The sequence below is a fragment of the Budorcas taxicolor genome, chromosome 2 (genome assembly GCF_023091745.1).
Source record: "Budorcas taxicolor isolate Tak-1 chromosome 2, Takin1.1, whole genome shotgun sequence".
NCBI classification, from domain to species: domain Eukaryota; kingdom Metazoa; phylum Chordata; class Mammalia; order Artiodactyla; family Bovidae; genus Budorcas; species Budorcas taxicolor.
Window position 1 is genome coordinate 172,344,391 of NC_068911.1, and position 142,190 is coordinate 172,486,580.

At 53.4% G+C, this 142,190-nt stretch overlaps 1 protein-coding gene across 1 annotated transcript; it reads left to right on the forward strand.

Moving 5' to 3' along the window:
* Positions 1-55,547: 55,547 nt before the first annotated feature.
* Positions 55,548-119,437, forward strand: RUNX3 (RUNX family transcription factor 3). The gene is made up of 7 exons (XM_052635659.1): positions 55,548-55,624; positions 55,865-55,956; positions 90,140-90,414; positions 92,347-92,503; positions 102,179-102,283; positions 113,597-113,755; positions 118,890-119,437. Exons 1-7 carry the CDS (start codon positions 55,548-55,550, stop codon positions 119,435-119,437), a joined length of 1,413 nt encoding a protein of 470 aa, XP_052491619.1.
* Positions 119,438-142,190: the final 22,753 nt, after the last annotated feature.

The following is a 142,190-nucleotide window of genomic DNA, read 5'->3' on the forward strand; positions in this document are numbered from 1 at the left end:
AGAGCAGACGCCCGGTCCCTGTGCTGAAGAAGACGAAACCACACATCTGAAGAAGTTTCCCACGGCCACCACTTGCTTTAAATAGCTGCAGAGGAGTGGGGGATGGGAGGTCGGGAGGCAGGGTTCTCCTGCCCTCGGGCCCTGGGCTGGGGTCTTCACCCCTCCACTCCGCGGGACCCTGGCCCGAAGCGACTCCCTCCCACCCTGCACCCCAAGACTGGTGGTTGCTGGGAACGCAAGGCCTCATGGGCACCAGGGGAACCCAGCAGAGGTCCAGAGCTCGTGGTGGGACGGTGGCATGGTGGTGGGGGCAGGGAACAGTGGACAGACAGACAGCTGGAGAGACATCCCGCCAGGCAATTGGCGTGGGGGTACAGGCCCGGGAAGGGGGAAGTTGACCTCCCCCTGCACCCCGGTGCAGCCTCCCGGCCCCCAGTCAAGCTTCCTTGCAAGTCACCTGACTCCCCTCCTTGAGCTCCAGCTGCCCCCCCGCCGCCCGCCCGGTTCGTGACTGAGCCCCGGGCGGCGTTTCCGGAGGCAGGCCAGGAGCCGGGGCTGCTGACGCACTTGCTGCCCCCCCCCGCCCCCCCCCACCCCCCCGAGCCAGGCCGGGTGAGAAGAGCGAGCCCCCCATCCCCCTTTCCCGTAAGTGAGCTCACCCCCCAGGCCTCGCAGGAATTCTAAGAAGTGGAAACCTCTGCACCTGCTCCTCGCCCACCATCTCGGCCTCCCCACGCGGGGGGAGGAGGGGTCGGGGTCCTTCTCCCTCTCCGGCTCAGTGCTCAGGCCCAGGCTGGGGGCTCAGGGGCTGACAAAGGTTTCTCCCCCACTTAGGTTAGGAAGGACGCAGAGATCAGGTTAGCTCAGGGTGCCCCCTTGGCTTGGGCTCCTTTTTCAGAAGATAAAGGGGGGAAATCCAGAGAGGCCTGGGCAGTCCGTCTGAGTCCCTCCCAGGCTGGGAGGAACATCTCCTCCTGGTGTTCAGACGGCCCCTGTGGGCCAGCAGTGGCTCAGGAAGAGTCAGCCCTTAGAGACTAGCAGAGCCAAGGCCCAGAGAGGCGGTGACTTGCCCATGGCCACCAGTGGAGACCTCAGCTACACGCCTCCAGGGGCCTACAACCCTGGGCAGCCCACTGATGGCACCATCACACATTTATTGAGCATCCTTTGGAGGGACCCAGGATGAAATAAGACGACATCCAGCTAGAATCACAAACATAACAAATAGCAGTCAGCAGGGGCCCAGGGCCAGGGGTTCTCAGCCAGAGCTCTAGGCTTTGCAAAAATACCGATTCTAGGCCTCTAGCCCTGAGACTACGATTCAGCGGATTGGGAAAGTGCCCAGGAATCTGCATTTTATAAGATTCCTCTAACTGATCAGATGGCAGAGAGGCTGTGGGACAGATTTCGAGTGGCTCCAGGGCACGTGTGCCCTGGAGGGTGGTTTGCAAGGGCTTCTAATGGGAGGCTAAGGTGAGGCTACAGCCTTCCCCTCTTGCACCGACCTTGGCCTGCACGTGGGGTCCAGCCCCAAGGGATCCCAGAAAGGATGCATCACTGAGTCAGGAGCTGAATGAAAGGATGTCCCCCACACCTTCCTCTTGCCGGGAAAAGTGGGGGACAGTATCTGAGCCCCAAATGTCTGCTCGCTCTTGTCCTAATACTCAGGAAGCCTGGTGGCACCTCTCTAGGGAATTTGGAAAGCAACCAGAAGCTCACAGTCTGGGCTGCCTGGTGGTTAGGGGCTGGCCTGCCAACCTATCCCACCCCTGTGCCTGCGCTATGTCCAGCCAGGGTCAGGGAGGAGCCCTTGGCCCACCAGGGGGTCTGAGGCAACTGGAGCCCTCAGGTGAGCAGGAATCGTTTTGGTCTGGCACACGGGACCCACCTTCTAAGGCCACTGGTCCTCTCAGGGACTCTGTGTCCTCTTCTGTAAAATGGGCGAAATCATTTCTTCCAGCAGGAGCAGACGGAGTGGGGAGAGAGTGGGTGGTTGAAAGCCCACAGTTTTAATAGCAGTGGCTGGCGGGGGGGCCCCCTGCAGGCCCGATGCCACCCCGCTGGTGGGGTGTGTCCCGAGCGCCTCTCTGGTCTGTATCGAGGTCACAGTGAGGAAGCAGAGGGCCTCTTCAACCTCCCCAAGGCCTTCCTCGGGGAGGCCACACCCCCCCCCAGACCTCCGTTTCCTTCGGGCAGATACCCTGACTCCAGAAGGTCATTGTGAAGATTAAATGAACACAATCACCTGACCGTGTGAAGAGTGACCCTTACTTCAACTGACTGGTTTCTCACTAGCCTGTGAGTTCCAGGAGTGGGGGCTGGTCTCTGCGTCCAGGGCCTGTCGCAGCACCTGCTACGTGGAGGGTGACCCGCTTGCGTTGGCAGAGGGAATACCGGGTTAGAGAGAGAGCTGCCTTCTCTCAGCACGCGTGTGTGTGCACATGCGTGTGTCTGTGTGTGGGCCTGCATGCTCACTCCTGTATGTGGGTTTGAACCATTGTGGAAATGTGGGTCTGGGCATGGGCCTGTCTGGGTCTAGGTTTTGCATACGGGTCTAGCGTGTGTATATTTGCATGTACGTCTTAGCCTGTGTGCCTGGACGCACTGGCCCATGTGTACGAGCGTGCTCAGCCCACAGGTGTCCAGGCCTTATGTGGTTAGTTCTTTGTGTGGGGGGTGGGGTGGGTGGGTGCCCCTTATTCTCCTGAGCTCGCCCTTCCCCTGAGACTCCAAGTAATGGGCCCACCTGGGAGAGCCAGACTACGCAAAACTGAGGCCAGGCCTGGGGAAGCCCCGGAGAGCGGCCCCTGGGGACTGGCTAGGCCTCCGCCCCCCCCACCCCCCCTCACAGACCCCTCCCATGCTCCCCACCTGCACCACCCGCATAGAACAAACAGCCTGCCCCCCCCAGAGTCCTGTGAGCCTCCCCTCCCGGGCCTTCACTCTGTCAGGAGCCAGGTGCCTAGATTCCCCTGCCTCCCCGGCCCCACCCTGCCTGCTGTCTGCACCCCCTGCCCTCCCCTGATACCATGCCTGGAGTCTCTCCTCTTCCTCTGTGAGACTCCCTTTCACTTCTGCGCCTCCCTGAACTGCTATTGTGAGCTGTACCGTGCAGCAGGTACTTGGCACTTCACCAACAGAAAGGTCTGGCAAGCACCCCATTCTACTGACGAAGAAACGGAAGCTCAGAGAAGTTAAGGAACTTGTCCAGGGTCGCACAGCAAGCAGCTGAGCATCAGACATGAACCAGACTCCATATCCAGATGTCTTACCCACTAGGCCACACTGCTGTCACACTTCAAGTCGCCTATAAATGGCCAAGGCTTGCAGGGCTGACCCTGTGAACCTCCCCTCTCCAAAAGGGGCCTCAGGGGCTGGGCACCATCTCATACACTCACAGCTAAAGAGATGGAGGCCTCGGACTCAGGAAAGGGCTCATCTTCTTAATGGCAGAACTGTGGTCCCTCCGTGATTCTGGGTCTGAGCCACATCGGGCCTAGAAACTTCTGTGCTCACCCTAGTCAGGCCAACTCGAAGCCCCCCAGATCTTCCCATTGCCTGGTGGTCCCCATGGAGAGTTCAGAATCCCCTTCAGCAGGGTGATTATTGTTCCTCCAGATCACGCTTCCATTTGGCAAGGGGGTGTGCATTGGGGGAGCCATGTGGCTTTGATTTAAATCTCACCCTGGAAAAACAATGGTTTGGATTAAGGGAAGAAACAGTTGGTGAAAAGTCATGAAAAGAAAGGAGGGCAGAAGCGGGGCCCTTGTAGCAACAATGATCCCCAAACTTTTAAACCCTCATTCCAGAGGTTTCTCAAAGCCTGCCATCCAGCCGTGACCTCCCACGCCAGCACACTCCTGCCCCTTCAGTAGCTGGGCAGGCAATGCTGAGTGGGTTTGGGGGTTGTCCCCCTGGCCCCTCTCTCTCCTCTTACAGGGGAGTAAACTGAGGCTCAGAGAGGGTGACAGTGGATTCTGGTGGCTTCCATGCAGAGAAGAATAAAGGTGGGGGGACCTGGGGCTCTGGTGCCCCCATTGTGTTAGCAAGGAGCTTGCCATCTTTAGGCCTTCTTCCCCCCTGAGAAAGGGAAGAAAAGGGCATTACCGTAATTTATCACCACTGAGCTGAGGAAAGCCCAGGAAGCCCACACAAAGGTAGCCTGTTCAGCTCTGACCTGCTGACCCTTTCCACTTGCTAGACTCTGTGCCAAAATCTTCTCATACATCTCCTGCACGAGTCTTCCCAGGACCCCAAAGTCCCCATTTCACAGATGAGCAGACTGAGGCTCTGAGAGGCTGGGAAATTGGCTGAGGTTCCCCCCCACACCTCCCAGCTAGGATGTGGTGATTGTGTCTTGAGGCCAGGTCTCTGCGGCCCTGAGGGCTGTTTCTAACCACTGGGCTGTGAGACTGAGGCCAGGAAGTTAAGAGTGGAGGGGAGTCAGACTAGGGAACTGAGAGCTGGGAAAAGTCTAGAAGCAGGCCCACAATAGCATTTTGTGTCTCCTGAATCACTAACCTTCAGAGCTGAGAAGGCCTCAAAGGTTATCTATGCCTCCCTGGGGAATAGAAGGGCAGAGCGGAAATTGAGGCCAAGGAAGATGGGACACTTCCAGGGTCACACAGCGGTTGGTGCGGGGCCCAGTTACAACCATGTCTCCCGAGGGCCGGCGGTGGCTTTGTGGCGTGTATCCAAGTTGTCCTGGAGACTTGTGGATGGCCTTCACCTTTGGGGATGACCCCTCTGGCCCAGCAGGCCAGTCTCAGGGATGGAATGGCCTGTGCTCTTCCAGAACTCACATCTGTGTCTCTGACATGGCTGCTTGGGGTCAGGATGCTGTGGCTGTGGTTATGGGTCTATCTGAGATCAGGGTCAGAGCATGGTGTGTGGCCGGCCCTGGTGTGTCAGTAATCCAGGCTTGGTCTGTGGCTGGGATCAAGGCTGAGGAGTCCTAGGCAATGAATCCTGGAGTGGGTAGCCGTTCCCTTCTCCAGGGGATCTTCCCAACCCAGGGGTCGAACCCAGGTCTCCCACATTGCAGGCGGATTCTTTACCAGCTGAGCCACCAGGGAAGCTCATGAATTGACTATGGAAGACCAAATGGACTTCAAGCCCTAAAAAACAGGGTTACTAATGGTTCAGTTGCAGGAGCTGTGGTGTGCTGAGAAAGAGGTAGGAAGCTGGGCTCTGGCGTCTCCAGGGGCAGGAGATGGGGGCTCTCCATCCCATGCAGCTCCCCCTCACACCCACCGCTGCCTGGCTCCAGGTGTGTGAAGATGGTGGGCGCACCTGGCAATCCCCCTCCACCCTTTTCCTCTGAGGAGACGCAGCAGCCAATCAGGCCGTTCCCTCTCCTGACTTGCTGCCTATTGGACTGGAAGAACCACTGCCCCTCAGTTCTGGGGTTACCTGGGCTCAGAGCCCAATCTTGGCCCCTGCGATGGGGACAAGAAACAGCTGGAGGCCAGGAGAAGGGCAGTTCTGCTGGACTAGGTGTGGGGATGCTGAGCAATGGATTGTCAAGGGCATTGTTCCAGTTCAGGATGCCCCTGACCTATTCCTGTTACTGGGCACTCAAGCCATATGAGGTTGAGCCAAATACCCCCATTTTATGGATGGGTAAGTGGAGTGCTCAAGGTCACCAGCTGGCAGGGATGGAGCTGGGTTCATCAGGCCAGCCAGCTCTGAGCCTGGGCCATACCCACTCCACACGTGGCTTCACCAGCTCCTTGGCTCATCCTGGGCCCCGGAGGGCACCCCCAGCTGAACAGGCCAGGATGAGGCATCACCTGACCTGCCCTCTCAGGATCACAGGAGAAATGGTTTTCCCTGGAGGTGGGGAGAAAACCTCAGCTGACACGATGAGCTGATCTATCCCCCTCAGGTTTTGATGTCTGGTGTCCCCCATACCAAGGCAATGATGATAATAATAAATTGACTGGCACTTCTTGAGGGCTTTGTATGTATGGGGTACTATTCAAAGAAGTTCCAAGCATTCGCTCATTTTACCCTTCCAACAACCCCATGAGGTAGGAACTATTATTAATCCTATTTTAAAGTCAGCTTCAGTTTTTAGAACAGTTTCAGATTTACAGAAAAATTGAGAGGCTAGTGCAGAGTTCCCATGTACCCTACACATAGGCTCCGTTTCCCTGTTGTTAACATCTGACGTTCATTTGGTGCCTTTGTTACAACTAACAAATCGATACTATCAATTAATATCCATACTTTATTCAGATTCCCCTCATTTTTGCCTACTGTCCTTTTTCTTTTGCAGGATCCCACCTAGGACACCACATTATATTTAGCTGTAATGTTTCCCGAGGCTTCTCTTGGTTCTGACAGATTTTCAGACTTTCCTCCTTTTTTTTTTTTTTAAGTGTTCCTGACAGTTTCAAGAAGTTCTGGTCAGGTATTTTGTAGAATGCCCCCTCTGTTGGAAGTTCTCTAATGTTTTTCTCACGATCAGACTGGCGTTACGGAATCTGGGAAGGAAGGCCATGTAGGTCAAGTGCCATTTCCATCTCATCGTATAAAGGACACATAGTATCCATACGGCTTACACTGTTGATGTTGACCTTGACCACTAGCTGAGGTAGCATTTGTCAGGTTTCCCTACTGTAAATTTATTCTCCCCACTCTTAAACCTTTCCCTTTCCGTACTGCTCCCCTGGGAAGGAAATCGTTAACCTATTTTACAGGTGCAAAACACACCCAGAGAGGGTAAGTAACTTGCCTCATGTCACACAGCAAAGGGCAGAGCCAGGATTTGAACCCTTGTAGTTTGGCTCCTGATCCCAATGCTTGCAATTGTACCGACCAGAGTTCTTGGCTTTCTTCAATCAATAGAAATTGACTAGAGGCCCAGCAAGAAATTCAGGCAAGGCGTTATCAGGCCACCGCCACAGCAGGGGATCAAGAACTAACAGGGGTCGAGAACAAACTACAAGTTCCCTTGTTTGCTCACTTCCCGAGCTTGTTCCTTATACAGGGTAAGGGTAGAGGTGTGTCCAGGGGTCAAACTGGAGGGGTGGCTTAGGTGGTTTGCCCACTCAGTAGGTGGTGTGTGTGCAGGGGGCATGTTTTTTCTCCCAACACCCTGTTTTTGCTCCAGGCTCCTGAAAAAGTGTGGCAGTTGGAGTTTTTGGTCTCTTTGTATCGTTTGGATCCGGAATTGGCCCCCACGGTGCATGCACGCAGTTATTTTTAGTCCCATGCAGTTTCTTTGTATTTTGTTGCTCCAGGAGAGATGCATCCAAGTGTAGGCATTGCAGAAAAGGGTCCCAGATCCCAGCCTGTCTCACAACCAGTTTCCATAAACTTCCAAGAGCCTAGTGAGTAGCGATCCCATGATTTTAGCAAAGCAGGACAGAGTGGAGCAAAGTGCGGAGACTTGGGGCCACATGACCTGAGGGTCAGGCTGTATCCTGCCATTGAGACTCTGAGCAAGTCACTTCACATCACAAGGGCTGACATGTAGGGTCAGACAACAAACAGGGGCCTTAGAGTCTCAGCACCAGTCTGCAGATCCAGGCGATGGCACACAGCCAGGGCAGGAGAAGCCAGCCTGAGCCTCCAAGCGGCGTCCCATGAGAAGGTGCCCCCTCCAGCCTGTCCTGCATGGGGACAGTTGGCAGCGCTGGCCTTGACTTTGCCAAAAGAATGGGAATCAGATCCAGGTGTCATGCCTGACCTTTGTCTGCTCATGATGACCACACCCTCTGAAGACAGTGAGAAAACAATCCCCAAGAACTGAGTAGGAACCACCCTCTCCCCATTTTACAGAGCAGAAAATTGAGGCTTAAGGCTAGGAAGGGACTTGGCCAGCATCATCCAGTGAGGTGCAAGCATGTGCCTGGCCCGAGAGGTGCCTCATGATAACAACAGGGGCTACCTTGGCCTGAGTAAAGCCCCTGCCAAGCCCCCGCGTGTCTGCTCTCATCTAATTCTGTCAGGGCCATCCGACCACCAGCCTCATCTTGTTGGGGGTGCCACTGGTGGGGGCCAGCTTAAGGTGACACTCATTCTTCCAGCAAATGAAAGAGATCATAGTCCAGGTTCGATGCATGAGACAGGGTGCTCAGGGCCGGGGCCCTGGGATGACCCTGAGGGATGGGATGGGGAGGGAGGTGGGAGGGGGGCTCAGGGTGGGGAACACATGTACACCCATGGCTGATTGATGTCAATGTGTGACAAAAACCACTACAATATTGTAAAGTAATGAGCCTCCAATTAAAAGAAATTAATTAATTAAAAAAATGAAAGAGGTGCGACTCGAGCCTGGCAGTCAGGCACCAAGCCACGTGTCCCCATGTGTCCCCAGCCTCACTCCCAGCGGCCCAGGCCAGGGGACCCCCCAGGCTGTGGCAGCCTCGTGCCCAGCCCCCCTCGTCCCCACATCTTTGCAGAAGTCCGGCCCCTCTTGGCTCCACAAGGAACGCTGTTCTCTTTACCCTCCAGCCCGTCTCACGAGAGGCAAGAGGAAGACAAAACCACAGACGCAGGCGAAGTGACCCCACACCTGCCACCATTTCCCCTGGTGGAGTTTTCCTCTGCCTCTGAATTCAGAGGAACCAGCCAAACGGGAGAAGAAACTAGGCTGGGGGTGAAGCAGCTGTAGCCAGGGGTGGGTGCGGGAGATGGGGGTGGGTGGTACACGACCAACCACTTGCAATCAGTTCATTTAGCGTCAGCCTTGAACAGTGGGCCTCCCTGGTGGCTCAGTGGTAAAGAATCTGCTTGGCAATGCAAGAGACATGGGTTCGATCCCTGGTCCGGGAAGATCCCACATGCCGCAGAGCAACTAAGCCCAAGCACCATCACTACTGAGACTGTGCTCTGGAGTCTGGGAGCTGCAACCACTGAGCCCACGTGCCTGGAACCCATGCTCCTCAACAAAAGAAGGCATAGCAATGAGAAGCCGGCACACCATAGCTAGAGAGTAGCCCGCGCTTGCTGCAGCTAGAGGAGAGCCCGTGCAGCAACGAAGGCCCAGCACAGCCAAAAATAAGTAGATATATTTTTAAAAAACAACCTTCAGCAGAGTCAGAGTCCTGCTGGGCCGAGGGATGCGGAGACCCAGCTCTGGTGCCACTGCTTTGCTGTGTGACCTTGGACAAGTGGCTTGGCTTCTCTGTCTTCATTATCCCACCTCTAAATTGAGAAGCTTGAATTCATCAGCGAGGCCCAACTCTGGCTGCACTCAGGGTCCTTTAAAACATACGCTTCATTAAGGTTCTGGGTGGGCACCATTTAAACCCACCCCAGGTGACTCAGCTGGGCCGGCAGCGCTGAGGTCCCACCGTCAGCTTGGGTGTGGGGCCCTCGGGCTCTGACGTTACCCACCCACTACCTCACACCCATCCAAAGAGTAGAACTCCCGTGGTCCCCTTTCCACAGAGGAGAAGCTGAGACTCAGAGAGGTGGAGTAGGTCTCCCAAGGTCACAGAGCTAGGAAGGAGCAGAGTCGTTTCAAGTCCAGACTGCACACATGAACAGCTGTGCCTGAAGACCTCAGGACAAGGGACCCGCACAAATTCAAGAGGGCTCCGGATTAAGCACCCGGACTTTCTAGCCTGCCGCCTGGAACCCAATCCCAGCTCCGTCACTTACTGGCTGTGTGACCTAGGGCAACTTACTCACCCTCTCTGTGTGCTTCAGTTTCCCCATCAATGAAATGGAAATGGAAACCGAACACTTGGGGCTTATGGGGTTGCTGGTGACACTTCATTTGTACAGCAGCACGGTGCAGAGTCAGCCCCATGTAAGCTGTGATCGTTATGATTATCTTACCTGTGCTGGTGGGATGCACCCAGCTGCGAGCAGTGGTTACTCTGGGAGTGGGCTGGCAGGACTTCCACCTCGAACTCACCACACTTCAGTAGCATTTTGCTTTTTTTTTTTTTTCAATGAGCATTTAACCTCTATTGTGATATACACCCTTTTTAAAATAAAGAAAACCTTGGGTAGAGCTGAGGTGTGAGTAGGCGTCAAGAGGTCTCTTGTGGCAAGTTGCTCTTTTTAGAGAAATAGAAGAGGGGAGCATTTGATTGTACTTCATAGAACCTGAGTCACGGCTCGTGGGTGTGTGAGAGGCCGAGGCATTTCCATCAGCTTGAATGAGAATCAGTTTCACCCCCATCACACGCTTGGGGCTGCAGGAGGAATGCTGGACGGAGAGCCCCGAGATCTAGGATTAGCCTGACGTTCTGCCATCGCTTGTGATGAAGCCTTTATTTCTTTGCTCAGTATATTCTCCCCAGTGCCTCCTCAGTGCCAGGCCCAGGGCCCCTTGGGTTCTGAGGGTCCACTGCTTGCCAGTTCTGGCACAAGTCCTGGGGGACAAAATATAGGGCAAGGCAGAGGTTGTCCTCAGAATTCTGTGACCAGCAGTCCCTCAGGGGAGGCCAGCGCTATTAGATCACCCCACCAGCAAATGTTTAGTGGCTATCTAATGTGTGCTGGTGGAGAGGCGGGGGACGGGGGCTCTGAGAGCCTCGATGGGGGCTGGCAATGGTCAAGGTGAGGAGGAGACGAAGGATGCATTGCAGGGAGAGAGGACAGCATAACCAAAGTCCAGGGGGCGCAAAGGAACATAGTGAGCCTCAGCAAGGGAAAATGTGCCTAGAGCGAACAGGGCACGGGGGAGATTAGTATGAGATAAGAGGGAGTGCAGGCAGAACCAGGCCGTACAGAAGGTCATGGTGGGAATCTGGCCTTCATCCCCCAAAGCCACAGGCCATGAAAGGAAACCAGGGAAGAGTCAGGAAGGTCTTACCTAGTGAGATTCCCTCAAAGCCTGGGGAGAAGAGATCAGGTAAAGGGTCACAGTGGACCCCTTCCTCTAGCTGCATAGTCACGGGCACAGAGCAGCATCAGTAAATGGCTCTTCCTCCATAAACTTCATCAACTCACAGAGGCAAAATTTAGACCAGTCTCTTTTTCTTTAATAACTTATTTTCCTGAATACAAAATACGTATTCTGTAGTGCAGAGCCATGGGGAATGACCAAATATAAAGGGCTGCCATGGGAATTAGGGGCTTGGCTTACTACCCGAGTTTCTCACCAAATGGAGAATCAGGTGTATAGGATGGAGCTGTAAGTGTGTGTGTGTTCAGTCGTGTCTGACTCTTTGCAACCCCATGGACCGTAGCCTGCCAGGCTCCTCTGTCCATGGAATTTTCCAGGCAAGAATGCTGGAGTGGGTTGCCATTTCCTCCTCCAGGGGATCTTCCCGACCCAGGGAATGACCTCTCATCTCTTGCATCTCCTGTGTTGGATTCTTTACCACTGAGCCACCTAGGAAGCCGCATAAGGATTAAGAAGAGTTCCTCAACCTGTTCTAGGGGCTGTTAAGCTGCTAAGATTTCTGGGTTCCTGGATGAGTAGTGAGTTCCTCATTCCTGGTACTATGCAAGCTGTCAGAGTATACGTTTTAGAAAAGAAGTATGACTCTTCTTCAAATACAGGTTGAACATACATCAAAAGTTTGTAAGACAGTCATGCTGATTCAAGGGAGAACAAGAGGAAGACAGTTACAGGATACTGGAGAAAGAACATTGGAATAAAATAGCTCAGTTAAATACAAAACTGGTTAATGTCCTAAAGGACCAAAAATCTGTAACCTTTGGGTGTTTCCCACTAGAGGGAAATCTATCAGTTAACGTATAACTTCTGAAGTCATGCCTTTTAATAGCATGTGCCAATTGGTCAAAGTTAAATCCTCCAGATAATTAAATACCCTTGGTGGGTCAGTTATATAGTGCTCCAATATGTCTTTGAAAAGACAGGTTGCCCTCTATTTGCCTGTTTCCAAGTTTCGATACTTTTTCTTACAAAGCTGTGCAAATGGCTCCAGTGAAAGGCTGCAGGTGGGTTCTGGTGGCTGAGGGTTGGTTGGCATATTATTTTTTATGATATAAACTATTACCCAAAACTTAGTAGCTTAAAATAATCAACTTTTATTGTGTTGCAATTTCTATGGGTCAGGAATGGGAGAGCAGTTCAGCTGGCATTTCTGGTTCAGGGTGTCTCATGAGGTTGCAATCATATGTCGGATTGGGCTACATTGACCTGAAGGCTTGACTGGGGCTGGAGGATCTCCTCCCAAGATGACTCAATCACATGACTGGCAAATTCGTGCAGGCTTTTGGCAGGGCTTCTCATGTGGGTCTCTCCATGGTTGCTTGAGTATCCTCACAATATGGTGGCCAGCTTTGCTCAGTGATCCTAGAGAGTAAAAACAGAAGTTCAGTTCAGTTTATGACTCTGCAACCCAATGGATTGCAGCACACCAGGCCTCCCTGTCTATCACCAGCTCCCGGAGTTTACTCAAACTCATGTCCATCGAGTCAGTGATGCCATCCAACCATTTCATCCTCTGTCATCCCGCCTTCAATCTTTCCCAGCACCAGGGTCTTTTCCAGTGAGTCAGTTCTTCGCATCAGGTGGCCAAAGCATTGGAGTTTCAGCTTCAGCATCAGTCCTTCCAAAGAATATTCAGGACTGATTTCCTTTAGGATGGACTGGTTGGATCTCCTTGCAGTCCAAGGGACTCTCAAGAGTCTTCTCCAACACCACAGTTCAAAAGCATCAATTCTTTGGCAGCAATGTCTTTTATGACCGAGGCTCAGAAGTCATACTCCATCATTTCTCCAATAGGCTATTGGCTACACAAGTCATCCCTGCCCAGTGTGGCTGGGGACTTCACAGGGGGTGAATATCAGAAAGTGAGGATCACTGGGGCCATCTTGGAAACTGTATTCACAGCTGGACACCTTTAAGGTTATTTCAGCCGGAGGCTGAGGTTAGTGCAGGTAGCAAGCAGAAGTTATCTTCAGCTGTCCCACTGCCTGTTGACTCTTCCTATTTGGCTCCTTAAAGCTACTACCCAGCCAAGGTCATGGGGTAGATGAGTCTGCACCAAAGTCTGTCATTGCAGCACCTCGTTGCATCTTCAGAACAAAAGCTGCTCTTCCCATCCCAGAATCTCAGCCCAGAACCAAGCCTCACTCTGGAAGAGCTAGGCTGATCAGTCAGTCACACCTTAGTATGAATTAGTAGAAGTAGAAAAAGAGATTTGGGATGAGAGTTGGTGGGAAGCAGAGTCAAGGGAAAGCAAGCCAAACAGGGCACTTGGTGGGATTCCCCAGCAGGGAACAGCCTTTCTGGGGAGCACCATCTTGGGGTGAGTATTAGAAAGGGGACACCTTGGGCAGTGCAAGCGTGGGATGCTTAAGTGGGTCAGTGATTGGGGAACTTGGGATGGGAGCTGGGGCCCACTGCTCAGGGTCATATGGGGGTCACTCAGTGCCCAGGTGAGGGCATCAGGAGAGGGCAGGAGGCATGCAAGGGGAAAGGGCACAGCAAAGAGAAACTTCCGACCCTGGTGGGCGGACACTGGCTGGCAATTAGGATGTGGTGGGCTGGCTGCCCACCGATGTGTCTGGTTGAGGGGTGGTCCACAGCCCCCTAGTGACCTGCAGTTGGGCCACTCGCCTGTGGGAGTGGAGCAGGAAGAAGAATCTGTACTTTGCACAGTGGGCTGGCAGGGACCCAGGGGGTGGTGACCAACCAAAAGGCTGCATTCCCAGGAGGCCTCCCAGGCATCAGGCCCATCAACAGAGGCCCACCCAAAGCTTCCCAGCGAGGGAGCTGGGATGAAGAGCCCCGAGTCCAGGGTCCAGTCTTGGCCCTGTCCTCGGCTGCATCGAGCTGAGACCTCCTGCAGACTCCTTCCCCGCATCTGGTACCCAGTTCCCTTCTGTGGGAAAGGCTGGGGCACCATGGTGGTGGAGCCAGCTCAGGGACCTACCCCAAGGGTTGGCCTCTTCCCTGGACAGGGCTGGGGGGCTGCCAGGCCTCCTCCTTCCTCTCTTCCCAGGCTGGTCCTCACTGAAAGAGGAGGTGGGCAAACAGGAAGGAGGACAATGATTCCCAGGGGCCCCATGGCCAGCTGATGCCCAGGATCTGATCAGGGGTGGGCAACTTCTGGGGGAGGTGAGAGGCAAATCCAGCTGGGATTTGAGGTCTGTGAAACTGTCCTAGAGGCGTTTATGCAAGGAAGAAGGGGAGGGAGGCTGCCAGTTTAGGGGGTAATTATTTTGCAAAACTTTACGAAGTTTCGGAAAATCTTGTTTCCCCCTTCATTGAAACCATTGTTTTTCAAGGGAAATTGAATTAGAAGGTGGTGGCTGCTGGAGGGGTCTGGAGAGGGAAGAGTAAGCCACATGTTTTTCTAACTAACTAGGCGTCTGTCCTGTGCCAGCAATTCCAGAAGCTCCTCAACTCTGCGTCTAGGACCACCAGGACTGTGGCCAGGGCTGGGAGAGAGGTCCCAGCGGCTCTGGGGACAGTGGCAAGGCTGGCAGTGTCCCTAAATCAGTCCCCTTCATCTGGGCTGGGAGGGCAGTCGGCTTGAGCTGAGAAGTGGGGTCAAGCCCCTGGTGCTGGGATGGAAGCCTGAGAGAGGCTTTTGCAGAAAGCCAAGTGGCCTTGTACAAGTCTTCTTGTCTCTCCGCAACCAGTAACAGCAACCAGAAGGCAAGATAGGACGAAAGCTCTCCAGAAGGTGTAAAGTGCGGCTGTCTTCATTGCAATTAGCATCCCCATCATGACTGTGTTGAGAGATGGCTACCCAGCGCCATCCTTTAGGTCAAGTCCATAGAGACTGGCTTGGGTGATTCGGAGTTGAAAATGAGTTCAGTGAGAGAGAGTGCAGGGACTGACTGTTGATGCCTGTTATGGATATGGATGGGGAAGTAATATTACATGTGTTGGCGATTTGCCTTCTCTAATCTAGCCCAGCTCCCTCAGTTTTCTGATAAAGAAGCTGAACTCTAAAGAAGCAAAAGGGCATTTCAAAAGGCGACTCTTCTGACTTCCCAGGCTTATTGCCACGTGGTCACTCAAAAATCTTCGATGACTCCTGCTGCCTAAAGAATAAAGTGACTCGCTCTGAGCTGCTTCCAAGCACACTTTCCAAATGGTATTTCCGTCCCTAGGACTGTGTTCCAGCTGAGCAAGACCCTGCAGGACCCCGTCTCACCCACCACGCGGGATTTGTCCCTGTGCTCCCTGGGCCTGTAACACCCTTCCCGTCTCCCACCTGGTCAGTTTTCTCTCCCACCCCAACCCTCACAGCCCTCCCTCTCTATTTTCCCTCCTGGTCCTGGTCAAACTTTATATTTTACCGATATTCCCGTACGTTCTCTTCGCTGCTGAGTTGTGAGCTCCTGAAACCTAGCAGGTTGGCTACAATTTTTTCCTCTCCCCTTTCCTCGCATAGGGCCAGGCACACAAACCTTCAGCAAATACTCAGTGAGTAAATGAAATGAATGGCTAACCTCACTGCAGGAGGCGGTGGCCTCCTTACCTTGGACGCTGAACCCTTGACTCCTGGATCAGAGTTTCTGTGGAAATCTGGCTCTCCCATGTCAGCTTTCTCTTGGCTTCCCCAGGCCAGATATGCCTCTTTTCCCCCCCACCCTTGCTCCCTCCCACTCACCCATCCATCCTGCTTAGAGGTATCATGAGGACCCCATTCAAGGCTGGCCTGATCTAGACTAATGCCTAGAGGTATGACACTGCTCCTCCCCACCACTGCCAGATGAAGAAAGCCTGGAGACCCAACCTGAAACTCCATCATCTCCCCAGCCCCTGGGCTCAGCCCATCTCTCTCCTCTGATGACCCTTTATCCCTAAGCGTGAAGGAACCCAGTGCAGAGAAAGATACCTGATTGGCGGGGCTGAGTCATATGCTCTGACCGCCTGACCTTGGACAAGTCCCTTCTCCTCCCTTGGCCTCACCTACACAGGAAATCAAAGGACTCCTCCACCTCTCCTGTGCTTCCCTGTGGCTCAGCGGTCAAGAATCTGCTTGCCAGTGCCTGCCGCTGCAGGAGACACGAGTTTGATCCCCGGGTTGGGAAGATCCCCTGGAGGAGGGCACGGCAACCTACTGCAGTATTCTCGCCTGGAAAATCCCTGGTAGGCTATCATCCATGGGGTCGCAAAGAGCTGGACACAACTGAGCAACTAAACAACAACAGAACCAGCTCTAACAGATGAGGCTCATTTGCGCCTCTCAGCAGAGCGGGGGGACTGGGACTATGGGGGTGGAGAAGGGACCCCACTCTGTCTTGTCCTGAGGGTCTGGCCTTTTGCCCCGGTACTTGAGGCCCCTTCTCCAGCACTCTGTGACTCAGACTGCCAGGGAGGCTGTGGCTCACGAGCCCGACTGTGCCAAAGGCCTTCCTGGGCCAAAGTGATGGTGAGCTGGAAACCGGAAGACAGATCCTTTCTCTATACATTTGGCAACCTGAAATATTTGCTGGGAGGTGGGGGTGAGGTGGAGAGGGTAGGGAGGTGTGACTTTGATTAGAGACATTAACTTGAGTTTTTTGGGTTTCTTTTTTAAGTTTTATATATATATATATATATATATATATATATATATATATATATATATAACTTTTATAAATCATATATATGTAAGTGTGTATATATATATATACTAATTTACATTGAAAAAATACATTTCTGCAAAGAAAGGGAGGCTCCAGGAGAGAGAGAGGGAGAAAGCGGAGGGAGGGGGAGGGGGAGGGGAGAAGAGAATCAGGCTCTAATGACTGGGGCGTCTCCATACATTTCAGAGCTACAAGCAGATGTCCTGACCAGGTATTCAAGCCCTGCCTCACCTTCCACTCCTCCTCCTCACCCCTCCCCTAGGCTTCAGAAAGCAGACTCCAGCCTCTGACCCTTTGCTCCTGTAGTTTCTCCACCTAGCCTGTCCTCCCTACTGGCTCAGCCTTGCTGTTTCTTGGAGATGCAGGACAAGGTGAGAGATCCAGGCTCTGGGCTCCAAAAAGATTAGGTTCCAGCCCTTCCTCTGCCACTTTCCTGCAAGTGATCTCACCTCTCTGAGCCTAATTCCCTATCTGAAAGGGGAAGTAATAGTAATAGCATCCACCAGGTTTGAGATTTCAACACTCTCCAATACTTAGAAGGGGGTCTGGTATGTGTTAAGTGTTTGAGTCATCAGCTATTAAAAAATGATAAGGTCCATAAATGCCCTGCTGACAGCCTGCCTTTGCTGACTGCTCAGCAGGCAGCAGGTTCTCAGCAAATGTCTGTCACTGGTGAGGCTGCAGTGGAAGGGCTGGGCAGCATCTCATCAAAGCCCCAGTCCCTTGGCTGGCCTCATCCACAACTGATCCCAGACAATCTTGTACTGTTTGATTTTGGAACCACATAAGTGTGTCACAAATTGCCCCGGTTGCTACTGCTGCGTAACAAATTACCCTAAAATGCAATGGCTTAAAGCAGCGATCTTTTTTTTTTGCTCATGAGGTTGTGGTCAGGAAGTGCTTGGCTGGGCATCTCTGGCTAGGGGGTCTCTGATGCAGCTGCAGTCTAGTGTGGGCTGGGCTGCATTCATCTGAGGGCTTGGTGGGACTGGACATCCAAGCGGGCTCCCTCCCACAGCTGGCTCCCCATGCTGGGGGCTCAGCCATGCTGGCAACTGGAGCACCTCCATGTGGCCTAGCATGGTGACCTCAAGATAGTCAGATGTGTTCCACTGAAGCCGACTTGTTAAGCAGTAGGGTCCCAAGAGAAGCAGGAAGAAACTGCATGGCCTTTCGCGACCTAACCCTGAAGTCTCATCATGTCACTTTCATCAGATTCTGTCGATGGAAGCAGACACAGGTCCACCCAGATTCAAGAGGAGGGGGGCATAAAGCCCACCTCTTGATGATACGAGTGTCAAAGAATGTAGGCTACTTTCTAATCTGCCACATTGAATTTTTAAAATTTAATTTAATTGTTAAAAAATTTAGAAAAAACATATCCCCACACTAAACAGAAAAGCAGCATCAAAAATAAATAGAAGGAAACTGCAACTGCAAAAGTAATTGCAAACATGAATCTAAGGGAAGGAAAAACACTGCATTACTTTCCCATTGCTGTTTAAGAAAGACATCAGCTCAACTCAGCCAACACTTATTATCTCACAGTTCCTGTAGGTCACAGCCCAGGCACAGGTTAGCTGGATTTCCCTGCCCAAGGTGCTGGCAGAACTGGGGCCCAGGCTCCTCTTTCAAACACACTGGTGGTGGCAGAATTCAGTTCATCGTAGCTGTGGGGCTGTCTGCTTTCTTGCTAATGGTCAGCCGGGACGGCCCTCAGTTCCTGGAGGCCGCCTGCAGTTCCCTGCCATGTGGCCTCCCATATGCAGCTCACCAGTGGCTGCTGTCACCCAGGTCAGCAGAAGTCACTTCTTGGCACTTACCTTCTTTGAAAGTCTCCTCTGATTAGGCCAGGCCCACCCAAGAGAAACTTCCTTTGATGAGCTCACATGCATAGATTCTGCTCACACTCAATGAGATGGGCGTACACACAGCGTGGATAGGAATCTTGGGGACCCTCTGAGAAAGCTGTCTACCACAAAGGTTCTGAAACTCCAGCTGGATGCTATGGTGTATGGAAGCCTCTGACTCTGAGACCCTCTGTTTGGATGGGAGACTGGCAAGAACAAGAGTGTTAAAGACCCCCCAGCACCTGACTGATGGGAATCAGAGGTGCCAATGAGAATAGAAAAGGGCATTCCTGGCTCACTCTGGAGTCAGAGCCCATCAACAAGCACCAGAAACAACTCAGAGACCAGAGAGCACGTGGGCCTTTCCAGTGACTAAATTCTGTGACTTTGGGGCTTCCCTGCTGGCTCAGGGGTAAAGAATCTGCTCACGAGTGCAGGAGACTTGAATTTGATCCCTGATCTAGGAGGATCCCCTATGCTGCAGGGCAACTCAGCCCGTGTGCCACAACTATTGAATCTCTGCTCTAGAGCCTGGGAACCGCAACCCTTGGGCCCGCGAGCCACAACTACTGAAGCTCGGTGCCCTGGAGCCTGTGTTCTGCAACAAGAGAGGCTGCTGCCATAGGAAACCTGTGCAATGTGGTGAAGAGTAGCCCCCGCCCGCTGCAACCAGAGGAAAGCCCACGCAGTGACAGAGACCCAGCACAGCCAAAAGCAAAGTTAAAAAAATGATTAAAAAAAAAATCTGTGACCTAGACCATCAATCTCCACTCTGTCCTTTGTGGCTACATGGCCTTGGGCTGCTCACGGTGAGCCTAGGATTTGAGAATGGGCTCTGCAAACTGTCAAGTGCTGGGCTAGTACATGGGGTTGTTATTCTTCATCCTGCCTCCTGAGCTAAGCCAAGCTGGACTCTGTAACTCCTCTGGGTACCCACACAGGTTGGGCAGACTGGAGTTGGGCTCCCAATCCGCTCTCATGGCGTTAAGTAGCTTTCAGTGTTCCTGGTGCTGAGGGTGGCTTGGAAGGGGCTGGGCTGTGCCATCTCAGGGGTCTGACAAGAGAGGCGCTCGGGGATCTTCCCTAGGGATAATCATCCTAATTGCTCTCCAAGGCCTGTGTTATAGAGGTGCACCAACCAGTATTTGCTATTTTCGTGGTATTTCATGTATTTTAGGGTGGAAAGTGTAAGTGTTAGTCGCTCAGTCATGTCCAACTCTTTGCAACCCCATGGACTGTAGCCCGCCAAGCTCCTCTGTCCATGGAATTCTCCAGGCCAGAAATACTGGAGTGGGTAGCCATTCCCTTCTCCAGGAGATCTTCCCAACCCAGGGATCAAACCTGGGTCTCCTGCTTTGCAGGCAAAGTCTCTGCTTAATCAGACCTGCGATTCCACAGACAAGATTTCTTAGGATGAGGTTAAATCTATTAAAGTAAAAACAATGAATACATTTTTCAAAACACATGAAGTAAGGAATATTATGTGCAATACGAGTTTAGAGTAAGAAACGTCTTGAAGTTGTTACTGGAATGACTGAAATTTGGAAAAAAAAAAAAAAAAAAAAGCATGTTTGGGAGGACAGCTCACCACAGAGCGGGGTGTGGCTCTGTTTCTTCCTGAGTCATCAAGCCAGAAGTCAGGGAGTTGAAGTCGGGTCCCTGCCTCCAGGCCGAGTTCAGGATGCTCATCTCTCACAATGGCAGAGAGCATCTCTTTGTAGAGTGAGCTGCCTGGCTGGACCTGGCAGGAGGGTGGCTCTGCTATGTCCCGTCAGGCTAACCGGTGTGTAGTCTGCGGCCGTCCTAACCCAGACCAAAGGGTGACCTGGGCTGAGGCTGCTGCCCGTGGGTGCCAACTTCCTGCTGAGGAAGAACCCGAGGGCTCCTGAGTCTGATTTCCGGTGCCCAGGGAGGGGACATGGAGGGAGAGCTTGTGGCCAGGGTGGAGGGGGTCCAGGGTGGGGCGGATGGAAGATGGGCCGGGCAGGGAAAACCCAGGCAGGAAACACGGTCAACCAGCAGGACTTCACCTTGGGGACAGAGAAACCAGCATCAGCAAGGAGTAAATAAACCCACCCTGTCCTGTCAGAGCCTTTGCGGAGAGGCTGGCCTTGTCTCCGCGTGGGCATGGCAGGCAGCGGCCATCGCCGGGTGCAGGGTAGGAGAACCAGGGCGGATGCTCTGGGATCTTGTGTGGCCTCTTCAAGGGGCTGGAAGACCAGCCCATGGCCCTGTCCTGATCCAGGGACCACAAGGGCTCAGAGCTGGGTTTCTGCTGGGATGTACGGGCCTCTGTCTGTTGTTGGGGAGGGCCTGCAGGGAAGGGCAGGATGGAAAAGAAAAGTGGGGGGAGTTTGCACCCCAAGCACATCCTCAGAGCTGTGATAACAGAGTATGACACCCACTGGGCACTGACTGTGTACAGACCCTTCACAGCGTTAGCTCATGGATGCCTCCTGACTCCCCAGGGAGGGAGACACTCTTATACCCACTTTACAGATGTGGAAACTGAGGCCCAGAGAAGTGGAAAAACTTGCCCAAGTTTACACCTAGGGAAGCAAGGAAGTGGCCAGGCCCTGCCGATGTCACCCTCAAGAACCAAAGTGCATTGTTACATCGAGAAAACATGTCCTTCATATGAACATAACTAACTGAGATGAGCTCACACCCACATAACTGTTCTGTAATCAGCCTTTTCCCTCGGTGTGCTGAGAACCTCTTGACACCTTATGACCTCCATCCTGACATTTCTCAAGGCTGAGAAAACCTAGGTCTGGACTGGTTGGTCCCAGTCCCGTGCTGGGCGTGATGGAGGAAATGGATGACGGGGAAAGAAGGCAAGCCTCCAGGACGTGCAGACGGTGGAGCCTGGCACCTGGTGGAACGTCTCCAGTGGACATTTAGCCCCTCTGTGCCAGGCCCTGAGCTGGACAGGGGGTGCAGACATACACCCAACGGAGGTCCTGAATTTGGGGCACTCTCTTAACATGAGCAGGGAATCAGTTAAATCCAGGGCAATGAGTTGAGGTGCCTGCAAAGAAGAGAAACCCGGAGCCCTCAGAGCACACAACAACTAACCTGAGGGGCAGTGCTCTGCTGTGCCGGACAGACGATAGGGTGGTGAGCCTGAGGAGGGACAGTTCTCTCGGGAGGGACCCGTCAGAGAGGCTTCATGGGGGAGCGGGACCTGGGCACCTTGGGAGGACAGACCAGGCACAGAGCCCAGAAATGATGGAGTGAAGGCTGTAGGACGGAGCCTGGGAAGCAAACTGAGACAGTTGGTCACCCTGGAGCAGAGCTACTTGGCGTCAGCACTACCAGTCTTTTCGACCAGCTCTTTTTCATTGGGAGGGGCTGTCCTGCTCCCTGAGGGATGTTTATAAGCATCCCTGGCTCCTGTCCACTCATTGTGACCCCCTAGCTGTGACAACCAAAAACGTCTCTAGACATTTCCAGACATCCCCCGCCCCCCCCTCGCCACCCACCAGGAGCAGAGTCCCCCGGGGCCTGAGAACCATCACCTTTGAGGAGAGGAGAGGCTGAGAGGCGAAGGCACTTCCCCAAGGCCACACAGCAACAAACAGCACGTCTAGGGCTGCCTGAATCGCAAACACATGGACTTTCCACTGGGCCATGTGGCTGCTCCTGGCGTGGGGAATCGGGACATCTGGACGAGGGCCCTCGTTTGTGTCTCATGTGCTGTGTGTTTCAGGCAAGGCACTCCCCGACTCTGGGCCCCAGTTTCCTCGTCTCTCGATCTGACAATCTCTGAGGCCCCCAGATGCTCTGATGTTTAGATGCTCTGCCTTCCCAAGGGACCAGGGGAGGGTCAGCTCGGCTGGCATGAGTGGGAAGTGGGGTGAACGGCCAGAGGCGGAGAATCAGTTGGGGAGCAGGGTGGTTAGCGGGCGCTGAGCGTCAGGCCTGCTGTCTGGGTGTCTGGGTTTGGTCACCCTCGTGCATCTGTCTGCCCACAGGCATATCTTGCTGGGATGTGGGAGGGCTCTGAGCTGCTCATGGTGGGTGTGTTCAAAGGAGAACAGAGGGTGGAGCAGGGGGAGTGGGAAAACAGGGGTCTGCAGGGTCGCTCAGCCCTTCGGGAAGCCAGTTTGTCTTCATAGCTATCACCAACACTCCTCCCTTTGACTCCTGCCTGCCAGGGCTTTGCACGTAGTGCTCAAGAAATAGTTGGTTGTTTTTTTCTCTTTTATGAATGAATGAATGAACTCCAGCCCAATTCCCACCACAGCCATGTAGGAACCAGTTCCAGGCACCCTGAGCCCTCCCAGGCCTGTAGTTTAATCATCACCCCTGCCTGCTGAGTTAACCATCATCAACCAAGGATCCTGCCTCCCTGAGGTCTGTCTTGGTCTCACCCTCCTCTGCCAGGGCCTGGCACACAGTGTGTGCGCCCCATATAGGGAGGAGATGCTCCACGCCATGGGGTCAATCTCCAGCTCCCTGGTAGAGAGCACCTAGCGTGTAAGCTGGGGGACGCCTGGGAAGGTGGAGCTCGGAGCCCCCCTGCTCCCCACCTCTCCTGCCCCCCACGCTGCGGTTTGCTCACAGAGGAAGCAGCAGCTGGGCCTGAACACGAGGCCTAGAGGCGTGCTTGTCAGGGCCGTGTGGAAAGTTACAGCCGCCACCACTGAGGTCTTTGAAGACCAAACTGTTTGTGTTCCCCACAGCTATTTGTGGCCAAGGCGCCCCCCCACCCCCACCCCCAACCCCAGCCGTGCCTGGCTCAGAGCTGGAGACTGAGCAGAACCCAGAGCACTGTGGCTAGACCCCAGCCAGCTGGGACCCCAGCCAGACCAGGGCAGCCTATAACCCAGCCCACCTTGCCAGTCTAGCCCAAGCCAGACAAGCCAAGCAACCCAACCTATCTAAGCCAGCCCAGTTCTAGAAACCCAAGTGACCCATCCCATCCCACTAGCTTTACCCAACTAACCTTGCCTGCACCAACCCAAACCAATCACCCAACCGACTAACCCAAGCCAAGTAATGAGTTCAGCCCATGTAACCAAGCCTAATTCTGTCAACCAGACCAACTCAAGTAGCCCTGCCCCACCCACATAATCCAGTTTATTCAATGAGTTAGCCCATCTCAACCCACCCATCCCAAGTCAACCAATTCAACTTGTTATGGACTGAATGTTTGTGTCCCCTCTAAATTCATATGTCAATGCCTAAATCCCCAACATGGTGGTATTTGGAGGTAGGGCCTTTGGAGGTAATTAGGTCATGAATGTGGTGTCCTCATCCTTATAAAGGGATGAAGAGAGCAGGGCTTTCTCTCTACCTTGTGAGGATATAAAAAGAAAAGGCCCAGTTGTAAACCAGGAAGAGGGCCTTTACTAAGAACCTAACCTTGCTGGCACCTTGATCTTAGGCTTCCAGCCTCAGACCTATAAGAAATAAATGTTTGTTGTTTAAACCATCCAGTCTATGGCATTCTGTTTTAGCAACCGCAACTGAGTAAGACTCAACTCAGTAGCCCAATATAGCTAGCCTAGCTGAATCCAACTAACCAGCCAAATCCAACTAAATCAGCCCAAACCAACCCAACTTACCCAACCCAAATGAACTGGCCCAAGCAAAGCCAAGCCAATAGCCCAGCTCAACTAGCTTAAACCAACTCAGTCTACCCATGCCAAGCCACCTCAGGTCTCTCAATCCCAAGTAATCCAACACAATTCAACTAAACAGCCATTTCCCCAAACCAGTCCAGTCCAGTGAAACCAATCCCACTCTATTAACTGGCCCGATCCAATTAACTCAGTTTATTCCAACTAGGCCCAGATAACCCAGCCTCACCCAGCCTGACTAGCACACCTAACTCAACTTAATTCAACTAGTTTAGGATAAATCCTCCCAATCCACCTCATTCCTGTTTAACCCATCCAGGTCCAAAAAGACTACCCATGCGCTCCCTCCAAAGGGTACCCCAGCCCAGTTCTATCCAACAAGTTGCTATTAAGAAGCTACTCTTCAGGCTTCTCTGGTGGCTCAGTGGTAAGTAATCCGCCTGCCAATGCAGGAGACATGGGTTCGACCCCTGGTCTGGGAGGATCCCATGTGCTGCGGAGCGCTGAGTCTGTGCACCACAACGGTTGAGCCTGTGCTCTAAAGCCCGAAGTCACAACAGCTGAGCCCACGTGCTGCAGCTCCTGAAGCCTGTGCACCCTGGAGCCCACGCTCCGCAAGTGAAGCCTGCTCGCCACAACTAGAGAAGCCCCGCTCGCCGCAACTAGAGAAAAGCTGCATAGCAGTGAAGACCCAGCCAGCCAGAGATAAATGCATTAAGTTTAAAAAAAAAGAAGAGGAAGCGACTTTTCTTCGGAATTAAACAAGTCCCTGACAACAGGATGAGAAGAGACTAGGTCCTGTCCTCAGGGCCCTCATGGTCTCCCAGAATTTGGGAGGCAGCCTCTATAACATGGAGGGGTCCCCTGTTGTGAGTTCAGTTCAGTTCAGTTCAGTCGCTCAGTCGTGTCTTACTCTTTGTGACCCCACAGATTGCAGCATGCCAGGCTTCCCTGTCCTTCACTGACTCCCAGAGCTTGCTCAGACTCATGTCCTTAGCATCGGTGATGCTATCCAACCATCTCATCCTCTCTTGTCCCCTTCTCCTCCTGCCTTCAATCTTTCCCAGCATCAGGGTCTTTTCAAATGAGTCAGTTCTTCACATCAGGTGACCAAAGTATTGGAGCTTCAGCATCAGTCTTTCCAATGAATATTCAGGACTGATTTCCTTTAGGATGGAGGGGTCGGATCTCCTTGCAGTCCAAGGGACTCTCAAGAGTCTTCTCCAATACCATAGTTCAAAAGCCCCTGTTGTGAAGGCCACCTCAAATTTGACGCAGACCTGCAACATGGGAGAGGCTGTAGCCAGAGCCACGGGGTTTCTGAATAGTGGGTACCACGGCTGACACGACCTATGTACGGGTCCTGAAGAACAATAGGGTGGACAGAAGCAGAAGGGAGGGAAGGGAAAGAACAAATGTCCAGAGGTGGGAAAGCCCTACTTGAGAAGCAGGATCAGTGTATTATGGCTAGAGAGCTGGGGGCATGGTGGGGAGTGTGTGTCGGGGGGTGGGGGATGGATGAGAACAGAAGGGAGGGCTGGGAAGAGAGCATAGCGCCGCTGATTGGACTTCTACGTCTTGGGCAGTGAGGAGCCAGGGAGAAGGATAGGGTCTGATCAGACACATGTTTTTGAAGATTCACCTTAAAGGACAGAGTGAAACGGGGACAGAAGGGCTAGTCTGGGTCAGGAGGCCAGGAAGGTGCTGCAGGTGGGATCCAGGAGGAGTGGAGCGGCGGCAGGGAAGGGAGAAAGGAGGGAAGGGAGGAGAGTCAAGAAAATGAGGAGAGAACAGAGAGAGAGCCGCACGAGAGATCAGCCTGGAGGGGCCTCAGCGCTGGCCCCAGCTCCGTGCACCCCTTCTGCAGATTTGGGCACTGCAAGCCAGAAACCAGGGTGTGTCCAGGCTTAGACCCTCAGCCCAGTGTTCCTTGCCCAGCAAATACAGGAGCCCAGCTCTGGAAGCTATCATAAGGACCCTGTCTGCAGGCTCAGCTCCTGAGGTCCCCTTCCTGGGGGTCAGCCCCACCCCTGTAGAGAGGCAAAGACCCAGGGCCTACTTCCTGACCGCAGGGGAAGCTACACCTTGGGAGACAGGTACAGGCCTGGGGGATGGGGTGGGTTGGGAGGTGGGGCTAACTATCATGAGGCCTTTTGAAGGGAACTTGCCAGAAGGTAGGAGTGGGGAAAAGGAAAGAGTAATTGACACTGGGATGGCAAGGGTCAGGCTGTGAAGTGGACCAGCTATGCACTGGCAAGGACCATGCCCACTTCATGGGCCCCTTCCCTGGCTAGTGCAGTGCCCAGACACCAGGGAATGTTGTCACCACCATCAGGGAGAACAGAGCTGACCGTCCTTACTGACGATCGATCTGAACTTCTCCTTTGGCCCCTGGGAAACTGAGGCCCAGAGAGAGACAGAAACTTGCCCAAGGCTACACAGTAGGTCAATGTCAGAGCAAGGGCTAGAACCAGATTGATGATCCCGGGCTAGAGCTGTCAAACACAGACCACCAGGCTATTTTTCAGGTTCAAAATCTAGGGCTACAGCGGAACAGCAATGAGCTGAAGCACCAAAAATGTATCAAGGTTATCCTTGAACCTGGAAGGTGTCTCCTGGGCTAAGTCTCCCTCCTTACAGGCTGGGGCTTCCCAGCACGCTCTGCAGTCTGCCCACGCCAGCGGACCTCCAAGCAAAGTGTTTCCAAAAGTCAAGGGAAATTACTTCCTGCCTCCAAACCCTCTGCCCTCATCTGCTAGGCTGAGTCCGATCGATTTCAGATTTGGAAAATAACAGCTGTTTTTCCTGTGCTCATAGCACAGATTAACAGAAATAGCCCTGTCCTTCCCAGGCCAGACAGGTTTGCATGGCGGGTGGGCAGTGGATCTATACCAACCTAAGAACTTGGAATCCCATCTGCCCCAGCTGTCTGGGGAGAGGCCAGGGATATTAAGGGAGAGAGGCCAGGAAATATATACATACACAACCCACTGTTTCTCAGAGTGAGTTCCCAGAGGAGGGAACACGGTTTGGGGATGGGAAGAATGGACCACATGGGGCAGGAGGCAGAGAGGTGCTAAGAGCCCAGAAGGTGGAAAGCATGTGGAGCAACTTCTTTGAGAATGCATCTCATTGATAGAGGAAAATTGAGGCTGAGAGAGGAGCCAAGACCTCAGGGTCACAGGTGAGTGAGGTCAGAACTGGGATTCCCAGATCTGGGACATGGCTTATTCTGCCTCCTCGAAACCAGAACCAACCAGGAAACTAGAGAGAGGGTCCAAGAGCCATTACCCTTGCAAAGACAGACAAACTCCCCCTGGCTCAGCACAGGTGCTACAGTGAGTAGTTTAAGCACGTGGACCACGAATCAGACACCTGAGCTCATATCGCAGCTCTCCACAAATTGGCTGTTTGAGCTTTTGGTGACTCAGTTTTCCTACCTGTAAAATGGAAATAATAGCATTTTTCTCAGCTGTGAAGCATTCAGAGCAGCAAGCCAGGGCTCAGTAAATGTTAGCAGTTTTATTTCCCAGCACTTGACAATTAATGGTTTAGTAAATAAATGAGGACGTTCTCCAAGATCACAGAGTGAGTCAGCTGCAAAACCAGCACCAGACATCTGTAAAATGAGTAGAAAAATGCTGAGAAGAGGCAAGGAGAGCATGCCCAAACTTGCTTGGGACAGTGCCGGTCACGTGACAAGAGCCGACTCTGCCTGAACTCAGGGTTGGGCTCTCATTGGCCCATCTTGGGTCACATGCCCAGCCACAAACCAATCAGAAAATCTCTGAGTGGCCAGGTCTGGGTCACGTGTTGGCCCCAGAGATGAGGGTGTGGCCACCAGAACGGCAGGAACTGGACCGCAGGTGGTGATATGGCACGGAGAGGTTAGCCTCTGACGTCCGGAGCTCGTGGAATCTGAGCAACCAGGAAGAAAAAGAGTAATACCACCATCATTTCCAAGCACTGCCCACGGGGGTGCGCACCCCATGTAGCAAGTGAGGACACTGGGGCAGCGCTGAGTCATTAAGAGCCTCTGAAGGCGGATGCCTGGGAGGAAAATATATGGAGCTCGTCTCTATCAGGGGCCTCCTCAAATTTAACTGAGAAGCGTCACAATGTTCTCGTGTCAAATGGCTATTAGGAATGTAAAAATCAACGGTAATGATAGCTTGCATTAATTAAGCACTTACTATATGCTGGGCATGGCTTTAAACATTTTTCATGTATCAACTCGTTTAACCTATGTAATATTCCTATGTGGTAGGTCCTGTCATAAACTCCACTTTACAGATTAGGAAATTAAGGTGTGAGTAGGTTAAGTAACCTGCCTAAGGTCCTACAATCAATTATTAGGGGTTTCAAGAGAATTTCAATTAACCGTGGTTTTGCCATATACAGGGTGGAGATTTCAGTTAGTATCTACAGAGAACACCTCCCTTCCGCTTCCTCCCCATTGGACAAAATAACTAATGTTACCTCAGCACCACCTACTTGCCAGGCATTTTTCTGGGTATATGACCTCTATTTAGCCTCTCACTGGCAAGAGTCATCCCCATTTTACAGATGAGGACACTGAGGCTTGGAGACACAGAGTGTTGTGTGCCTCAAGTCACACCCACACCAGAAAGAGCTGAATAGAGTCTGGACTGGCCAGGGCCCCTTCTTGCTCTGTGGTGAGGACCTGGATAAATGGGGCATAACAGTGGTGTGCAGTGGAATGTTCCCTGCCCATCCCAGCTCTCTCCCAGCACATGTCCCATAAATGTATCTTCCAAAAGGATGGGAGTGGCCTGGGTGCCCCATGGGCTGCTCTGTCTGAGGCCTGATTCCCGGTGACCTTGGCATCAGCTCCTCCAGGACCACAGCCTGACCCTTGTTTTGCTCAGAAAGCCCACACATCATTTCACACAGGAAATTCAACCTGGCCTTCTCACGTCCTGTTCTCAAGAACAGGGGAAAAAAACCTGTAAAGTGAGTCGCTGTGTTGTTTTTTAAGCCGACTTTGAAAAGTTTCCTGAGAGGGAGGGAGAGTCAAGAGAAGGAGAGAGAGAGAGAGAAACCTGCAGGTATAAATGGGAGGGGATATGTGTTAGAAGGACCAAGAATCAGAAGGGAAGAGAGATGGAGCCGAGGGGGCTTCTGGGAGGAGCCCACCATGGGAAAGCAGCAGATGGCACCAGCAGGTGATGGAGAGAAACAGAGTAGCGAAGGGAGCCAGTGGGGCTGAGAGAAGCACAGGGGAAATCTGAGCCTGGGGAGGAGCCCTACCCCCGCCTCCAGGGCCACCCTCACCCACATCTCAGCTCCACCGGCCTGTGCTCCCACCACCCACTCATTCAGGGCAGTGGAAGGGGGCCTCATCTGGGGGTAAGACAGACCTTTAGACGTGCGCTGGAGCCAGCTGGTGCTGGTTGCTGTGAGCTTGCAGGAGGCAACTGTGAAACCCTTGGGAATTTTGTAGGTCAGTTGTTGGTAACTTGAAATTGACCTTGGTGGGAGTTACACCATAGAAGTTGGCCACAAATCAAGGCTTTCTTTCTTTCTTTCTTTTTTTTTTTGAAAGCCAGAACACCACTGCCTGGAGTCCAATTCCATCCATGTCTCTTAACAGCTGTGTGTCTGTGGTCTTGTCACTATCTAATCCTCTTTCTCTTCCTGTGCAATTAGAAGACTGATACCCACCTCCCAGGGCTGTTGCGAAAATAAACCAAGAGTCTGTGTGAAGCACCTACACACAGCAGACACCTAGCATATGCTCCCTTCTTCCCTTGGACAACTTGGAACCCTGTTTCTCTTCACCCTCTTTGCTTCCCCTTCACGTCTGAGATTCCCCTGCTAGAGGAAGATGGATTTAAAACTTCCTGTCATTCAGTAGAAAAGTACTCCTCTTCTGGGTAGGGGAGGACATTGGTATGTTTCTCAGGCCTTTAGTCATTTTAATTCAGTAGGTATTAAGCCCTTTGTAGGCCCCACATGCCAGGAAGGGCGTGGGAAGGGAATGGGGAGGCTAGAGGAAAAGATGGAGATGAAGATGTATTTCCTAGAATCACAGAAAGGAGAGATGAGGTGGCATATCCCAAAATGACCGATGCTCAGAAATACTGACATGTGGCTTTGAAACATGGAAATCAGGGGAGGCTCCGGAGGAAGATCACATTTGAACTGGGCTGTCCTCCCTTCCTCCCTCTGTTCCTCATTCCCCCTTTCATCATTCGATTATAATTTATTTGTTCATCATTCATTATTCAGCCAGCATTTCCTGCCCACCTGCCCAGCTGAAGTGATGAGGACACAGGAGAACATGTTCCCCCCTCCCTCCTGGAGCTTGTGGGCAAGTCGGGGAGACAGGCCCACAAGTGGCCCATTTTAGCGAGTCGTGGTCCCCTTTGCAGGCTGGCTGGATCGCGACACATGCAGATGGTCAGGCGGTCATTCCAGGAAGAGGAAATGGCATGAGCAAAGGCCCAGAGGCTAGATTGGGTGGAGCATGCTCAGAAGCATTGAGGAGCCTGAGTGGCTGGAGAAGCAAGACAGGGAGGAGAGCAGGAAAGAGAAGCCAGGCCCTTGAATGCCTGAGACAGGACCTTTTTGATTCATAGGGTAGGACTGTTTCCAAGGACTGACAGCCTAAAGCTAGGAGGAGCGGGGAGGAGGGTCCCCAGAGACCCCGGTCCCTAACACCAGCGCTGCCTTCCAGACAGCCCTGTTCCAAGAGCCAGCCTTCCTCTGCAGAGCTAGGCAGCTGCAGTGGACACCGTGTTTGGGGCACCGCCAGCATCTGTCCTGTCTTCCTTTGAAAACGCTATCTGGATTTTCTTGTGAGGAACCACCCGTCCTTCCTGTTCCCTCCTTGTGGTTCTGCATCATCTGGTTACAAGTGAGATCAGGCCACTCCTCTGCTCAAGATCCTCCAATGGCTCCCACCACCCTGGAAAGATGAGAAAAAATCCTTCTCATGGGCTTCAGGCCCTACGAGCCTGGCCTGTGTTACTTTCAGACTCCTCCTCTCCCCTCACTCACCCACTCGGTTCACACCAGTTCCTGCACTTCTCCTGGGAGCACGCCAAGCCTGCTCTCACCTCAGGACCTTTGCATGTGCTGTTCCTCTGCCTGGAATGTTCTTCCTCCAGGTCACAGTGTGGCTCACTCACTCATTTCATTGAGGTCTGTCCTCAAATGTCCCCTTGTCAGAGAGGCCTTTCCTGACACCACGTAACTTTCAGTCCTCTTATCTTGCATACCGTTTGCTTCTTCGTGCTCTTTGCTGTCCGACATATTCCATCTTTGTTTGTGCTTTGTGGTTTATTATCTCTCTGACTTCTCTGGGCCTGGCCAGTGAGAGCCCTGAAGTGGTTTATTATCTCTCTGACTTCTCTGGGCCTGGCCAGTGAGAGCCCTGAATCCAAATGCATCTAGCCCTTGGTTTAAAGGTGAGCACATGATCCAAACCAGGCCAATGAGACCCTGTCCTGCGATTTGCCTAGATCTATGGAAAGGCTGAGATGGCAACTGGACAGAGAAGGCAATGGCAACCCACTGCAGTACTCTTGCCGGGAAGGTCCCATGGATGCAGGAGCCTGGTAGGCTGCAGTCCACGGGATCGCTAGGACTCGGACATGGCTTCACTTTCACTTTTCACTTTCATGCATTGAAGAAGGAAATGGCAACCCATTCCAGTGTTCTTGCCTGGAGAGGGACGAGGGACGGGGGAGCCTGGTGGGCTGCCATCTATGGGGTCTCACAGAGTCGGACACGACTGAAGCGACTTAGCAGTAGCAGCATGGAAAGGAGAGCTCATTTCCTGGGACTGCTAAACTGAAGAAATGTAAATTTTTGGCTACTGAAGGCCACAGAAACTAAGAGGAAATGGTGCCTGAAAATTGGGCCAAGACCGAGGATAGCATTATGGGGAGCTGCAGAAGAAGGAGAGAAACCTTATCCTGATAATGCTGCTTGAGCCTCTGGATCCAGCCATACCTGAAGCCATAGCCCCTTGGAATTTTCAGTTATGAGCCAATCATTAGACCAGTCTGAGAGAAATTTCCATAATATGGAACCATAGAAGTCCTTACCAACTCAGCTCAGTCCTGGCCATCCCACTGTGAGAAGCTTTTATCTACTGAACCACAATCAGAAGAAAGTTTCAAGGATAGCAGGGGTTTCTTGAAACCATATCGTTTGAGGAACTGTTGAAGGCAGATTAACCTGGTGGCAAAAAACCCCACAGGATTTAGAGTCAGAGCAGGCTTCCTACTCTGTCCTGTATCGGTTGGGTGACCTTAAGAAACCTCTTCACATCTCAAGGCTCACAATGGGAGTGCCCACCTCAGGGACAAGGGCATGAGATAACGTGAGTAGTATTCATGGCTCGGCATCTGGAGAACAGCTGATAGGAGAGCTGGCTTAGAGGCTGGAGACTTTGGTGTGGGTGAGGGGTTAGCATAGTGCTGGACTGGGCAGAAAGGGACAGCGGGGTGGGAGACAGAATGGGAGAGGGCAGAACTGTGGCTACTGAGTGAGCAGATTCCAGCTCAACATAAAAGGGAAGTTTCACCTAGTCAGAACTAGCCAAAAATGCCATGGGCTGCCTTAATAGGTAATGAATTCCCTGTCACTAGAGGCATGTAACCATTTGCAAATGGTATAGAACTGGCTCAAGTGTTGGGCAGAGGCAGGCACTAAAGTCTCCTGAGTTCCATGGAGGGTAGGGAAGCATCATGAGCCAGTTCCCTGGAGATTTCAGTTTCAGCCAAACTAGTTCCCAGGGGACGATTCAAAGCCTGACTCCACCCCCAAAGCTGTTCAGACGAAACCCTGGGCTTTGTCACATCCATGTGCTTTTTCTTCAAATCTGCAGTTTCCAGTTCAGAGTGATTCCATCCCCTGGATGTACCTCAAGGCAGTGAACAAACAAACATGTAGGCGTCATCGTCAGACCACAGAAAGGAGGGTTACCTGGTTCCCTGGCCAGAGTCTCAGCAGTTGCCTCAGGACAAGTCACGTGACCTAAGCAGGCCACTGAGTGGCAACCCCAGAACTTTTGCTGGAATTATTGGAAAAGCAGCCGTCCCTTTCTATGGTTTGCTAAGCTTAGACAATAACTTAGAACATAAGGCACTTTCTTTGTGCCCCATGAGGAGAGCCTGCTCAAGAAAGAAGTCAGCACAGAGGAAAGCAGAACAGAGAGAGAGATTCTAAGGAAGAGGTCCACTCTGGTGAGCCTAGAACGTCCACAGTTTGCAGAGCAAGACCTGTGGGAGAGCTGACGTGGCAGTTCCAGTCTGGAGGTCTATCTGCTGACCTCCTTCTCCGGGAAAGTCAGTCTTATTTTCTCTTAAGGCCATCCACTGATTGGATGTGGCCCACCCACATTAGGGAGGACAGTCTACTTTACTCAAAGATTTAAATGTTAACCTTATCTAAAAATACCTTCCCAGCAACATTTAGAGTGGTGCTTGATCAAATATCTGGGTACTAGCACCTCGCCAAGTTGGCACACAATATTAACCATCACAGTTGGGTTCCTGTCAGTTGCAACAGGGCTTCCCTAGTAGCTCAGCTGTAAGAATCTGTCTGCAAAGCAGGAGACCCTGATTCGATTCCTGGGTTGAGAAGATCCGCTGGAGAAGGGATAGGCTACCCACTCCATTGTTCTTGGGCTTCCCTTGTGGCTCAGTTGGTAAAGAATCTGCCTGCAATGCGGGAGACCTGGCTTCAATCCCTGGGTTTGGAAGATCCCCTGGAGAAGGGAAAGGCTACCCACGCTAGTATTTTGGCCTGGAGAATTCCATGGACTGTATAGTCCGTGGGGTCGCAAAGAATCGGACTCAACTGAGCGAGTTTCACTTTCAGTTGTAATAACCAAGGGAGTTCTGACTAGAAGCAGGGGAATGGACCAGGTGACCTTTCTGTCTTTTTCTAGCTCAGGGGTTCCACCTGAAACAGAGGCAATAGAGTGTTCTAGAAAGAGCCCTGGATTAAGTGTCAGAGCTGAGCACAAATATCTTTTGTTGTAAGAAAAGACATAAGAAAGAAGAAAGAGTAGGTTGAAATGAAAGTCAGTGTGAAAACAATCTGATCACTCCTCTCTGCTTCTTCTGAAACACTATTTGATGGAAGATGTTCCAGCTGGAAAGATAAAGTGTGGAGTAGAAACACCCAGATTGTGCACTCAGGAAGGCCTCAGCATGGTCTTGACGCTGACACTTTCTGGCGTGTGACTCGGGGGTGTCCCTTAGCCTCTCTGAACCCCAGTTTCCTAGCATGGAAATGGTGGCAGTAGTACTGACATCACCACACCATTATGTAACTTTCAGGAGGTTGGTTCTGTGAATTCTAAGGCTGCATGTAGTAGGTGCCTAACATATGTGAGCAAAACCTGAAAGGGTAGGAAATCCAGTGAATGCCTTCACTGATGCCCATGCTCTACACCACATGGTGCCAGACACTCAGGGGGCACCAGAAGCAGAAGCTAACATCTTGGCTACAAGAAGCACAGAAGAATGGAAGCTTCTTGGGGGAGGGGCACTAAGGCCGGGTCATGAAGGGTGAGCAGGATTTAGACAGTGGCAGAAGGAAGGGGGGGACTTCCAGAGGGAAAAATCCCCGTGAACAATGGTCTGAATTTTTTAGGTGCAAAGCATACCCTATCCTGATTAGTGCAAGATACATAATTAGAAGCAGCAGGAAGGTTACCTGGAAGGCCTCAGACTCCAGGCTGAGGAGTGGGCAGATGTTACGGTGGGCCCTAGGGAGCCGTGGGAGATGGTAGAGCAGGAGAGGACCAGGCATTTTGCCTCCCCTGGGGCTGCAATGGAACTGAAGAATCCATCCCAGCCCGGGCTCCAGGAGTGAGCGGCCTCTGCCCACGCCCTCCCCAGGTTTCCCGGAGGCCCAGCTGAACGGTTAGAACCACCGAGGGAAGCAGACAGCAACCGGCTCGTCTGACACCTCGACCACATACAAGACAAGAGGCTTATCTGATGTGCCTTAATGTGCAGAGTTGACAGAGCAGGCAAGGGAAGTGTCTTGATTTCTCTCTTGCTTCTGGTTGCTCTGCTTTGGAAATATTACTGTAGGGGCTGGAGTTGGGGATTGGAGTGGGGGCGGGTGTGAGTCCTGGACTGTCATTATTGGGCCACCAGGAGTGGCAGGGCCCAGGATGACACCGAGGCCAGGCCCCTGGTGCCAGTGTAGTCGCTGGCCCTGTGTGCCTGGGATGAGATTCCTCTCTCTCTCCTGCACCTGAAATCCCACCGTCTCAGCTGCCACCCTCCTGGCTGAAAGCGTGCTCGCCTACTCACCAGAGCACAGGGGAGGAAGGTGGCTCTGTGGTCCGGGCCTCAGAGGGAAGGCCTTCGGGTTGTTTTCTGGGAGTGGATTCTGACGGGGGAAGGATGGAAAGCATAGAGATGCTAAAGGTTGGGGGACAGGACGAATCAGGCAGGGTAAGGGACAGATGGTGACCCTGGGACTTCTGAAGCCCGTCTCTGCCGCCTTTGGCACAGAGCTCCCATGTGGGTCACTCACGCCTCCTATTCCCCCGCATCCTGTCCCCACCACACCAGACCTTGCCATGGAGCCCCCAGGTCCCCCAGGCCATGGCTCACCTTAGGGAGTTTCTTTCCACCTCCCACCTGCTCAGAACTTGACTCTTTCCAGAGTACGCCACCTCTCTGCAGCCCTCCAGGAGAGCCTGCCCCTCCCTCATTTCCCCACTGTTCAGGCTGCTTCTGGACACTGCCCCGAAGAGTCCCCGCCTTGTCTCCCATGGAACCTTCTGCTCCTCTGGGCCGCTCACCTCTTCACTGCACCCTGGCCGCAGTCCCCTGGCCACGCCCCTCCCACCCTTCCAGCCTAGGCCCCCGAAGGCCATTTTCCTCTTTGCTCCAAGTCTGAAACAATGAATGAATTGATGAATGGATGAGTGAATCAATGATCTGGCATCTGCTGCCTCCACTGAACCCCTCCCATCTGAACTGCACCCCGTTAATCACCAACGCCATCCTCCAAACCGAATCCATGGTCACGTCTCAGGTTCTCTGCCCCATTCCCTCCCATCCATGACACCTTCCTTCCAAACCCTGGCCTGGACACCCTCTACCTTCCCAGTCACCTTCCTGAGCTCACCGCGCCCCCCGCCATCCCTCCGGCTGGTGTGTCCCAGCTTCTTGCCCTCCATTCGGATCTCTTCATACCCATTCTTCCGTGGCCCTGTGTGGGCAGGTGAGGCCCCCATTCCTTTTGGGCTCCAGAGTGACACCTCTACCTGCCTGCTGGACACCTTCTCCAGGAGACCTGCTCAGACATGGCAGGACCAACCTGGACCCCTTGCAACTCAGGCCCTCTCGGGTTCTGCCCGTGTTCCACCCTATGCCCTCCCACTAGACAGGCCCCAGCCCAGTGCGCCTCACCACCATCCACCCAGCCTCCAGACCTCAATGCCAGAGCCACACTTGGCTCATTCTAACCAGCATCCTAAGTGCCTCTTGAATGCATCTCCCCTCTTTCTTGTCACTTCCAGCCACTGTCCTGTTTCAGGCCTTGGCACTCAAGCCCAGACATCACCGAAGCCTGGATACCTCCCTGCCTCCAGGCAGATACCTTAGGTATAGGTAAGGTGTCTTCAAACCCCTTTTCCCACCCATGTAACTCTTCCCAACTGCAAACCAGCCTCTCTGCTCCCACTCAGTTCCCCGTGTGGCTCCCCATGGCCTGCCCAGGACTCAGGGCAGACGCTGTGGCAAGACATACCGGCTGTGCCTTTTGAATCTCCTTTGCTGCTTTAAGGCCCACCTGTCCACAATCCAGACCCAGGTAGGACTGATGATCAAATACAGAGTTCCCAGTTAACTCTGAATTTCTGATAAATCGGAATCATTTTTAGTGCGTCTCAGGCAATGCTTTGCCTCCTGCATTTTTATTTGCCAAGTCTGGCAACCTGAGGTCCAGAGCCACCTCATGCTGTGTCCGCTGGCCACTGGCCACCAGTGGTCTTGACCACAGACTGGCTCAGTTGACCCTTGGCGTGTGGAGCCGACCTTGTGTGGTGGGAAGGCGGGGAGCCGCCGCCTTCTGACCGTTGCTCTGCACAGCTCTGTTTTGGCTGCTGCTGTGGCCTGGAATACACTGTTGTTCAGTCACTCAGTCGTGTCCGACTCTTTGAGACCATGGACAATAGCACACCAGTCTTCCCTGTCCTTCACCATCTCCCAGAGTTTGCTTAAACTCATGTCCATTGAGTCAGTGATGCCATCCAACCATCTCATCCTCTGGTCCCCCCCTTTTCCTCCTGGCCTCAGTCTTTCTTAGCATTAGGGACTTTTCCAATGATTAGGCTCTTCCCATCAGGTAGAACACACTTCTCTGGACTAAATGCCCATGACTCATCCCCTCGTTTCCTTGGGGTGGGGGGTCTCTGCTTATTTGTCACCCACTGAGAGATGCCCCAACGACCTACCTAGACCAGCCCCTCACTCTCTCTTTGTCCCGGCTCCTGCCTCAATTTCTTCATCTCACAGGCTCCACCCAGCATGATGCCCACTTACCTGTTTGCTGTTCTTGACCGTCTGTCTCCTTGCCAAGGACCCAGCTTCAGGAGGACAGAGACCTTATTCTGCTCACTGTGAATCTTAGAATCGAGACTCATGCCTGGCACATAGTTGGTGCTGAATGAACACCTGTGAGTGGAACAAAGCAATGCAGCCTCCTGCCATTTCAGCTCTCTGCCCCGGGGAGCCACACACGAGGTGGCTGGACACACTGCCCCAGCCCCCCAAAGTGAAGGGCACCTTGGAAACCAGAGGGGACACCTCAAACATTGGTGGAGGGCTCTTTGGAGAGCCGTCACATGGGAGTGGGTGGAAGTGGCTGCAGACCTAGGGATCTGTGCTGTGACAACCCCCGGATGCACGTGGGCCACAGACTTTGCCCCCCAAAGACCCACACCATCGAGCTTCTTCCCGCAGGCAGCCCTCTGGCACCGCAGAGCCCATCGTGAAGGGCAGCCATCCCAGGACACCCAAAGGGCAAGCCTTCCCCAGTCACAGCTCCATCTGTGACCTGGGCCAGCGGGCAGAAGAAAGGGGGAATCTTAACCTTTATGTGGGCCCTGGGCTCCTTTGGGAATTTTATGAAAATGAGGGACTGGAAACTACATATCTGACATGATTTTATGTGTGGTTTCAAGGAGTCCCCAGGTCCCCCAAAGCTTGTATACTCAGGGGAAGAATGCCTGCTGTGGAATCATGAAAATTCAGCTATGGTAATGACATCTGGGGAAAAGAAAGAAAAAAAGGAAAGAGAAATAGACAGACCCTGACTCAAGAGAGAGAGACACACCAGAGTATTGACAGTGTTTAATTTTAAGTAAGAGGTGTGGGGTGATTATTGCATTTTTTTTTTCCTCTTTGGTCTTCCCAAGGCTTCAGCATTGTACATGTGTGGCTTTTGTAATTAGGGAGGGAGACAACTACAGGGAGAGGAGGAAGGCAGGAGGGGGGAGTTGGCCCTAGGGTAGGGGGCAGGGCAGGCAGGCAGGCCTGGAGGGGGGCTCCGGGAGGCAGAGCCCAGCTCCACTCAGGGCTGTGGAGCAGCCCCTGACGTGCAGGATCAGGGACTTGCCTGGCTTGAGCCTCAGTTTCCCATCCATTAAATGGGGACAAGAGTGACCTTAGCCAGCAGGTGCGGGTGACGATGGAGCAGTAGGGGCAGGCAGCGTGTAAAAGTCCAGCAAACAGAGCTGAACCCCCAGTCACCTCCCCTCCCGCCCTCCCCCTCCCCCGAGGCAGCTTCAGGCTCTTTGATCTATTTCCTCGAAAGAGGGAACTTGAACATCCACGCATGAGGGGCAGGGTGGGTAGGAGCTGGGGTTGGGGGTGGGCAACTTCTCCTAAGCCCCTCCAGGTTCCTGGAGGGCCCCTTCCCCCACGCCAGGGACAAGACCATTTTCCGAGGGTCCTTGGTCCTCTGAGGGGCCACAGGCCAAGGAAGGGGCCTCCTGGGTGGGCTGATGGGCAAACCTGAGCCTGTGGGGCTGACCCCTGGGGCCAAGGGGACTTGCTGAAACCACCTGCCAACTGGTTGCCCCAAATCCAGTTCCCCGATGCCCTCTTGACCCTCAGTTGGGAGGACAAGTTCAGAGAGGTTGAGGTGTTCACCCTGGGTGCACAGCAGCAGGTGGCAGAGCTGCAAATTTAACCCAAGTCCTTTCCACCCACCGCCTTGACAGGTGCTGTCGTCGCCCCCATTTATAGACACAAGAGTCGTAGCTTGTGCTGTGGAGCAAACAGCAGAAGGGGTGTGAACCCAGTATGGGTGGCCTGGCTGGCAAGCCCGTGCCTTTCCACGTGCAAGACTCACTTCAGTTCGGCTGAGAGCCATGGACTGAGCAACACACGATGGGTGGCAAGCCCCAGGTAGGCATTTTGGAAGCAGGGGCCCAGTCGTGTTTCACGCACAAGGTCCATGCTGTCAGACCCTGGACAGAGCACCAGCCGCCAGCCCAGGATCCCAGCGAGGAGGGATCTCAGCTGCACGTTCGTCTCCTAGGTCTGCCAAAACGAACCCTCACCGACTAGGCACCTTGAAACAGCAGAAACCTGTTCTTTCACAGTTCTGAGGGCCAGGACTCCCAAATCGGGGTGTGGGCAGGGCAGTGCTCCCTCCCGAGGCTCTCGAGGACAGTCCCTCTCTGGCCTCGTCCCACTTCCGGTGGGGCCAGCGATCCTTGACTTGCGGCCGGATCCCTCCGGTCCCCGCCTCCTCTTTTCCGAGTGGCCTCCCTTTGCCTCAGAGACATGTGAGACGGCACCTAGGGCCCACTGGGTAAACCCAAGTAACCTCAGCTCAAAATCTGTAATTTAACCACACCTGTTACCATATAGGGGCGGGCTTCCCTTGTAACTCGGCTGGTAAAGAATTTGCCTGCAATGCGGGAGACCCCGGTTCGATTCCTGGGTGGGGAAGATCCACTGGAGAAGGAATAGGCTACCCACTCCAGTATTCTTGGGCTTCCCTTGTGGCTCAGCTGGTAAAGAATCCGCCTGCAATATGGGAGACCTGGGTTTGGTCCTGTATTGCCATATCGAGTTTCCCAGGTGGATCAGTGATAAGGAATTTTCTTGCCAAAGCAGGAGCTTCAGGAAATGATCCCTGGGTTGGGAAGATCCCTGGAGTAGGAAACGGCAACTCGCTTCACAATATTCTTGCCTGGAGAATCCCATGGACAGAGGAGCCTGGCGGGCTACAGTCCATAGGTTCACAAAGAGCCGGACTCAACTGAGCATGCATGATTGTTACCATACAAGGCCATGTTCTCTTTTTGCCATATAAAGTAACCTTCACAGTTTCCAGAGACTCTTTTGGGGAGTCACCACTCAACCCATGACAGGCAGGCAGGCCTAGGGTGAGGTGTTGGGACCGGCTGTCCCCTTCTCCGAAAATGTGGGGCTGTCCAGGGAGACCCCTCATGGGGGGTATTAGTCAGGGGACAGGTTCAGAGGAGACAGCCTTATCTCAGGGAGGTGGGGCCAGGGGCCCCAGGGCTAACCTTAACAGGAAGCCACCACACGGGGTGTGGGGAGGGAGGGTGAAGGGTCACCCCGTCCTTCTGTCCTTGGTGACAGGGGCTGCAGCCTGCATGCGTGTGTGTATACACAGCCCCAGTCCCCCTTCAACTACTTCTCTAGAGAAAACCTAACGCGTGCACGTCTGACCGTGTTACACCCCCGCCCCAAGACTTACCAACACTCTCTTCACCTCTGGTTGCCTTGACATCCTTCCAGAGCTGTCCCCGCCTACCTGTTCAGCCTCCCCTCTGCCTGGGCCTACAGCCTGGATCTGCAGCTCCTGGGTCAGGCTGGCCCCTTGCCCTCCTCTGGTCCTCGGCCCATGCTGTGCCCTCCTCTGGCACTAGCCCACTCCTCACAGACCTCACCCCTACCCACGGGTCACCACGGCTCCTGACTCTGTAAAATGTCACTTCACCCGTGGCTAAAATGAAGTAATTATTTGTGAAGTTACTTGTTGAATGTCGATGTCCCCCTCCAGCCTCTAAGTCCCATGAGTGGAGAGATCGCGCCTGTCGTGTTAACCACTGGGTACTCAGTACCAAGCACCGAGTGCCACACATGGTAAGAGCACAACGCACAACTGTTGAGTAAATGACACGAACGTCGAGCCCAACGGCCCAAGCCTTCTCGTCTTCAGTGTTTCAGAAAAGGAGGGCCCTTCATTCAATCCCTTGTTTGGTCATGCGATCATGGATTCGTTCGTCAAACATCATGGGTGCTTGCTTAGGGGATCTGGAGACACACTTCCTGTTTTTGCAAACTCACAGAGGGTGGAGGGGGCCAGACATAGGAAAGACAGCAGCTAGAGATACGGAGCGAGCAAGGAGGGTGGATGACAGAGCAGTTTCGTGGAGGCGTGAGCTTCCTACGGACAAGAAGCAAGGGCTGGGGGCAGGCAGGCCTCTCGGGAGAGATTATAGGAGGGGCAGAGTCCTGGAGATGTGAGGACCCCACACCTAGCCTGGAAGGAAGATGGAGGGAAAGAGCAGGGGTTTTCCTGCGAAAATGGGAAGTTGTTGAAAGCATAGGCAGAGTACTGGCTGATTCTCCACCTACCTGGCTGATAGACGGAGGATGCGCTGCCATCCCACCAGACAAGAAGCAACACGGGGATTATTTTGAAGGTAAACAGCGTATTTAAAAGCAGAGACATTATTTGCCGACAAAGGTCCGTCTAGTCAAAGCTATGGTTTTTACAGTAGTCATGTAGAGATGTGAGAGTTGGACTATAAAGAAATCTGAGCACCAAAGAACTGATGCTCTTGAGCTGTGGTGTTGGAGAAGACTCTTGAGAGTCCTTCAGACTGCAAGGAGATCCAACCAGTCCATCCTAAGGGAAATCACTCCTGAATATTCATAGGAAGGACTGATGCTGAAGCTGAAACTCCAATACTTTGGCCACCTGATGTGAAGAGCTGATTCATTTGAAAAGACCCTAATGCTGGGAAAGATTGAGGGCAGGAGGAGAAGGGGACGACAGAGGATGAGGCGGTTGGATGACATCACCGACTCGATGGACATGAGTTTGAGCAAGCTCCAGGAGTTGGTGATGGACAGGGAGGCCTGGCGTGCTGCAGTCCATGTGGTCACAAAGAGTCAGACATAACTGAGCAACTGAACTGAAATTCAACAGTCAGACAGAAGAGTGATCTAGGACCTAGCTTGGGGACAGGGTTCATGACTGTGCCACTCACAGAAGAAGGACAAGTAGGTTCTGAAGAAGCCACTTTGGGAGCTGTGGCATCTGCATCGTCTATGGAACCTTTGAGTGGACTACCGGGGAGATGGTTGGCTAGTATTGGTTTTTCTCCATTCCCCCAACTCGGATCTGCTCATTACCTTTCCCTACCCCTGCTCTGTGCGCCTCGAGGCGGCCATCTGTGACCTACTTGCTTGGCCTTTGTGCTCTCTGACCCCCCTGCTGGGTTCAGCCAGAGGGAGGCGCTGCTGGAGGGGCTCCTTGCTCACCTGGCCTGCCATGGTTTGGGCAGTGTCTGCATTCCTTCTGTGAGGCACCTCCCTTCCCAGAGCTATTGGCTTCCTGAGCCATCTCCCTGCCTCGTCCCCTCATCCCATTGGTTTCCCGTTGCTTCCCCTTGCTGCTGGAATCTGGAAGCATCAGCATCCCTTGCTGGCTCCCTCATCCTGCCCCACCTCCACAAAGTTCTGCTGCCTTAAACACTCCTCAGCCAAGCCTTTGGGGGGTACCACCTGTTTCCTGCAGGATCCTGACTGAAGGACCCTTGCAGGGACATCTGTTTCTGGGCTTTTCATTCTATTCCATTGGCCTAATCGTCTCCTGCTAGTACCTCTCTGACTTGATGACTTTAACGTGTCCTAGGTCCTGATATCAAGCAGGATGAGCCTTCTTGCTTCCCTCTTACAGAACTGTCTTATCTTTTCCTGGCCACTTATTCTTCTGCATGGGCTTTAGAAATAGTTTGTCAAGTTTTATGGAAAAATCCTGGAATTACTAATATAATTTACAAATGAATTTTGGGAAGAACTCACTGTTATTTTTAAAGTTTATTTATTTTTAATTGAAGGACAATTGCTTTACAGAATCTTGTTGTTTTCCGTCAAACCTCAACATGAAGCACTCACGTTTTCTAAAGTTGGGTGCTCCCAAACACAAACGAGATAGACCTGGAATCCTTATTTCAATCAAAATCTTCCCCACAATCTAGAAAACAGAGGAGAGGTTTGAAGGCCTGTGTTCACCTCTACTTCCCAGGTGTAGAGTGCTGTTGTTGGCTAAGTGATTGGTGCTGGTGTGTTTTTTTGGTTTGAGGGGTTATTTTAGGTTATCTGACTACAAAATCAGAGAACAAGAGAAAAGATAATAGTAGCAAAGTGTAGGAACCTGGAAAGCATCTGTTCGGCAAGACACTGACTTGGTAGACCTGAGTGGCCTAAATCCCCACAGACATGCCGTGGAAAGCAGAAAGCAGCTCCATTTCTTACACAGCAAAACTGCCAAAGACTCAGGGATTGGGCACAGGAGAAACATCCAGAAATGGGGTGGGGAAGGAACTGAGAACAAGAGGGATGTTTGAAATGCAGGAGGGCTTCCCCCATAGCCCAGTGGCTAAGAATCCCCCTTGCAATGCAGGGGACGTGGGCTCAATACCTGGCCGCATGGGTTCGATCCCTGGCTGGGAAACTAAGATCCCACAGCCACAGGGCAACTAAGCCCACGTACTGCCAACTATGAAGTCCAAGCACTCCGGGGCCCGTGTGCCACAACTGAAGTCCATGCACTGCAATGAAGATCCCGAGTCCTGCGGCTAACACCTGATGCGGCCGAATAAGCAGATAATAAATAGATAGATAAGGAAAATCTACAGGAAGCAGGTAGCCCCCCAGACTCTCTCTCCTATCTCAGTAGGATACTTGAGGTTTATTTTTTGGAGAGAAAGAAAACAGAGGGTCTCTAGACAGTCAGGGACCAACCACATAAAAGGCAGGGGCTACGGCATAAAAAATGAAGGATCAAGAGAATGTTACATATATGCATTCACAACCTTCTTGCCCCCAAACACTGGCAGTCAGTCCAGTACCTTCTAAGCACATTAGGAGAGTCTACCCCTAGGAATCCGAGCAGACCAAGGTGAAAGATCTAAAGATACTGGCCAAGAGAATGATCTAGTCTGACCCTTCTATGAAGTCCAGAGTCAGGCTCACACAATTACACAGAGCTTCTTTCATTATAAATAGGGCAGACAGCCAAGGGTCATCAGCCATATGAAGAAAGCCTCTACCAAGAAAGATAAGACAAAATAAAATGGAAAAATAAAGCAACTCAAAAGAACACACCAGGCAGGAAGATGAAATATGGTTTTAAGTCTATCATTAATATCGCCAGAGTGATAAGAGAAGGTACTGCATCTGTGCAATAAGAATAGACAGGAAATGCAATAACTAGAAAATTGAAAAGTACACATTCAAATTACTATAACAAAAATTAGAATAGAGACATGGAAAGAGAAAGATGAAGATATCCCCCCCGAAAGACAACACAAGAAAACAGAAAATAGGAGAGGATAGAATTTTAGAATTTATGAAAATCTTAAATGATTCAGAACTTTGGAAGCCTCAACAGAAAGAGAGAACAGTAAAAAAGAAAAAACATCAAAGAAATAATTCATGAAAACCGCCCAGGACTGATCACGATAAAAGTCTAAGTCATTGGATCAATGGAATGTCCAGAACAATGGGGGAAAATAGGACCATACAAAGGCATGTAATTGTGGAATCTTGGGACATTTGGGACAAGGACTATCATCAAAACTTTCAGAGAGAAAAAAAAATAAGCGATTTTCAGAGATTAAGAATCAAAATGTCTTTAGACTCATCAGTAGCAACATAAGAAGCAAGAAGACAATGGAGAGATACCTTTGAAGAGAGAAAATTATTTTAACTATGACTTCTAGGCCCAGCCAAACTACCCATGATGTATGACTAATGACATAATCAAATGCTCATAAATAAATCTACCTCTTATGCACCCTTTCTTAGGAAGCTCCTAGTAGGTGTGCTCCATCAAAACAAGGAAGTGAACCAAGAGAGAGAGGGTGGATCCAGAAAACAGAGCCTCCGGTGGAAGAGGGGGCAAAGGGAACTCTAGGAAAACAGTGTAGAAAGCTCTCTGATTGGTAACTGAGCAGCAGACCTGGAGAGCAACCAGTCCAGACTAGAGCAGGTTAGGGGATTCCAGAAGAGAGGACTCCATACGTGAATAGATACTATTGAATTTCATAATAGGAGATGTGGACAGTTATGGAGAGTTTAGGAACACATTTGTGGTAAGCACACAGAAAATTATGCAAATGAAAAGCTAAACAAATTACAACTCCAGGGAAAACAAAAGGCTATGCAATCAAGGGAGTGTGATCAGAGCATATTATATGAGCCAACTGGGAAAGCATGTACCCAGCTGAAAAAAGGAAATATTAGCAGACAGCTCATCATCTAACCAAAATAACTACTATCCTAGAAGGATAGAAATGGTGCATGGTAAGAAGTTCAGGTAAAAGGAGCTAAATCCTCTTCCATGGGGAAAGTCCATAGGTAATATCTAAAACTGAAGAATCACAATGAGCTTGGTGAACATGTTATTTAGAGAAACAGAAAAAGAGTGAAATTGTTAGTCACTCAGTCGTGTTCGATTCCTTGCAACCCCGTGGACTGTAGCCAGCCAGGCTCCTCTGTCCATGGAATTCTCCAGGCAACAATACTGGAGTGGGTAGCCATTCCACTCTCCAGGGAATCCTCTTAAACCAGGGACTGAACCCAGGTCTCCCCCATTGCAGACAGACTCTTAACTATCTGAGCCACTAGAGAAGCCCGTTAGAGAAATAAAGTACTAAAAGTTGAATGTGTTTTTCTGTGAGGATTGGTGAAGAGTGCCTTATAGAAGTACTTGACTGTTTAAGTAACTTCGAGGGGAAAAAAGTTTAGATAAAAATTAATTAACAGACTTCTTCAGCCAAAGTGATGGAGAACAGGCTCTCCTTCCATTCAGCCTACTTTCTGGCACCACCCTCCTCAAGGGCACCCTGAGGCACTGACCCTCAGGGCTTTCAACACTTTAAAAAAATCAGGATCCAAGGGGATTGCTCTGGTGGTCCAGTGGTTAAGACTCCGCACTCCCAACGTAGGGCACACAGGTTTGATCCCTGGTCAGGGAACTAGATCCCACATGCCACAACTAAGACCTGGCACAGTCAAATAAATAACATATTTTTTTTTAATGTCCAAAATGCTGAAGCATGGATAGGGGAAGTTCAATCTCTGGGATAGGCAGGCAGTGATTTTGTGCCACATCTACTGTGTCAATTAAATTACCTCTCAATTAAAAGACACTTGCTCTTTGGAAGAAAAGCTATGACTAACCTAGACAGGGTATTAAAAAGCAGAGACATTACTCTGCCCACAAAGGTCCATCTAGTCAAAGCTATGGTTTTTCCAATAGTCATGTATGAACATGAGAGTTGGACCATAAAGAAGGCTGAATGTCAAAGAACTGATGCTTGTGAACTGTGGTGTTGGAGAAGACTCTTGTCAGTCCCTTGGACTGCGAAGAGATCAAACCAGTCCATCCTAATGGAAATCAACCTTGAATATTCATTGGAAGGACTGATGAAGAAGCTGAAGCTGCAATATTTTGGCCAACTGAGGTGAAGAGCCGACTCATTGGAAAAGACCCTGATGCTGGAAAAGATTGAAGGCAGGAGGAGACGGGGATGACAGAGGATGAGATGGTTGGATGGCATCACCTACTTCAATGGATAGGAGTTTAAGCAAACTCCGGAGTTGGTGATGGACAGGGAGGCCAGGCGTGCTGCAGTCCATGGGGTCACAAAGAGTCAGACACGACTGAGCGCCTGAACAACTACTGTGCCAATACGTCACTCCCCTGATGTCATGACAGCTCAGAAGGGTTGAGAGGGTACTGAGGAAGATGCCTTTGAAATACTAAATCCTTATTTCTCAGGGCCAAGAGATGCCTTAGAAATCACACACCCTCCCCCAAAGAGTTCCCCTAAAGCACAGTTTGGGCATTTTCTGGTCTTGAGTGACCTTTGTTCAGAGGAGTGACAAGAATTGTTGGAGGGTCATTATTCCTAGGATAACCCTCAACGAAGGAGAGACGGGAGTAGGAAGATAGATACTCCAGCTCCCTGGCCTCTGGCGAAGCAGTTCTGCGTGGGTTCCACCCACTTCCTCAGAGGGTTCCCGGAGGGGAGGAGCTCCAGGGATCAGAGCAGCAAGCTGCCGCTCCTGCACCCTGTATGGGTTGCCTGCCCTTCCCTGTGCCTCTTCCCCGATTCCTCACTCCTGCTTGCTGGTGCCAGCCCCCAAATAAACTGCTTACACTTATTCCCTACGTTCAAGGTCTGTCTTTGGAGGAACCCCAAAATTAAGACAGGGTTTCCCAGGCGGCACTAGTGGTGAAGAACCCGCCTGCCAATACAGGACACGTAAGAGACATGGGTTTGATCTCTGGGTCGGGAAGATCCCCTGGAGGAGGAGGGCAGGGCAACCCACTCCAATATTCTTGCCTGGAGAATCCCATGCACAGAGGAGCCTGGTGGGCTACACAGTCCACAGGCTCGCAAAGAGACACGACTGAAGTGACTTAGCACACACGCACTCAAACTAAGACGGTGATCTCACTCCTACCTTTTACATACAAGGAAGAATGACCCTGAGAGGGGGAAAGAACTTGTTTGATTTCACACAGCAAATTGCTCGCAGAACCGCGCATAGTGGAAAGAAAATCTGGCTGCAAGTCAGGTGGTGTCACTTTTTGGCCTTAGCTGTGTCACCTAGCGGGGAAGGCGATGGCACCCCACTCCAGTACTCTTGCCTGGAAAATCCCATGGACGGAGGAGCCTGGTAGGCTGCAGTCAATGGGGTCGAGAAGAGTCGGACACGACTGAAGCGACTTAGCAGCAGCAGCAGCAGCAGCAGTGTGACCTAGGGCAAGTTTCTGCCCCTCTCTGAGCCTGTAGCCTCACCAGCCAGGACTTTCTCCTTACCCTAGGCAGCCCCTCTTCCTCCTACAATGCTGCCGCTTGCATGCAGATGCTCAGAGCATCCTATTTAAAGTCAAGAAAATGCACGCGCACAGTGAGGAGGAAGCCACAGCCCTGGATGGTAGCTAATTCTTTAATTTCCTTGAGGGCAGCAGAAATTCCTGGGATACTAGATCGGTGGCATATGAAATGCCTCACCATTTCCCAACCGCATAATGACACCCCCCCTTCCTTTTGCCTGGGTCAGCAAATTTGCTGGCCGGCACGCCCCTGCAAACCGGGTCATTATGATTGAAGGAGAGAGAGAGAAAGGGAGGGAGATGCGGGAGGGGGGGGTCATTAAGACCAAATCATTTTTTAAAAAATTGCGGCCCTATCCAGACTCCTCTGGGGGCCCAAACCCCTCAGAGAAAGCAGCAGGGATTTGGGGGGATGTATCTGGAGTGGGGGATGGGAAGCTGGCAGCAAAGCTTAGCAAAGCCTTCAGGAATTCCAGCAGATGAGGCTCACCACCACGGCCTAACTCTGCAAACTCCGGTGGGTCCCTTTTCTTGTTGGAGCCTCAGTTTCCTCAGGAAGATGGGAGATTCTAGTACCTCCAGCCCCCACGGCCCCCAGCACACCCAAACACCACTTGTTGGGAGAGTGAACTGAGGCCATAGGGGCTGCATCCCGGAAGCTCAGGGGCTGGGGTGCGGGTCTGAGCCAGAAGCCCTGAGTCGGCCGCCTTGGGTAGATCCTGGCCTCACTGTCTGCTGTCCAGGTAATTTTGAGCGCATTCATTCGTTTCCCTGAGCTTCGGTTTCCTCAGTGGTAACGTGAGACCAATGGCTGATTAAACAGACTATCAAATCCCGGCACCATCCGTCCTGAGTGAAACTTGGGGAAGTTGCTTAAGCTCTCTGAGATTGTCTCCTTGTCTGTGAGGATGAGTTCACTTACCTGAGGCTCTTGGGAGAGTGCTTGGCCTGTGGGAAGTGCTAGTTTATGATTACTGTTATTATTATTATTTTCAGGTTTGTGGGGAGAAAGCACTGGGCGTGGGGAGGTGGTCTGGCCCCAAACGAGCCTTCCCTGAACAGGAGAAGAGGGAGCCCTGAGCCAGAGTCTGCAGTGTGTGACCCTGGGGGCGGGGGTGGGGGCACACCCTTCCTCGCTGCCCTCCTGCCCCACCACCACCCCTCTGAGGGGTGCCCACCTCCAGCAGGGTTTGTGGTCACACGAAGCCAGTCCCTCCGCAGGTCGAAGCCCCTGGCAGAGCTCTTTGATGCTAAAAATAGATTATTCCACTGAAAAAAGCCAGAGAAAAAGATCGTTTTATGAGCCAAAAGGGGCTAGAGCTTGGGGTTTTCTTGCTTCCTCTGAGGGGCCTGGGACTCTGAGAGAGTCAGCATGTTTTGGGCAAGGCTTTCCAGCTCTCATAGGAACACAGCCTGGAAACCTGGGTTCAGGTGGCCCTTGACTGGAGTTGGCCTTCGGAACCCAGCTGCTGGAAGCAGGGCCTTGGTGGGACTGGGGCTGGAGGCAGGAGTCTGCCAGGGGGCCACCAAGGACCCTGGGGAAGTGGTGAGTCAGCCACATGCCCCCTCCTACTGCCCAGTTCTGCCCTGCCCCCGACCCCACACACAACAGCCTTAAAGATTGCGGCTGAGGCTCTCTTAGACCGTCAGCCAGAAAACAGCTTACCCCAGCCAACTGCCTACATGTATTCCTCCCCGGGGTGGTCCCTCCTCACCTGCCCACCCTGGGAGGAGAGAATGACTTTTGATTTTCCCCATCTTGCAGATGAGGGCGCTGAGATTGGGAAAGGACCAGCCGACACCAGCATCACACAGTCAGGCAGTACCTGACTCCCAAGACCCCAGCACCTCGGCCTCCCTGGTGGGGGGGGTCGGGCCTTGAGGGAGACAAGGGAAGTCAAGGGGGGCCCTGGGGGTGGCTGGATGTGGCGGCAGCAGGCCAGCTGTTGATTCCCTCTTACCACGCCTGAGACTGCAGGTGAGGCCCTTCACCTCTGCCAGCCCCAGTTTCCCCAGCTCTAAAAGGGAGGGAACCATCTTGGCTGTGTCTGCCCGGGGTGTTCGCGTGCTGGGGGCAGTGGGATAGGGGCCCCTGGGGTCATGATTTTAAGCAGTGAGGAAACTCGGTCCAGAGAGGGAGGCAGCAAACCCTTCCAGGGGGCAGCTGATCAACCCAGCCTGGGCTCTTCTCTCTTCAGGCGGCTCCGTGACTCCTCCACCCACTTCTCTCTGCCTCTTTTGACAGAGAGCTTGTGGCTGAAATATATCCAAGCCCAAATGTGTGCTAGTGGTGGAATTCCAGGCGGAAGGAAAAGCCACTGCGTGGAGCTATGGAGGTCCCTGGTGAAGCAGATGCTGGGAGTAAAGATGGTTACAGGATAGTTCTCAGTACCCCCAAGCCTCTGGCAGCTCCACTGGATGGCAGCGAGGGGTCCGGCAAAGGGAGGCCTGCCTGCAGAAGGGGGCTGAGACCGGAAGGTGGAGGAGAGGGAGGGGGGAGTTCTGAAGGGGGCACCCTGAGCAGTTTTCTGAAACAAACAACAGGAAAGAGAGAAACTGGGGGTGGGGCGGGGAGAAGCCCAGAAAGCGGATGGTGGGCAGGTTGGGTTTGATCCTGCTTCTTCCACCTGCAAACTGGGTGCCCTTGGGCGGGTCTCCTGGCCTCTCTGACTGCCCCCAAGAAATGGCTGGAAGACCACTTTGCATGGTGGGCTGTCCTGAGAGCCCACTACTGGAGATTCTGTGCATAAAGCTCTCATCATGTGCATCCTACCTGGTAGGTTCTTAGCTAATGATCCTTGATCTGGGTATCCTGGCCCCTGGGTAGGAGGCATGCCTGCAGAACTCATCTGCTACCCTGATCTCATGATAGATCAGGGGGTGGTGACCTGGCTGGTGGGGAGAGGGAAGATGGAGTTGGGGGTGGGGACATCTTATCTGGACGTCTCTGCACTCAGCTCTGAAGGTGGAGCCCCCTGGGCAGCCTGTGTATTTGCGTGCTTCGTCGCCTCAGTCGTGTCTGACTCTTTGACCCTATAGACTATAGCCTGCCAGCTTCCTCTGTCCATGGGATTCCCCAGGCAAGAATGCTGGCGAGGGTTGCCATTTCCTTTTCCAGGGGATTTTCCTGACCCGGGGATTCAACCCATATCTCCTGCATTGCAGGTGGTGTCTTTACCTGCTGAGCCACTGGGGAAGCCTGCAGTAGATATCAGATATCATTCCAGCACCTTCCTTGGGCCCAGCAATGTGACTGACTGCTGGAAAGTCGGAGTTTGACCTTGGAGACCAGTGCCCACCTCAAATCTGCCAGCTATTTGCTCCAAGCTGGCTCTGCTGACCCCTAGAAACTAAAACGTGGGGTTAATGCCTGGGATTAGTCTTTTACTCATCAGAAAAGTGAGAGACACACCTATGCCACAGGTGGTTGGGAGGATCCAGTGGGCTCAGAAATGAGCCATCTTTGTGAAGTTTACAGACAGGCCTGGAAGCCAATGCTTCTAATTCCCCAGTCACAGTCACCCAAAGCCCTAGTGAACACATCAGCTCTGCACACAGGTTAAGAAAACGAATTTCATCACCATTCACAGTAGGTGTTTTCTTAACTGACCCCAATGTAAATGGCCCATGGAGCTCACGGGTAATTCTGGGGTAATATACCAGTGTATATATGACTGGGTGGCAGATCCCTCACTGGGACCCACACCTTCTGGCCCCACCAGCCCACCAAGCTGTCAACTTGCCAAATATCTCTTGGCTTTGTTCCCATACCCATTCACTCCCGTTGGGTTTCCATGGTTACAGAACTCCAGGGGCCACCATGCCAGTTTGGGGCCACTTTGCCATCAGATCTATCTACTCCCTCTCCTGTTTGGCTCTATAATGCAAAGGTCTGATTCCACTGAGTCAGCCTGCTCCAGCTCATTCAGCTATCTGGAGGCACCGGGAGGAGATGGAAGGATGGGAGGAAGGGAGAAGTTTCTTTACTCTTTGTCTCAGGGGCCTCTCCGTGGCGGCTGAGTCTCCTCCGTGGCTCCAGTAAATGCGAGACTGGCCCACCACGCTCCTGCTTCCACGGGGGCACTGGCGACGCCACTCCTTCTGTGTCCCTCGGGTGGCGGTGGCTTCTTGCTATTGGGGCTCCTCCCCACCTCTGTCTTCTCAGCTCTTCCATCACCTGGGTTTCCAGTAATCCCTGAACTAAGGTCCTTCCCTCGGTTTCCATCACTCTGAGCGGCTTCTGCTCTCGTCATTGGACCCTCACTAGCGGTGACGTGATGTTATGGGTGGTGTGAGGCAGAGCGGGGGTGTCTGTTTCTATGAAAACTTTCCAAGGTTGAAGACCTTGGAAAGATTCGGTGAAGGCAAGTTGCTAAAAAATAAACTGAATTAAGTGTGGGTGAAACACTGTGAAAGACTGGGCAAAAGGGTCAGAACTGCTACCGGGTGCTAATCACTTCATAAGCATCTTTACATGTGTGTTCCACATTAAAGAGGACAAACCTGGACATCGTAGGAGACTCCTTCTGGGTTGATTAAAGACAGAAGAACAAGAGGGAGGCCATTTGGTACACACTGATAAACTTAAACATAAAAAAGGAGCATCACTATTTTTTTTCAGTGATTTCCTTCTTCAACCAAAATTTTAGATTAAATGGTTCAGAGGCATCTGTGGTATCAGATATTTTTTTTCTAGTGGGGAACAAGAGGACTCTCGACTGCTCACTGCATGCCAAGAGGGTGCATGGTCAGAAGTGGCAGCAACGGGAGTCCTGGGAACTGGGCAGCTACCATGTGCCGGGCATACTCAAAGTACGTTTTTCCTTCAATCCTCTTTGCAATTGTAAGTGGGTCCCCTCTCACAGGTGAGGAAGCAGGCTCAAAGGAAAAAGCCTTTGCCCATGGTCTTACAGCTCATAAGGACCAAAGGCAGGCTTCAGGAAGCTGCTCCCCTGGGCACCCTTCAGAGGTCCGTGCAAAGTCTGGTGCGTGCCTCTGAAAGGGCACGTGGCGATTATGAGCCTCCTGAGGGAGAACCAAGCCTGTCACCCAGCAGGCCTTTGCTGCATGGTCCCAGGAAGGCAGCAAACCACCTGCCTCACAGATGTACCCTCTATGGGCCCCCCTCCTCCCTGGGCCTGAACTCAGCTTCCCAGGGAGGGGGAGTCCCTCAGAGTGACCAAATTATAGGTGTTATGGGGGAGCCCACTCTTACGTGTGGAAAAAACAGCCAAGTGCGTAGGGTGGTACATTAGAAACTCGAGGCGGCGTCGGCAGAGTGGAAACAGCTCCTGGGCAGGGAAGCAAGGGGCCCGGGTTCCACTGACTCACTGGTGAGTTCAGAGTGTGTCTCTGCCCCTCTGGGGGCCTCAGTTTCCATTCTGTTAAAGGGGGGTCTTTCCAGTTGTTTTCATCTCTGATCAGTTTCACAACATGGCAGACTCCAAAACACTCCAAATTTAGCCAGGAGGCCAAGGCCCCTTGGCGGGCTGTGCCGCTGACCCACCCCCTTCCCTACCGCCCAGCCCTGCCCAGGCCGGGCCAGCCGACGAGTTTCCAGCAGGGGCAGTCTATCCTCCTATGTGACCATGATGGCTCTTTTCCTGCACTTACTCATAACAGAGCCCGAATTACATCACCCAGACTCAGGCAAGGAAACCAGCCTTCATGGCGTCCTCACCTCATTGCCTGTCCTCCGAGAAATGTGTTATCCCCATTCTACAGGAAAGGAAACTGAGGCCCAGAGGAGGGCAGTGACTTGGCCCCACGGCGTTGCAGCTGGGGTTCAGCAGAGCTGGACTAGAAGTTGAATCTGACCTCACAACCCTGCACCTTCCACTTAAACCTGCTTCCTCCCTGGAGAAGTTAGAACCCCCACCCCCACCCCCAGCAACTTGCCACTAGGGAACAGAAGACTCAGTTTTCAGGAGGACGCAGGTGAGACACAGACAGCGAATTTCCAAGGTCATCCCACTCCCAGGTGACCCAGTGAGGCGGTGAGCAGAGGCAAGTCTCCCCGGGACCTGGGACAAGCTCCTCCTCCCCTGGATGCCTCTTCTCTGCTGTGTTAGCCTACAGAGATGACGGGGCCTGCGCCCAAGCTTGGGCTCCCTAGGAGAGGCCGGGTGGTGGGGCCCAGGCTGCAGAGGGCTCTTGGGAGCCTTGGGATTTGGCTTAGAGGACACTGCAGAGCCCTGGGGTGTTGTGGCTGAGGCCCAGCCTGGTGAGCCAGAGGCTGACATTCCAATCCCACTCAGAATACTGTGTGGCCTTGCACGAGCTGACTTCAATGTCTCGGGCCTCAGTGGTCTTGCCCATGAAATGGGAGATAGAGCTTTCCAGGGAAATGGTGAAGCTTCCACCCTCCCCCCAAAGCCTGACCTGGCTTCCGGGAAAACACGGAAATGTGGAGTTGAATCATCCTCCATGTCTTTTCTACTTCTGAGTCCCTCTGGGAGTTGAAGGATTCAGGGGGCTGACGAGCTCCCACTGGGAGCCTGCAGGGTGGGGGCGGGAGGGCTGGAGGCAGTGGGGACCGGAGAGCAAGAGGAAAGGCCTAGAGACAGGCAAGTCCAGGCACCTGAGGCTGGAACAGAGAACCCCACAGTATAGATGCACAGGTGGGCAAAGTGAGCAAAGGGCCTTGAATGACTGGGTGCAGGCCTCAGACCCCAAGCTCTGCACAAGGCCCCTTGGCAAGGCCGTGCCCCCTAGGAAGCCCTTTCTGGAAGCCCAAGGGCTCCAGCGTGAGCACTGGTGACGCCCCTTCATGTATTTCCCTTGGTGCCTGATCCCAACTCCCATAAAATCTCCCCAAAGTGTCACCCAGCCACACACGTGGATACCTCTCTGGGACTGAATTGGTTGATGATGGCCGGGTGACAGCCACCCACAGCCCAGGGTGGGGGGCGCCTGGAGGGATCCGGGCTCCTGGGGCTCCCTGCTACCTGGGCCCACACTGGCCTTCATTAAAAAGGAGTGTCCCACAGGATCCAAACCACCACCCAGCCACTCCTGCCCCAGCCGCTTCCAGTTCTGCTTTTGGGCCGCGTGCTGAGGCCAGCCCCACAAATAAAAGCCATCCTTTTTTTTTTTCCTCTCTCTCTCTCTCTTTTTTTTTTCTAAAAAGGGAGAGAGGCAGCCACAAGATCTTCTAAGAGGCTGTGACATCACGGCCCAGGTGACTGCTGCCCAGCCAATGGGCCAAGGCCGCGAGCTGGCTTCTTGCATCCTGTGAGCTGAGGTTGGGTTGACACCGTGAAGGCCTGGTCCCTCAACCACAGAACCACAAGGCCAGGCCCTCGGCCGCCTTCGGGGGGCCCTGCGCCGGAGCTGGTTGGCTCCCGGTCCTCCCACCCCCGGCCGCCCTCGCACCCACTGAGCTGAGCTCTGACGGGGGCGAGCCTCATTCATTCATTCCCGCGGCGCTCGGTGCTGGGCTGCCTCTGTTCTCACCGCCCCGCGACTCCTGCCCTGGCTGCCGAAGGCCCCTTCCCGCCATCTAATGATACACTCTGCATACGCTTCTGTTGAAAATTTGTGGCGAGACATTCCTGTGGGACCGGGAATCCAAATTCTTGGGTACAAACAGAAACTTACTTTCCTTGGGGATTTTTTTCCTCTCTCGCTCACACACACACTCTCGCGTTCTTTCCTTTTTTCTTTTTCATAGCAGTAGGTGGGGGTGGGGGGGGCAAAAGAGACAAAACGACAAAAAAAAAACAAAAAACAAAAAGCAACTCCCCCCCCCACTTTATTTTCAAAAGTAGCTAAGAAAAAATAAAACAACAGCCAACCAAGTTATCCCAACCCAACCCCCAGAAGGGCTGAAACCTCGCCTTCCTCCGAGCGGGGCATGGCATCGAACAGCATCTTCGATTCCTTCCCGACCTACTCGCAGACCTTCATCCGCGGTGAGTAATGAGCGCCCTTTCGGGTGGGGAGCTGGGGCCAGGCCCCGGACCACGACTCTCCGCTGCCTGCCCCTGGCTGTCTTCAAGGGCCCGGGGTTGGTTACCTAAATCCGCTGGCTTCTGAAAGCCGGAGGTGGGAACTGGGCTTGGTGGCCTCCGTGGTCTCCTGGAGTGGGACATCTTTGTGAAATATCCTCAGCTGGTGGGAACCGTTCGTGGTGGGGGTCATGGATACCACGAGACCTCAAGACCTCAAACACCAGAGCTCTGAGGGTCGTGAGATGGAGAAGACATGGGGGTGTCTCTGTGACCCCATGAGGCTTCCTGCCTCCCCCGTGGAGCTCTGGGCCCTGCAACCCTAGCCCCTGGCCCTCCTGGGGTGCTCAGACTCTCTACCTGGGCTCAGGTAGATACTCAGATTCTCCCATCCCCCAGGGCCCCGGCCGGCTTCTGCCCAGAGCCGCGGAGCAGGCAGGAGGCAAAAGTCTTACACTGGTGGACTCAGAGACCTTCCCAAGGACCTTCCCCTAACTCTGCATTTTCTGAGGAACCCCTGGGACTAACGAAGCAGAGAGAGAAAGGGGTCCAGGCTTTTGTTGGAATGCATGCAGCTCTGGCTGGCCCTGAGCCTGGATCAGAGTTTGGGGAGCAGGCCTCAGGAAGGTTTGTGGATTTGGTCACGGGGAGAAATCAGTTGTTTCTATATATAGCCTAGAGGGACTCAGAGGTCTAAGTTATGTCCCTCAAAAAGGATTTAGTTCCCAGATCCCCCACTGGGAACCTCTGATTGAGGCTAGAACTCAGGGGGAGACTGTTCCTGCTTCTGTCTGGCCCTTCGAGGTGACGTGCCCGGGCCTCACACAACACCTTGTTGCCTTCCTCCTCACTAGTGGGAGCCCAGATGGGGCTGTGGCACCTGAGATCGGGGGTCAAGAGACCCTGAGGCCAAGATCAGTGGCTACCCTGCTGGGCAGCCTTAGACAAGTTACTTAACGTCTCTGTGCCTCAAATGAAGGCCCCTCTGGCTGTGACATTCTGATTGCCTGAGGCTGGGAATGGCCTGTGTGTGAGGACAGGGCCTCGGGGTTGTACACGGGGACGACTTCTCCTCCGGAATAGAGGGATGGAATGGAAGCCAGAACTCCAGGGCTTGGGGGCTAGGCCCTGCCTTTGCTCTGCTGAGGTGGTTAGCTGAGGTGCAGTAGCCGGTCTGACTGTCCGTCTGCCCGTCTGCCTGTCCCGCTGTGGACTGACTCCAAGCCAGTCCTTGGGCAGCCAGCTCTGTGCAGGGACCGAGGCACATTTGAGTGCTTATTGTTCAAAGGCTTCTGCGCGGGCTTGCCTGAGGGCTGGACCCGCTCCCTCCTCCCTGGAGAGGGGCTGAGGCAGGCTGTGTGGCTGCAGTCGGGGGACTGCGTGCGGGAGACGTGGGTTGTGGAGGGCTGCCGTCCCCGTGGTGGGGGCACTCCCGTCAAACCTGCTTGTGGCCGGTGACCAGCAAGAGCCCTGGGTCTGGGAGCCGAGCGCCGTGGGCTCCTTCCTGCCAGCGGCTCCTATTATAACGCTGCTCCCTTTGTAGTCCTGCGAGCTAATTAAAGGCAGTGCTGTGGCAAGAAAATAGGGGTTTATAAAAACCATTTGCTGGGTCTTTGTAATCTGTACTTCTCCCTCCATGAGCAAGATGGAGAAACATTGAGTTCAAAACAAAGGAAATTTAGGAGCCGGGACTAAAGGGCCACCCACCTAGGGTGGGCTCCTGAGAGATGGTAGAGGTGACCCGGAGGGAGAGGGAGGGGACAGCTGGTGGCTTTGGGCTGGCTGCGTGCACAGAGCTGGGAGGCTGCTGCGCAGAGCGCGCTGATCCCTGCAGGGTGATCTGGTAAGCAAGGCTGGGGGGGTGGGGTGCTCTGTTTGCCATCTGAAGCTTTCCCTGAAGTTCCATGTCCTGTCCACACCGTCTGGCCCCCTCTGTCTTGCCCAGTTCTATCCCCCCGACTTCCCACTCACTTAGACGGATCTGCCTCCCAAATTTTGTCTCCAGAGGTTTCCCAATTCTGGCCCCAGAGAGATCCAACCCTGGGGTCCTGCAGCGCTCGCTCCATGCTAATCCAAGCTTAACCTGCTGGGAGCCGGGGACCTTTGCAGACTCTCAGGGAGCCTATGGACTCCTCAGAATCGTATTTTTAAATGCATAAAACAAAATACAAAGAACTATGGAAAAAAAACCCTAAAATCTATAGAAACGCTGTCTTCAAACTATCAAAAAAGCCAGTGCGTGACACCGTGACCACGGGCCTCTCAGTGGCGACGGTAAGGGCCGTGATGCGACGGGGATGGGCATACACAGTACTTCAGGAGAATTGTGACAGCCCTAAGGAGACCGAAGGATGTCCAAAGTCACCTGTGGAAAAAAGATGCTAAACTTTAGCTAGAGGTCAGTGAAAAGAAAGACATCATGTGTTTCCTGCCTGAGTCCATGGAGGCCCTGAATTCAGGCCTACGGTCCTAGTTCCTTAGCTGGAAATGGTAGAGCAAGCGGGTCTCAGGACATCACCACCTCTTGAAAGGTTTTCCAAGTTGGATTCCGGATTCCAGAACTCCTCTCAGTCCTCTGTGATGACGAGGTCTGGGGAGAGCCTGGCATGCGTGCACGTGTGCCGGCCAGGCTGCTGGGTCCATGGGATCCTCCAGGCAAGAATACTGGCGTGGGTTGCCATTTCCTCCTCCAGGAGATCTTCCCGACCCAGGGATCGAGCCTGGGTCTCCTGTGTCCCCTGCAGTGGCAGGCAGATTCTTTACCACTGAGCCACCTGGGAGGATGGGGAGAGCGTGGAGAGGCATTTGATCCCCATCTGAGTCAGAGGGTGAGGAGGGGACGAGAAGAGGGAGATGCTTACCCCACAGAGCTGGCAGACTGATGGCAGAATTCCAGGCACTGAGTGGGTGAAGGGGGCTCCTGGGGTGCAATTCTCCGCCTTCTCCCAACTCTTGGGAGATTCTCCCAAGGATCCTCCTCCGAGGATTCTCCCAGGCAGGAGAAGGGGTATGAATCCTCTCTTTGACAAATGGGGAAGCTGAGGCCTAAGAACACACTGCATGACTATGGGCAAGTCCCGCCCAGTCTCTGGGCCTTGGGGTCCCCACCGGACAAACAGGGCTATGGCTTGGGAATGCCTGAGGGCCTGTCCACAGCCCTTGGAGGGCCAGCACCTTCATTCTGGATCTGCCCATGAGGCCTATCTCTGCACCCTCTGGGGTGTCTTCTTGCAGCAGGCCCCCCCTCATAATACCCCCAAAATGCACCCTCCTCAGGACACTCAGGGAGGGTACCCCTCCAGGGAGGGAACTGGAGGAAATGGGTCTAAACTGCCATGTGCAGGAATCGCAGGGAAGTAAAGGTTTTCCCTGACTCAGTAATTCCACATAAGGTCATCAAGGAGGAGATAATGAGATTCAAGCTGGGTTCTGGAATCAGACACTCCAGGCTCAAGTCCTGCCTCTGCCCTTCAGAGCATCATAGCCCAAGGCAAGTTGCTTCACCTCTCTGTACCTGTTTCCCCATCTGTAAAATGGGAGCGATGATTACACCGACCTCATGGGCTCTGGAGAGAATTAAACAAGTAGGGTACCTGGCACAGAGTAAGCGCTTGCTAAACGCCTTCATTTTTCAAATTATCTTGAGCCTGCCCTTGTGCAGGAGCTCAGCTGCAAGGGTGACTAGGTCAGGCTCTCCACCCTTGAAGAAGTCACAGTCTAGTGTAGAAAGAGATGGGTGAACCGAAAATTGTACCGGGGTGGGATAAATGTTATAACGGACTAAGAACAAGAGGGCTGGGGGATCAGAGAGGGCGACTGGCCAGACAGTTCTCCTGGAGCTGGGCCTTGCAGGCTGAGGAGGTGACCAACGGGGAAAGGATGTCCCAGGCAGGGGGTAAGGTGGGGAAGCAGGAAAGGATGTGATGATGCCAGGAGCCTTCAGGGATGGCTGGGGGGTGCCATGCAGGGTGAGCTGCTGGAAGGGGACTAGGATGGGCCTGTCTGGCTGGGGTTCTCGGAGCAGTGGCGGGCAGTTGACCGACCGACAGCTCTGCCCCTGAAGACAGCTGGAAGGAATGGGAAACGGCCTCTCAGGTGGGAGGCAGGCTTGTGCAGAGGCAGGGGGTGAACAGAATGGCCCTGGGTAGAGTCTGACTCAGAGGTCACCAGACAGTGGGGCAGCTGCTCGGACCAGAGAGGTCACTCACTGTGTCCTTGGCTCAGCTCTAGGCAGTGGGCAAACAACAGGGGACTCTCCCAAGTCCCGGGCACCCCATGATGGTTGGTCACCCCGAGCAGCGTGGCCTTGGAGGCTTCCCCTCCCCCACAGCCCCGGGAGATGAAGGGACTGACCGCCAGCCACCCACACCCACTCCGGCGCTTGCCTGGCGCCACCTCTGCGGAGCCCCTTTGACGGCGGCTCCTGAGGCCGCCCTGCACACGCCCGTCTCCCCAGACCACCCTGCCTGTCCAAAGTACCCCCCAGGCAGGAAGGGCATTCCTGGGAGTCCCCCCACTGGCCACAGGGTCTGGGCGGGCATGAGGCGGCCCCACACAGTGGGACTGTGTGTCCAGGCCTCACCCGTGCCCACGACGGCGGCCGGCGGCCCCCAGCAGCCCTGCTGGTCACATAGAGAGCCCATTGACACCCTGGCCTGGAGGTGGCCGCATCAAAGCTGAGGCCTCCTCAGCTATCCAGGGGGTGGCGGGGAGGGGGGGGAGCTCTCGGGGGAGATGGGGGCCAGGAGTTGGATACCCCAAGCAACAGGGCCTGACCTTCCAGAAGGCTCTGAGAGCAGGAAGGCAGTGGCACCCCCAACCCACCCTGCCCCATCCTCACCTGGGAACCAGTCCGGATGCCTTCATTGACGGGAAGACTGGAGTCCGGGCTCAGGATTCAGTGGGGCAGAAGGATGCTGGTCCTCCGGCCATCTCCTGGAGATGCCTCATCTACAGACCCTTCCTCAAACCCACCAAGCAGGGGGATGCCCCACTGGCAGCTAAGGACCCTCACCCAGTCTTCAAGACTGAGCTCACACATCCCCTCTTGCCAGCAGTATTCCTCAGGACCCTGTGGCCATCAGGGACCCCTGGCCTCCTGGGAGCTTCAGATCCAGGCTGGCCTGGGCCTCAGTCAGTCACTCCTGCCTTGGTGCCCAGTAGCCTGCCTTACCTGCTAGAAGTTAGGGGGACAGGGGGAGGTGGGAAGGAAGGGTTTTACCCCCTCAGTGGATTTGGAGCCCAAGTCTTCCATCCCACCCTCCTTGAAACGGCACGTCCTGGAGGAACACAGCCAGGTTGGGAGCAAGACTGTCCTACCTGGAGACATGGTGAGAAGCAAGCAGTGAGTGAATTCAGGAGAAACGTTGGAGCTGGCAGGCAGAGCACCTCCCACCTTGGTTTATAGATGGGGAAACTGAGGTCCTGAGAGGCGTGTGGTCTTGTGTGAGGCTGGGACACAGCAGGAACACCGACTTTCCCCAGCCACTTGGGGACCAACCTTACACATAGCTCAGGAGTCAGGCCAGGTTGAAGCTGTTAGGTTAGCTGGGTGACCCAACACGTGACTTCAGCTCTTTGAGTGGTTTTCCTCCTCCGTAAGATAGGGCTAGAGCAGTTGCAAGACAGAAGGCCACCCTGCCCTGAAGGCCTGCATGGCACTTGGTCTATAGTGAGCGCTCGCTCAGCACAGCCACCTCCTCAAAACTCTCGGCCCCGTGCCCCGCCCCGTTTGCTAACTTGCCACCTGGCGGACATTCCCACATCTCACCCTCCAGCTCTGTCTCTAACACTGACCCCCTGGTGTTAATGCTGGAGAAGAAAGCGCAGGGAGCCTGTAAGAAGGACCGTCAGGCCCCTTGTCAATGGCTCCAAGAGACGGGGATAGAGAAGAGCCAATATGAAATGCAGTTAGTCACAAGCCCCGGCGGCAGCTAGGTCCCGCCACTTCCTTGCTATGTGGCCACAGGCAAAGTGTGGCCTCTCTGAACTCAAGTTTTCTCATCTGTACAATGGGAAGAACAGTAGCCACCTTAAGGCATGCTGGGTGGGTTAATGAGCTCATGTATATTACATCCTTAATAGAGGTCTTGGCGCAGAGGCAAGACCTCCCCAATTACGGAAATTATGACTATTTAGTGTTCCTGTTCCTCCTGCGCAAGAGTCTGACTCTGAACTGGATGGGGAAGGTGAGAAACCCACCTCTCTTCTCAAGGCCCAGTCTAAAGACCTCCTCTTCTGGGGAGCCTTCCTGGGTTCCCCTCTTCTCCTCTCCAGGCCTCAGGAGTGCCCTGCTCCTGCCCGCACTACCCCCTACCCTCCTCCTGGCAAGGGGGGTGCTCCCGGGAGCAGGTTGGGCTTAGAGGAGGGAGTGGGGGCGGTGAAAGGACCAATGAATGGATGGACCAGCAAGAACCCTCGGGAGGGTTCCAGCTTCTCCGCTTACTTCCTCTTCACCGTCTGGCTCGTTCTTTGAAACAATGCTTGCTGGTGGGAGTCTGAGCTCTCATGTCCAATCGGCACAGCCGTGTGAAGGTTTAGGTTCCTCTTTGGGGTTTTCATTTGCGTCTGGGAAAAGTGTTTTTGGCAAAAGGTTCAGACTTACGTGTGGGCGGAGAGGGCGGATGCCCATAACTTATGATTTGCTGAGGTGACCGAAGTTAGTCCCCCCTAGAACATCTGACTGAAATTCCACCATGGCGTTTGGCCCCTCTGGGGTGAAGGATTGCCCACTGGGCTTTTTTAGAATGCAGGGTAATTTCAGGGATCTGCTCACCTTTGTAAAGAGGAGAACAATGGCTGGGTGTAGAGCAAGCAGAAGACATAAGGGAAGGAAAACTTGGGGCATGCAAATGAACGGGGTGAAAGGAAAGGGGATGGGGAGAAGGGAGGTCCATTTTGGTCATGCCCCTGCCTCAGACTCAACTCGCCCAGGTGCCCTGTGGCTAAAGACAAACACACCACTATGGCCCCAAGAACTGCCCTCCCCCCCGAGGACTTTCCTTCCATCCTCCTTGCCTCCCATAGAGGGAGCCTCCCACCCACAGCTCTGGCCAGCAAGATGCAACAGGGACAAGATGGTTGGAGCAAGGAGTCTCATGTCCTAGGTAGCAAGGGTTCACGGCACTGAGCCTGGTTCTCCCCTATAAGCAGCCATGTCCCCTCCCAGAGGGCGGAGGACATCACCCGTGGGAACAAGTCCGCCTTAGAAAAAAGACGGGAAGGAAAACACGAAAATGCTGTAGTTTGTGCTACATGATGCAATGATAGTGAGGAGCGTTTATTTCTAATTCTTTTGATGATTGTAGGTTTTCCAAAATTTTTAAAATTTTTATTTATCTATTTTTGGCCATGCTGGATCTTCGTTGCTGTGAGTAGGCTTTCTCTAGTTGAGGCAAGCAGGAGCTATTTTCTAGTTGTGATGTGCAGGCTTCTCATTGCGGTGGCTTCTCTCGTTGCAGAGCATGGCTTCTGGGGCGAATGGGCTTCAGTAGCTGCAGCATGTGGGCTCAGTAGTTGTGATTCCCGGGCCCTAGGACACAGGATCAATGGTCTTGGCGCACAGGCTTGGTTGCTCTGGGGCATGTGAGATCTTCCTGGATCAGGGATCGAACCCAGGTCTCCTGCATTGGCAGAAGGATTCATTACCACTGAGCCACCAGGGACACCTGGTTTTCCAAAGTTTCAAACGTTGAATACGTATTGCTTATAGAGGGGATAACTTTAGTTTTTCAAAACAAAGAAGAGGAAGGGGCAGCCCCGCCCTGCTAGGAGCAGGTGAACTGGGTCCCCTGTCAGTCGGGGTTGCAGCGTGGGGTTGGTCTGCTCCCGCCCAGCCAAGACCCCACTGGCCGGCCCTGGTCTCTGTTCCTCTCCCCACGCCCCTTGCCTGTCGCCTTCCTCCTGGTCTCTCTCCCACCTGGCAGTGGAGCGAGGGTCTGTCCTGGGCCAGGCAGAGCCGTACACATAACAGGTGCTCAGGAAATGCTAGTGGCCTGTACCGTGGCCCCAGTCTGAAGACAGGTTCCCTGGGGAGGGCTGGTGTCCCTCGATTCTCCCATGCCCAGTGCCCAGGACCTGGGTGCGATGTGGGCCAGGTGGTGCTGTTCAGTGGACATTTGCTGAGTACCATCTGCACTCCAAACACTGTGCTGGGCACTGAGGATTCAGGTGCGGACCAAACAGACAATGTTGCCTGCACTCCTGGAGCCTGGTGATGTATGGAATGAGTTTTTCTCAGGAAAATGCCCCAGTGAGAAAGGCCAGCACCTCTTTGGCTGATGCCCTTCCTATCGATATAGAATCTCAGCCTCCTGGGATTTCTGTAAATCTTCCCATGACCCCATTGAATCCTCATCACAGCTCCGTGTGCTGGGCACCACTACCTTCATTGCACAGATGAACAAACAGAGGCAGACCGACAAGTGACGGGCTAAAACTAACATTTCATAGAAGAAAGACCCTAAGGAAAGGAGACGGGAACCATGTTTGTTAATGACTTGCTATGCCAGGCACTGTGGGAGCTCCCATTTTAGTTAATCAGTTAATCTCTAATCCATGTAGTAGGTGTGAAAAAGTTTTACAGATGAAGAAACTGAGGCCCAGCAAAGGGAAGTAACTAACCCAATGTCATGCAGCTAGTAACCACCAAAGCCCAAATTCACATCAGAATCTGTCTGATATCAAAGCCAAACCAACAAAAGTCTCCTTTCTACCTGGCAGACATCTCTTCTTTAAGGTCTCAGCTTACCACCTCCATGGAGGCCTCCCTGATTCCTCCAGGCAAGGTGATCCATATTCTCTTCTGTGCTACTAGAGTACCTTCAGGCCCTTCTCACATACTTCCAGGCTTCCCAGAAAGGATAGGATCTGGGATAGCCAGATCTTGGAAGGGAGGATCATTGGTGTTCCAGGCAGAATAAATGGCATCAGCAAAGGTATGGCAGCAGGACCTTGTAGAGACACTTGCTAAGAGACGAGAGGGCCTGGGGAGTCCTGCAGCAATGTGGAGGGAGAAGATGCTAGAAGGAAGGTAAGCCAAGCCTAGAGCTGGGCATGGCCTTCAAGGCAGTGGGGTCCAGGCAGGATCCGAGTGAAGCGGTGATGTGGGGCACAGCATCCCGTGATGCACCGGGCTGCTGTCTCTGAAATAGGCCAGTGTAGATGTGCGCCTTGAGCTCCTGTGTGTGAGTAGAGACCACAGGGGCCCTCCTGCACCCGCTTGCAAGTCCTATTTTTATCACTCTCTAGACACACATCTTAGTAACTAAAGCAAACTTGTTCTCAGGCACGTAGAGTGCGCCATGGATGGGCTCGTCTGTGGTCTGACGAGGACAAGTCGATGGTTCAGAGCAGCCAAAACGAGACCCATTCCGGGGAGAATCCCGGGACCGGTGCCCATGGAACAACTTGCAGGGCACAGTGCAAAAGGAGAATGCAGGGCCCCTTGTTCGAAAACCATTAAGAATTTAAGGATGGCAAGATACCGAGCATGAAACCAAGAGTGGGGCTCTTCTTCTTTTTAAAAAATATTTATTTATTTATTTTTGGCTGCACTGGGTCTCAGATGTGGTGTGCAAGCTCAGTGGTTGCGGGCACAACCAGCTTAGTTGCTCCGAGGCATGTGGGGTCTTAGTTCCCCGACCAGGGATCGAACCCGAGTCCCCTGCACTGGAAGGCAGATTCTTAACCACTGGACCACCCAGTGGGAAGTCCCAGTGGGGGCTCTTCTAAACAAGGGACCCTGTGTGACTGCTTGGCCTGCATGTCCGTGAAGCCTACCTCCCTAGAACAGGAGGGACCTGCCCTGAGCAGGAGGGACCCTGGGCTGAAAATGAACCTCTGTCTGCTTTTCCTTCTTGTGCTTCATTCCTTTGACTTGTACAGGCTTCCATTCTTCATGCGTCCACAATTTTAAAAATAATAATAAACTAAGTCTTATGTAAGCACATCCCTTGAAGCTTTTAGAACCAGCAAGAACTTTAGGGAAAACATGAATTCACCAAATGCCCACCCCTCCTGCATTTTAGGTTGCAGATCACCTGAAGGACTTAGGAAATGTAAAAATAAACTCTGTAATCTCAACACCCAGAGAAAACCGCTATCATTCAGTGTATTTCGGTCTAGACTCTTTTCCCCTGTGTCTGTTTTTTTATGACATATTCAAGAACTTCACCAAATATATTGATAATCAGTATGATATATGTTGGGATATGTCTTGCAAGAGTCTAGAGTGACGCTATTCCATAGAACTTTCTGCGAAGATGAAAATGTTCTGTCTCTATAGGCTGACGCTGCAGCCACTCACTGCGTGTGAATACTGAATGCTTGAAATGGGCTGGCCCAGGTCCACAATGAGTCTGAATAAAGGACTGAATTTTTAATATTATTTTACCTTAACTATTTTTATTTAAATAGCACATGTTGGGCCATCTAGAAGAATATATGTGCCCAACTGTCAACCCACATTATCTCTTGAGGTGAGGTTATGAAGTTTTTCATTTTCCAACTCAAAATGTTTGAAAAGTTTTATACTCAACCATCATGAACTGCTTTTTGTAAGCAGAAGAAAGCTGCTGAAGATTTAAGTTTGTAATATATTCAGTGCTATGGCAGGGAGGCTTTAGATTTTTAAAAGCATATCACCAGGGAAGATCAATCCTGGAAGAATGAGATCTATTTTTATTTTTCCTATCAATGTGCAAGAGAAAGAATGTGGGATTTAGAATCAGAAGCTGTGGGTTTGCCTCCTGTATCTGCCACTTACTGGCTGTGTGGCCATTTAACCTCCGTGAACCTCAATTTCCTCATCTGTAAGATGGGGATATTGATGCTACTGACCTTGCCAGGATGCTGTGGGGACTGAATCAGACAGTGATGATGAGAACCCAGGGGACCAGCTGAGCAGTGGAAGCGAGTTACTGAAGATGATTTCCGTAGAGGTGGAACCGCTCACTCATCTCTGTGGGGGGCACTGCTCACATCTCTGCCATTTCCTAGAAACCAGGAAATGAGGGGGACACCTCCCAACGTGTGTTCGGCAGATGTCATCAGGTGCCGAGCAGAAATGAAGGGGGCTCATAAAAAGGAACAAAATAACCCCACTTGCAGCAACATGGATGGGCGCAGAGATTGTCAGACATATTAGAGTAAGTCAGACAGAGAAAGATAAATATCGTATCATATGTGGAATCTAGAAAAATGGTACAGTAAGTTATTTGCAAAGCAGAAATAAAGTCACAGATGTAGAAAACAAACTTCAGGTTACCGGGGGGGTGGGGTGGGGGTGAATTGGAAGATTAAGTTTGGTGTGTATACACTGCTGCTGCTGCTGAGTCACTTCAGTCGTGTCTGACTCTGTGTGACCCCATAGACGGCAGCCCACCAGGCTCCCCCGCCCCTGGGATTCTCCAGGCAAGAACACTGTTGACTAATGAGAACCTACTGCACAAGGAACTCTACTCTGCTCTGTGGTGACCTAAATGGGAAGAAAAGGAATCTAAAAAAGATTGGAAATATTATATATATATATATATATATATATATATATGATTCACTTTGCTCTACAGCAGAAACTAGCATAACACTGTAAAGCAACTATAGTCCAATTAAAATCAATCTAAAAAGAAAAAGAAATGAAGGGGACTCTGTGACCAAATAAGATAGAGAATAACTGTACCAACCAGTGCTCCTCTGAGGGTTTTGTGGAGGACTTTACAGACTTTTTTTTTTTTTCAGACTTTGATATGCTAACAAACACTGGCCTCTCAAAGGAGCTGGTGCGCTGAGAGCCCACTTAGGGAAAAGTTGCTCTCGGGACAGCTGTTAAATCCATCATAGCTGCGGGTGCTGTGGGAGCAGAGAGTTACCTTCTCAAGGACCTAGGAAATTACGTGAAACTTGAAAGGGAAATTTGCTGGATCCTAAATACAAAACGGAAAGTACAAAATTGGAATCAATAAATGTAAAATTGTCTAGCATTCTCCAGGCCAGAATACTGGAGTAGGTAGCCTTTCCTTTCTGCAAGCATAATTGTCTAGAAAATATAAATTATGACAATTCTTAAAGAGTCATATTAGTATCAGACACTTACATGACCCTTACTATATGCCAGGCACTAAGTGCTTTGCTCTCTTAATCCTTGAAAGTGAAAGTGAAGTCACTCAGTCAAGTCCGACTCTGCGACCCCATGGACTGTAGCCCACCAGGCTCCTCCTTCCATGGAATTTTCCAGGCAAGAGTACTGCAGTGGGTTGCCATTTCCTTCTCCAGGGGATCTTCCCAACCCAGGGAGCGAACCCGGGTCTCCCGCATTGTGAGCAGATGCTTTACCATCTGAGCCACCAGGGAAGCCCCTCTTAATCCTCACAACCCTACAAAACAAATACTAGTATTAAGCCCGTTTTATGCGTGAGACTACTGAAGCCCAGAGACATTACACCGCCTGCCCAGGACCATCCAGCTGAGGCTCAAACCTGCACCTGGAGCCTGTGCGCCTCACCATAGCACGTGGGCTCTGAGTTACTAACAACTGAGGTTTTCCCGGATAAAGGACCAGCCCTCGGCTTCCGCCGGCCTCCTTCCTGGGAAAGGCTGGTGGCACTTGCACGAGCCTAGCCAATCAGAGTCGGCTCTGCTGCTTTCTCGCTGGTGAGTCATTAGCTCGCTGGGTTGCAGTTTCCTCATCTGAGAAACAGGCCAGCGGTCATTGGAGGACCCACATGGGGAGGTTTGTAAAACATAGCCCGTGGTCTACGGAGAAGGCACTTGATGGATGGCGGTCTTCTCCTTCATCAGTGCATAGTTGGGGAAACTGAGACACGGAGTGGTGGGAGCCCGGAGGTGGGGGAAGTTGAGCCAAAGGTGAGCTCAGAGAGCACTCCCAAGAGCCAAGCCAAAGTTCGATGGCTGACCCAGATCCGCAAAGGGCTCCTTTCCCATTTGGCAGGGAGAGACCCTGCTGCCCCTCTCCTAAGAGCACTCTGAGCCCTTCGGTGGGGGCCTCTCCCCCCGGGCTCCTCTCCCTGGAGTCCCTCCCACCTGGTACAGGTTCTGTGTGATCCAGCACTGTGCCCCAAGCCTCCTGCCTAGGCATCTTGCAGCAATCCTCTGGAATTTTCTATTTCGGTCCCCCATGTGGGGTGAGCCGCACACACAACATGCTTCTACCCCAGTTCATGGACCTCTTGCTTGTCCAGGGGAATATTCCTCTGCCCCAAGTCACCTCTGAAATTGTGGGCTCAGCACTTGATGTCACTCTGAGATCACAAGCGGTTGGTATTTTTGTCCCCATTTTGCCGAGGAGGAAAGTAAGGCCCAGAGAAGTGAAGACACTTGTCTACATTCACATCATGTGTAAGGGGTGGAGCTGGAGTTGGATGCCAGGCTCTGCTCCCCACTGCCACGGGGTCCCCCATGGGCACAGCCCAGGGCACAAAAGGCAGCTCCTGAGTGCACATTCTGGATACACACCCCACACTCCCTCCAGCACCCCTGCATGTCAGGGGCTTTGTTGCTGGGGTAGAAGTTGAATGACTGAGCTGGGGCCCTCCCTCAGGCAGGGCCAGCTTCATGGGCTGTAACCCATGGGATGGCGCAGCGCTCCAAATTCAGAAGGTCCCCACACTTGTGTTTCATGCTCCACAGTTGCCTCTTGACATTCCTAATAACCCTATCCTTGGCTAAAAGGGGCTGCTGCAGGGTACACGCCAGCTCAGACTCCAGGGTGGCCCCATGCTCTGAGTGGAGGCTTGCCATTCAGCCGAGGCAGGATGGAAGCTGGGCTTCTCTGCCCCCTGCCCCAGGTTGGGGGCACTTGGCCCAGAGTGGTGGGCCTGGGGCATTGGATGGGCTCCTGAGGGTCTCCCTGCCTGAGCAGACAGTGGGACGAGTGAGGCAGGCACCTGGCCTCGCCTTTGGACACATCGTGGCCCTCCTCGATAAGATCACAGAGGCCCCAGCTGACGAGGCGGCACTACAGCTCAGTCAGCGACACTGGGTTGGGGACCAAGCTGTGGTCTGTGCCCATCTGGGGCTCCGTTTAGGGCCTGCCTTGTTCACAGCCAGGTCCCCAGTGGTGAGCTAGGTTTGATTCCCAGGAGGGCTCAGTAAATACCTCTGGAGGAACGAATAAAACAACACAGTTTTCCCAGAGGAGCCAAGCCCTGGATCCCAACCCTGGGATGATCTGCACTTTCAAATTAGCCAGCCCTGGCTCTGAATCTTAGCCCTGCTACTTGCTCCCCATGGGATATATGTAACCTCCCTTTCATACAGTTTCCTCATGTGGACAAGGAGGAAAATAACAGTTCAGACAATTAACCAAGACAATACTTCAAGTGCTTAGCTCTGCCCGCAGCCCTAGTGAAATGCTCAGGGTGTGAGAACTAAGATGATTATATCAAAAAGCTCTGCCAACTCCTTCCTCCTCAAAGATGCACGGTATTTACTCTGATGCTAAGATTTCCAGCTTTAACATTTTTTGGGTGGTTTTTCTGTATTTCTCCAATGTTTTCATTGCACTCATATTACTTGTATCACAGGGACGGGGTGTGTTATATAAGGCACTCAATTAATGTTGCTCAGACAGTGAAGAATCTGCCTGCAATGCAGAAGACTTGGGTTTAATCCCTGGGTCTGGAAGATCCTCTGGAGAAGGGAATGGCAACCCACTCCAGCATTCTTCCCTAGAGAATTCCATGGACAGAGGAGCCTGGTGGGCTACACAGTCCATGGGGTTGCAAAGAGTTGGACACGACTGAGCGACTTCCCCAGCTGCTCAGTGGGAAAGACTCTGCCTGCCAGTGCAGGAGATGCAGGAGACACATGTTCGATCCTTGGGTCAGGATGACCCCCTGGAGGAGGGCCTGGCAACCCACTCCGGTATTCTTGCCTGGAGAATCCCATGGACAGAGGAGCCTGGCGGGCTACAGTCCCTGGCGTCGCAAAGACAGAGCTGAGAGATTGAGCACAAGCGACTAACACAATTAACGTTATTTATTAACAGTATTGTTTGAAACAGACAATAAGGAGGAGGTAAGTCAGAGTCAGCTGCCTGCAGGCATTCACTGGGGTCCCAGCTCCTTGGGGCCCTGATGGCATTTGGGGGCTGTGCCTTCACCCACATGCACCCCTCCCCCACAGTAACCTCCCCCACAGATGCCACTGTTTCCCGTGATCCATCCCCCACGGGCACACCTTCCCCACATGTACCCCTCCCTCACTTGTGCCCCTCCCCACCTGTACTCCTGCTTTTCAGGCGCCCCCCCCCCCCCCACCCACATGCCTCCCACCTTCGTGTTAGCCCAGCCCTAGTCCAGGGCTCTGGGTAGGAGCTGTGGGTGTGGTCAGGCCACCGTCACAAGCTGCCCCAGTTCAGCAGCCGAAGTCTGGCACCCCCCCATCTACGTCAGGCCCTCAGGCTGTATGCCCACCAACCCCCATGCTCCCCACACCCCCACTCACAGAGGCAAACACACATCAGAGGCTGCACCCACTGTGACAGACACCCGACTTTTCAGGAACCCCTGCCTGCGGGGACCCGGGGACATCTGGTGGTGTGGTCTGAGGGAGACCGCAGGGGAAGCAGCTTTGCCCCTACCCAGGCTGGTCCCCGCTTCTCGGGCCAGGAAGTTCATCCTCTTCCTGGGCCGGGGGGGTGGAGGGTGGTCCCCAGACACCTGCCACTGGGCCGTGTCCATGTGGCTGATGCTCCGAAAGGGATGAGGCCTTTGGGAAACCCAGGAGAGATGGGACAGAGTGGCAGCCCCAGCTCAGAAGGAGGCTCTCCAGCTGGGAGGTGCTTCAGAGATGCCCGGCGGGGACCTTACAAGTGGGGAAACAGGCCATGCAGGAAGGTCCCGCCCTGGGTCACCCCAGAAAGGGAGAGGCAGAGGAGGCGGGAGCACATGGCAGAGAGGCAGTGAGGAAGGCAGGCCCGGCCCAATCCCTCTGGGCTTCGGTTCCCCTCCCATCACATGGGGATCACGCGGGCACCTTCCAGATCCAGCAGCCTGATCTGCTGGGAGCTTTGGAAGGCTCCAGGGAGCTCCAGGTGAAGTCCCCTTAGCTCCCTGGCTGCTGCGGGAGAAGAGGATGCAAATAGGAGGGGTCCCCAGGGACCTGGGTTAACCCCCCGCCGAGCTCATTTCTGGCCTCTTCTTCCTGTGGGGTTGGTTAAAAAATAGCTTCCTATCTGCCGGGGCTGGAGGGGGAGGGTCCATCTGGGGCTGTTAGGTACCCCCAGCCTGGCCTAGGGCAGAGACTTGCCTACTCCAGCCCCCCGAGGACCAGGCTTGGCAGCCTATGATGACGTGGCCCGTCTGACAAAGTTCTCTACCTTTGACTCAGCACTGAGTTATCACCACTGCTGGGCTCAGACAAGCCACATGCCCAGGAGGCTGTCCTCTGAGTCCCTGCTCTCCCATTTCACAGATGGAGAGGGTGAGGGCACACACCTGCACCGGGACAGAGGGCAGGATCTGGCCCACCTAGCTTGCAGACCAAAGTTCCCTCCTGGCTTCCCAGTTACGCTGGTACAGTGCCCCATTAGACAGCAGCTAGAAGGGGCAGCGGCACTGGGTCTTTGCAGCCCCAGATTACAAGGTTCACAGCTCTTTAGGGCAGAACCAGTGGTCTACAGGGGTGCAGCCTCTGGGGGGCGGGGCAGAAGTCAGCTTTATACCAAGTCAGGCCAACCGGAGCTGAACCCCAGATGCCCTGTTTCCTTGCTCTGTGACTTCTACAAGCCACTTAGTTCTTGGGCCCTCAGGGATCTCATCTGTAAGATGGGAGACAGTCATCCCAATCACTACGGAGAGTTGTAGGGGTGCACAGGGCCTGCTGCGTGGTGAATTCAGTCATTGAATTATTAACACGCGTGATATATACACAGGCCTGGGGTCGTGAGCACCCTCAGAGATGTCTCAGGCTGCTGCATTTAGAACCCAGTGTCTGAGATGGAAGTCATGAGCCTTAGACCATAACGTGGACAAGTGGCTGAGTACATGAGTATCTTCAGCCTGGATGGAACCAGAGAGGCCTTGGATGTAGATGGGGCCATTCTTCTGAGGAGGTCAAACGATCCCCAGGGTTTCCTGCCAGGGCCAGGGGTGGAGTGGGGCTGGGGAGCAGCGGGCAGGTGGTGTCGCGGGCACAACAGTGTCCACGTGGGCTTCCCAGTCCTAGAACGTCCTCCAAGGGAGGACCCAGGAACGCCCCCGAGGCATCCACACCGGGGTATTCCAGGCAGTGTCTTCTTCATAACTGAAATCTGGAAACACCCCAAAGGGCGGACCACGAGGGAGCACCTTGGTGGTCCAGCCAGAGGTGGGAGTCTGTCCACACTCAACCCCCACCATGCCCAGTCAGCACAGTCACATCACCCACAGTTGAGGAGAGGATTAATAACACGGGGAAATGCACACTGTAGGTTGGTGAGTTTCAAAACCGGGTTCAAAACATGGAATATAGGATCCCACCGTTAGAAAAGAAAAGAAAGAGGGAGGGAGAGAAGAAATTGAATCTATACATACAGTAAGAATACCAAAAGGCTGAAGACTAAAATATTAACAATTGTTCTGGGTGGCAGGATTATGGATGGTTTTAATTTTCTTGTGCATAATTTCATTATTTTCCAATTTTTCTTTAATGAGTATGCATTATCCTTCTAATTAGAAAAAAATGTGTTTTGTTTCCAGAGATGGGGGTGTAGGGGTTAGAGGTTGTTCTTCCCCTTTCATAGACTCTAAAACTGAGGCCCAGAGTGAGACAGATGTTCACTCATTCCCCTGTTCGTTCATTCAGTCATTCATTGGTCCTTAAATCCTTCCAGAAAGCCCACTAGAGGAAGGCTCAGTTCTAAGTTCCTGGGCAAAGAGCTGAAAGTACTCAGTTCTGGCCTCAGGGTGGTCACAGTCTGGGAGAGTAAAGGACACAAAAGCAAGTCCTTATAATGCATTCAGAGGAGGGGACAAGTCCTCCTGGGAGCATCAGAGACAGTCTCACAATGAAGGGGAATTAGGACCAGGCTTTGATGTATGAGCAAGGGTTCTGCAGTCAGAGAAAAGCGGGAAGCCACCCCTCACAAAGCACCATGGGCTATTAGAGAGAAAGCATCTGCTATGTGTGGGAAAGTGTATCAGGAGATAAAGCTAGAATGTTCTGTGAGGGAATTTAAGGGCCTTGAGTTGCTTGGCTCTGCAGGCTGTGTGACTGAGAAAGTTACTGAACCTCGGGGGCCTCAGTTTCCTCATCTGTAAAATGGGCTAATGACCTCATTGAGTTACTGCAAGAACTAAGTTAGCAATCATAAAGCACTCAGAATGGTATTTGGTATACAGGAATGGTCATGAAACTGTTTGCTTTTATGATTGGTTGTTATATACCCTGCATGCATTCTGGGAGCCAAAAGGATTTTTAAGCTAAAATTTAATGTTCGTTCATTCATTTATTTATTTCAGTCATTCAACAGAAACTTATTGAGATCCCAGTATGACCCTAAGCCTTTTTTTAATCACTGGGAGTAGAGTTACCAGACAAAATACAGGATACCCAAGTCAGCTGAATTTCAGATAAACAATGAATGATTGCACTTGCTGGGACAAGTTTATACTGAAAAAGTGTTTCTTGTTTATCTGAAATTCAATTTAACTGAGTATTCTGTATTTTTATTTGCTAAATCTGGCAAGTCTAACTGGGGATGTGGAACCAAATGGAAAAAGATTTGCTGTAACAAATCACCGCCAATGCAGTAGTTTAAAGCAACAGACATTTATTATCATACAAATCTGGGGGGTCAGAAAGCCTGCATGGGTTTCACTAAGAGTAAGGTGTTGGCAAGGTTGTGCTTCCTTCTGGGCTATGGGAGAATCCACTTCCTCATCTTGCCCAGCTGCTAAAAGCCATCTGCTTTCCTTGACTAGTGGCCCTTTCCTGTCTTCACAGCCAGCAATGCTGGGCCAGGTCTTTCTCGTGCCACCATCTCTCTGGTTCCCCAGCTTTCCAGATCACAGCTGCCACTGACTGTCCTCTTCTGCCTCCCTCTTCCACTTGTAGGGACTCCTGTGATGTATTGGGCCCATCAGATAATCTCCTTGTGTCAAAGTCCTAAACCTTCACCATATCTACAGAGCTCCTTTTGCCACATGAAGTAATGTATTCAGTTTTAGGGGCTGGCATATGGGCATCTTTGGGGGCCATTAATCTGCCTGCTGCTGGGGCTCCAAGAAGGCCTTTCACTGGGGTGTCAGGGACCTGACTGAGGAGGGGAGTTGAGCCATGTGGACTGAATGTAAAGACTTTCCAGGCAGAGAGAACAGCACGTGCAAGGGCACTGTGGTGGGGATATAACTGTGTGTTTGAGGACCAGCGAAAAGGCCAGTATGGCTGGAGTGGGATGAGGGAAGGGGAGAGTGGAAAGAGATGAGGACAGACAGATGGAAGGTGGGTGTGGTCATGAAGAACCCCACAGGGCTGACTGGAACGGCAGAATCAGTGATGCCCCTCTCCCCTCCCCGCCCTCATCTGCCCTCAACCCCCACCTCCAAGACCATCCTGATCTGCTAACACCCACTCATACCAAAGGCCAAACTGCCCTCCGAGGTACTGCAAGCTGAGAAGGAAAAGGGGTTCCAATGAATTAGACTTAAGGGTCTTCAAGGTCTTCCCAACCTAGGTATGCTCAGTTGCATCTCACTCTCCACGACCCCATCGACTGTACCCCACCAGGCTCCTCTGCCCATGGGATGTCCCAGGCAAGGATACTGGAATGGGTTGCTGTTTCCTCCTGCAGGGGATCTTCTCAACCCAGGGATCAAACCCTCATCTCCTGTGTCTCCTGCACTGGTAGGCAGATTCTTGACCACTTGCGCCACCTACCACTTGTGCCAACATAGATTCCTATGTTGACCGGCTGTGATTCCCACACTCTTAAGACCCTCTGATTCTAGGGATCTTATATTCCAGGACAAAAGCCTCATAACAGTGTGACCTTAGGCAGGTTACTGAACCCTGCTGAACCTCAGTCTCCCTGCCTGAAAGTGGGGGTGATCATAGAACCCAGCCCCCTGGGCAGAGGGATGATGCCTGGAGTTAAACTGTACCAAGTGCTCAGCACCGTGCCTGGCACAGAGTGAGCACTTAAAAGCTGTGCGTCCTGATGACAAAGATTCTGACATTCTTGGAGTCTCGGAGCCTGGAGTCCGAGACCCTGCCTCCAGGAGCCTGACACTGGCCAGCTGTGGAATTCCAAGTCTCCGGACCACCCCCCTACACACACACTGCCAGTGTGCCCCTAATGCCCTGGCCTCCTCCACGTGCTGGGTGGCAGGCCTACCCCACAACCACATGAGAGACCATTCCCCCAGGGTGTCCCCACACCTGGGAAAACCGGCAGCCTGCCCGGCGCTGGCCCCGCCCAGTGGCTGGAACACCGGGCAAGATCAATGGAGCCCGCCTGGGCTCCCAGGCCCGGCACCTTGTTCCAATCAGGGCCGGGCGCCTTCCGCTCGGGACCCCCGCCCGGGGTTGGGGGGCCCAGCACCACCCCTCCCGGGCCCTGTCCAGCTGCCCATGTTTCCAGCCCCGTGACCCCTGAGGAGCTGTGCCCAAGGCTGGACTCCACTCTGGCTGCTGCCTGCCTGGACTTGGAGGTTTTAGAACATGCTGGACGGTGGGGTCTGCCCCGAGGAGCACCAGACTGGGTATGGGCTTGAAGGAGTCCTGTACGAGCCCCTCCCAGCTCCAGCTCAGTTTCTTCAGCGGCAGGTTGGACTACTTAGATTCAGTCCCCATGTGCTTCTCAAGGCTACTGTGGGAGAAGCAAAAAGGGAGACACAAGATTTGGAGTCATGGACACTCCCGGTGCAGAAAAGGCAGGAGAAGGCAGATGGGAGCAGCAGCTTCCTGCCGCGCCGTGGGCCCTCACACAGGTTCCCCACTCCCTTCCTCCATCCTGAGTTCTTCAACCTCAGGTCTTGGCTCAGATGTCACCTCCTCCAAGAGACTTTCGCTGACAGCCACCCTGCCCTGTCTAGGGAATTAGTGACCCACCCACTAGGCTTCTCAGGGGGCGCTGGTGGTAAAGAATCCACCTGCCAAAGCAGGAGACGTAAGAGACGTGGGTTCAGTCCCTAGGTCGGGAAGATTCCCTGGAGGAGGGCATGGCAACCCACCCCGGTATTCGTGCCTGGAGAAATCCCATAGACAGAGGAGCCCGGCGGGCTACAGTTCATAAGGTCGCGCAGAGGCGGACAACACTGAATCGACTTAGCACGTACACACGAATTTTGCTGGCGTGTGTATGTATTCACTCCTTGTTTATCTTCCGTCTTCCCTGCTGGAATCAAAGCCATCAGGTCCATTGCTGGATCCTCAGCACCTAAAATAACTCCTGGCAAATAGTAGGCGCTCAAAAAACGTTTGTTGACTGAGTGAATCTATTGCCTCCTCCATCCATTTGCTTATTTCTCCTTTTCCTTTCCTTCTCTTTCCCGCACCAAATGCAGGGCTCCCCTGTATGACTGGGAACATTCTCCCCTATGCTCCTGGGATAGACCAGGTTCTGTGAGCTGAGGACTTTCAGACCATCAAGCTCCCCCGCCCACTCGGTTAGTCTGAACTTTAGAGACGGAGCAGGAGGAGGACCCAGCCCCACCCAGGTTCTGAGCACATTCTAGGATCCCCTTTCAGAAGCTCACTCAGGGGCGCCCCGAAAGTCACAAGTGATGAACATCACCTTCTCGCCAGCGACAAATTCACGCCAACAGCAAACGACAAAGAGTGCCCAGTGTCTGAGCCTGTGGCGCAGACATGCCAGGTGGGAATTCATGAGCTTGCTCTGGTCTCTGTTTGGCGCTGCCCTTATCCTCAGCCCCGCCCCAAGGGCCACAGGCCTGCTAGGCGAGGAGGGGCAGAACACTGCTCGCCACACGTTCCTGGTGTCACTCTGGGCTTCCCAGGTGGCTCAGTGGTAAACAACCTGCCTGCAGTGCTGGAGACGCAGGAGACATGGGTTCGATCCCTGGGTCAGGAAGATCCCCTGGAGGGGGGAATGGCTACCCACTCCAGTATTCTTGCCTGGAGAATCCCATGGACAGAGGAGCCTGGTGGGCTGCAGTCCATGGGGTCACACAGAGCCGGACACGACTGAGCGACTGAGCAGGCAGGCACAGCATCACCCTGGCATCACCCCGTTCATCTACCCCTGCTGGCCTTTGGTTCCTGGGGGTCATCTGTGGAACCTGGGCCACAGCTCTGTCTTGTGTCCATGGTATCTGTCCTCTCTGTAGGCCAGGCAGGGCAGCTCAGGTTGCCAAGGTTCAAAAGCTCAGCTCTGACCTTCACCCAGGGTGTGAACTGGAGCCAGTTATTAACCTTTCTGTGCCTGTTTTCCTAGTGGTATAATGGAAGTAATAATAAGGTTACCCACTGCAAGGAGATCCAACCAGTCCATTCTGAAGGAGATCAGTCCTCGGTGTTCTTTGGAAGGAATGATGCTAAAGCTGAAACTCCAGTACTTTGGCCACCTCATGTGAAGAGTTGACGCATTGAAAGACTCTGATGCTGGGAGGGATTAGGGGCAGGAGGAGAAGGGGATGACAGAGGATGAGATGGCTGGATGGCATCCCCGAGTCGATGGACACGAGTCTGAGTGAACTCTGGAAGTTGGTGATGGACAGCGAGGCCTGGCGTGCTGCAATTCATGGGGTCGCAAAGAGTCGGACACGACTGAGCGACTGAACTGAACTGAGCTGAACACACAAGGTGGGCTTCCTAGGTGGCGCTAGTGGTAAAGAATCTGCCTGCCAACGCAGAAGACATAGAGGCCCGGGTTCAATCCCTGGGTCGGGAAGATCCCCTGGAGGAGCGCATGGCAACCACTCCAGTATTCTTGCCTGGAGAATCCCGCGGACAGAGGAGCCGAGTGGGCTACAGTCCATGGGGTCGCAAAGAGTCTGACACGACTGGAGCAACTTAGCCCCCGTGCATGCAACACATGAGGTGGTCATGAGGATAAATGACATGATACATGTAAAGTGTGAACAGCGTTAGTTATTGTAAAAGAGGGGCCTGGCCCCTGGGATGAGGCTGCTGCATACAGCAATGCACGATTTCAGCATCAGTAGACCTTGGTCCAAATCCCAGCTCCACCCCTTCCTAACCGGCTCCATTCAATGCACTTCAGTCCCTCACCTGTAAAGAATGCCCAATGACAGGTACCCGGAGGGCTACTGGTAAGGTCTAATGAGCTCGGTAGGGACCGTGCTTAGCAGGGGCTAGATACACTGAAATTCTCAGCATGGTGGGGTTGTCATGATGAGGATGGCGTAAGGCCACCAGATGATTCAGCTGAGTGAGCTGGTGGACAGGACAACTTGGTTGAAACAGTGATTTCGCCGAGAATAAACATGTCCCAATTTTGATGCACCATGGGCAATTCTGCAACTCTATGCAAATTTAAGCATTTTTGTCTATTCTTTTTTCAGAAGTTTCAGGGAGGAAGAGCTTTTTAAATATTTTTTATCTTTTGCTGTTCTTTACTGCATAATATAGTAACAGGGGGTATATATAAATATTATTTAAGTTATAATAATAAAATAGAGACCCATAAACCTACCGCTCATCTTTTTAAAAACCCCACCAAGTGGACCTTAGGGCTCCCACCAACACCCCCTCCCCAATCACATCCCTCCTTCTCCTTCCCTGCTGCCAAGGTCAGATGGAGGACCCACTCTCCTGGTCTTTGCGTTAACCATCATCTTGTTTATATGCTTTTTGCTTTCGATGTCATTTTCCATTTATGTGGAGATACTTTGGAATAAACTGAAAGGCAGAAGTAAAGGATGTGAGCCGTTGAGCTACTAAAGTTTACTTGTGGGGAAACCATGGAAGATGGTCAGCCTGTGTGCTCAGTCATGTCTGACTCTTTGCAACCCCTGCTGGACTGTAGCCAGCCAGGCTCATCTGCCCATGGAATGTTTCAGGCGATAATATTGGAGCAGGTTGCCATTTCCTCCTCTAGGGATCTTCCCAACCCAGGGATCAAGCCTGTATCTTTTGCATCTCCTGCACTAGCAGGCAATTTCTTTACCACTGTGCCACCTGAGAAGATGGTCAATTCTCCCCATTTTATAGATGAGGAGACTGAGGCTAAGGTCACACATTAGCAGGTAAAAATGCCAAGGTGAGAACTCAGAGTTGGTAGGCACTGTGTCACTAACTGTCAGGTCACACATGAAACTTTGGTTTCATCCTCTTGTTTGTTCAATAAGTGCTTACTATGAGCCAATCTAGGCTGGACACTGGCACATGGTCCAGCTTCCAGTCCCATCCAACAATTGTATTCCCACTACAATATCCTGACCTCAACTTGAATACCTCCCACAATGGGGAACTCTCTACCTCCCGAGGAAAATCTCATTCTGGGAAGGAGGTTAGCAGATACTGGGGATGTGTCTGAAAGCTCTGGGCTCACAAACCACCTAGAGAGTCAATGCCCCTAGACTAAGAACAAATAGAAACTTCCATAGCCAGACCTCAACTCCTCCCAGTGCCTCAGAGTTGGGTCCAGCTGCCTGTGTAACCTTGAACAAGTCCCTGACCTTGCCTGGGCTTCAGTGCTCCCAGTTGCAGATTAATATGGAATTCTAGAACATTGAAAATGGACAGTCCTCCTGGGGATTAAGCGTGTGCCAATGCATTTCTCTCCCTGATGGGGTTTGTTGGAGGCCCAGAGAGGGAATGAACTTGCCTGGGAACACCAGCAAGGAATAAGTGGCTAGAGCCAGGTCATAAGTCATGACCACAGTTAGGCTCCATTCAGCCCCAACTTTCTGATTCATGGAGGACTGGTTTGAGTTTATCAAGGTGCAAGGCACAACTGCTTCCCCAATCGATGAGGACAGCAGAGGAAACCTGGAACATGAAAGAGTGGAGGAGGTCAGTCACAAAGAAGGACTTTCAGATGTTTAGAAGGGAAAGCTGGGGCTAGGGCTCCCACTACATCCCAGGCCAGACTTAAGGCAATGACCCACATAGAAGACCTAATAAATTTAAAAGTGGAACAAACAGCTATAAAACTGGGACACCCCCCCCCCCCCCCCCGCCCCACCAAGTCCTATGGGTCTAGGCGCAGGCCCACTGCTACCCAGCCTGGGAGAGAGTGCTCCACTCCCCACTGACTGGGTATGACCATGAGTCCCTTCACTGGTCTGGCCTCAGTTATCCCTTCTGTTTTGGGAGAATAAAAAAACCTGCCCATATGCAACACCGTCCCCACTGGGCATGGTGAACATAAAGGACTGCAGAATGGGGAGCGGTTCAGACACTGGCTTTGGTGTCAGAGGGACCTGATTCCCAGTCTAGGATTCCTAGCTGCATGGAAACCTCTCTGAGCCTCAGTTTTCCACATGTGCCGAAATCAGAAAGTTGTTCTGAAGTTCATCTCAGACAATGTAGGTGCTCAGAAAACACTCTCCCTAGGCCTGGACCCATGCAAGGGGCCAGGGGACCTGTGGCAATTGGCTAATGGGAGGACCTGTTGCGCAGGACCGGTCATATCGTTGCAAAATGAAAATACAGGCCCCTTGTTCAAAAAGTAATGAAGAAATGTCAAGGCAGGGATGGCAGAGCAGAAGCCAAGGGTAAGGTTTGGGCGACTGCACGGCTCATGGGCCCGGGAAGCTGGCCCCGTCTGTGGGGACATCTGGCATGGCTCAGACTCGGTTCAGGTTGAGGGGCTGAGGCCCTGACACCCTGGCTTCCACCAGCAAGCGGAGGGCCACCCCCTCTCCCCGGGGCTGCAGCTGGGATCACGACCACTGGGCCCGGCCACGCTCGGTGGCTGTCGGAGGCGGCATGAAAGACCAACTGTTCTCCACCTCATCCTACCCCGTTTTTATCTCATGCCATGCATACAGCACATAGCTGATTTCTTTCCGCACAGAGCTGCGCTTTTTTTTTTTTTTTTCTTTTCCAAGGGCGACGCTGGAAAGCCATGTGGCTTTTATTGCTGGCAGGAATGTCTGAGGCGTTCCTCCACCACCACATGAAATGGAGCCGTAATCTTCATCTGCGTAAGGCCAAAGCCCCCGGTCTCCTCAGAGCCATCGGCCTCTGAGATTAATTAAGGCTTCACAAGGACTGACAGTCATTAGAACCTTTTTGGGGAGGTGGAAAATCCCTAATGGGACTGGCTGGGCCCAGGAGCCACTGGGTGGGCAGGGAGGCAGGGGGCGGCGAGGAGAGCCTGCCATGGAGGGGAAACTACCCTAGACCAGAGTCACTGGGCAGCGGTGAGAGGGGGTCCAAGGCTCTGCCCTTGGCCTAGGCTGTGACCTTGAGTGAGACCCTTCCCCTCCCAAGGCCTTGGTTCCACCCCTTGATAAACGGGAGATTTGGATATGCTATCTCAGAACCCTGTGGAGTCTGACATTATAAAATCCTGAATCCTGCCCACAGTTTTCATGCCAGGATTCTAATTCTATTCCATGACTGTAACTTCAAGCATCTGATTCTGGTCCATGAGAACAGAGTGTGGTAGTCAGGAACGTGGGCTCTGCAGCCAGTCTGCCTGGTTGGAATCTGAGCGCCACAGTTTCCCAGCTGTGTGTCCTTGGGCAACTTACTTAGCCTCTCTGTCTTTGGTTTTCTCACCTGTAAAAGGGGGTGATAACTGCACCTCTCCCATAAAAGTACTGGGAGGCACGGATGAACTTAACTGCCGTCAGTAATGATGAATAATGCTCAGAAATGTAATCGTGTGGTTGCAATCCTATCCCCCAAATTGGTTTGGCATACCGATTTCTTGGAATCCCATTCTTGCCACCTGCTTAAGGTTTGGAGACATGTTGAACCTGGAAACTCTCCTATCTTTCTTCTACTCTGCAAGAGGAAACAGCCACTCAGAGAGCCCTTTCCCTCCATGACTGCCAGAGCTGAAGCCCTACGCTGGGACTAGGGGAAGACTATGCTCTTCCCGGAAGCCCACTTGGGCTGCAAGATACTGGGCTCTCCTCTGCCCCCAACAGAAGAGTCCTCTGATTTGATGGGTGCAATAGAGGGTCGTTTGGCACCCACCCATTGCATGGATGGAGGAAGGGCCTGTGACCAGCCAGCGGAGGGGAGACAGAGCCTAGCTCTGCACCAAGAAGTCGTGTTAGAAGAAGGGTCTTTGAAGGACTTCCCTGCAGTCTAGTGGTTAGGACTTGGCAGTGGCCTCGGGTTCGATCCCTGGTCAGGGAACTAAGATCTCACAAAAACAACAACAAAGAAGGGCCCTCAAGACCTTCTTGTTTGAACCTCTCAGGTTCTGAGACCCAGAGGAAATAAGTTATTTACTGTCTGAACCTCAACTTCCCCGTCTGTAAAATGGAGAAGACAAAATCTCAACCCTGCAGAAGCATCATGAGGGTTAGTGATAACTGAGGTAGCACCCCCAGCACATGGCAGGAGACTAATCAATTAGGGTAATTATTCATCACAGACCAAAGAGCTCTGCCAGAATTATTTCTGCTTTATAGATGACCATGGGCTTCCCTGGTGGGAAGTTCAGCACTAAAAAATCTGCCTGCCCGTGCAAGAAACAGGGGTTTGATCCCCAGGTCGGGAAGATCCCCTGGAGGAGGGCATGGCAACCCACTCCAGTATTCCTGCCTGGAAAATCCCACGGACAGAGGAACCTGGCGGGCTACAGTACATGGGGGTTGCAAAGAGTCGGACACAACTGAGCGATTAAACAACAGCAACAGGTAACCAAAGAGAGCAACAAGGAGGGCGGCAGGAAGACCAGATCCAGGGGCAGGAGCCGGAGCCAGAACACACTTCCCTGGCCACTGATGGGGCCACCTCCTCTCCTCTGGCCAGGCTTGTGCTGAGACCAACACCCTGCCCTCCTTCCACCCTCTCCCTTTTGGAATCTGGGCATCCAGATGCCATGGGCATCCCTGCAGGGAAGCATGGCATTTCTCCTGGAGCAAGGGGTCAAAACCACTTGGGAGGTGGGGGTGGGGTGGGGTGCAGTGTGGTCTTGGCCCAGGGTTCCACCTGCGGGGTTCCAGCAGGGTGGGTGGAAGTCAGGCCACCCCACTTTGGGGGCCACGCTGTGCTGCCCCCAGCCTTGCCGAGTCTCTCTTCTTCTTCTTTGGTGACACGGGTTAAGTCTCTCCCCATTCTGGACCTCCATCGTTCCTATCTGTAAACTGGGAACTATAGCTGAATCAGCCTCCTCGCAGGTGGGTTGGTTCCGAGGTGAAAGGAGAGCGGGCAGTGGGTGGGCCTCAGTGGACAACTCCCGCAGCCCCTTGCCTGAGCCCAAAGGATCTGCTCATTTCCCAGTCCACAGCTATTTAACAGCTGTCATTGCCTCTAGCCCTCCCACCCTTTTGCAGTTAATGGTATTGAGGTCTTTCAGTATCCATCCGTATGCAGGCTCTTCCCATTTCTTCATTTAACCAGTGCAAGGTCGGAGGGGTGAGGCAAGCAATGTACACAACCATTTGGGGTGCCTCCTCCCCAAATTTTGAGTCAGATTGAACTTTTAATCTGATCTGGTCCTCTTTAGCCCAGAAAACCTTGGGCAATGTTCCTTTTCATTTAAACTTGCGTTGACACCTACCACACACAATTGAGGGTTGAAAGACCACTTCAAGCCCAAACAGTGCCGGTACGTGGGAACACCTCAGCTAACATGGCTGTTACTGCTTTTCCTGCTTTACCATCCAGCTTTACCATCCAGGGGACCAAGGTTCAGAGAGGCGCAGGCCCTGCGCAAAAGTCCAACCAGCCAAGCAGAGCCTCTAGCTGTGTCCCACACGCCGTCTTCTCCCCAGCTCCCTCCCCCTCCTCTCGGAGTCCGGCCCTTTCCAAAAGAAAACAGTCTACAATTTGAGAGGACACCTGTCTTCCTCCTCCAGTCCTTGAAGCAGGAGCCTTCCTGAAAGGCTGCCCAGGGCGGGTGGCCTCAGAGCTGGATTCTCTAGGGTGAAGGCTCCCTGCCCTGAGGGCGACAACCCTTCAGCCACGCTATTGTCTTTCATGGCCCTTTCTCACTAATTATATATGTATATTTTATCATATAAATATTAATATTCCCTGGTGGCTCAGACAGTAAAGAATCCACCTGCGATGAGGGAGACCTGGGTTCAGTCCCTAGGTTGGGAAGATCCCCTGGAGGAGGGCGTGGCAACCCACTTCAGTATTCTCGCTGGGAGAATCCCCACGGACACAGGAGCCTGGTGGCTCCAGTCCATGGGGTCGCAAAGATTTGGACATGACTGAGAGACTAAACACACAAACATTTTAATATATAATACATATGTATCATATACGGGGCCTTCCCTGGTGGCTCAGTGGTAAAGAATCCGCCTGCAATGCAAGAGCTGTGGGTTCGATCCTTGGGTCGGAAAGATCCCCTGGAACAGGAAATGGCAACCTACTCCAGTGTTCCTGCCTGAGAAACCCCATGGACAGAGGAACCTGGCAGGCTACAGTTCATGGGGTCGCAAGAGTCGGACACGACTGAGCTACCTCCACCACCATATAGCATATATATTAATAATAAAACTTACATATGTGTAAATGTGTATATCTGAAATAAGGATGCAGACAAGCCCGAGTTTAATTAGCAGCATTTGCTTTCTTATTCTTGCACATAGAACAACTGATGGTATATCTGATATGGTGAAGCACAATACCCCTCTCCTTCAAGGTGTGGAACCATCAGAACAACCTCCGTTCACAGTAGAGGAGACTGAGGCAAAGCGAGGGACAGGAATGTTCCTCCTGGAGTTCCAGGGCACAAGGCATGAAACAGGTTTCCTCATAGGTCCCTCTGGAGTCGGGGTGTGGAAGCCAGGCTGGGAGAAATCATTAGCTTCTAGCTGACTGTCCTCTGTGTTATTCACTGGATGAGGGCTCCTTCGAGAGGCTCCAGGGAATAAAGGGAACAACCACCTCCCGGGGAGGGAGAGAGGGCTAAGGGAAGTTTCAAGTTAGGAAAGTGTCTGCCTGGGGGGAGGTAGGGAGCGGGACCAGTGGGTTTCCCGAAGGAGCGTCTGAGAGCCCAGGGGAAGGTGAGTCCTCAAGATCAAGGCAGGGTAGTCCTCTGGTGGTGGCTGAAAACCCTCCTGCAAGCTGCCTCTGCCTGGAGGCAGGTCACAGACAGTCCTTAGCTCCCCAAGGGACCCCACCACCACCTCCAGGAGAACCATCCGGGACAGGACCGCCACGGACCAGGCTCTGACTCGGGCAAGCTTTAAATGTGAGGACTGGATATTTCACAAACGGAAAATGTGAGGCCCAGAGAGAGGAAGGGACTTGCCAAAGTCCCTGGACAACGGGTGATCAGGACTTATTTTTGAGCATAACAGTACCAGCTCGAATGGATGGAGCACCACCTACGTGCCAGACGTGTGCCAAACACTTTAATGCACGATTCTAAGAGACCACTGTTATTACTCCCACTTCACAGAAGAAACAGATGAGGCTCGGAGAGTTTTAAGCAATTTACCCCAGATCACGGTAGGTGATGGAAAAACTCAGGCAGGGGAACCACAGACCCAAGCTCCTTCCACAGCCAGTGGACCTCTTAGAAGAAGGTTTTCCAGAGCATCTATGTCCACTACCTGCCACAGACAGGGGATCCTCACCCCTCCTCAGGCACCGTGACTCCCTGGAAATCACTCGCTCTCAGAAGCTCTCTGGTGGGAGGGGAGACACGTGCAGACACCTCACTACCAGGAATGCAGCTGAAGCGCCCTCCTAAGCACCCTCTAGCAGCAGGAGCGCGGCGCCCAACACGGGATCATTCTGACTCCCTCCCCCTGGCGGAAGGAGTGTCTCCCAGAACCCAGGTTCTGCAAGGTCCCAGGCTGTGTTTCTCTTTACCCAGCTCTGGGCCAAGGTAGGTCCAGACCTCCTGGCTTCCTCTCCCTGTTGCAGACAACCTGGCATGCCCTTAGATGGGGGCTATTCGAGAGTGGCTGTCGATGGGTCCCAGAGAAGAAGGGATCCCTGTCCACACAAGATGGGGAAGGGAGAGATATCTGTGGGCCCCGGGGGGGGGGGGGGAAGCAGATTTCCAATCGAAACTGTCTTTTGAAAATGGGGAGAGACGGGGTGGGAAGAGGAGAGAGAGGTGTGATGCTAGGTCTGTCCGTCTGGGGTGGGGACAAAAACGGGTTGGTCTTAGGTTGAAATTGGGACCGAGCTGGTCTATTTCTCTGTGTGTGCTCCTCCCCCCGGGTTCCCCAGAACAGGACAAGACTGCGCACATCTACCAGAGAGAACGTTCTGCAGGGGGTCAGAGGGTGCTGGACCCTCTGGGGTCTGAGATAAGGCACAGAACGTCCACGTCCATGGGGGGCGGGGAGGGCAGCCTTCGATCTACCACAAAGCCACTGGTTTGTCCGATATGTGGCCGCACAGATGGTGAGGAATTGGGCGGGAGGGTGGCTTGTAGTAGCTGGCCGGTGGCGCCTGGTGCACATCTGTGCCCAGAACCTCAGCGGCTGGCAGAGTGCAAGCGTCAACTAGCGGTGGGTCCCGGGACTGCTCCTTGCCCCGCGGCCCCGGCGACCTCAGGCTGGGGACCCAAGTGTCTACAAACCCAGGTTCCCTGGTTCTGGCACCCACTGGCAGCAAGCGCTTTTCTCTTTGGCTGGAGCCGTGCGGGCACTTGTGGCCAGGTGCCAGGACCCACAGGAGTCCTATCCTCAGGAAACCCATTTGTAAACCGGCCATAGGACGGACGAGAGGGAGAAATCAGGCGGAGAGACCAGGAAGGGCACTGCTGCAAACCAAAACCACTCAACAAATCGAATTTACAAACCCCAGACGCAGCAGGTCCTGACCCCCAAAACCGCTCTGGGGCAGGACAGAGTCACCCGCCCTTCCTGGCCCCAGGCCCTACCTGGACAAGACAAGGCGGGCCTTTGCAGCGGGAAGCTCCCAGAGGTCGGACGCCCCAAGGCCCCTGTACCTCACTTTCCTCCAGGTCTGCAGCCAGTGCCAGCACTCCCGAGAGCGTGCAGGCCCCTCCTGGCGATCTGCAACTCCGACGTGCAGGCTCTATAAAAAGGTCCAGCGAGGGACCTTCATTGTCCCCGGTCTCTAAATGGTCTGAGGGGCCTGGTGTGAGGCTCTGACAGGGCTGGGGACCACCTCTCCAGGTGGTCGAGGTTGGGTCAGGGCCCGGTCCATCCGAGACCCCATACAGGGCTTGATTTCGTTTGGCAAAGACTAAGCAGCCCGCGATGGGTCAGATCCAGGGCGAGATCTTGCTGCCGCCATCGGATCCTATGCTTCTCCGCTCCCGAGGTTTGGAATCCGTCGTTTTGCACCTGTCCAAGGCCGGGAACAACGAATATCCAACCCGATCTCCGAAACGGCGGGCAGATTCTGCACGCGTTCGTTTCCCAGACTCCAGGGGGTCCATCTGGGGCGATAATCCAGAGCGAATGGGGCTTGATCTTTCCAGTCCTCCTCCTCTGTGTAGCCTGTCCCTAGGCCCGCTATCCCGGCGTTAAGAGGCTGGAGAGGGGATCGTTTGCCTGTTTTGCCTCCGGGAGCGGATGGGCCACGCGGTCGGGAGAGGGGAGAAGGGGAGAATGAGCCCGGCAGGCAAGCAGAAAGAGCTGTCTACGTTCCTGCCGCAGGGCCAGAGCGCACTGCCTGGGAAGACGTGGGCGTGGACCTGCGTGGGCCAGTTTGCATCCACCGGGTGGATGAAAATTCCCTGCTTTGGAAGCCGGGGCCCTTATCCTTTGCAGCCTTTCCCGCGCGTTCTCTGCACGGTTTCTTTCTCATCACGAACTCTGGTCCTCTCCTACTAAGCAGGACGGCGTTTACATGCCCGCGGGGGGGTTGGGGCTTGGGGGTTGGGGGAGCGATGGGGGAGTGGAAACGCTCGCGTTTTTCAGGCACCGTCGTGTTTTTCAAAGAGCCATAGGCCGACGACGCAGCGAGGCCTGCGCGATCCTGAAAGTCATTTTTGGAGGGGAGAGCGGAGAGGAATGGTGTTACTTGCCCCCACGCCGATGCGGGCACGGAGGGGACACCCTTCTCTCTCGCCCCGGGCAGGGAGGAAAGTTGCGCAGGGCTCGGTGCTGCAGAGGCCTCTGGCTGGTGAGCGTCATCTCGTGTGCGGTCATCTCGTCTGGGGTCAAAATAATTTGCGGGACAGGTAGGGGCAGGGAAAAGGAACTCTGGGGCCGCTACCCGCTTGGTGTTACCGGCCGTGAGGGCCCCCCGCCCCGTGCAGTCCCTATCTGGGGGGTGGGGGGTGCAAGCTTCACAGGCCGAAAGCAGCTGGAGCTGGGGAGGCCTGGCTGCCGGCGGCCGGGAAGGGCACCCGAAGAAGCTGGAGGTGGGGGTGGGGGGGTGGCGGCTGGAAGGACTAGACGTTTTAAACAAATTCTCAGCCTCGGCTCCAGCTCCCCAGAACTCTGGAGGAGCCCAGGGCTGTCGCGCAGGGAGTCGGGGGACCCAGCCCGGACCCCAGGCGCCCTCCCCGGGCGGAGCCTTCCGCCCCTCCCCGTTGGGCGGCCTTCGGCGGCCCCCGTTCCTCCCCGGCGAGCGCAGCCGAGGTGCCCGCGATGGGGGCTCCCATTGGCTGCGCGACGCGTCGCTCGGGCCGGCCCCGCCCTCGCGGGCCCCCGGGGGTACTAACCCCGCGCGAGCCGAGGCGGCGGCGGCGCGGCCGCTCGGTTCTCGAGGATTTTGTTCTGGGGCTGCGGCCGCCCAGTTGGTGGGGCGGCCGCGAGCGGGCTGCGGGCGGCGGGCTCCGCCGCAGCCTGAGCGAGGCCGCTGGGACCGCCGCGAGGAGCCGCCGCACGCGGGCCGCGCTACACGCCCAAGATGCGGGACTAGCGGGCCGGGCCAGCGGCGCGGCCGTCGGGGGGGCGGTGAGGCCTCGCGGCGGGCGTCTCCGGACGCCGCCCCCCGCCACCCCACTCCACCCACCCCACCCCACCCTACGCCCCGGCGCCCTGAGGCCCCAGCCCGGCCGCTTCTGCTTTCCCGCTTCTCGCAGCGGCAGCAGCAGCGGCGGCGGCGGAGGAGAGGCGCCCGCGCCGGCCGCCCCCGGGGGAGCCGAGCCGCCGCCGCCGCCCGCCCGGCGCCCTGACGGCCGCTGTTATGCGTATTCCTGTAGACCCGAGCACCAGCCGCCGCTTCACACCTCCCTCCACGGCCTTCCCCTGCGGCGGCGGCGGCGGCGGCGGCGGCAAGATGGGCGAGAACAGCGGCGCGCTGACCGCGCAGGCGGCCGTGGGCCCCGGCGGGCGCGCCCGACCCGAGGTGCGCTCGATGGTGGACGTGCTGGCGGACCACGCGGGCGAGCTCGTGCGCACAGACAGCCCCAACTTCCTCTGCTCCGTACTGCCCTCGCACTGGCGTTGCAACAAGACGCTGCCCGTCGCCTTCAAGGTGAGTGCGGGGGAGGCCCCCCACCCCGGGGCGGGAGGACACCGGCCAGGCGGCTCCGGGCGTCTCCGCTGCAGGAGCCAAAGCCCCGGAAAAGGGAGGGGAAGGGAGGCGCCCGAGGGACCCCCGCGGTGAGAGCCCAGCCGCCGGGCCCCCCGGAGCTTTTCTGCGCTCCACCCGGGGACTTGGGCATACACTCTAGAATGCACCCGGCACGGGTAACTTTTTAAGGGCTTTGCCACCTTCGGTCTTGGGGTGGTGGAGAAGAGGGGCCCTGCAGAGAGACCGTTGATGCGGAAACGAGCAGATGGGGTTTCGCTCTTCCCCAGCCGGATCCCTCGGATACAGCCCTGCGGGCAGCGAGCGGGGCAGAGAGGAGCCCTGGGATCCGGGCGAGGACCCCGGAGGCGGGGTGCGGAGGGTGGGAGAGGGCCTACCCTCCCCTGCCCGCACCCCTCCTCCTGCACGGCTCTCAGAAAACACTTCCTGCTCACACCGTCAACCCCTGGCTTCTGAAATTTCACACCAGGAGGCTCCAGGCTGGGATGGGGGGCCCTGAACCCTAAACGATTGCTGGCCGGGATCCCGAATGTCAGACCGAGATTGGGGCGGGGGGTGCGCTCCCACCCCTGGCAGCCCCTGGTAGCCATCCCGAGGAGCTTTTTTCTCTTCGCTGGGGAGTAGGCGACTGTTTCATTTTCATTTTTTTTTAAGGGGGCAGCGAGATGAAACGAAAACGCCTTGGTTTTCCCCTAAACCTCTCACAGCTGCCGTGAGAAAGGGCAACGCAGGAAGGGCCATCGGCTGGGGGTGGCGGGTGCCCGAGGTGGCTGCAAACAGCGGCTCCTGGAAGCCGAGGCCGTCGTCGGTCCCATTAAGACGGCTCCAAATTGGAAAAAGGGATGAGTGGCTCTTTGAGGTCTCCCGGGTGACATCTTAAAATACCAGTGGGGAAAATCTCCCGGGGAGGAGGGGGAGGGGGGGCCCGTGTGACTTTAATCCTCAGAACGGAGGTTTTACTGTCACTTGGAGCTTAAAAGGAATCTTTGAAATTAAAAGAAGACAGGATGTTGACAGGAAATCTGGCCTTTTTAATCAGACCCCAAACATTTTCTCCTTGAAATTTTTACCATCTGGATCCCTAGTCCCTGCACGCGGTGGCCACGTTTAAATGGCTGTGACTGCCTTTGCAGTCTGATTTCCTTTGCAAAAGGCATCTGCCTCTCCACGCTCCTTGGGGCTGCGGGTGGGGAAAACTGTATTAGGGGGACATCGTCACCTTCATTTTGCAATTCCCCAGCAGGTGCATCCTCCTACTATCAGAAGCCCCTCTCTCATTTTAAAGGGGGGTTCTGGGCAGCCCCTCTCAAAACAGCAGTTTGTTTTGCGTTTTGCATTTTCCCTGCATAACGAATTCAGGCTCTGCAGAGGCAGATAAACTGGGCCTGGGCCGCATTTCAGGGCCCCATTTCATACCCCAAAGGGCTCTTGCATTAATTGAATGTGGGGGAGCAGTCCCGTTATTGTTGTTGATAATATTTTTACTCAGAGACTCGGTTGCTAGGAGCGTGTTGATTCCTCTTTTGCTCAAGCCGAAGGAAAGAGAGGAACTGCACCCCAGGACATAGTGGCTGTGTTCATTCCTCGCTTTCACTTAGGTTTCATTGCATTGAAAGGATCAATTCTTCAGGACGTGACTTAACCAGTTGATGTAGGATTTGGGTGTGGAAAGTAGAGATTTTTGCCTTCTGATTTTTGTGGTATTGGTGGTGGGGGCGCAAGTGTCTATTGTTTTTAAGCCTCTTTTCCACCCCCGCATTTGAAAAATCCGCATTGCGCCTGGGCCGCGTAGGAGAGCTGCTGACCCTGCCCCTCCCCTTCTTTCGCTGGCCTCCCCTACCTGCCTAAGCTGTCCCGCTGCCCCCATGCCCTCAGGTGGTGGCGCTGGGGGACGTGCCAGATGGAACGGTGGTGACGGTGATGGCGGGCAACGATGAGAACTACTCCGCTGAGCTGCGCAACGCCTCGGCCGTCATGAAGAACCAGGTGGCCAGGTTCAACGACCTCCGCTTCGTGGGCCGCAGTGGGCGAGGTGAGCGGAAGGGCGACTTTGGCGATGGCAGAGGCGCAGGAAAGTAAGCTGAGAACGAGGTTTTGGGGTCCTTGCAGAAGCCCTTGAAGCAGGTCTCCAGGCCCAGCTCCGTCCAAAACAGCAGTTTGGAACCCCTTAAGGTGTTCCAGACGCTTTTGAGGACATGGAGAAAGTTAGGGTCCGTGGCCAGAAAAGACACAATTTTCTTCCCATTTCTGGGGCTTACTAACTTGTGAAACCTTCCACGTCTCCCCTCTTTCCCGATTAAGCACCTCAGCCTCACAAAAGATGCTGGGAGGTCGTGGACCAACAAGCTCAAAATGGGGCCTCGTGGGTCTTTATGGTGCGGCGCCTTACTTAGAAGCTGGTTTAGACAAATCCTTGGTCTTTGGGGCCCCGAACACCCCAACCACTCTCTCCACTGGGGTGGAGTCTCCCCCACACTTTGAGGCTGCCTCTCCCCAACTGTGGTCTCCCGAAGCCACAGTTTCGCCAGCCCCTTTGAACCTTAAGGTGGTTTAGAAAAGAAAAAAAAAAACGAATGCAGGGCAGGATGCTGGGTGCTGGAAAGCAGAGCTTGAAGGCTGCCATCTCCCACTCTAGAGACAAGGCTGGTGTGCCACCCTGCCTATCTGACCTTGCTGGGGCATTGTGAGGGAAGGCAGGGCCAGACACCACTGTGGCCGCCGCCAGGGGCCATCAGGTAGGAGGCGGCTGGGACCTGAAACCCCATCATCACTTCTGGATCGAGAAATCCTAGAACCCCGGCTGGGCGAAATGGAGACTTAAGGGCTTGCTGGCCCTTTAAGACCAGGCTGCCGAAAGCTAAAAGCGGGGAGTGTCCTTTCCAGGCAACCAGCCGACCCCTCCAGCTTGTTAAGAAAGCTAGCTAGGTTCCCTCTGCTTCCAGTCTCCACAGAGGCTGAGGCAGAATTGTACTTTTCATCACCAATAAACGAGACCTTCTTAAGGTTTTAGTTCCCTCTGAGCCGCCAGCCCAGCTCAGAAACGGGCATCTGGGCACCATTTTTTCCTCTCCAGCCATTCCATGTATACATACAAATGTCAAACATATTTTGACTTTTCAGCATTAATTAAAACCAGGGCATTATTTGCATGTAATAACTGTTTACTTGTTACTTTTTTATGAAACTGAAATAGTTTACATTCTTTCAAACATTTCCTGTTCCTGTTGGCTCCCTTCCCCACGCACAGATTTCTTTCAAACGTTGCCCTTAACTGGTTGCAGGTTGATGGATGGAAAATGTTTGCTTTTATGAATTAAGCTTTCATTGCTGCTCCTAATTAGTCTCCAAGCCCCCTTTGTCATTCCCAATCTCTCAAGCCTTTTGCAACTTAATCCCAGCCCCAGCCCCAAGTGGAGAGTCGCGCCACTGGTCAGCGGGGGGCTCGCTAGGATGCGGTTGGATGCGGTTGGATCTCGGGCGGTGGCCGGGTCCACCAGTGGCAGTGGAGGCCCCCTGGAGCTGCCGCAGAAGGGGCGGTCAATGCTGGGAGCCCAGCGAAGCATCAGGGTGGTTCCCCCTACTTCCTCTCCTGGAAAGTGACAAGTTGGTTATTCTGTGTGTTCCTGAGACCTCACCTGGCCGTCCCTGCCACTGAAAGTGATTTCATGGTAGTATTTATACCTACAGACCTGCACCCACCCCGCAAGGCCCACAGAGAGGGAGCTAGGTTTCCAAAGCATCATTCAGCCGTGTGCTCTTGGAGCAGGCACTGGGGAGGGAGGTTGGGATCCTGGCTCTGGGAGGTGCAGGAGGTGGAGTTTACAAACTCCATTCTCTCTCCAGTCTCAGTGGTCCTAGGAGGCAGAAGAGGCCTGAGTGGATGTTCTGATGCCCATGGAACTAGATGAGCCTTTCAGACCTTGGAGGCTCATCAGACAGCCTGGGCTCTGTGACCAGCCAACCCGGATCCAGTCCCAGCTCTGCCGATGACTCGCTGGATGACACTGGGCAAATGGCTTACTAACCTCTGTGTGTCTCTGTTGTTTCCTCATCTGTAAAATGGGGCAATACTCGTACCTCCCTTGTGGGGTTTCTTTGAGCATTAAGGAAACTGGTACTAGTGTATCGGTTGGCACCTACTGAGAACGGAATACAGGTTAGAGACTGTGTTACTTCAAGTGCCTGGGACTGGAGGAGACCTTTGAAGTCCCTTTGAGTGGTGACAGTCACTGATTCTCTGATTATGGTGTGGTTTGGGCGGGGGTGGGGGAAAACCAGAAGGTGTGAATTGTTGAGTGGGAGAAGTGGAGGCGGCTGGCAGTGAGGAAGGAGGACACAGGGGTCCTGTGGCATGCAGCCACACCTCTGCTGCACCCAGCCTGCCCATTGGGAAATACCCTCCCAGGAACACATCGGTGGTTGACACAGACAGTTTGGGCCAGTGAGGAATCAGGACAGCCTGGGGTTTGGGACTCCAAGCCTTTCCCTGGCTCTCTGACTTCTGCCAGAACTTAAGAAGCCAAATGGAAACTTCTGTTCATCTCCTTGCTTTTTATCCCTTGATCCTGCCTTAATTCTAAGAAAGAGATTTCCGTGCAAGACATATACACAGAACTACCACAGAGCTCTCATGATAAACCTGAAAGTGTAAACCAAGAGAAGAAAGGGAAGGAAACCAAGTCATTCTGCAGTGATTAGGGCTGACGTCCCCGCCCTGCTGGACGCAGCACCCCTTCTTGCAGAAGATTTTTGCAACATGTCCTCTACCATCCTACGGTTGAAATGTGCATGGTATCATCATAACCTGTCCACCTGCGTGCATGCTCAAAATCGATAGAATTCCATAACTCTAATGGAGAGAAAAAGGAAAAGTAACTTATCACGATGTATCTATTTGAATATGTAAATGTTGGAGCTGACAGACACTGTGGGGTGGATGGATGTTTGCACCTCCAGAGGAAGCCCTGTGACCCCGGCCCTACAGGCCAGGTGCATGTGACTCAGTCTGAATGTGGCACCATCGCCAGGGACACGATTTGCTGAAGCTGTGAGAAATTTTTGGCAAAACTCTGAGCAAAATTTTTTTGAAACAATTAAGAACTATCTTCTCTCCTGGAAAATTCAATAGATGTTAAAAGAGTGCAAAAACTTCTGTTTTATGTCAAACTGAGTTAGGCTCATGGCTCAGAGACTCTCTATAAGCTGGTTTTCACACAGAAAGAGTGAATAATCCATTGCCTTGTGCAGTGCCCAACATTTTTATCTCCCCTACCCACCACATCCCACCTCTTGAGGACCACGAACCATAAACTCCCAAAATGGCCCTAGTCAAAGCTGTTGTTTTTCCAATAGTCATGTATGGATGTGAGAGTTGGACTATAAAGAAAGCTGAGCACCGAAGAATTGATGCTTTTGAACTGTGGTGTTGGAGAAGACTCTTGAGAGTCCCTGGGACTGCAGGGAGGTCCAATCAGTCCATCCTAAAGGAGATGAGTCCTGAATATTCATTGGAAGAACTGATGCTGAAGCTGAAACTCCAATACTTTGGCCACCTCATGTGAAGAGTTGACTTATTGGAAAAGACCCTGATGCTAGAAAAAATTGAAGGTAGAAGGAGAAGGGGACAACAGGGGATGAGGTGGTTGGATGGCATCACTGACTCAATGGACCTGGGTTTGAGTAAACTTCGGGAGTTGGTGATGGACAGGGAGGCCTGGAGTGCTGCAGTCCCTGGGGTCGCAAAGAGTCAGACACGACTGACCGACTGAACTGAATTGAACTGAGGAGGGGGCCACTAGGTGAAGATGAAAAGAACTGAACCGTCATGAACCGGTTAAAAAGAAACCTCAGTGTGTGGCGAGAAATTTGGAATGTGATTGCGGACACAGGCTTAGGGGGACCACTGGTGGGAGAGGAGTAGATGGCTTCTTGGTTGATCCTGAACAAATCCAGAGGCCCCCAGAGATGAGTCCTCCCCTGTCCATGAAGCCCCAGGGGTGGGGACTTGTTCCACAGGAACCCAGGCCTAGAGGGACAGAGACTGGTCCAGGACCACACTGCCAGACCTCACAACGTGCTGCTGCATTCAGCAACCAAAACCCGGGTCCTCTGGCGAAGTCTGGGGGCTGTTCTCAGCCCCACGGTGCAGCAATTTCCAGGCTAGGACTCTGCCCCCCCCCCCCCACTTCCAGGTCCACCTGCCCACAGTCCAGGAGTTGCACCTTGATGTGCAAGTGAGCCTGGGATTCCTGCACAAGGTCCTCTCGGCTTCCTGCCCTTAAGAGACGGCTGGATGGGTTTGCTGCCAGGCACAGAGAGAGGCAGGGGCGCTCTGGGAGCCGGCTTCCCCCACCTCTGGTTCGCGGGGGTGGGGGGCGCAGCCTCCTGTGGCACCTGACACCTGACCCCTCCCACTCCTGCTCCCAGGTCCCAGCTCCTCCCCTCCTCCTTCCTCCCTCCCTCCTCTCTGTGGGTACCTGGGAAGGGTGGTGTCAGGCCTGGAAACTGGGAGGAAGATGTTGAGGTGGGCTGGTGACCTCAGGGCTGGCCTGTGGCTTGCTGCCTAGTGGGGTGGAGTTTCTCACACCCAAGGAGTAGATGCTTAGGGTCGTTGTGGCGGAGCAGGCTCTAGTAAGTGCTGACCTTTCCGGGTTCTGCTTGATTATCAGGTGACCTGGCCAACTCTTTGCCCTGCTGTGAGCCTCAGTTTTCTCATCTGTAAAATGGGAGCAGTAACCTCTGCCCTTTCATTTCACAAACATTCACTGGGCACGTGCTATGTGCCCGATGCTGTCCTAGGGGCTGGGGACAGAGCGATGAAGAAGACAGATACTTTGGCCCCCACAGAGCGTATCATCTAGTTGTCGTTCAGTCGCGTCTGGCTCTTTGCGACCCCATGGACTGCAGCACACCAGGCCTCTGTATCCTTCACTATCTCCCAGAGTTTGCTCACACTCATGTCCATTGAGTTGATGATGCCTTTCAACCGTCTCATCTAGTAGAGGGAGACAGAATAAACAAGTAGATGGATTATTAGCAGTAATAAGCCTTACGAGGAAATTCAAGCCCAACAAGTGGGAGTGGGAAGGTCTATGATGCTTCAGAGTGAGCTTCTTAACCTTTCATCGCTCCAGGAACCCCTTTAACAGTCTCAGAATAGTGTTTTTCAACCTAGAGGGGTGGGACAGAGCGGGAGGTGGGAGGGAAGTTCAGGAGGGAGGGCACATATGTAACCTACGGCTGATTCATGTTGATGTATGGCAGACATTTATACAATATTGCAAAGCAATTATCCTCTAATTAAAAATAAATTTTTTAGAAGGTGGACCATAAAAAAAATGAAATAAAATGCAAAGGATGGTGATGAAAGCCAATTATATTAAAACATAGCAAAACATTTTTTTTTAATGTGATAAATATGCTGTCTAGTTAGCGTGTTAAATAGCAAGATCTAGCAATGGGTTTGATGATGACTGTGACTTTGAACTTGTGACAAGCACAAAAGATATTTAAAGAAATCTGCACTGTCTGTAACGTGATATGTTAACATCTGTGACATCTGTGGGCGACAAGGTCACGGAGACTGCTGTCATGCCTCTGCGGTTTGTTGCCTGCGTTCATCCTTCAGAGAGATGCTACATTTCAGGTGGAGGCTAAGGAAGATACAGATGTTGTCCTTTTCTTTTTTTTCTATCCTACTTATCAGGCCTGCTCGATTCTAAGAGGCATGCCAGGGTAAAAATGCCTCCTTTAGATGAAGTGACCCGGGAGGGCCTCCCTGGGAAGGTGACTTTTCAGTGACAACCTGAAGGAACGGAGGTTAAAAACAGAGGGCTCCAGTGATCTGGCGAGTGCAGGGACCCCGGAGCCCATCGGCTCTGGGCTGGCCACCTAAACCCCTCTGGTACCAGGGAGGTGATGGAAGGGTCAGAAGCCCAGGGACCTCTGGAGAGTGCCTGGCTGGTTGGGGAGAGGGTCGAGCAGGGAACACCTCAGAATGAGAGGAAGCGGCAAGGGCACAGAAGGGTCCCCGGGAGGGGTGGGCGGAGAGCCTGAGGCCAAGAGACTTTCTGCACGCCCTGTTTCCAGAAGCCATGGAAAGTGCCCCTGTGGTCTGTGAGGGGCCAGGCTGGTTTCTCTGGCCCAGACGCCAAGTCAGACGCAGGTGCATTTCCATCCCTGCCTCCAGCCGCCAGTTCTGGAAAGTTCCTCCAGAGAGGCCCCTCTCTGCCCCAGTTCGAGTCATACCCCAATTTAAACGGCTACCCTTCCTCTGCGCGCGCACACGCACGCGCGCGCGCGCTCTCTCTCTCTCTCTCTCTCTCTCTCTCTCTCTCTCTCTCTCTCTCTCTCTCCCCCTCCCCCCCAGGCTCAGAAGCCCCTGTCAAGTTAAACGGCTACCCTTCCTCTGCACACACACACACACACACACACACACACACACACACACTCTCCCCCAGGCTCAGAAGCACACACACACAGACACACACACACACACACACACTCCCCCAGGCTCAGAAGCCCCTGTTGGTCTGTGCACACACACACACACTCTCCCCCAGGCTCAGAAGCACACACACACACACACACACACACACACACACACACTCTCCCAGGCTCAGAAGCACACACACACACACACACACACACACACTCTCCCCCAGGCTCAGAAGCACACACACACACACACACACACACACACACACACTCTCCCCCAGGCTCAGAAGCACACACACACACACACACACACACACACACTCTCCCCCAGGCTCAGAAGCCCCTGTTGGTGTGGCCCGAGCAGCCTGACTGGTTTTCTTTTTTTTTTTTTATCTGAGTATCTTTGCTTCTGGGGGCTTCCCTGGTTGTGATTCGTGGAGTCGCCAAGAGCCGGACAGGACTGAGCGACTCAACTGAACTGGTGACTCAGACAGTAAAGAACCTGCCTGCAATGCAGGAGACCCGAGTTCGATCCCTGGGTGGGGAAGATCCCCTGGAGAAGAGAATGGCCACCCACCCCAGTACTCTTGCCTGACAGATCCCGTGGACGGGGAGCCTGGTGGGCTGCAGTCCATGGCGTCACAAAGAGTCAGGCGTGACCGAGCGACTGATACGCATCATTCTGTACAATGCTGTGCTAGTTTCTGCTGTAGAGCAGGGTGAGGCAGCTGTATGCGTGCATACATCCCCTCTTTTTTTTGGACTCCTTTCCATTTAGGCCACTGCAGAGCGTTGAGTAGAGTTCCCTGTCTGCACAGTAGGTTCTCCTTATTCTGTTTTCTGTTTTGTACATAGTAGTGTATATATGCCAGTCGTAATCTCCCACTTTATCCCACCCACTCTTCCCTTGTGGTGTCCATACATTTGTTCTCTTTGTCTGTGTCTGCTTTGCAAATAGGTTCACCTGGGTCATTTTTCTAGATTTCACATGTATGTGCTAATACACGCTATTTGTTTTTCTCTTTCTGACTTGCTTCGGTCCGTGTGACAGTCTCTAGGTCCATCCATGTCTCTGCAGATGTCACAGTTTTGTCCCTTTTTATGGCTGTTTTCTTTTGCACTGGGTTGTCCTGTTTCTGGGGCTGGAATTTTCACTCCCATCACTGGGTCATCAAGTACCAGCCATGCTAAGCTGGCTATTGGTCCCTCCCCCAACACACACCCCTCAAACGTTTGTCTCCCACCTGTGAAGTGGGCATATGGAATTGGGTCTGCCTGTCCTGGGTGGGTGTTGAGAGTACAAGGACAGCCCTGGGGGAACGCAGGTGCACAGAGCCATCAGCCCCTGCCCTCGGGGAGTCCCCAGGCCCAAAACTGGGGACCGGAGGTAGGGGCGCTCAGAGGCAGAGCAGAAGGAGGCCAGTGTGACTTGGGGATCAGTGATCCTCACGCACCCCCCCCAACCTCATATATCGTGGAGACTTTGATGATAATGGAGAGCAGGGCAGGAAGGGAGACTCCAACTTCAGAAAAGGTGCTGGGAAAATCAGGTTGCCCTTTGAGGAAAAACCTTTACCTTCTACCAGGCCAACCGGTAAATCCCTAGAAGAATCAAAGAGCAACGTAGGAGGTAGAGAGGATGATACTGATCGAAGGCACCCTTTATCTGCTTGTTCCACGGGGAAACCTCCCCAAACATGAAAAGACAGGAGCAGCCACAAATCAAGAGGCAGAACTGAAAATGCAAATCAGCCCGGAGTCAGAAAGCGAAATGTAAGGGCCAGTGAAGTGGGAGACCGATTGCCACAAACAGGACAAGGAGAGTGTTAAGGAGCTTGCTAGAGAGTGGTGCGTGTGTGTGTGTGTTTTTAAGGCATTAAAACCTTAAAACTCGGGAAGACCGTGAAGCACATTTGTGTTGGATGAGGACAGATGATAAACATAAAACGTTTCGGTCTCACTGATAATAGAACAAAGGTGTTGAAGTTAAAAGAGCGTTTCAGAGATCTTCCACCTTGATAGACTTGGTCCTGAAGATGCTGACCACATCACAGTAGACTCGGCCCCACACCGATCACCATGCTTCTCTCTGGAGAGTCATCTCACTGGAGAGATCAGTGCCCCTGAATCCATCTCAGCCCTCTGATGAGATGAAATCACTCACCGCTGCCTAGAGTCTGCTGTTGCTGCTGCTGCTAAGTCCCTTCAGTCGTGCCCGACTCTGTGTGACCCCATAGACGGCAGCCCACCAGGCTCCCCCGTCCCTGGGATTCTCCAGGCAAGAACATTGGAGTGGGTTGCCATGTCCTTCTCCAATGCATGAAAGTGAAAAGTGAAAGCGAAGTCTAAGGAAATAAGCAGAGGTGTAGACAAAGATTTTTATAAACAGAAGGTCATTTTCCTTTTATTTTAAACGGTAACACAAAAATCATGATTTTTAAAGTTTTTTTTCCCCTCCTCAGGAATTTTGAATGGAGAATTTGGGGCCAAATGTCTATCTAAAAATAGAACAGAGTTCTGGAAATAACCATTGTATCTACAAATGAAATGTCTGTAGCTCCCAAATCAGTCCTTTTTCAAGCCCCAGTTGCACACGCCAATAAGAAATGAGCAGCAGCATAAATACCCAAGATAAGGAGACGGATAAATAAAAGATGAGGCTTCCATGAGTGGAAATATTTTGCAGCCATTAAAAATGAAGTTTATGAAGAATTTTTAATGATGTAAGTGCTCATGATGTGATGTTAAGTGAACAGAAAAAAAAATGGTACGGAAATATTTAGTGTCATTTTTACAACTGTGTAAAAACATACACTCACCCGAAAAGGGTTGCAGGAGAGAACATTCAAATGTTAATAGTGTTTCTCTCTAGCTAGTGGAACTGTGGGTGATTTTTTCTTCTTTTTTTATATTTTCTGCATTCTCAAAATTTTCTCTAAAGGTGACGAATTATTTTCAGGAAAAAACATGTACCTATCCTAGCTCCCCACCCCAAAATCCTGAGAGTCTCTGGGGAATAGCACAAAGGCCGAAAAACGGAATAAATAAACCAGGGTGGCCAGAACGCAGGGTAAGGGGAATGTGATCAAATGGGTAACAGGCCTCCAGGGGGCCTTGAATGCCAAGCCCAGCAGCTTGAAGTTCACCCAGAGTCCTCTCTTCTGCCCCGGGGTCACAGGAGAGAGGCCCGGCCCTCCTGGAAGAGGAGGGCTTCAGGCTCTTGTGAATAGCTTCCTGGTGCCAACCTCCTGCCTTTATTTCCGCCTCCCAGGTAAAAGTTTCACGCTGACCATCACCGTGTTCACCAACCCCACGCAAGTGGCCACCTACCATCGTGCCATCAAAGTGACCGTGGATGGACCCCGGGAGCCTAGACGTAAGTGCCAAAGCCACTGAGCCGACTGGGTTGGGGAGGAGGGCCCAGCGGGGTCGCCAGGGTCAGGCGGATGGCAATGAATCCCTGGAGTGCAGTCCTGCTGCTCAGCTCTGCACCCAGCCTCCCTGCACTATGTGCTAATGCTTAGCCTGGGGCTGTAGGAAGCCAGGCTGCAAAGGGGAGGTGATGGACTCAGCGTGACCCCCACCCTGCCACCCCCAGGGTTGACTGCCCATGAGGGGGCAACACGGGACTATGGAGAGGAAAGGATGGAAAAGACTGCAGAGATGGCAGTGTGTGTTTGGGGTGGAGATGGGGCCCGGTTGCCTTGACTCCACCTCAGCTTCCTCTGCCAGCGTGGGAGGGAGGGAGCATGGGAAGCAGGTGCTACTCGGGGTGCGAGGCCACATCCCCTCCTTGGAAACCCTTCCTTTGAATCTCAGTGTGTGATTTAAGTCTCACAGAGCCCAGACACTCTGACCCCAGGACCCACCTCTTGAGATCAGGAATGCAGATCTGATTCTGCAAATGTTTATTGAGCACGTATTTTCTGCAGGGAGCAGGGCATCCATGCATTTTAGCATCAAAGAGGGTTTCTGTTTCGTTGCTTCTGCCTGCTGGATGACCCAGAGTTTCAGACTCAGATTAGGGAAACTGGAGGGGCAGCTGCCACTGTGGGCCAGAGACCGGTGTTTGCTGAATGAATGAGGGAATGAATGAATGAAACAAAGCCGCAGCCGGTCATCTCTGGATTGTTGCTTCCTGAGCTCAGAGCAGAGCTCTTATGTGGACTGGCCCCAACTTGCGGCATGATCGATGTATTGAGAGTTGCCATGTCCTTCTCTCTGTCGCTGTGGCCCTTTACAGTTGAGAAAACCCTCTCACATTTCCTGTCTCATGGGATTCTGAACCAGAGGGTCACTGGGTTCCCAGGAGGAGGAATCCAGCCCTGGGGATGTTGAGAACCTGGCCAGGGCCTCACACTGTCTTAGATGTAGGGAGGTGCCCTGTCTTCCCAGAAATAGCTTTCAGTTCCAATTCCAGGCCTGGGTGGGCCTGAGGAAGGAGGCTGGGAAGGGGCTATGGCAGTGCAAGGGCAACATCAGTGAGGACCACCCAGGCCTGGCCCTGGGCCACTCTCCCTTTGGGGAATCAGGCCTGGCCCCCCGATCTGTCCAGCCCACACCAGCACCTGGCCACGGGGAAAGGGCTCAGAGCTGGGTTTTCCAGCCCTGGAAGTGTTTCCCTGCAGGCTTCTCAAGGCCACCTCCTCTAACCCCCTCCACCCAGGCTCCTGATCATGGTCATCAGGCCCAAGTGATTCACCTCCCAGCTGGCACCTGCCCTGGCCAAATTCCTGCTGGTTCCTTCCTGCAGGGATTAGATGTGGATGGGCCCATGACTGTGACGTTGGGCTTTGTGACTCAAGAGAAGTCTTGTCTCCCTTTTTGGTCTCGGTTTTGTCATCTGTGAACCAGGTCAGTGACCCCAAGAGTCTCAAGGCGGTGATGGCTGGGAAGCCCTTGTGAGCCACAGGTGCATGGTACAGAGAGCAGATTCTGACCCGGCTTCCCTGGCCCGGGGACCTTGGGGCAGTCCTTGACCTCTCTGCACCTCAGCTGCCTTCTCCAGGAAATGGGATGATACCTCCCAGCCTGCTGGCCAGTGATGGCATGTGGATAGTATCTGGCTGTAGCAGAGGGAGGGTCCTTGTGGGTCTCTGGATTCCTGGTGCTCTGTTAATCCTTGTTGTCTGGCTTCCCCCATACTCCCACCACCACCACCACCACCACCACCACCACCACCACCACCACCACCACCACCACCACCACCACCACCACCATTGGTCGATGGTTGAACCTTTCTTGGTCAGCAGCAAGGTGGCTGCTGAGAAACCCAGGTCATAGCAATAGAGGTGTTGAGTTTCTGATGAAGGAGGTGCTATTTTACTGTAAGTCTCCAGGGGCTGAATCAGGATGAATGGGAGCCACAGTTGGCCTCAGCATGATACTGAGCACTGAGGAGCCACTCCATAAAGCAGCGAGCTTCCATGCATAGAGCCAGGTGGGCAGGGGACTTGGAGCTTGGTTGGAAGGCTCCCAGGACCCAGCCAATGCCTGGATCCCTCAGATTCCAGAAGGGTCCAATGCGTGGACCCTCTGTGTTCAGCCCTGCCCAGCCCCGAGCTGCCCACCCTCCCCGACTAAGGCCGCTGGATGAGGGAGGGGGCTCAGCTCTCTGCCCTTGAGAGCCCCCAAGTCCCTTGTGTGCTCGTCTCTCCCTAGGTCTCCCACGCCTGAGACAGCCCCTTCCTGGGGTGAGCTGGTGGGGGCAGGGATGGCATGGCTGGAGACAGCACGAGGAAAGGAATGAAGCTGGGTTCTGAAAGACTCTGGAGTCAGAAGGAAGTCAGTGTGGGCCAGATCAGTGGTTTTAAAGCAGTTTCTTGAAACAAAATCTTGGTGGTGGTTCAGATGCTAAGTCATATCCAGCTCTTTGCAACCCCATGGATTGCAGCACACGCCAGGCTTCCCTGTCCTTCGCTGTCTCCAGGAATTTGCTCAGACTCACGTCCATTGAGTTGGTGATGCCATCCAACCGTCTTATTCTCTGCCACCCTCTGATCTTAGTAGAAGCTCATTTATAGGAAAGGGCGGATGTGGGAGGTGGCCCTCCTGGTCTCCTCCCCTCTGCCCGGCCCTCAGGGCAGGTCTCCCCAGCACCCCTGGTTCCAGCCCCAACCTGGCCTGCGCTCTTCCACCTTTGGACGCCGCTGCCTCCTTTCTCGGCTTCCATTTCCCCACCTGTAAGTGGTCAGAGGCCGGCTCAGCTGCGTTTGGTCAGCGAGCATTCCCGGGATGCCGGGCCCTTTGCAGTCTCTCTCTTTTTGTTGGGGGCGCTGCACTGTGCGTCACGTCTGATCTCAGTTCCCAGACTAGGAATCAAACCTGTGCCCCCCTGCAGTGGAAGTATCTTAACCACTGGACTGCCAGAGAAGTCCCCCAGAGTCTCTTAACTGATTCTCCACTACCCCAGGAGGAGACAGGCTGGCAGACAAAGCCGCTTGCCCCAGGGTGAGCTTCAGTACACCCTTGGGGCTCCAGCCTGGGGCTCAGGGAAGCCGGGGCTGCATGGAAGGGGCTTCCAAGCCCAGTGTGCTCATCTGTAAGGCAGGGACGGCATTAGCTGGTGCTGTGGGGAGCTGTGAGTGTTCCATGAGTCTGTTGCTGACTGGCCCTCAAGACTCTCCTGATGGATGTTCGCTGGGTTTTCCTTCTGGGCTTTTCTCCTGCTTTGGGACCGCACCACCACCCCCAAACCCCATGTGAGGGCTGAGCCTTCTGTGGGGAGGAGTGGGAGTCGAGGCTGGTCCCGGGAGCCAGGGAGCGGGCGCCTTGCAGCTCCCCGAGGCCCGGCTGTGGGTTCTGTGGCTGGGTCGTTCCCCTCTGCTGCCCTGCAGAGTGTGCCCAGTCTGCAGCCAGGTGGCCAGCTGGGTTTGAAGGCTGGCTTGGTGGCTTCCTGCCTGTGTGGCCTTGGTTTCCGAGGTTCTCAGGGCTGGTGTCCCTCAGAGTCACCAGGGGCTGGTCACGAAGCAGGTGGAGCAGGATCCTGAAACATGGTGGTGGGCGGGGTCGTGCTCGAGCGGGCCTGGGCTGAACCACAGTTCGGGAGCCACTCACCCCGTCTCCCAGGCTCAGGGGTGTTGTACTTGGGAGCGCTTCCTTGGTGGCTCAGGCCGTAAAGAATCCACCTGCAATGCAGGAGACCCGGGTTCAATCCCTGGATCAGGAAGACCGCTGGAGAAGGAAACGGCTACCCACTTCAGTAATCTTGCCTGGGAAATCCCAAGGACAGAGGAGCTTGGCGGGGTACAGTCCGGGCTACAGTCCGTGGGGTTGCAAAGCACTGGACACGACTGAGCAACTAACACACACTTGGGAGGGTGGGGCACAGGTTCCTCACTGAGGCACCAGCCCATCTTGCCTGGGGCTGGGGGCGGTGGTCGGGTCTTCTCTTCCCCAAAATATACATGGGATGATTTCAACAAATACTACTTTCCTGGGGCCCAACCGTTGTTCTAGAAACTGAGGAGGCTGCACTGAACCCAACAGACCAGGTTCTGGCCCTCCCGGGTCTCACACACTCAGGGGTGGGGAGAGATGGTAAGTCATGCTGCTATTGCCACGGCCGTGAAGCCCAGATCTGATGTGTGACTGGGCCCCCTCCACCCTCCTCTCCTCCACCTTCCTCTTTGCTTACCCTACTCTGGCTGCTCTGCCCTGCTGACTCGTCGTTGAAGTAGGCAGCTTCACGCTCTGGCCTCTTGGCCTTTGCCCTGCTGTTCCCTCTACCTGGGCTTGCCTCTCCTGACCCCCTGGACGCACAGACATCCCCGTTCCCCTCAACTTCCTGGCTTTTGTTTTACTTGTCACCTTCTAAGATGCTATATAGCTCACTCACTTATTTCAGCTTTTTTCATCTTCCCTGATTACTGTTTGTGCCCCACCACCCCAGGGGCGTGGGTGGTCTTTTGCTTTGCCAGACATTGGTGTAGACCCTGGAACACAGACGTGAGAACGTTGCCGGTATTCAGTAGATAGTTGTTGAATGGATAAACGAGGTAGGATAAACGAGGTAAAACAAACGATTTAGCGAGTTAGATTTCTGGTAGTGAGAAGTCCGGCGGAGAAAACCAAAGCTTGGGGAGGGGTGGAGCGAGCAGGGCTGGGACCCACAGGGACGTGTCACCTCCTGAAGAGGTGATGTTGGAACAGAGGCCTGAAGGAGGTGAGCAGACAGCCACGGGGGCGGCTGGGAGCTGGAGACAGCATGGGCAGGCCAAGTGACCCTGAGCCGGCCACCAACCTCAGGTCGCCACAGTTCCATCCTCCATTCCAGGTGTGGGCACTGGAGGGGTGCCCAGGATGCCCACCCCCAGGGAGTGCACCCGGCAGGCAGGAAGGGGTTAACCTCAGACTCCTGTGCTCCCCCCTGATCAGGGTCCTGGCTCCCAGTTCCCACCCACCCACCCAGCCCCAGGGAGTGCACCCAGCAGGCGGGAAGGGGTTAACCTCAGACCTCTGGGGCTCCCCCCTAATCAGGCCCAGGCCGCTGGAAGCCCCAGTTGTGGCCCCAGGAGGGACCCGCTGGCTCCTCGCCCGCCCGCCCGCTTCTCTGCCCAGCCGCCGACTGGCTTTCATCTGCTCACAGGGGGCCGATTCACAGCGGACCACCCCGGGCCCAGCACCCGCCTGCGATGCCGTGCGGCTGTTAAGAGCCGGGTGTAAATCTCCTGACAGGCCACAGAGCGGGCCTTGGGCCCGGGTGCCCCACCCGTGAGGCCGGGCAGACAGTGGCCGCTGTGTCTGAGCTGTGGCCGCACCAGGCCCGGGCCGGGTAGCCAAGGAGGTGGCCAAGAGGCTTCAGATGGCAGAAGAGCCCCATGGCTGGGGCCCACATTGTCGCCCGCAGACCGCGCCTCTCCCGCAGCCCCACCCAGCACTGCTGCTCCTGGCTCCCGGCTCCGGTTGGCCTGCTGCCCTTCTCGCCCCCTCCAGGGCAGGACACGGAGCTGGCCTCCTGCCAGTCCGGCCTTGCTGCCAAGGAGCCCAGCTGTACTCTCTCTCAGAGGTCTCGGGAAGCCAAGACCTTAGCAGCTGAGCTACATGCACCCTGCTCACCCTTCCGGGTTTGCCCTTCGCCACTTGCCTCCACTTTCCCATGTGGAAAATGGGTGTGATGGTAGCAGCCTCCCAGAGGATCACCACGGCCCCTGGAGATGATACGTGTGGCCTGCCTAGCACAGTGTGTGGCCCATCGAAACCGTCTGCTCACGTGGTTGCCACACTCGTCTCGGGGAGCTTGTGTTGGGCCCGGGTGAAGGCAGGGGGATGGCCCTGATGGCCCCCGGGTTTCCCCCTGGAAGCACCAGATTCCTGGCAGTCCCTGAGGACCCAGTGCTGGCCCAGGGATGAACGATGCCTGGGAGTAGAGAGAAGGGAGGCCCCTCCGCCCCCGCTGGAACCCAGCCCTGGTCCTCAGGCTTCTGCCGCTGTGACCCCCGGGTGAGTCACCCGTCCGGCCGGGATCCGGTGTTCGTCCCCCAACTCTGATCCTTCTCGCACACCTGTGAGGCTACATCCACACACCTGCCCCCAACACTTCCCCCCGACTACTGACTAGATCATTGAAGAGGAGCTGTGAATCTTGAGGGCCAAGGCCAGGCCAGGTGTTTCATTCTCCCCAGCCTGTCTGCACCCTCAGGAGTTAAGAGTGTGAGCTCCGTTTCACAGATGACACACCGGAGGCCCAGAAGAGAGAGTGACCTGCCCCAGTCGCCACTGGGTGAGAGCTGCCCGGGACAGGCCCCGGGTCGCTGGGGCCTGGAGGCTCACACACGAGGTCGGAGCCTTGATCAAGATGACATCGGAGGGGCCCTCAGTGAGTTGAGCCCAGCTGCTTGCAGGGGGTCGGGCCGCCAGGTCCTGACAGCAAGGGGGGTGCCCTCCCCCAGCGTCTCATCCTCCCTCTATTCAGAAACACTTGGGGGCCCGTCCTCTGGCTCAGCCTTAGCCCAGGGCTTAGACAGTATGATAACCACTCGACGGGTGTGGAAACCGAGGTCCAGAGGGAGGAGAGGGACTTGGGGGTTTAGAGCAGGGTGTGAGTTTAGAAGTTTGGACCGGGCTTCAGAGTGGGGTGGGGCTCCTGCTGGGGTCCACTGAGACCCTCTCATCTGCCTTTCCCCGGGCCTGTCCTCCAGGCCCTGGGCCTAGGCTGGGCCCTAACAGCCAACCGTTTGGATCCCCCCCACCCCGACTTTGCAAACCCAGGCCCTGTAGGGTGGGCTCCAGGAAGGCAAGGTGGCCAGGTGCTTCTGTGTGACCTCGAGCATGTCACTGAGCTGCAGTTTCTTTACCTGTGTACTAAGGACAGTGGTGGACACCTCTCTACCCGCCCCCGCCACCATGGGGATGATGCGGATGAAACAAGGCAATGTGGCAACTGCTGAGACCCTGCAGTGGAGAAAGGGCTCAGTAAGCGTCAGCGCCGTTTTCCTTTGCATTGCTGCTAGCTGCTGCTCTTAGCCTTGCAGAGGAGCTGTGGGGCTCCGTGCTGGGAGAAGGGGGCTTCCTAGAGGGGGTAGGGGGCTGTTGGACTGAGCCCCAAAGGACAGGAAGACTCCTGACGGGCTGTACCTGAGCCGCTGCCCTGGAGTGTGCGAGGCAGAGAATACTAGAGAAACCCTGTGAACAGCCGCGGAAGGAGCAGGCAGAGGGGCCCCGAGCCAGCAGCCCCTGCCTCCCTTCCTTCTGGGGCCGCTTCCTCGCCAGTGGCTAGTTCTTGGAGTCTAAAGTCAGGGACTTTCGAAGCTGGAGGGGCCTCGGGGAGCAGTATGTACAGAGGGGAAACTGAGTCCTAGCGTGAAAGGGCTGGGCCCCTGGTGACCCGGTGAACTGGGCCAGGGCTCCCCACCCCCAGCTCTCACTGTGGGCGGCGGAATGAAAGAGGTCTATTCTGAAGGCTCATCTTCTTTCCTTGGGCACAGGGAGTTCCATTCTGCTCCCAGTGTGAAGGCTGGGGCCCCTTGGCTCTGAGACTCTCTGGCGCCCTGGCCCCATGGAGCCGCCTGGGCTCCCTTTCGCCCCTCCCAGGCCTTGACTCAGGGGTTCCACAGCAACACGGAAGCGGTTCCCCCACGTGCTGTGAAAACTCCCCTCCAGGAAGTCTGCCCTTCGCGAAAGTAGGGTAGCATGTGGTTGGAGCGTATGCACCGGGACCACATTACCTGCTTTATATCCCAGACCAGTCGCTTAGCGTAGGGTTTATCTTGAAGCCTCAGTGGCCCCATCTGTACAATGGGGACGAAAGGGAAGTATCCGGAGAAGGAACACTGGACTTGGGATCAGGGGTCTGGGTGCCGACACTGGCTCTGCTGGCCTGGCTTTGTGTCCCAGACAGGACTCACCGTCCTGGCCTCAGTGTCCCGGTCTCCACATGGAGACGATAATCCTGCCTTCCTTGGCGTGAGCTGGGTTAGAGGTGACTACACAGGGGACAGTGACCTGGGTGGGTAGAAAGCATCCAGAGACCCGAAAGGGCACCGTGTGGCCCACCCACTGTGGCTTGGGGTGGGGGAAAGGGGTGTGACTCGAGCGCAGCTACCGGCTACCAGGCTGCGGGCGGTCCTTGAACCCAGGCGAGCTGTGAACCCCGCCCTCCTTCCGTCGGCCCGCAGGCGTCTCTGTAAACACTCTGTACTCAGTGTGACTCAGAAACGGGACTCTATCCGCCAGCGACAATAACAGCAAGGCCTGAGGTTTCGCAGCAGCTTTTGTGTAGGCCCATTGGCTCACTTCAAGCTTGTGGTTGACTAAGACACCCAGATCCTTTGCACCGAGCTGCTGTCAGGTCAGTCTGCGGTCTCCACATCTCTCCAGCCGGCTTCCTGCCTGTTGAGATTGTTCTCAGTGCGTTCACAATCCAGCTCATCCACGTCACCCTGCCGTCCCCAGTGGCCGCAGCAGCCAGGGCGAGAGCACGCCCTCCAAGGCCTGCCAGGCCCGAGGCTGAGCCCCGTGGCACTCCCCTGGAGACCCTTTCTCCAGGGCTATCCATTAGTCAGTCCTCGATGGCTCACGTTAGACAGCCAACCAGAAACTGAAACCTCAAACTCGGAGGCTGCAAACTGGCAACCCCTGAGCAGGACACATGGTGCCCAGTGGGTTATTTTGTTGCTGTTGTTGTTGGTTTCAGTATGCCAGGCTTCCCTGGCGGCTCAGGTGGTAAAGGATCCACCCGCAATGCAGGAGACCCTGGATCTCCTAGAGAAGGGAACAGCTACCCACCCCAGCATTCTGGCCTGGAGGACTCCATGGACTGTATATAGTCCATGGGGTCGCAAAGAGTCGGACATGACGGAGTGACTTTCACCTTTCAGTGTTTGGGTTAATCGCCGACATATATAATATGGGAGACTTCACAGAAAAGCAGGTTTATGGCTTCTGGTAAATTGGAAACTGGCAACACTGGGCCCACCTCCATTGGGGCACCAGTCAGCTGGGCTGGATGGCAACTGCCCCTTCTACAAGGCCCACCCTCTCCAGTCTGCCCCAGTCCCCACCCATTCCATCTGCCTCATTTATGAGACTTGTCTGGTTCCCTTAGGCATCTGAGTTTGCAGCCTCAGCTCCAGCCAAACTCATCCCAGCTCACGTTTTTCCTGTTTCCAGGAGTCCTGGGAGGCAATAGTGGGGCCTGGCTGGTGTCAAGTGGACTCATTTTGGCTGCCATGTATCCCATCGGCCCGGGCCTGGGCCCTCCTTGGAGGAGAAATTGGGTTCCTTGGTTCTTGGTAGCTTGCCGAGCGCAGTGTGGTCCCCAGGACAACCGGTTCCATTCCTCGGGGCTCTCAGATGCCTATGTGAGCTGGTGGCAGGGGTGTGGAGCCAGCCTGGGGACCTGTGGGTACCAGAATCCATTGTATCCTCATTTGAAAACCAGGAATCAGGCCCATTCTGCAGCCTCCAGCTCTGTCCCCTCGTTCTCAACAGCAGCGAAGAGTCCCATCACACTTTCCCAGGCCCCCCAGGGGGGCCATATTCTGAGACTATCGTCGTCTTTCTCTGTCAAGCTAGAAAATTCCTCATGGCAGACCCCAGGACTCAGGCAAGCCTTCTCCTCTCCCCGAGCCCATTCCCCACACTTCTTTTCCAAGAATCCCAGGTCTAGAAAATCCTCCCCACTTCCTTGCTGTGTGACCTCAGGCAAGCCTCTTTACCTCTCTGAGCCGCAGCACTGTTGTCTTATAGAAAGAGGACCAGGCCAGCCTGCCTGCCTCAGCAGGAGTGTGGGACACACATGGGCTCAGTGAGGCCACTCTGCCCCGACTCATGGCTCCTCACCACACCCCAGGGTGGGCTCCCGAGGTTTTGCAGAAACTCTGGTTTCTCTGAGGCAGGGGTACTCTCTCCATTTATCAGATAAGGAAATTGAGGGTCCCCCACCCGGGTGGGCTATGGAACAGCAAGTTACAGAATGATACAACCAGGCTGAGACCATTCAAGAAAGTTCCATGAAAAACTTGCTCTGTGTTTTCCATGCACATGAAACCCTAAAGAAGGCCTGGAAAGAAAGACCTCCAAATTGATCACTTGGGGATTTCTGGGCAGGATTTAGGGTGGGTCAGAGGAGCCGCCTGTAATGCTTTTCTTTTTGTAGATATTCACGTGTTGCTTGTGAAATGTAAAATGAGTAATTGAAAAAGTTGTGCGTGTGTGTATGTGTGAGGGGGTGATCCCTGTAAGCCTGATGTCATTCAAGAAGGGTTGAGGGTGGCCTTGACTGGCTGCTTAAAGGCAGGGCCACGGCCATCTTGACCCTGCCAGCTCCTCCAGGGTCTTGCAGACGAGGCTGGGGTCCTTCTTGTATGGTAATGGCAGAAGAATCCTGGAAAATGCTGGTAGTTTCTCCAAGCTCAGTGCCCCAAGCAGGTGCACTGATCCCCCTGTCCCCAGCTTCTGGACAAAGACAGGAGTCCGGCCCCTCACACAGTGCCCCGCAGCACTTGCTGGCATCCTGGTGACTTTCCCCTCCTGTCTGAGGCCTAGAGGGGAGAAGGCACGTGCTGGGGGTTCCCAGGTAGCTCTGGACTGGAGGAGCCGGCATTCCCATCCTGGGCCTTGTCTCATTCTTCTTGCAGATGGAAATGCTGGGGGCGGGGGCAGGGAATGCTGGGAGCAGAGAGTGGTACCATCCCTGGGCTCTCTCCCTGCCTGCCACAGAGCCTGCCTGAGCCCCTATGTATGCCTGTTGCCTCAGATTTCCCTTCTGCCAAAAAGTGTAACATAGGGACTTCCCAGGTGGTCCAGTGGCTAAGACTCCTCACTGGCAGTGCAGGGGCCAGAGTTCGATCCCTAGTCAGGGAACTAGGTTCCACATGCCCCAGCTAAGACCCGACACAGCCAAATAAGTAAGTGAAAGTAAATATTTTTTTACAAGTGTAACATAGAGGTGTAGATCTCGGGCTTTGAGTTGAACTCCCAAGTTCAGATCTTGACTCCACAACTTACTGGCTGTGTTGCCTCACCTGTGGCGTTGGAAGGTTAGGGTAACATCATGGCAGCCGCAGGGTGGCCCGTACTGACTGTTCTCTGTCCAGAAAAGAGGTTGGTAACGGCCTATGGGACCTCCCTGCAGAGGCTAAGGTTAGACCGCAGGTCCAACGGAGCGAGGCGATTCTGCCCACCCTACCCCCACCCCCCACCCCGAGACTCTCAGGGATGAGCTGCTCATGGGCTCCGTGCTCTGCAGGGCATCGGCAGAAGCTGGAGGACCAGACCAAGGCGTTCCCCGACCGCTTCGGGGAGCTGGAGCGTCTGCGCATGCGGGTGACGCCCAGCACGCCCAGCCCCCGGAGCTCGCTCAGCACCACCAGCCACTTCGGCAGCCAGGCCCAGACCCCCATCCAAGGTATGTCACCCAGCGGGGATGGTGGCTGGGGTGGGCAGGGGCCGGGGGCACAGGGGCCTGGGCTTGGTCCCTATGCCCCAGAACAGAAGCTCATCGGAAGGTCCTTGACTGCACCGCCCTGGTCTTAACGACCGGAGTGCGGATGCCCACTTGCTCTGACACTCATCCCGCTCTGAGGGCCTGCTCAGCCCGGTCCTGGGCTCAGCCCTTCCTTCCTTCACTCAGCAAATAGATACTGCCACCCTCCCTGTGCCATCACAGTGCCCGGCCTCAAGGATCAATGTGAACAGGCAGACACAGTCCCTTCCCTGCCCCGCCAGGAGCTCCCTGTCCCCTGTGGGATATAGCCATTGGTCCCCCAGCGTGCCTGTTGGAGTTGGACAGGACCTGCCCCAAGAGCCTGAGACAGACACCTGTCTCCCGAGGACATGGTGGGCCCCCAAACCTTGCCTTTCTCATTTGAAAGCACAGTGGTTGGTGGATGCCTCTGCCTGGGCCCGGGTGACGTTCAGATGATCTCACTGCGCTCAGAAAAACTTCGTAAAGTCAGGTTGTAGCCCTGAAGGGACACAGAACTTTCACCTAAGAAAGGTCCCCGCCGACCCAGAGCCTTCCCAGACAGGGAGGAGGAGAGGGGCCTCTGGGCGGAGGCGGGGGATGGAGTCCCTCCCCATGGCCGGATGGACCCGGCCTCAGGCGGACCGTCCAGGTGCACGGGGCCTGGCGCGCAGCTCTCCGGGTTCTCCTGGCCAGTAGGATGCGTGCAGGGGGCTGAGTGCATGGCTGACCCTCAAGCTAGGCGGGGACAGAACGCGTTCATCCCCAGTGCCAGACGAGGCCGGGAGGGCCGGCTGCCATCAGGAGCCGCGGGTTTGTGTCCTTTCTCGGCCCTCCGGGCCTGATTAGATCCCATTTGGCAGATGCGTGAACTGAGGCTTCAGAGGTGAAGGGCCACCCTCGGGTCACACAGACCATCACTCACCAGATTCAAAACGTCCATAGCACCTGCCCTTGGGCACCTCCTGTACTTCTGAGGGCCTAGGGGGTCCCTACTGTGTCTCTCTGTTAAAGGAGGCCCTGCCCTCAACCCTGGCCATGTGTGCCAGGCATGATGCCACATTGAAGCATTTGATGAAGCCCCCTGGCGTGAAGAGAAACTTCCTCCCTTCTGGCCTAGGGAGCTGGGCCTTGGCCCTGCTGAGCCCTGAAGGTAGGGAGAGGCGCCCATCACCCCCCCCCCCACCCCCCCACGCCCTATCCTGCAGCTCTGGGCCAGGGGCTGTCCACTTTTGAGACACTCAGCTCTTGAGCCTGGGGGATTGCAGGGTGGAGGAGTCTGGGCTCAGGATGCAGGGAGAGGCCTTCTGGGCTCGTGCCCAGCCCTACCCAGAAGCTGTCCGTGTTTCCGTCGCCCGTCGGCTGGCCTCGGTGCAGGTGAAGTGGTCTAAGATGCTTCAATGTGGCATCATGCCTGGCACACATGGCCAGGGTTGAGGGCAGGGCCTCCCTTAACAGAGACCCAGTAGGGACCCCCTGGGCCCTCAGAAGTACAGGAGGTGCCCAAGGGCAGGTGCTATGGACGTTTTGAATCTGCCATGGTGGGGCTGCCACCCAGCCAGGGGCTCTTGGACCCCAGCAGGTGGGCACAGAGTGGTGTCCCGGCCAGCAGCTCCCATGGAAGGGTAGCCCCCCTCCCCTTTCCAGCTGTGTGGACATGGCTTGGGAAGCAGCACCTGACGGAGTCTGAGACAGACCTACTCACCCCTGTCTAGCCCCAGAGGGCCTCGCCTGGCCCAGCATCAGGCAGAGGCCCTGCCTCCCTGGGGCCTGTGTGGGACACCGGCTGACCCCACCCCACCCCTTTGGAGTGAGAGGTAGGGCTTCTGACATCCAAGACCAGGCAAGGAGCCTGACCTTTGCAGTCAGGTAGGCTCTGCTGGCTGTGTGATCTCAGGCAAGTCGCTTCCCCTCTCTGAGCCTCAGTTTTCTTATCTCTAATGTGGGAAGAAGGAGGTATCTGTCACAGAGGAGCTGTTGGCAGAGCCAGGCTTGGGGAATCCCTCTTTCTGACCCTCCCCTCCTGGTGGGACAGATCTCTGCCTTCAGACTCCCATCCTGGGGGTCCTTTTCAGGGAACCCCCCACCACTCCTCTTGGTTCCTGTTAACAGCTTTGACCCCCCAGCTTTGGTCACTGGCAAGCAGCGCTGAGGCCCAAACCCTCCCATTCCCCAGCCCCCAGCCCCCTAGCTGTGGCCACCCACAATGGGGGCTTCTCACAGCTCAAAGGCCTCATTCAGCCACCATGCAGCAGCTGGGGCAATTTGGAGAAGAAAATAAACATTTCCTTCCAGTGTTGGGATTGGCTGCTCGACAGCGGCCTGGCCAGCTCGGGTTTCCTGGGGCTACTGGGCTGGAGGGGGTGAGGGGTGGGGGGGCCAGGAGCTGAGGGGTGCTGGGGGCAGATGCTCCCCCCGCCACCCTGCCCTAGGAGGGAGACGGGAGGGGATGGTGGCAGATCCAGGCAGGCCTGCCTGCAGCCCATGGGACCGCCCAAGGGCCACACACACCTGCGCCTACCCGGCACAGCCCCTGTGTTTCCCAGACTGTGGTCCTGTCATCGCATCCTGTGGCCCCTGTTTGGGCTCCCTTTGTTTTGAAAAAAGGCTTTCCTGTCATAGGGGCAGCACTCACTTCCCTGAGCTCAGAGCAAGGTGTTAGCCTCATGCTCCGCTCTTCGGGGGGTGCCAGGCGATGCCCGCAAGGCTTCTTCCCCGGGGTTGGGAGGTGAGGACAGGAGCCAGGCTCCCCTGCCCCTGCCCCTAGGCTTCGGGGCAGCACTAACCAGTCAAGAGATCTGTTAGGGAGGGTACCAGTTGTGCCAGAAGACCCCAGTCTCCTGGACCCTCACCCCCCACATCTTCCCAACCTGGAGCCTGGGTACAACGTCGCATTCTGGTCCACGTCCAGGACCAGAGCCTGCTGCTGAGGAGGCAACCCCCAGCTGAGCCGGGAAGACCCCAAAGCCCAGAGAAGTTGCAGGTGTCTGAGGCCACACAGCGCCTCAGGCAGATCTGGGAAAGCAAAGCCTGAGAGCACCTGCAGCTCTTATCCCAGCCGCACCTCAGGCCCTGCAAGCAATGCCCGCCCAGAGGGCTGGGCACCTCCCGAGTCCTCCCTGGCCCCTAGTTTTTGGTGGACAAAGGGCTTGGGGACAGACTGACTTCCCAGTGGAATTGCTGCTGGCAGCTCACCTGCCTGCCCCCAACTGCTGCCCAGAGTCACCCCTGTGGCCAGGGTACAAGGAAGACCATGGTCAGGGGTTCATCTTTGCTGGGCCCCAAATGGGCTGGTTTTCCTGGGTGCCAAGAACGGGAGGTGTCACAGCCACACCAGCAGCACAGGCCCTCATCAGGCCCCAGCTCAGTGTCAGCACTTTGCATGCATTAAATCCCTAGGGCCTGTTACAGTCTCCATTTTTCACGTGGGACAGCCCGATGCACAGAGAGGTTAAGTGACTTGCCCAGGGACACACAGCTAGTCAGTGTCAGAACTAAGATCTGTATCTAAGCTTGGAGACGATACAGTTAACTTCCAATGTGCTGCCTCAGAGATGGGACAGCTCCCCCTCAGGCACATGTGAGTCCTCAGGACGAAGAACCCCGGGTTCCGTGCCAGGTCCAAGCTGCTGTGTGACCCTCTGGCGAGAGCCTCACCCTGTCTTAATCTCAGGTTTCCTACTAAGGGATTTGGACTCGTTCCTGAAGCCTCTTGGGAAGTTGAGGGTTTGGGAGTCTGATTACAAAAGGTGAGGCAGAGGCTAGGATACCCTCGTCTTGGAGCCAAACCCCTGGGGGAGTCAGGGCAAGGCCTGGGCTGGACACTGGGTCTCTCTGCGATGAGGCCAGAGTCCAGGCCACCAGACCCCTCTATGTGCCATCTCACTTTGTTGTGGAGGCAGGTGAGGGTGGCATCTGACCCTCATCTGGCCACCAGGCAGCTTCAGCCTGCAGGCAGCCCTGGAGATGACAGGCCCAGGGTGAGGCTGGATGGCAGGGAAGGACAGAGCCGCTGTGGACGCAGCCCCCTCAAATGTAGTCCAGACGGCTCCCGTAGCTTCGCTGAGCCCCGCTGGGCAGAGAGGTGAGGCAGGCACACGCACACAGGTACACCCCAGCGGGAGCAGAAAGCAGAGAGCCCCTGACAAGTTCCAGTCCCTTCCGTGCAACATGGGAGAAGCCATCTTTCTCTCTCCACCTGTTCCCTTTATCTGCAAAAAGCAGGGCTAACTCCTTATCTTGCAGGACCACCAGAGACCCTTTTTACACCCACGGTCTTCCCAGCTCTTACTTAACCCAGAGGGAGAGAGGGAGGCAGGAGCTGTCGGGCCAGGCTGCTGGGTGGCCGGTGCTGGCCCTATCCTCAGTGTCCCCGACACCAGCAGCCCAGCTGGGGGCCCAGCTTCACCCCTTCAACAGGCCTCTGCACGGCCAGGCTGTGACAAGGACTCCGGGAGGAGAGAGACAAGCCCTCTCCCTCCTCTCTCTGCCCCAGCAGGCGCCCCCTGCCCCCCCTGCCACCCACACCCAGACACCTGCTCTCACCTGTCCCCAGGTGGGGGCCAGATTCAGAGTCCACAGGCTCCAGCCCCCGAGCAGCCCAGAAGGGTCAGAGCAGAGCCAGATCTCGAACCAGGGGGTCCCCCACACGGGCATATGAACCAGAGCCTGAGGTCCTTCTTTGATTATTTTTTCTTTCTTTAAAAATGAGTTTATTTTTTAATTTTTGGCTGCACTGGGTTTTTGTTGCTGCCGGTGGGATTTCTCCAGTTGTGGCGAACGAGGGCTGCTCTTCCTTGTGGGGCGCAGGCTTCTTACAGCGGTGGCTTCTCTTGTCGGCAGAGCACGACTCGGTAGCTGTCGCCCAATGGCTGAGTTGCCTTGCTTGTGCGATATCTTCCCAGACCAGGGATCGAACCCGCGTCCCCTGACCTGGCAGGCGGATTCTTAACCCCTGGACCAACCAGGGCCGTCGCCCCAGGTCATCCTTGAAGAAGGGCCCCCGGGCGGGAGGAGGGCGGGAGGGTGTCGGGCTGCGACTGACTGGTCCTCCTTGCTGTCCCCCCGCTTCCACCAGGCACCTCGGAACTGAGCCCCTTCTCCGACCCCCGCCAGTTCGACCGCTCCTTCCTGCCGCCCCTCACGGAGAGCCGCTTCCCCGACCCCCGGATGCATTACCCGGGGGCCATGTCAGCCGCCTTCCCGTACAGCGCCACGCCCTCGGGCACCAGCATCAGCAGCCTCAGCGTGGCCAGCATGCCGGCCACCGGCCGCTTCCACCACACCTACCTGCCGCCGCCCTACCCGGGGGCCCCGCAGAACCAGAGCGGGCCCTTCCCGGCCAGCCCGTCCCCCTATCACCTCTACTACGGCGCGTCCTCGGGCTCCTACCAGTTCTCCATGGCGGCCGGCAGCGGAGGCGGCGGCAGCGGCGGCGACCGCTCCCCGACGCGCATGCTGGCCTCCTGCACCAGCAGCGCCGCCGCGGTCGCCACCGGCAGCCTCATGAACCCCAGCCTGGGCGGCCAGAGCGACGGCGTGGAGGCCGACGGCAGCCACAGCAACTCGCCCACCGCGCTGAGCACGCCCGGCCGCATGGACGAGGCCGTGTGGCGGCCCTACTGACCGCCTGTGTCGGAGTGGACGGCTCTCGCCGGCGGCGCACGGCGGTAGGCGGGGGTACCCCCAAGAACCTTCCAGACAAGCGCGGCGGGCCCACCTCCAAGGCTCAGGGCACCAACTGGACTTAACGCTCCAGGGCAGTCGTGGGCCCCAGATGGGTCCACCGGCCTGAGGGGCGGCCCCGGAGCTGGTGGCCGGCTCTAAGAGCGTCTCATTCCAGAGCCACGTCTTTGTACAGAGGGGTGAGGACCTCCCCCAGGTCCCCGCCCCCCAGCCCAGGTCCTATTCATCTCATCCCATGTCCCTGTGGGAGAAGTCCCCTCCTGCCCCCCGCCCCCTGACCCCCCTGCCCAGGGTGACCTGGCTGTCCCCAGATATGCCCACTGCTGTCAGGGGCCCAGGCCCCCTGGACAGAGACCATCTCTTTCCCAAAGAGAGGTGGTATTTGCCCACATGGTTTGCCCTCTTATCCGCAGAGCCCTAGAAAGACCTCCCCCGGCCATTTTCCTCAGAGACCCCTCACCCCGTGGGCCCAGCCCTTCCCTCCACATTTACACAAGTTGAGTCACAACTGGAAGGTTCCCGCAGCCCTGAAGGGGGGGGCTCCCTCATGGTATGGATGAGGAAGGAGCCCCTCCAGAGGTCCCGGGGGATCACTAGCAGAGATGGAAAGAGAACACCCCAGGCCCGCCCCACCCCTCCCTGAGCTCTGCTCCCCGACAACTCGTAGCAGCTAAGAGGCCCCAGCCCGGTCCTAGGGCCCCCCAGCAGACTGGCCTGTGACAGCAGGTCCCTGAAACCAGGGTAGGCACCTACAGATGGGTTCTCCGTGCACTTTACCAATCCAAGCCGTTCACCCTCTCTCCTCTGGGTGGGGACTGGGAAGGGTCCCTTTTCCCCTAGGCTGGTCTCCATGTTGCCATTTTTGGAGAGAGCACCAGAACCGGACAGGTCCCAGCAGAAAGCCTTGGGGTGAGGGGTCATCATGGGGTCAGATGGCAACCTCCATGTCCTACCTGGGTCCAGCCAAGCTGCACACACCCCTGACCCCCAACCTCCTGAGAAGGCCCAGCCAAACCTCCCAACCTCTGACATACAACCCTCCATCTTTAACCAGTCTGCTCCCAAAGCAGTTTTGAACAACAACAACAAAAAGAAAAAACAGTTGTCAAAGATGATTGTAGAAAAAGAAGTTTCTCAAACGTTTTCAGACACCCAGTCCCTTACAGGAAAAGGCCTCGTGATAGTGACTGATACTCCCCCCACCCCCTTGAGGGTGTGGAATTGTTAGCCGCCCCCCCTAAAACCTCAAGATGTCACATTCCTTCAGCAGCATCCCACCAGCTGCCACCAAAGGGTAACCCTGCTGCGGAACAAAGGAGGCGCTGGTGAAAGGCTGGAATCTCACGTCTGTGGCGCTCAGGCATTCATTCGAGAGGGTGTGAGCTAGGGCGCGGTGTCTGAGTGACGGCAGATCACAAGAGCTGTGAAGGGCTTGGCAGCCTCAGCCCCGGCTCTGTTCACGGGAAGTGCTACAGTTTGCAGATGGGAAGACAGTCCTGGCCCCGGGTTTAGGCACGTCCGAGTGTTCTAGTTCTAGAAAGGCATAAGAAACCCATGCCTGAGGTTTTTTTTTTTTTTTTTTAATTCTAGAAAGGCAGAAGTGGAAAAGGACAAGAAAACTCTTAGAAGCATTGGGCAGCATGTGGGTTTAGTCACTTTTTATCCCCATCTTCTGTGGAGGTGGAGTCTCCTGCACACAGCGCCCCTTGGCGGTTGTCTCTGTAGCAAGCCGTGGCCGGCCTGTCACTCCAGCCTGCAGCAACTGCCGGAGAAGCACACGGGATACACACTCAGGCAGGTTAGGAAGTCCTTCTGGTGGTCTTACTCAACCCCCCTCTTGCTGCAGTTTGTCTTCTGGAAAAAATCACGTCTCCTCCCTTCAGAACAGCTGCTGGGGGATTCCACTGACTCTCAGGCAGGGCACAGGTACTGGGGGATGGCGGGCTCCCCACTCCTCAGGAAGCAGCTACAAATTCACTGCCTGGTGTCTTCTCTCCTGTTCCCTGTGGTTGTAGACGGGCCCCAGGCCCCAGGGGGAGGCACCCTTGGGTCCCCAGGGCCCAGCACTTTGTAGCCCGCCCCCGCACAGATGACTTCACGCTTCCTGATATCCAAGCCCTGGTGGGGGCAGGGACTGGAAAATAAATTGACCCCCTCGCCCCCTGCCCAGTCCCCGACTAAAAGTGATGGCAGCCGTGCTGAGTCTTGTTTTTTAATGCCCATGGTGGGTGCAGACAGCTTGGGCTGGTAAAAATGGGTCCTTATTTTACAAGGCTGCTTTAAAGTCATATGAGGCAAACACACTGACTCAGAAAGCACAAGGAAACAAGGGGTTTGGGTACCGTATTACTGTAAGCCTATTGGTGATGGGTACAGATTGGTTGTGACATATTGTCATGCTGAGGTGTTCAAACCTGCTATACGCTAACCTTCCATAAAACCGTCCCAGGGCTGGGAAGAGGGTGGGGGAGGGATGGAAACTTGCTTTGCACTATAATTTGCTTGGAGTGTTTGTTTTTAATGCACAAGTTGCTTGTACAGTAAACCATCTTCTATACTATTTAACTGTAACATGGAATTTTGACTGATTTGTTACAATAATAGGACTCTGAGATGCCAGACCTCCAGGGCTGTGTGTATGGGGTTGGGGGTAGGAGGGGGCGGTGGGAGAGGATGGACCCCCACACCAAGGCCAAGGTGGAAGAGGGCAGGCCAGGGGGCAGGACCAGGACTGACCTTGCCGTTTTGGAGACACCCCCCCTCCTCACAGCTCCCTGGCCTCCCTGCATCCAGCTCCATCAGGAATGGCCACCCTGGGCAAGGGCAGCTGGTGAGGTGTCTTCCTGGTGTGGCTGGAACACCAGGGAAACTGATGTCTGCAGGTGCCAACATCCTTCCTCCCCTCACATGCGACCCATGACTTCTCATGAGTCCACAGAACAAACAGAGCCCCTCCTCCAGCTCATCCCCCAGGCCCTGAGTTAGGAAGGGGCCGAGGCGGGTGGGCTGTGAAGTGGCCTTGGTGAGAGCCCCTCACTGGGAACTGTTTGCTGCAACACTTGACAACCTGGCAGCAATCAGAAGTGCAAGGCAAGCAGCGCCAGCAGCTCCCCCAACCATGCGGATGAGGGGACTGAGGTGCAAAGAGGGGGTGTCATCTGGCTCCGCCTCTCCACAGAGCTGTCTGTGGTCGATGGTGGGGCCCGTGGGTGTGATGGTGTGGGGACCCGGGTGGGCTGACTCCCTCCCCACCCCACCAGCGAGGAGGCCTGGCCCGCCGTGCCTGTCCAGCTGGGACTTGTGGAGGGGAAATTTCATAAAACAGACCTTATTTTTGAGTGAAAAGACTTCAAAAGCTAATCCCAAGACTTTGCCTTGTTCGGTTAGGTTGGTCTGCCCGAAACCCAACACCCAGCAGGAAGTTCCCCTTTCTCCAGCCAAACCCCGATCCCCGCCCCTCTGCCCTGCAGCACCCCTCTGCCTCAGGGCCAGCGGAGTCTTCTCTGAGCAGGATTCCAGCCAGAGTGCCAGGCTGGCTCTGGGGGTGTGCTCTGAGTGCCCTCTGCCCGGATGAGCAGGACTGGTCCTGAAGCAGCGTCTATAATAAGCCAACACTCTGCTTCCGTGTACATGTTTATGTGGGGGCACTTTGGAGGGCTTCCCAGGTGGCGGTCGTGGTAAAGTACCCTGCCTGCCAAGGCGGGAGATATAAGAGACGTGGGTTCCATCCCTGGGTTGGGAAGATGCCCTGGAGAAGGAAATGGCAACCCACTCCAGTACTCTTGCCTGGAGAATCCCCATGGACAGAGGAGCCCGGCCGGGCTACAGGGTCACAAAGAGCTGGATGCAACTCGGAAGTGACTTAGCAGTCTTGGAGGGGATGACGGAGCTTCTGAGTGAGCCCCCGTCCAAGCTCCTTCCTGCCAGCCACGCTTGGGTGTTGCAGCTGAGAGAAACGGAGGTGTGGCCTCCACAGCCCCTGACTCAGAGCTCCAGCGCCTTCACCCTAGAAGGCACAGACCAGTACACTCAGCTTCCCAGAGGGAAACGGAGGTCCAGAGAAGTCGAGGACTTGCCTGAGGTCACACAATCCTGGGGCTGTCGAGGCAAGTGCTGCAGTGACTCCATCAGCCTGCAGGTGGCAGCAGACAGGGAGCGTGGACCTTCCCCTTCAGAGAAGGAGGAGAAGGGACGTGGCCTCACTTAACAGCCAGAATTCAGGTTAGGTATTAAGAACTTCCTCACCTCAGGAGGGTCATCCCAGAAGGGCCTGGGAAATGTCTCGATATGGAAGAAGGGTTTTCTTTGCTTCTTGAGCTCTGTAGCCGTGGGAGGTCCCTGTCCCTCTCTGAGCCTCCCTTTTCACTCAGACATTATACACGCACCTCCTATGTGCCAGGTGTGTAGCAGAAGCCAGGTCCCGTGACCCCTGGAGGCCCCACTTTGGGACAGAGGTTTACTTGGCTTGCCGGGAAGGTTGACGTCCCTGGCCCGGCAACTGCAGCCTACTGCTGGAGCCCTGGCCCAGGCCCCCCACCTCCTGCACCTCCCAGCCAGGGTAAGGCCTTTCTGTTCCAGAGTCTGTGAGCCCCTGAACCCTAGAATTCCAAGTCCTCGAGGACTTGGACCAGTTTGAACAGTGCCTGCAGGCTCTCTGGCCCCTGCGCAGCCCTACAGGCCTGTGTCCGGCCTGGCCAGAGGCTGAGAGCAGTGGTCCAGGCCTTGGCATGTCCAGGGGTGGTCTGCTGGGCACCAGGCTGTGCTTGGCACCCCCTGCTGAGGGATGAAGTGGCCCCAGACAGAATTCTAGCCTTCTGGGCTTCTGGCCTTGGAGAAGACTTGGACTTTTGTTGTGAGAGATGGACGCCTTGGCAGGGGTATCCAGGCCCGGGGTCGGGGGGACTGTGAGGGTCAGAGGAGACTTGCAGCGAGGGGCTGCCTGTGTGGGGCCAGCCCCGGTGTTATGGGGAAGGGCCGCAGACTGCCTCTCTTCCCCGCTGCCCCAGGCTGCACCCCACAAACACAGCCAGCCAGCCCCCGCCCCCGCAGCGTGGCCCAGGGGGCAGTGCTGAGCCGCCCCAGACACCCAGACTGGCCGCGTGAGCCGGGAATGCACCTCAGTGGGTCGGTTCATTTTGGGGTCGTAAATGAAATGAGCTGTCAAACAGACGGGGCGGTGGGGAGTGGAGGTGGGAGGCGCCAGAGTGAAAGAACGAACTGTTCCTTGAAGAACCTCAGGGTGCCCCCATTCTTCCCCACGAGGACCAGGGGAGCCGGGGTGAGGGGCCGTGTCCCTCAGCATCCGCATCCCCACCTGTGTGGCCCAGCAGCTAGAGGAGCCGGGGAGCTGGATTCCAGGCTTCCTATTTTTAGTTTTGCAGCTCAAGGCCTGCTGTTTGTTTTATATATTTATATTCACCCGCAGAGGGACCCGGCCCGGAGCCCCGCCCAGAGGCAGCCCTCAAGCGGAGGGGAGGGGAGCAAGCCCTAGAGCCCACTTCTTGGAGCCACCCTCCCTTGGTGCCCAGGCCAGCTGCTGAAACCGGGGTGGCCTCCTGGGTGTCCTAATGGGTGGCACCCATTTGGGCCACACACCCAACTCTGCTCTTCTGAGCTAGTATCTTCAAGGCCTTGGCCAGAGTTCATTCACTCATTCACCAGAGACCCAAGCCCCATGCCACCCCCACGGGCTGGACTGGCAAGAAAAGAATGCCCATCGATGTGCCCCTGGGGGGAGTTCACGGGGCAGGCAGACAGGAAGACAGGAGGGCTAAGCCAGGAGATATAGGACATGGGTGAGACAGGTTGGAAAGAAGAACAGACGTTCTCTAAGCAGCAGGAGAGCCTCTGGATGGAGGGAACCACACGTGCAGAGCCTGGAGGACAGAGGTGCGTCCAAGCTGGAGTGGACAGCAGGGAACATGGAGGAATGGTGAGGGGCCCATATGGGAGGCGAGTGGCCCAGGAGGTCACAGGGGCTGAAGGTCGAGCTGAGGGGCCTGGATTTTGGTTCTGCAGGCTCTGGGGAGTGGGGGCATGTTCAGATGGGTGTGAGTTAGGGGGACACTATGGCACCCGGGCTGTGCACTGCACGAGGTGCAGAGACCGGCTCACAGGCTACTGCAATAGTCCAGACGAAGAAGGGTGGTGCCTGTGTGAAATGGCTGGAGGAGGAGCTCAGGTTTAAGGCATCTTCAGCACAAAAGTCACAGGAAGGATTGTTGTTCAGTCACTAAGTCATGTCCAACCGACTCTGCTACCCCGCTGATTGCAGCATGCAGGCCTCTGTCCTCCACTGTCTCAAAGCTTGCTCAGACTCATGTCCATCGAGTCGGTGATGCTATTTAACCATCTCATCCTCTGCCGCCCCCTTCTCCCTTTGCCTTCTGTCTTTCCCAGCATCAGGGTTTTTTCCATTGAGTCGGCTTTTCCCATCAGGTGGCCAAAGTATTAGAGCTTCAGCTTCAGCATCAGTCCTTCCAGTGAATCTTCAGGATTTATTCAGGAAGGATCCAGTGCCCCAAACCTCAGACTCAAGTGTCTCTTGGTTTCCTGGGTTCATGGGATTTGATGGAGCCACTGGGGACAAAGTTTTGATAATAGTTTTTGTTGTTGCCAAGTGTGTAATAACAGCAGCCCTACCCTCTCCGTGATCCTCGGGCTCCTACCCCGAACAGGCCTTAGTGAAGCCTTATGTCCTGGCTCACGACAACCCCTCACCATCCCTGAGGTCATATACAGCCTCTCAGACTAAAGAGTCCAGGGCTCAAAATCTGGTCCTGGCACCCCAAAAATCTAATGATTTTAAGATCTAATGTCTGAGGTTCACAGATTCTGTGTATTGAATTTTAAAATCAAAATTTTAAAATTGAAGTATAGTTGATTTAGAATGTTTGCTTCAGGTATGTAGCATGGTGTACTCTATTTTTCAGTATTTTTGCAGATGATACTCCATTAAACATTATTACAAGATAATAGCTGTAATGGAAGGACTGATGCTGAAGCTGAAACTCCAATACTTTGGCCACCTGATGTGAAGAACTGACTCACTTGAAAAGACCCTGATGCTGGGAAAGACTGAAGGTGGGAGGAGAAGGGGACGACAGAGGATGAGATGGTTGGATGGCATCACTGACTCAATGGACATGAGTTTGAATAAACTCCGGGAGTTGGTGATGGCCAGGGAGGCCTGGCGTGCTGCAGTCCCTGGGGTCACAGAGAGTCGGACACGACTGAGCGACTGCACTGAACTGAACTGAACTGGATAGCTGTGATTCCCCGTGCTATATAGTATATCCTTGCTGCTTGCCTATTTTCTACTTAGTAGCTTATATCTGTCGATTCCATACCCCTAGTTTGTCCCTTCCCCTTCCCTCTCCCCTTTGCTAACCGCTAGTTTGTTAGAGAATATTGTGTGTATGCATGTTTAGTGATGTCCGACTCTTGGCAGCCTCATGGACTTTAGCCCACCAGACTCCTCTGTCCCTGGGATTTCCCAGGCAAGAATACTGGAGTGGGTTGCCATTTCCTTTTCCAGGGGATCTTCCTGACCCAGGGATCGAAACTGCGTCTCTTGCATCCTGCATTGGCAGATGGATTCTTTACCACTGCACCACCTGGAAAGTCCTTTAAAGAATATTATGCTTAGTGAAACAAATCAGACAGAGAAAGACAAATACTGTATGATATCTCTTATACATGGAATCTTAAAAAATAATACAAATGAATGTGTATGCAAAGCAGACTCACAGATATAAGATCACATTTTAAAATTACACCAAATAATACATAGTCATGGGAGAAAATGTAGATTATACAGGTTATCAAAAAGAGCACAAGAAAGGTTACTTATAATCCCACCTCTCCAAAGATAACCATTGTTCATATTTTCAGAAATTTTTCCTCCATGCAGATCTTTATTTTCTATAAATATACAAATATTTTTCCAGGAACAAAGTTTTTTCTAGCCAAGTACACAGTGAATATACAGAATATCAATTAATATTATTAAAAAAACAAATGAAAGGAATCTACAGAGAAATCACTGGAAGACTGTGGTTATAGCTATTTCCTGTTTTCTTCTTTATATTTTTCAGTGTTTTTTCAAGTTTTCTAAAGTGAGCACATTTGTTAGGGGCATAGGGTATTAAACTTTTAGACCTTGATAAACATCCAAGCAGAGGAGTTCAAAATCATGCTTGGACCAACTCTTCTGACATTAGCTGAGGTGTTACCTCTTCAAGGTAGCCTTCCTTGGTAACCTCATGTTGAATTTGGGGCCTTCTCTGCTTTTATATTGGAAATAATAATCAGTATCAGTTCAGTTGCTCAGTCATGTCCGACTCTTTGTGACCCCATGGACTACAGCACGCCAGGCCTCCCTGCCCATCACCAACTCCCGGAGTTTACTCAAACTGATGTCCGTCGTGTCGGTGATGCCATCCAACCATCTCATCCTCTGTCGTCCCCTTCTCCTCCTTCCTTCAATCTTTCCCAGCATCAGGGTTTTTTCAAATGAGTCAGGTTCACATCAGGTGGCCAAAGTATTGGAGTTTCATCTTTAGCATCAGTCCTTCCAGTGAATATTCAGGACTGATTTCCTTTAGGATGGACTGGTTGGATCTCCTTGCAGTCCAAGGGACTCTCAAGAGTCTTCAACACCGCAGTTCAAAAACATCCATTCTTTGGTGCTCACCTTTCTTTTTAGTCCAACTCTCACATCCATACATGACTCCTGGAAAAATGATAGCTTTGATAGCTAACATTGCATGTCAGGCACTATTATAAATATTTTGCCATTTTAACTCAGCTTCTTAAGGTCTATACTATCAATATCCCCATTTTAAAGCTGAAAAAAACGAGAAGCAAGAAAGGAATCCCCTCCTATTTCTAATAAGGGTAGAGCAATACCTAATAAGGGCTTCCTGGTGGCTCAGACGGTAAAGCGTCTGCCTGCAGTGCAGGAGAGCTGGGGTCGATCCCTGGGTTGGGAAGATCCCCTGGAGAAGGAAATGGCAACCCACTCCAGTACTCTTGCCTGGAAAACCCCATGGACAGAGGAGACCGGTAGTTTACAGTCCATGGGGTTGCAAAGAGTAGGACACGACTGAGCGACTTTTTCTTTCTTTCTTTCTTCTTTCGATACCTGATAAAGTTGGGCTTAAATGTCCCATCAACTAAAGGTATAGGTGGCTCAAAGTAAGAGTTGACTTTAGGAAAATGTTATTTCTTGCACACCTGAGTTTGTGCCCCATGAATCATCTTTGACATAAAGGCTGCCCATTAAAGGGGGAAAGAAAGGGAAAAGTTATGAGAATATGCCTTAAAAGAAAAAGGAAACCAGAGATGGAAAGGACATAGACTTATAGCCCTTTCTCCACATCTGAGAATAATGCATCTGTCTTTCTGAACTGTGAACCTGAAATTAGACAAAGGCATGAAATCAAAAGACAGAAATGACATCTCTAGACCCTCCGGTGACCGCACCACTCGTCCTGCACCCTCAAGGGTGAGGGTGCCCTGTGAATGAGGTCTCCCTGGGCGGGGGGGGGCGGGGGGGGGGGGCGTGGAGCCCCTGGCGGTAAGCTGCCTCACTCTGCAGGCGGACACACAGTGGGACGACCAGCTGAGGGGGCGGTCTTCCCCTCCTCAAACAAGTGCTATTTCTCTTTCCATGAAAACAACTCAGTTCTAAATCACCAACGCCTGAAACTAGAAAAATACGCGGCCCATATTATCATAAAACTATTTTAACACGGTGAGGCCCTCTGGGCAACAGGAGGGGTGGCCAGGAGCCCACAGCAGCCCCTTCCAGTTGCAGCCCCTGGAAACGCTCAGGGGACGAGAAATTTGGTTTTCATTAGCGGTGAATGTGAGCGGTTCTGTCGCTCTGAATGGACCTTTGATTCTGGCAGGCGATGGAATCTTTCCAGGACCAGTGAGTTTTGTTTTGTGTGTGCGTGTGTGTTTTTTTTTCATAGAAAATGGGCCAGGCCCTTCTAGCTTACGTCTCCCCGAACTACGCAGGAATTAGGCGACTCCCCAACCTCTTGACTTCGAAGATCAACAGCTAGGCCTGGCAGGAGGGGCACCCGGGACCATTTGGCTTTATTGACTCTGAGGTTTTATTAAAAATGTTATGTTTCCTTGAGGTCTGCGCCAGACCCAACAAGAAGCCCGGGCCAGGGAGGGGCTCTCCAGGCCAAGGGGATTTTCACCACCTGGAAGACAGCCCACCTTGACCTGCCTTCTCTCACCCCAGTGACCCCCAGTAGTGGCCTCTACTTTAAAATCTCCGCAGAAAACCCTCTGGCTTGCCTCCGATTGATTTCACGTGAAAGAACACAGGCCACTCTTTGATTCATTTGACACTTGTTGCTTCAGCACCCGCTACCATGATGGGGGCTTGGGATGCAGCTGTGAATAAGCCAGAATCCTCAGCCCCTTGGAGCTCAGGCCCTAGTGGGAGAGAAAGACCATAAACAAGCAGATAAACATGTGCCATGATTTCAGAAAGGAATAAAGGCTACAAAGAATAAGATGGGAGAATATGATGGCGAGAGATGGAGCACCGGAGGAGGACATTTGAAAAGGTGGTCAGCGAAGGGCCCTCTGAGGAGGAGATTCAGGCTGCCAGGAGCTTCAGCCAGGTGCAGCCGAATCTCCGGGCCAGGTGGCATCTTCCCTGAAATGTCTGGAAGGTGTCCAGCATGTCTGGAATCCGGCAGACAGCCATTGATGTGGCCGACTCTGTTCACGAGGTCCCAGACCCTATTCACTAGGTCCCACAGCAGAGAGGGGGCAAAGCCCTTTGCCTGTACCCGACAGGAGCCACAGAACCCTCTTCCCGGCCCCATCTGATCATCAAAACAACGCTCCTCTCGGCTATCTTTTTTTTCCCCTTCCCTTTAGTTAATTAATTTATTTCTGGCTGCGCTGGGTCTTCGTTGCTGCGCACAGGCTCTCTCTGGTTGCCGTGAGTGGGGGCTGCTCTTCGCTGCGGTGCGCTGGCTTGTCATCGCGGTGGCGTTGCTTGTGGGTCACAGGCTCTCAGGCACACGGCCTCCAGTAGTGGTGGCGCCCGGGTGCACTTGCTCCATGGCAGGTGGGATCTTCCCAGACCGCGGATCGAAATCCGTGTCCCCGGCACTGGCAGGTGGATTCCTATCCACTGTGCCACCAGGGAAATCCCAGGGGCTGTCTTAACTCAGGCACCCTAGACACAGATCCAGAGGCAGGGATGTTTGGCAGGGGGGGTGTGTTTCAGAAGCGGAATGACAAATAGGACAGAGCAGGAGAAGAAAGCTAATTACTGTGATGCATTTGGGCTGGCGATTTTCCTCCTCCTGGTCTCGCAGGGGTCTCTGGAAGGTGAATTGCACCACTGACTCGACCTCCAGGTGGCCAGTGTGACTGACCGGCCCTTCACGGGGCAGTGACCTCCCTGGTAGGCTCCCTGCGATGGGACAGACTGCAGTTCTCCAAAGAAGGGGGAAGATACGAGCTGCTAGAGCCGACCTGGCGGCCCAGAGTAGTGTCGGGAACGTCAAGAGGATCAAGAATACTGGCGTGGATGCTGTCAGGACATAACCCACCCCTCCTCCCTGGGCCAGCACCCCATGCCCCTGCTGCTGGGGAAGCAGGAAGTAGCAAGAACATGGCCAGAGGGTGGGAGATAAACCCCCATGAAGATTCAGGGGTCTAACATGTTGATGTAGTGAGGAACATGGAACTGAGGCAGGTCACACCCTCACCTCTAAGAGAAGTTGCTACATTTTTGCACCTTTGACCACATAGTAGGCACAAAGGTCCCCCACCAGGGACTTCCCTGGTGGTCTAGTGGTTAAGATTCACCTTCCAATGCAGGGGTTGTGGGTTCGATCCCTGTTAGGGGAACTAAGATCCCACATGCCTATCCCACATGCCTCTCGGCCAAAAAACCAAATACAAGCAATATTGTAACAAACTCAATAAAGGCATTAAAAATGGTCCTCATAAAAAAAAATCTTAAAAAAAAAAGTCCTCCCACCGAAAGATACATCCATATCCTTATCCCTGAAACCTGTGAATAGTTTATTTGGAAAATGGGTCATGACAGATGTAATTAAGTTAAGGATCTCAAGATGAGACTATAATCTTGGGTTATCCGAGGAGCAGGTCCTAAATCCAATGACAAACATTCTCGTAAGTGATGCACATGGGAGGAAGCCACGTGACCACAGAGGAAGAGGCCAGAGGAAGAGGTCACAGGCCAAGGGGTGTCTGGAGCTGCCAGAGGCCAGAGGAAGCAAAGAAAGGATGGTTCCTGGAGACTTCAGAGAGAGCACAGCCCTGCCAACACCTTGATTTCAGGCTTCTGACCTGCAGAACTTAGAGAAAGTAAATTCTTAACTGTTTTAAGCCACCTTCTTCGGCCTCTTTGAATTTCGAAACAGCGTATTATTCCACACTTGGGAATATAACTTGGATCTGTTTATTAGGTGATGAGAAAGTTATCAACTTTGTGTGTGTGTGTTAAAATACATATAACAAAAGTTTACTATCTTTACTATTTTAAGTATATGATTCAGTGGTATTAAATGCATTCACATTATTCTATAACCATCACCACCATCCATCCCCATAACTCTTTTCATCTTGCAAATGGAAAACTCTATATCTGTTAAATTATAACCCCCAAGACCCTGGCAACTATCACTCTACTTTCTGTCCCTATGATTTTGACTACTCTATGTACCTCATATACATGGGATCATACTGTATTTGACTTTTTGTGATGGCTGATTTCACTTAGCATTAACATCCTCAAGGTTCATGCGTGTTGCAGTATATGACAGGATTTCCTTTGTTTTTAAGGTTGACTATTGTACCACTGTATGGATATACTACATTTTGCTTTTCCATCCATCCATCCATTGATGCATACTAGGATTGCTTCCATGTTTTAACTATTTGTGAATAATACTTAGTGTAGAATATATCTTCAAAACCCCTCTTTTTATTCATTTGAGTATATACCCAGAAATGGAATTTCTGGCTCATACAGTAATTCTATTTTTAATTATTTGAGAAGCCAGCATACTGGGGGGGGGAGGGAGATATTTTTAAAGTTGATTTATAATATTATATAGTTTTAGGTGTACAAAATAGTGTTTGAAAAATTTTATAGATTATACTTCAAGTTATAAAAATATTGGCTATATTCCCTATGTTGTATAATATATCCTTGAGCTAATTTATTTCACTAAACATAATACCTTCAAAGTCCATCCATTTGGTTGCAAATAGCAAACTTTCATTCTTTTTTATGCCTGAGTAATATTCCATTGTATATATACACCACGACTTCTTTACCCATTTATCTGTTGAAGGACACTCCAGTAGAGGAGACGTAAGAGACAGGGGTTTGATCCCTGTGTTGGGAAGATCCCCTGGAGGAGAGCACTGCAGCCCACTCCAGGATTCTTGCCTGGAGAATCCCAGGGATGGGGTAGCCTGGCGGGCTACAGTCCATAGGGTAGCAGAGTCAGACGCAGCTGAAGTGACTTAGCACATGTGAACACTGGGATAGATCTTCTGAAATCAGTGCTTTCATTTTCTGCAGAAATATATCCAGGAGTGATTGCTGGATCATATGGTAGTTTTATTTTTAGTTTTTTGAGAACCACCGTAGTTTCCCATAGTGGCCGCACCTACTTACATTCCCACCAGCAATAACCAAATGTTCCCTTTTCTCCACATCCTTGCCAATATTTGTCATTTCTGGTCCTTTGTACTGTAGACATTCTGACAGTTGTGATGTGATTTTTCAAGGTAGTTTTGATTCGCATTTCCCTGATGATTAGATATAGAACATTGTTCATGCTCCTCTTGGCCATCGGTGTGTCTTCCTCGGAAAAATGTCTGTCCAGGTCTTCTGCCCATTTTTCGGTTGAGTTGTTTGGATTTTTTTATGTTAAGTTGTACGAGCTGTTTATATAGTTTAGGTATTAAGCCTTTACCAGTCTATCATTTGCAAATATCTTCTTCCATTCTATAGGTTGTCTTTTTGTTTTGTTGACTGTCTCCTTTGCTGTGCAAAAGCTTTTAGGTTTAATTAGGTCCCATTTGTTTATTTTTGCTTTTGTTTCTTTTGCCTTAGGAGAAAGATCCCCAAAAAATTGCTGCAATTTATGTTGAAGAGTGTTATGTCTATGTTTTCTTCCAGGAGTTTTATGGTTTCTAGTCTTACATTTAGGCCTTTAACCCATTTTTAGTTTATTTTTGTATATGATGTGAGAGAATGTTCTAATTTCATTATTTTACATGTAGCCACCCAGTTTGTCCAGCACCATTTATTGGAGAGACTGTCTTTTCTCCACTATATATTCTTGTCTCCTTTGCTAGATTAGTTGACCATAACTGTATTGGTTTAGTTTGGGTCTGTCTAGTCTGTTTGGTACCATCTTGTTTTGATTATTGTCGCTTTGTAGGAGAGGCTGAAGTCAGAGACTGTGATACCTCTAACTCTGTTCTCCTTTCTCAAGATGACTTTTGACACACTATACTGTTTTTCACAGTGGCTGTACCCCTTACATGCCCACAAACAGTGCACAAGGGTTCCAGTTTCTTCACATCCTCACTAACATTTGTTATTTAAAAAAAAAAAAAACTATCATTTCTGAGACAAAGAAAGAAATAACTCTGTAGAGGCTGAGGCTGCAATGCAAGCTGCCTTGTTATTTAAGCCACGTGACCAAGAAGATTCCACAATGCTAGATAAGGATATTGGACAGAGTCTTTGGCAAACCCTAGTGACAGAGTGCTAGGGCACACTTCTCAGGTTTTCTGCAGCAGAGAGCTACTCTTAAAAAATAAAAAAAGTTTCTGACATTCTCCTGATTCCTAATTGGGACTGCATGCCTGACCATGAGACACTCAACAACTAAAGGGTAGCTCTCTCCTGAGTGACCCTTGTGAGCTGAGCATTATCAAATCCATCAGCTCATAATATTAGGGAGGCACAGCAGCAATCCATTACAGAATTAAAATGTTATATTTGGAATGGGGACTGAGCAGCCCAAAGCATCCAGGCAAGTTCCGTGGAGAGGTGCGCCAGGCCCCGGGTCACCCGTCCCCCCACGCCCTCCTGTGTTCTCTACAGTCGACTGCCAGAGAAGTCAAGGAGTCAGGGCACATTGCCTGTCGGTGCACAGTCATGAGCTATCCACGTGGTCTTCCCTTCACGTGGAGGAAGAAGGATCACCTATCGGCACTAACTGGATGGCCAGAAGCCTGAAAGGACAAGATGAGATCTCAGATGGCGTGGCTGGGAAGACAGTCTCAGCAGGACGTGTGGGAGATGGCCTCAGTGCCCCCAAAGGGCAAGTCCATTTTCAAAGCACCACCAGTCACAAGTCACTGAGACTTGGGACCTGTGAGATGGATCCCTCTGTGGCTCCTCTGGGCTAGGTTCCTACATCAGTCCTGGCCATAGCAGGCTCCAGGTATGGGTATCCATCTCAGGTTGGGATGCCCAGAACAGACTTTGAGAAGAGGACCCTTATGAAAGCATATTTCTTAAGACATTGCTCCCAGGACAAGTCACAAACAAATTTGGGGGAACTGGACATGGAGAGTGAATTAGTCAGCTCTACCCTGACCTGTGGGGGCGCTCTGGGGTGTCAGCTCCACTTCAGAGTTTGTCCCCAGCCGAAGACAAATGAGCTGGGCTTTCAAACTCCTGCATGAGGACCAGTCAGTCGTTATCATGCTAAGGCGGCCCAGAGGACATAAATGCCCAGGCACTTCTGGATGTGTGTGTGTGTCTGTGAACAGGACAGCTCTAGTAGCTCAAGGGGATGCCTCTGAAGAGAGCCGCAGTTGCAGGCTGTTAGAAGCAAAGGCATCCAGGAGGGGCTCACGGAAACAGAATGTCAGCTCCAGCGAGTTTCCCAGGAGCCACAGCTCTTCGCCTCAGGCATGGGGTTTCATAACGTCCCTTCCAAAATCATGTTCTTCCTGGAACCTCAGAATGTGACTTAATTCGGAAATAGGATCACAGCAGATGTAATTAGTTAAGATGAGGTCAAAAGATTAGCATTAGATGAATAGAGTAGGCTTTTTTTTTCTTTTAAGATGCAATGTCCTCTTTTTAAAAATATTTGTTTGTTTCTTTGGCTGTACCAGGTCTTAGTTGTAGCACACGGGATCTTTGATCTTCATTGCCGCATGCCGGATCTTTAGTTGCAGCATGTAGGATCCAGTTCCCTGACCAGGGATCAAACCCAGGGCCCCTGCATTGGGACCATGGGGTCTTAGCCAGTGGACCAGCAGGAAAGTCCCTTGAGTAGGATAGGCTTTGCATCTACTGTGACTGATGTCCTTAAAAGAGGAGAAAAGACACAGAGACAGAGACACAGGGAGACGGTCGGGTGAAGAAGGCGGGAACAAGGGATGCAGCTACAAGTCGAGGGACACCAAGGCTTGCCAGCAGCCCCCAGCAGCTCGAGGAGGAGATGGGGCAGACTTCCCTGCTCAGAGCTCCCAGCACCCTGATTCTGAATTTCTAGCTTTCAGACCTGAGGGAAAGTACATTCCTGCTGTTATAAGTTACCCAGTTCGTGGTCCTTTGTTATGGCAGCCCTAGGACATGAGCACACCTGGAAGGACCTGGGTGATGGGCAGGAGACGCAGCTCACAGACGCACTTGGCTTTGACAAGGAGGCCAACCGACCCGCACTGTCCCCATCTGGCCAGAGAGACTTGGAGAGATATTTATGTTTCAAAAACAAATGAGAAAAAGCAAAACCACATGCTTCCATCACCTTCCAGGAGATGAGGAGCTGCTCCCCCACCCAACAGGAACCTGGGTCTGGGCCATGGATGGGAGCACCATTAGTCTGGGCTGGAAACACATCCAAGTGCTCCCGAGATTGTTTTTGGAACTGCACTTGGCCAGATGGGATAGGCGCTGGGCCTGGCAGCAGGACCACGGCCCAGGTAGGAGAAGAGGAAGGAGCAGATGGGTACCAAGTGAGCAAGTGAGGAGGGTCATTCTTCTTTGCTCCTGGAGACCCTAGTCATGAATGTAGGCCTGGGAAGAACAGCAGAGAAGAAGCTTGGCTGGGATCTTGCCAAGTTGTCCCTCTGGGTAGGAGGCAGCAGCCATTTCACCTCAATCCTGGCATCTTTTACTAATCAGAGCATCTCCCTGGGCCAGAAGAAATCTTCAAGGAGCAAAAAATTCACTAGATGGGAATACCAGACCACCTAACCTCTCTCTTGAGAAATCTGTATGCAGGTCAGGAAGCAACAGTTAGAACTGGACATGGAACAACAGACTGGTTCCAAATAGGAAAAGGAGTATGTCAAGGCTTTATATTGTCACCCTGCTTATTTAACTTATATGCAGAGTACATCATGAGAAATGCTGGACTGGAAGAAACACAAGCTGGAATCAAGATTGCCAGGAGAAATATCAATAACCTCAGATATGCAGATGACACCACCCTTATGGCAGAAAGGGAAGAGGAGCTAAAAAGCCTCTTGATGAAAGTGAAAGAGGAGAGTGAAAAAGTTGGCTTAAAGCTCAACATTCAGAAAACAAAGATCATGGCATCCGGTCCCATCACTTCATGGGAAATAGATGGGGAAACAGTGGAAACAGTGTCAGAGTTTATTTTTTGGGGCTCCAAAATCACTGCAGATGGTAACTGCAGCCGTGAAATTAAAAGACGCTTACTCCTTGGAAGAAAAGTTATGACCAACCTAGATAGTATATTGAAAAGCAGAGACATTACTTTGCTGACTAAGGTCCATCTAGTCAAGGCTATGGTTTTTCCTGTGGTCATGTATTGATGTGAGAGTTGGACTGTGAAGAAGGCTGAGCGCCGAAGAATTGATGCTTTTGAACTGTGGTGTTGGAGAAGCCTCTTGAGAGTCCCTTGGACTGCAAGGCGATCCAACCAGTCCATTGTGAAGGAGATCAGCCCTGGGATTTCTTTGGAAGGAATGATGCTAAAGCTGAGGCTCCAGTATTTTGGCCACCTCATGAGAAGAGTTGACTCATTGGAAAAGACCCTGATGCTGGGAGGGATTGGGAGCAGGAGGAGAAGGGGACAACCGAGGATGAGATGGCTGGATGGCATCATGGACTTGATGGATGTGAGTCTGAGTGAACTCTGGGATATAGTGATGGACAGGGAGGCCTGGCGTGCTGTGATTCATGGGGTCGCAAAGAGTCGGACACGACTGAGTGACTGAACTGACTGAAGAGCTTCACCCAAACTTCACTTACTCAAGTACCACATCCCCACTTTTTGCATATCTGGCACATATCAGCTTCATAAGTATTTTACTTCACATTTTTCTTTAAATTATTGCCTCTTTTTTTTTTGTCTCTTCAACAAGTGGTGATGGGATAATTGGCTACCCAAATGCAAAAGAATGAAGTTGGACCCCTACCTCACATCGTATACAAAAACCAACTCAAAATGGGTCAAAGAGCTAAATGTAAGCACTGAAGCTGATAGAGGTTAAATCTTCATGACTTTGAAATTAGCAATGGCTTCTCAGATATATGACCCCAAAGCACGGCAACAAAAGGAAAAAAGCAGATAAACTGGACTCCATCAAAATGAAAAAATGTTGTGCATCAAAAGACACTACCAACAGAGTAAAAAGGCAAACCACAGATTGAGAGAAAGTATCTGCAAGTCACATATGTAATAAAGGATTAATATTGAGAATATGTAGAGAACTCCTCAAACTCAACAACGAAAAGACAAACCAATTCAAAACTGGACAAAGGACTTAAAAGACAATCTGGAAAGAAGATATTCAGGTGGCCAACCAGCACATGAAAAGATGTTCAATATCACTAATAACTCAGTTCAGTTCAGTTCTGTTCAGTCGTTCAGTCGTGTCTGACTCTTTGCGACCCCATGAATCGCAGCACGCCAAGCCTCCCTGTCCATCACCAACTCCCAGAGTTCACTCAGACTCACGTCCATCAAGTCCGTGATGCCATCCAGCCATCTCATCCTCTGTCATCCCCTTCTCCTCCTGCTTCAATCTTTCCCAGTATCAGGGTCTTTTCCAGTGAGTCAGCTCTTTGCATCAGGTGACCAAAGTATTGGAGTTTCAGCTTTAGCATCATTCCTTCCAAAGAACACCCAGGACTGATCTCCTTTAGGAGGGACTGGTTGGATCTCCTTGCAGTCTAAGGGACTCACCAGAGTCTTCTCCAACATCACAGTTCAAAAGCATAAATTCTTTGGCGCTCAGCTTTCTTCACAGTCCAACTTTCACATCCATACATGACCACTGGAAAAACCATAGCCTTGACTAGACGGACCTTTGTTGGCAAAGTAATGTTTCTGCTTTTGAATATGCTATCTAGGTTGGTCATAACTTTCCTTCCAAGGAGTAAGTGTCTTTTAATTTCATGGGTGCAATCATTAGGGAAATGCAAATCGAAACCATGATGAGATACCACTTTACATCCACTAGAATGGATATAATGTTTAAAACAGAGAGAAAATGGGAAGTGTTGACAAGGATGTGGAGAAATTGGAACCCTCATACATTGTTGGTGAGAATGTAAAATGGTGCAGCCACCTTGAAAACACAGACTGGCATTTCTTCAAAAAGTTGTGCACAAGGTTACCATATGACCCATATAGACGTATACTCCAAAGAACTGAAAATAGGTAGTCAAACAAGTGCTTGTATGTGAATGTTCGTCGAAGCACTACCCACCTTAGCTAAAAGTGGAAACGACGAAAATGTCAGGGGGTGAACAGGTAAACAAAATGTGGTCTATCTGTACAATAAACTATTATTCTGCCATTAAAAAAAAAAATGAAGGACTGAGGCCTGCTGACTACATAGATGAACTTTGAAAACACTGTGCTCAATCAAATAAGTCAGACACAGAAGATCTCATATTGAATAACTCCTCTTATATGAAATATCCAAAATAGTTAAATCCATGGAGACAGAAAACAGATGAGTGGTTGCCAGAGCTTAGGGGAAGGAGGAATGAGAAGTAGGTGCAAGGGTCTCTTTTAGGGGTGAGGAAATGTTTGCAACCAGGTAGAGGTGATGGTTGCATAATATTGGACATTCAATGCACAATGAGTGAACAAAAAATGGAAAAAAATCCAACCGCCCATCAGCAGTAGAAAGTGTAAACAAAATGTGGTATATCCATACAATGGAGTATTATTTGGCCATAAAAAGGAATCAAGTACAACATGGAAGAAGCTGGAAACCATTATGCTAAGTGAAACAAAAGAGCACGTATTACTGTGATCCCATTTACAGGAAATATCCAGAAGAGATATTGACAGTAACATCGTCTATGGTCCACAATGTCCAGAAATGTCTGTCCTTAAAACAGAATGGATTAATGGCTCCTAAGGCCTAAGAGGAAAGAGGAATGGAGTGTGACTGCTAAATGGTACACCATTTCTTTGGGGGTCAGTGAAAATAGTCTGAAATTAGTGGTAATGGCTACATGATGATGGGAATATACTAAAAATCACTGAATTGCACACTCTGTAAAAGGGTTAATTGTACAATATATGAATCATATCGTTTTTCAAAAAACTAATTTTGAGTCTGGAAAAATTGGGCACCATCCAGCATGACTGAGGCTTTTACTCTTCACAATACCAGCACTCACTTCACAGCAGAATGAGCAGACCAAGAAGCTAATGCCACGATTCTCAAATTTTAGGTTTCAGCAGAATCTCCGAGAGAGTTTGTTCAAATACAGACTGCTGGCCAGGTTCCCAGGGCTTCAGATTCAGCAGGAGCCCAAGAATTTGCATTTCTAACAAGTTCCCAAGTGATGCTGATAATGCTGCTGGTCTGGGGACCACACTTTGAGAATTAATTCATGAAAAGTGCTCTGAGTCTGGCCCCTGAACAAGGACTCACTATCACATACACACATTTTAATTCTTCCCCATAACCACAACTGGGAGGTTTGCAGAATCAGGGTTATCATCTGAGTGGCGAAACCCAGGTCTAGAAAAGGCAGTAGCAGCCTGGAGGCATGAGGATGGGAGGGAGCCAGGTTGGGACTTGAGCCTGGACATTCTGGTCCACGCACCTCCCTCTGATTTCTCCCAGCTCCTGAAGAACATGCTAGGTCCTTTCCAAACTCCCAGTGCTCCAACGCACTCAGTCCATCTCCAGCAAACTCCTGCAATCTCCTTGCTCTTCTGCAGTTTGATCTAAACCCACTGCTCTGATTGGCTTCACTCTTGAGGCTGTGTCCTGCCACGCCCTCCTCCAGCTCCAGAGCAGGTCTCAGCCTGATCCTCCCTGTCACTCTCAGCCCCTCCTGCCAGAGACCCAGGACTTGGCCCTGGCAGGCAGGGTTGGGGTAGGGCAGCCTGAACCAAGACACAGAAGGAAGGAGTGGTCCTGAGGTCTCCAAAGGGGTCACCTACGATGCTTTCAATGAACCCCTCTGAGCCAGCGTGAAACCAGGATGCATACTATCCTGTTAGTTTCAGAGAAGTGGTTTTTCTCCAGGGCAAGGAATCAGACAAGCTGCAGAATGACACCTCTCCACCCAGGTCTGTCATTGGCTCCTTCATTTAAATGTTTCCTGGGCACTTTCTCCACGTCAGTGGCATGCTGGACTTTGAGGAAACATAATACACGGGGCTTCCCCGGTGGCTCTGGTGGTGAAGAAGCCACTGCAGGAGAAATAAGAGATGCAGGGTCTATTGCTGGGTCAGGAAGAGTCCCTGGAGGAGGGCATGGCAGCCCACTCCAGGATTCTGGCCTGGAGAATCCCATAGACAGAGGAGCCTGGTGGGCTACAGTGCATAGGGTCACAAAGAGTCGGACATGACTAAAGCAACTTGGCACACACACATGCAAATTTGCAGAAGGTCACTGCTAGGCTGGAAAGAGGACGCTGACCCTTTGAAATAGTCATCACAGGGGTGTGTCTGTGGTGGAAGCCCATAGAGAACCCCTTGAACCATTCCCAGAGGGCACAAGCCCTACCTTCGTCTGCACCCAGAAAAGATGATCCAGAAGCAGTCTGGTGTCAGAGCCACGGTTTCCCTGTCTTTCCAGGTCAGAGCCAGAGGTGGTAACACCCAGCTGACCTTGAAGAAATGGGCAGATGCCAGCGGCTTAGGCACGGGACCACCACAGAGACTGCTGGCCACGAGGAAATCGAGATGCTTCCGCTCCACGGGGCTTAACCATCAAGACAAGCTACTTCTCAAAGGAAACTGCTTCTGCAAAGGAAGAAGTTCAAAAAAGTTATAATACCCTGTATCTCAGCCATCCTAAGAGGCATGGCCTTCACATTTTAATAGCTCTGAAATCAGGGTGCATCTCCCAGTCTCTGCTGGCCAGGAGCCCTCTGGGCTGGATGGAGTCATCAGTGCCTGCCCAGCACTCTGGGATAGGTTTCTGTGGCTTGGAAGAAAACCTTAGAGACAATAGAGAAGCATTCTTTTAACCTTTAGGGAACAACCCCATCGTGGGTAAAGCGGACAGACGCGTTCAGCCACATTCTTCACTGGGAATCAAATGTGGAAAGAGCCGCAAAAGGCAGGACCAGTGTAAGGACCCTCACCTCTCAGTCTATCTGTGGAATTCTTGTAAAAAGAAAATGCTGCTTCAGAGGTTCCTTGGTGGAGATGGGCTAGGAGAGCACAGAAGGGCCTTCTAGGCG

Bases quoted from the DNA above. Each gene is read 5' to 3' on its own strand.
- RUNX3 (XM_052635659.1), top strand. From the start codon at position 55,548: ATGATACACTCTGCATACGCTTCTGTTGAAAATTTGTGGCGAGACATT. The intron at 90,415-92,346 runs GTGAGTGCGGGG...CCATGCCCTCAG, and splicing joins CGCTGCCCGTCGCCTTCAAG to GTGGTGGCGCTGGGGGACGT. The intron at 92,504-102,178 runs GTGAGCGGAAGG...TCCGCCTCCCAG, and splicing joins CGTGGGCCGCAGTGGGCGAG to GTAAAAGTTTCACGCTGACC.